This window comes from Chenopodium quinoa, unplaced genomic scaffold, assembly GCF_001683475.1.
Source record: "Chenopodium quinoa cultivar QQ74 unplaced genomic scaffold, ASM168347v1, whole genome shotgun sequence".
NCBI classification, from domain to species: Eukaryota; Viridiplantae; Streptophyta; class Magnoliopsida; order Caryophyllales; family Amaranthaceae; genus Chenopodium; species Chenopodium quinoa.
Window position 1 is genome coordinate 1647925 of NW_018743204.1, and position 144179 is coordinate 1792103.

At 37.1% G+C, this 144179-nt stretch overlaps 7 protein-coding genes and 2 long non-coding RNA genes across 12 annotated transcripts; 5 read left to right on the forward strand and 4 right to left on the reverse strand.

Annotated features, from left to right (window-relative positions):
* Positions 1-4316: 4316 nt before the first annotated feature.
* Positions 4317-4838, forward strand: LOC110733969 (receptor-like protein 12). Its single transcript, XM_021914036.1, has one exon. It carries the CDS (start codon positions 4317-4319, stop codon positions 4836-4838), a length of 522 nt encoding a protein of 173 aa, XP_021769728.1.
* Positions 4839-6007: 1169 nt separating this feature from the next.
* LOC110733859 (ribosome biogenesis protein NSA2 homolog) lies at positions 6008-12117 on the reverse strand. Its single transcript, XM_021913933.1, has 9 exons — positions 11974-12117; positions 11724-11843; positions 11559-11626; positions 10661-10769; positions 9294-9362; positions 6968-7025; positions 6569-6804; positions 6428-6479; positions 6008-6306 (listed from the first exon to the last, which is right to left on the reverse strand). Exons 1-9 carry the CDS (start codon positions 11974-11976, stop codon positions 6239-6241), a joined length of 783 nt encoding a protein of 260 aa, XP_021769625.1. The 5' UTR covers positions 11977-12117; the 3' UTR covers positions 6008-6238.
* A 6901-nt stretch (positions 12118-19018) lies between these two features.
* LOC110733970 lies at positions 19019-20416 on the forward strand. The gene has a single exon (XM_021914037.1). It carries the CDS (start codon positions 19019-19021, stop codon positions 20414-20416), a length of 1398 nt encoding a protein of 465 aa, XP_021769729.1.
* Positions 20417-42829: 22413 nt separating this feature from the next.
* Positions 42830-46810, forward strand: LOC110733860 (receptor protein kinase TMK1-like). The gene is made up of 2 exons (XM_021913934.1): positions 42830-45438; positions 46036-46810. The coding sequence occupies exons 1-2, from the start codon at positions 43095-43097 to the stop codon at positions 46542-46544; spliced, it is 2853 nt and encodes a 950-aa protein (XP_021769626.1). The 5' UTR covers positions 42830-43094; the 3' UTR covers positions 46545-46810.
* A 2220-nt stretch (positions 46811-49030) lies between these two features.
* On the reverse strand, positions 49031-71959 carry LOC110733861. 4 transcript variants are annotated; one of them, XM_021913936.1, is made up of 21 exons: positions 71408-71959; positions 71247-71319; positions 70105-70227; positions 69848-70017; positions 68847-68996; positions 66323-66466; positions 64761-64821; positions 62564-62886; positions 60360-60497; positions 59209-59325; positions 58811-58912; positions 56970-57056; positions 55080-55202; positions 54824-54944; positions 54076-54201; positions 53382-53513; positions 52714-52856; positions 52378-52518; positions 51235-51555; positions 50744-50914; positions 49031-49289 (listed from the first exon to the last, which is right to left on the reverse strand). In XM_021913936.1, the coding sequence occupies exons 1-20, from the start codon at positions 71462-71464 to the stop codon at positions 50807-50809; spliced, it is 2760 nt and encodes a 919-aa protein (XP_021769628.1). In that variant the 5' UTR covers positions 71465-71959; the 3' UTR covers positions 49031-49289; positions 50744-50806. The 4 variants fall into 4 exon arrangements, with proteins under 4 accessions (XP_021769628.1, XP_021769627.1, XP_021769630.1 ...); XM_021913935.1 differs by having other exon boundaries at positions 49031-49348; positions 71408-71958; XM_021913938.1 differs by having other exon boundaries at positions 49031-49348; positions 50744-50911; positions 71408-71957.
* A 251-nt stretch (positions 71960-72210) lies between these two features.
* On the forward strand, positions 72211-74641 carry LOC110733862. Its single transcript, XR_002513695.1, has 2 exons — positions 72211-72704; positions 74230-74641. It is a non-coding gene; the product is annotated as an uncharacterized LOC110733862 (long non-coding RNA).
* A 1608-nt stretch (positions 74642-76249) lies between these two features.
* Positions 76250-77665, reverse strand: LOC110733971 (zinc finger MYM-type protein 1-like). Its single transcript, XM_021914039.1, has 3 exons — positions 77655-77665; positions 76758-77601; positions 76250-76600 (listed from the first exon to the last, which is right to left on the reverse strand). Exons 1-3 carry the CDS (start codon positions 77663-77665, stop codon positions 76250-76252), a joined length of 1206 nt encoding a protein of 401 aa, XP_021769731.1.
* Positions 77666-96798: 19133 nt separating this feature from the next.
* LOC110733863 lies at positions 96799-100183 on the forward strand. The gene is made up of 2 exons (XR_002513696.1): positions 96799-97110; positions 98498-100183. It is a non-coding gene; the product is annotated as an uncharacterized LOC110733863 (long non-coding RNA).
* Positions 100184-101167: 984 nt separating this feature from the next.
* Positions 101168-103899, reverse strand: LOC110733972. The gene is made up of 3 exons (XM_021914040.1): positions 103531-103899; positions 102907-103375; positions 101168-101268 (listed from the first exon to the last, which is right to left on the reverse strand). Exons 1-3 carry the CDS (start codon positions 103897-103899, stop codon positions 101168-101170), a joined length of 939 nt encoding a protein of 312 aa, XP_021769732.1.
* Positions 103900-144179: the final 40280 nt, after the last annotated feature.

A 144179-nucleotide genomic window follows, 5' to 3' on the forward strand; every position in this document is an offset into this window, starting at 1 on the left:
AAAATTGGCTAAACTGCACCGCACCAAATCGCACTTGCGGTGCAGTTTGGTTATTAGTGCTGTTTGATTTGGTGCGGTTTGGGATTTAAACCGCACTAAACCGTACCATGAACAACCCTACATTTAACTGGATTATTTGGAATGGGTTGGAATCCATTCCATCTATTTTTTTTATTTTTTTTGTTTGGTTTAGCTTTTTTATTGAGTATGGAATGTCATGCCCAAGGGATTCTAACTCTACCCCATGCCTATGGTATCCCATACCAACCTCTCCCCCTAAAATTCACAATCCATTCTATTAATGAACCATATAATCCATTCCAATATTTAAACCAAACAACTTTAGACTAGTATGGATTTTAGAATAATCCATACCTCTTTAGTATGAGATTTCATACCAATTCATTCCAATTTAATGAACCAAATACCCCCTTAAGAGAAATGTGTGAGACATGTTAAAATTAAACATTCAGTTAAAAAGAAGCAAATAAATATTTGATAGAGAAATTTCTTCTTTTTTTAGACTTATTTCATCATATCATACTTGTATTTCATAGCAAAATCATATGCAGAAGTAATTTTGTTAGAATATGTAAATGGTTGATATATGCCTGTATCAATTTGTGGCTTGTCAATCAAATACCTTCTTTAGACTTTTGAACTCTGCCTAGAATCTATTGCTAAGCTTAGATTAGAATATTAGAAAATGGTTTGGTTTTAAATCTTAATTGGTTCGACTAAAAATAGTGATTAAACACTAATATAAAAGAATAATATAAATATCTAGGGATGTCAGTGGAGCGAGTTAAGTAGAAGATCCGTCTCATTCCTGCCCCAATGAAGTGAGGATGGGTCTTGGTTTGGCGGGTGATAGGGCGGGGATGAGGATAAAAACCATACTCGCCATGGTATGGGGCGGGGGTGGATTTTAAGGTTGTACCCACCCCATCCTCACCCCGTCCCACCCGCCCCACTTCGTACCCGTCCCATCCCCACCCGCCCCATCCATATATTTTTAAAAACAAAATTATATACTTTTATACTATTTTATAAAAAAAAATTATGTAAAATAAAATAGTAAATATAGTACTTAATTTGTAATACACTTATATTATGAACAAAAAGTTGTGTAATATTAACAATAATTTTTCATTTTGTAATCTTTATTAATTTTGTAGGATTGTGTATTTGGAGGCGGGGATTAGGCGGGTCTTAGGTGGGAGTGGATATCCAAGTAGGGGGTGGGTGGGGATGGTTTTGGAATTGTACCCGCCGGAGCGGAGATGGGGATGAATTTTAGATCCGTCGCGGGGATGGGTATAAAAATTTTAGCCGGGAATGGAAATGGAAATGAGAATGCCAACATCCGCCCCGTCCCGACCCAACCTGCCCCATTAACATCCCTATGAATACCCAAATGTACAAGGTAGCCATAGAAGCGGCCATAGAAAAATTCAAGCGACTTATGATGTCAATTCCGCTTCCTCAACGACTCTTGCAAGAATATGGTCGTATGTTATGCATGTAATATTTCGGTCTTTAAAAACCATTAACATTTCAGATAATCTTGCGTGGACCTGGTCCACAATAATATTATTGTGGACATGAGTTTTTTTTTTTTTTTTTTTTGGTGTTTAGAGAGCCACAAGGGCGAGATGAAAATCGATCCCAAGATCTCCTGAAATTGGGAGGGAAGCCTAACCACTTGAGCTATTCCTCACTTTCTGGACATGGGTTTATATACACACACAATTGACATTATATTGAACATAGTAAACCTAATTTTAACATAGTAACCTTATTTTTAACATAGTAACATTTATTAAAACTTATGTGACATTTCATGTTATTGTAAACCTAAAGTACGACGTTATGTTGAACACAGTGACCCTAATTTTAACATAATGACCTTATTATACATATTGACCAATATATTAAAAATTTCATTAAAAAAAAATAATTCTTATGAGCTTTTATAATGTCACAATGAATTTTATTTTAAACTAACTGGAGCGTACCCGTGCAAAATGCACGAAATATATATTTTACAAAAAGATATTAAAAAAACTCTAATAACAAAATTATACTTCAACTACAGAAAGTTGTTTTGATATTGTGACTAAATATTATATGTGACCGACCACATCGTGTGGGCAGCTATTATGAGAATTACTTTGTCGGTGTTATAGGGGTTACGCGTTTAGTGTTATAGAGGTCTTAAATTCTTAAGAAAAAATTCTCTGATTTTAATTTATTTTTTTAAAAAAGTAAACTCCAAAACTTCTACTATTTTTATTTTTCAGCGCGTCTTGTGTGTATGTGGTTGGCCATATCGTGTGGCCACTTATAAAAGAACAAAGTAACTCCTATAACATTGACTAAGTAACCCCTGTAATACTGATCGAGTAACCCCTATAGCACTGACCGAGTAACCCTATAACACTAACGAAATAACCCCTTTAACACTGACCAAGTAACACCTATAACACTGACGAAGTAACCCTTATGATGGCTGGCCACACAATGTGGTCAGCCACTTATAAGAATTTGTGTTTTGAGTATTCAAGCGTTGTGCTCAAAAGTTAGGAAAAAGATGTGCAATTATAATATAGATTCCTTGTACTATTGGGGAATCTAAAAAGAAATTTATTGGATAATATAATAAAATAGGTAGTTTTTTGAATTAGTATGTTTGTTATTAGGAAAAATAGTAGTGGTGAATTGCTAAACATCGTCCGCAAATCTTTACATAAAGCTCACAAATTTTAGCTGAATTAACACTTTAGCCCTTATATGTAAAAAAAAAAATAATAATAATAATAATAATAATAATAATAATAAAATAAAATCTCTCACACTCTCATCTTCTCTCTACTCTCTCATCACCTCTCTCTAAAAAAAAATTTCAAACTACAATGTCGAGGCGGCAAGGCAAGGAATTGGCGGCAGCGAAAGCGAAGAAAAGGCGGTTACACGATGGCAAGGTATTTTTTATTTGAAAAATAAAAAAAATAAAAATCTCAAAGCGGCGGGGAGTTTGGCTGGGACGCCAAACCCACGGCGGCGGCGCCCAAGCAGGACGCTACCACCGTGGATCTGACGTCCCAGCAAGACGTCAACCCCACGGTAGCGGCGGCTGGGCGAGACGCCAGGGCCACGGTGGTGGCGTCTTGCGTGGGCACCGCCGCCGTGGCCTTGGCATCCTGTCCAGCCGCCGCCGCCGTGGGGCTGGGACGCCGACTAATTTTTTTTATTATTTTTTTCCCGTTATTTGTAAAAAAAAATTCAGATTTTTTTTTTATGTTTACATTTATTTTTCAATTTTTTATATATTTTTTTTAAAATTTTTTATGTCTATATTTTTTTTTTCAGATTTTATTTTTTTTTGGTTTATGTTTATATTTATTTTTCAGTTATTTGTATATTTTTTTTGTTTATTTTTATATTTTTTTTCAATTCTGTTGTATTTTTTTATTAATTTTTTTTTATGTTTATATTTATTTTTAAATTTTTTGTTTTTTTTTTTCCATTTGTATGTATTTTTTTTGTTTATATTTTCTTTTCAGTTTTTTGTAATTTTTTTCTATGTCAATTTGTTACTATTTTTTTGTTTATTTGATATTTTTTTGGTTAGTTATTCCTAAATTTTGTTGTTTGTACTTAAAAAAATAGATTATTAATATAAATAATAATAATAATAACGATTGCTAGTATTTTTCGTTATTTAAATGGAGTTAGGTATCGCATTTTCGACCTGATGCGGGGAAGAGTGTGGATGTTATTAGAAGTAGAAACTACTCAATGGAGAGCTCGGGGCCCAGACATATTAGATCCCGTGGTATTTCGGTCTCGACTCGCAGAGATCTGGTTCACTATTCTGAGGAGGATGAAGATGATGATGGTGATGAGGAGGAGGACGCCAATGAGGATGTGGTGCTTGGGATGGACAATAAGAGTGGACCATATGATGATTACGGTCCATTCAGTCAGAGGCTTGATGATATGTATGAGACGCATAGAGTAGATGTGCGTAAGGATAGAGATGGTAGATTTGTAAGTAGATCTGGCACATCATCTGCGTCCATTCCGTTCGGTGCTATCCCTAATACATTCTAGCTGGAAAGGTTGTAGCTTACAAACTCTCCATATGAATGGGAATTTTTTGCAAGGACGGATGCCTGGATCACTTGCCAACTGCAAAGCATTACTAATATTAGATCTGGGGAACAATAGATTACGACACCCTTCCTTGTCACTTGAAAAGCTTGTCCGACTTAAAAGTTCTCGTCCTTAGATCCAACAACTTCCATGGAACAATGGTGTGCCTAGAGAGCCCCTCAATTTGGCCACAACTTCAAATTGTGAATTTAGCTTCCAATTATTTTGAAAGTGAACTAACAGCACCGATGATTCTTAAGTGGACATCAATGATGGCTAGCACAACTAAAGTGCAAACAGACTCAAGCTATCTGCAAAGTAATGTATCCTTTACATACTATCAAAATTTTGTGACAATCAACTTCAAAGGTCTTTCCTATGCGTTGCAATACATCCTGATAACTTTCACTAGCATTGACTTCTCAAACAATGCTTTCCATGGAGAGCTTCCAAGAGAGCTGGGAAATCTAAATGCTCTTGTAGTGCTCAACCTTTCTCACAACTCATTTTGGGGCCATATTCCATTATCATTTAGGAATTTGAGTCAGGTTGAATCGTTGGATCTTTCTTGTAAGGCCTTAACTGGGAAGATACCTGGAGAGCTTGGAAACTTAAATTTCCTTAGCTATCTAAACCTATCCTTCAACAAACTAACAGGAATGATCCCAACAAGCACTTAACTTCAGTCATTCGATGCATCTTCGTATAAAGGCAACCAAGCATCGTACGGCCCGCCATTGACAGAGCCAGATTCGAGGGCAACTCCACCTACCTCTTCAGAAGGATCAGATTGGAGTACAAAGAACGAAATGGAGTGGATGTTGATGGGTGCTGAAGTCGGGTTTCCTGTTGGGATTACGATCTTCATTGGGCATCTTCTCTACATCAAGAGATATAGAGAATGGTATTGCAAGCATCTTCATAAACTGTTCATGAATATCCTGCGCAAGGAAGATAAGAATGCAAGGGGAAGGAGAGGGGGAAGGAGAAAGCAAAAAAGACAATGCGCTAGACCCATATAAAAGCATATGGATGGTAAGTACGATTTTAATTTGTTGGTTTATGAATTTTAAGTATTTCTCTACATGTGCTTTAGATTATGTATCCAAATAATAAAAGCAATTCTTTGAACTACTAAAAATCATCATAAACTTCTTTCCTATGTTTATCCCTCATTCTAATTTTCTGCTTTGCTTGCCTATGTATCATTCCTAAGTCACCACTACATCCCTTCTTTCTAAGATTTTTTTTTTTTTTTTTTTTTTTTAATATAATTTGTTCCAAAAATCAATAACAGTCGTTACAAAGTCTCCCATTATTTTGCCAGCTATTACTGCACATGTAAGGTATTGTCTCAGAATATAATTATCATAGGTTGTTGATAATGAATTCAATCCCTCGTAAATTTGCATGTTTTTGTATTGATACTGAATCTCTTATGGTTTTATTTTTCATGTAGGTATTGCTGCCCTGTACGGATTAAAGAAATGCATTGTGCCAACCAAGACTTTATAATTAAGCGCCAATGGTACTGAGTAATAAAATTGTGTAGTAATTTATTAGTATAGTTTGAAAAATTGTAAGGGTTGTATTAGCATTAAGGTACAACACTACGAAGTATTACTAGTACTGTTGCCACTCATCATCTATGATATAAATTACTACTCCGTATAATACTATCCCTTAATAAGAGATCTTATAGAAAGGTGAAACTATTTTTAACGAAACGGCAAAAATTTAGATTGTTATATTTAACATTTTAAATTTTCATGTTTTATAAAGGTACACATCACCTGAAGCATACGCGGCCAACTAGATCAAAAGGCAAGACATATTCATTCGATCATAATTTCAACTTAACAAAACAAGCGACGAATAATATTAAAATATAGTTAACCTGGTTAATTTGACCTAATCCATGTAAAACGATACAGTTTAGGACTCGTGATTAGAGAGCATATAGAACCAAAGAAAAAACTAAATCATAAATGTGTCTTTCTTTAACATTGAGCATCCACTTAATAGTGATATTTTATCAAAATTACAGGTGATTTCATCGACCCGAGACCTAACAACCTGATTAAACTAGCAAAACAGCATTTATACAGCCATCATTCTCAGGGTCATTTGTCACTTGAGCATACTTCCCTGAAACCACCCACAAAAGCACGATTAAGGTGAGAAAAGAGAAGGAAACACAAGGTAGTAGTCAACAAGAAGATTTCATCAAATTATCCTCCAAAATAATAAACTTGAACGTATCACTTACCCCATACTACTTTCCCAGCTGGTGTGACCAGACCAAGTTCACTCACATTGACCTAGAGATTTTACAAAGCAAACGAATTAGCAAAATGCATTAGCAGTAAGCCAGTAAGTACCTAAAAATTATGCAGCAAGTGAACTGTACCTCAATGATAGTACCCTTGGTCATAACACCAAGTGAACTGTACATCGGACCATTAGGGTTCTTCTTCACTCCAATGATCTCAAGATTAAATGAACATTTTAATTCAGGATGAGTGACATTAGCCTTGGTGAAACGCAATCCTGATGGACGGATAAATCGTTCATACTTTGGTGGTTTCCTAGTGAACGAGGGACCAACAAATGTAGCTTTTGTTATCATTCTCTTCCATTGCTTGGCTGTAAGAGAAAAAATTGTTACACTTACTACCAATAGAACTGCTAAAATTCAACATAACACCACTTCGTTACTACCTTACTAGAAAAAATCCTTCATACACACAGCAAATGGTTAAACCAATGGAATCTAACAAATATATGAAAGCACTTCATAAATACTTACTCTTCCTTTTCCCGGACCTTATAACTTTAAACATTTCATCTTCAGCAACTGGTCTAACCTGAGGAACAGAAATTTTAAAACAAAGTTAGGACCTACTGAGAATGCAAGTCTACCATATTCCCCAACTTTACTTCAACCACTAGAGATCAGAGAAAGAGAGCGAGAGAAAGAAAGATGGTTGAAAACGTTCTTTTTTTCATATAAAAATACATAATGGCAATCTCAAACCCCAGTCTGATATTAGGATAGAGAGTAAAATCTAGTGAAAAGAAAAGAAAAGAAAAAGATTTGACAATCAACAACCTAACATAATTTTTTTTTTTAATAATAATAATAATAATAATAATAATAATAATAATAATAATAATAATAAAAGGAAAATTTGTCAAAAAATATCTTTTAAATGCACCATTTTGCCAAAAAAAACCTTTTAAAAGCTTTATCGTAAAAAAAAAAAAAACCCAAAGTTAAGAATTTTTTGTTCAAAGAAACCTATTACCACTAATTCACTTAATTACTCTCTAACTCTCACTTAACTATTTAATAATTAAATTAATTTATAAATTAAAAACAAAAAAAAAAAAAAAAAAAACAAAAAAACCCACCACCACCACTCTAACCACCAGCCCAGCCACCCTCCTCCCTTTCCCCTCCCCCTAGCAGCAGCTCCCACCACCGGCAACCCAACTCCACCGCAACCCTCCCCCCTCCCTAAACCCCGACAACTCACCTACCCACCACCAAACAGCCTGAACCCTCGGCGACCCACCTCCACCATCGGCCGACCCCCTCCCTCAGCAGCTCCCACCACCGGCAACCCAACTCCACCGCAACCCTCCCCCCTCCCTAAACCCCGACAACTCACCTACACACCACCTCCAAACGGCCTGAACCCTCGGCGACCCACCTCCACCATCGGCCGACCCCCTCCCTAAACCCTAACCCTGACAACCTACCTACCCCACCACCTCAACCACAAAAACCACCCCAGCCACACCCACTCGACCGGAATTCCCAAAACCCTAACTCGGACAACCCTCCCCTTTTTCCACCATTGTTAAACCTTCAAAACCCTAATTCCTTCATTATAGCGAATTGTGGTCGATTGTGGCGCGAGCAGAGCTGGGTTAGGTGGCGAACTGGGCTGCTGGGTTGGTTGGGGGAGGAATTGCTGCTGCGCTGTTGCTGGCGTGAGGTGGTGGCAGTATTGTGCGGCTGCTGTGTTGCTGGTGTTTAAGTGAGAAGAGAGGGAGCTACGGGCAGAGATGGTGGCGAGGTATTGTTGGGCTGGAGATGGAGCAGGGGAGGCTGCTGCGATGGAGGTGCGAAGGTGGTGAATGGTGCGGCAGCGCAGCCTAATTGCTGTCAGGGGAGGGGGAAAGGGAGGGGGGTGGCTGCTGGCTGGTGGTAGGGGTGGTTTTTTTTTTTTTTATAAATTAACTTAATTATTAAATAGTTAAGTGAGAGTTAGAGGGTAATTAAAAGACATTAGAGGTTAATGAAGTGAATTAGAGGCACTAGGTTGTCTTTAACAAAAAAAATTCACATTTGGGTTTTCTTAAGCCAAAATGCTAAAAATCGGATTTTTTTTTTTTGCCAAAAAACTTTTAAAAGGTTTTTTTCCGCAAAATGGTGCTTTTAAAAGATTTTTTTTGACAAATTTTCCTAATAATAATAAAAATAAATAAACAAAAAAATAAATCTATTAACTAATACTAAAAAAACATGCTGACATCATCCCTCATCCAAATTGTACAAGTCACTCTCACATGAATATTTTTCCCGCCAATTTGCTATGATGATGTCATTAGTTTTTATTTTTTATTTTATTTTTTTAACTTTTACCTTTGTTTATCTAATAAACCGTTTATATGCTTTACCCTTTGTCCCTACCGAATCTTTTTTCTTTACAGGTATGTTAATATTTCAATGTTCAAAAGTGTTCATTGTGATTTTTTTTTCTTTTTTTTTTTTTGTATATTTTACGAGTATTATGCTACTGTAGAAATTACTTACCATGTATACAAAAAAAAATTACGGAGTAGAAAACTTTCTTTCTCCGTTTTATAAACAAATCTCACGATGTTTAAAACCATGCATCGCGCGGGAACTAAACTAGTAAATAAATAAATAAATAAATAAATAAAACCTTGAATTGGACATATAGAAACCGGAAAGAAAAAAGGTTGAAATCCTAGCTATTACTATAAATAGTTATAGCCATAGATAAAAAAACTGCTTTGGCATTTGACAGGTTCCTCACAGTAGATAAATCTCAGAAGTAGAATATAGAGGATGATTAGACAAGAAAACAAAAAAACTTTACCTTGGGTAATGGAACCGCCCATTTTGCATTTTTATCTTTTCTCTTTTGCTTGATTGTGTTGCTCAGAATCTATTCAACAAGAAAAAAAAAAAATAGTCAAACAAAAATATATAAGACGTTAAAGCTGAACATGACACAAACAAGTTTTAGCAACCAAAAGTTAGATTAAGAAATTCCAATACTTCAGTATCAAAATACTCCGTAGCTAGTAAATAATCTGAATTAGGTTAAAACTTCCTAGAGACCCCTTTCTCAAACCAAAGATTGCTAACAGCCTAACACCTCGTTGTATGTAATCTTTCAAAATCAAACCCTCAATAAAAAGAAAACTCAATTCCAAGGACATAATGTATACCCAAAAGGTACACCCAACTCTATGTGTTGCATGCTTGCTATGATTGAGCCCTCTTCCAGCATTCAGACCTCCAATCCCAAAAATAAAAACCAAGAAGATTGATATTGGTGAACAAGTACCAAAGTAGGCTAGCTTTGGCTCCTATATCTAATACATAGCTAAAGCCTTAAAACAGAATTCTAGAAATTTTCATTCTTCCATAATCATATGGTTATGGGCAGGGCTAATAAAGAAACAGCAATTTATAAATTCTTTATAGAGGTTGAGTTGGAAGAATAGTGGCATTGCTCCCCACCTCAGATCCCTGTTGTCTAGAAATCAAGTCTCATGGGGCTCATTTGAGAAATTTCCCTTATCTTCCTCCTCTAGTGAATCCCCAAAGGAAGAAGCAACATATTCCATGTCCGTAAGACTATAGAAGAGGATTTATTACAGGAACTAATTGAAAATTCTCGACTAAGCAACACCGCCTGTTATATACTACAACAGAATTCAGCATGCAACAGTAGCAAAAGTTTAACCTCTGTTTACAGCTCTTCTAGATTCCTGGAAATTAAGGAAAATCTAGGTAGGAAGATCTTCAAGACAGTAGCCCAATAGCACTAGTTCTTGAATGCATTCTATGATGGATTCTAGCCCAGACTGTTTACCAATTTACAAAAATCTTAAAATTTTACAAATTTTCAAGTAAATCGTGAGCAAAAGGTACACTATAGCATATTTGCTTTTAGCCCAGGTTGTGGGGAAAACAAGTTAAACAATAAACAAAATTTCTACAGTTCCATGATATCAAGTGACCAGGTCATGAGGGTGAAAGATAAGAGCAGAGTTCTCAAACAAGACATATAGCTCTGACCACAGACTGCTTAATTCTACCCTCAATACAAAAATCGTATCAAAACATGCAAAGTATTATATATCATATCAGTTGAAAAATTTTCTGAGAATATTAATTAGCACTTGTTGAGCAAAGGTAAGCTGTCTCGAAATGAAACTAGCATAATACACCCACCTTAGCCCTTGCTGTTTGCTCACGATCAAGCAAATATGCAGGAATTGCTCCTTCCTGAACATCTTCATCCACCTTGCGCCTACTTGGTGTTTCGTCATGCATCTTAAGTCTGTTGATTTGCACAAGTTACAAACAATCACAGAAACAATAGTTATAAAACACCTCAACACAGGAAAAAAAAATACATATATTATTGAAGAGAGAGGAGGGAGGGGCAATCAAAATATGAGCAACCAATACCCAATATCGTTTCTGTTATCAGAAATAATGCAACAAATGGATACTTAGAGTAGTTAACTTTCACATGCTTCATTAAATATTTAGAAACTCTCCAATCTCTTAACAAATAACAATACAATTCAGGTTTCTTCCCCGATATTTGATCCTTACATATCAAACCAAAAAAAATAGCATTAATTATTCAATTACCTCCTGGGTTAAGACTATAGATTAAACAAACCTTTTCCCGTTTTTAACAAAGTCAATGAAATCAGGATGGCACTATCATTATAAGACCTTACATGTTCACAATCTCAAATAACCAATTCTCTCAAGACAAACATAAGTATCTTGTACATCTCCGTAAAGCTGACAAAATTACCAAAACTCCAGAGCACCAATCTTAGGCCCTAAGCTTGATCGAGAATATCAATGTGGATAAACACTATTAGCAGCAAAAGTATGCACTGGGCCACTGGCTACGCGCCTATGCCTTCCATCCTATCATTATAAACCCGAAACCCACAACTAAAAGAGTGTTTTATACTCAGTAGTTACCATTAACTCATTAAGGGCATTCACCTGATCATAATTTTATTTATCCAAATAACATAACATCTATCTCATGAAGCTAACTAATAACATACTAAACATTGAGGAATCAAAACATAATTCTTACGTTTTCTTCATCTGAGCTTTCTCTGCATATCTCTTCTTAGCAAGCATCTTACCCTTAATACCCAAAGTCTGAAATTTTTCCATTGAAACAAGATTATGAAAATCAAAACAAATGAAAAATAAATCATTCAAAAATAAACAAAAATGCAGACGAATTTAGACTAACATTTTGGGCTTTTTTAGAGCGTGTATGGACTTCACGCGCCTCCTTCTTACGCTTACGCTCGAAGTAATCGAGACGGTATCCATTTCTCTTCCTGTGAAGCTCAATGTAATCTCCTTGAGGCTGCCAAAAACAGAAATTCACATAAAATCAATGCAAAATTGAAGTTTTGTCATAAAACTGATGAAATCGAAGCACCCAAATTGCAGTAAACATCATCAAATTAATGGAGGAGAGAGAGAAAGAAACGAACCATGGTTGTGAATTTTGTCGATAAACCCTAGAATTCGATTGATTTGGGGAAAAAGGGTTTTTGGTGGCTGCAGTCAGCCAAAGGAGATAGAAAAAGAAGAAAGTAGAGAGACGTTGCGGGGTTTTAAGTTTAGATCTTTTAGAGTGTGGGTTCGGGTCGGAATTTGTAACCGACTTAACCCATTAATCTTATGGGCTTCTGTTTTGATTTGGTTTTGATTTTTGAGTGATATAAACAATAAATTGGATTATGGATATTGGACTTTGGTTGGTACCTTAGTAAGGTATTTGGGTCGTTGGGTATCAAAATTGGGTCATTATCAAATAAGACATTGTCCTAAGACATACACTCAAAACAGGGCGCCGTAAATTTGTCAACATCAGCGATTATTTCAGAAGGACTTCGACAATAGGGGATTTTTCAGCAAGGGAGGAGGGTCATCTTAGATCCCTTCACCCTCCGAAACAGGTCTCGGATTACCCGTGGGGGTTTATGCGTGCTATCTTCAAGAGTCAGACTCTGAGAACTCACGAGTACCGACGGTTATTCTGATCAATGGTTTATGGAATAAACACACTCACAGGTCGGGGATAGGGTGGTGCTAGAGGTGATTATAAAATCGGCCTTAACATTATATCTCGTGCCCAAATCCGCAAATAAGTAGGAGGGTAATCGGATCAAAACGGGCTATTCGGCCTTTTTTCGGGGCGAGTTCGGGTTTTGAACTAAAATTGTTTTTTTTTTTCTTGTCTAAACCCACCCTATTTTCAGGCCGAGCCATAGTTGATCACCTCTAGGTGGTGCCCAAAATTTGGAGAGTACGGGGAGCAAGTTTAGTTAGGAGGCGCTTCTTTTGGGCTTGCTTACTCAGCTCTACAAGCAGAGATGAATGCGTGCCTAGCTGGATTGCAGTGGGCGGTCACAAGGTTGTTGCATGCGGTCAGCTCTACTTTAGTGGTCCAGTGTATGAGATTTACAGGTTTCAGATATCTCCATAAGCTGGGTTGTTACTCGTATTCGATGCATCAGCAGTGTTTTGATTGGTGCAGCAGCCACACGTTGGATCGTGATTCAGTGGAAAGAACCCATGTTCTTGCTACAACAACAAACAGTAATTTATCCTCTTTTAATTTTTACATTTAGTTTTTCTTAGTTTGGTTGTTCTGCTAAGCTCATGTCAAAAAATAAAAAAAAATAAAAAAAAATGAAAAAAAAAAAAAACACTAAACATTACCCATTTATCATAATTCTGCATTGATAAATGAACTGATCAAAGTCAAAACTGGAGAACTCAAATAAAATTGAGGCGTTATTTAGTCTTGAGGAATCTGAATAATTAAATATGAAAATTGAAATAAGGCATTTGTGATCAAACTGCATAGACACAACATACTAAATCTCACTCTTTTTTTTCTTTTTACATAAGAAAGCTACAGACATATGAGGTCTATCTAGATTTGTTTAGATACATAAATATTTTCACAATATTAACTCTTTTGATTTAATATATTATATTTAAGGTTGTGAAGCATAATTCTCTCCCACTATGATGTAATATTTAAGTAACAAAAAAGAACTTAAGTTAAAATATTGTCATGCAATGTGGGATCTGTTAGATTCATCTCAATTTTATGCTTTCATAAAATAAAACTCTGTATTTTATTTTATTATATTTAAAATTATATGAACTAATTTTATTTTATTTTATTTCATCTCAAATTATTTTATTTAATTTTAGCTAATATTATTTTATTTAATTTTATTTATTCTGAACTTATTTTATTTGAATTGTCAAAACTTATTACCTCTAAAAATTATTTTATATTATTGTATTTTACCTAAAATTATCTGAACTTAATAATATGAAAAAAATAGACCCTTAGATTTGTATAATTTTTACCTAATTAGAGATATGTATATCATTGAAAATACGCATGGACATATATAAAATAAGAAACATTGCGTTGTAATTAAAGAACACAGAAGTAGTAGTACAAAGTGAGTTGATAATAAAAAAATAGAAAATCATATACATAACCCGTAGGGCTACATATAAATATATAAGGAGTTATAAATGAAAAAAAACAACCGATATCACATTAATTACACTAATTTACGCGTAATTTTATCATACATTCCTAAATTATTATCAAATTAGGAAAGATATTTATTTGTAGCACTATATGCTACATATATTATTACCATTTAAAAAAAAAAAGATACGGAGTAATTATTATGCTTAATTGCTGTTAAAAAAAACAGTAGGAATTTTGTGGTCTAAATAATCAACGGACTAATCACAATCATAGGTTCTTTATTAGTTCATTGGTTGGGAGTCATGGGACACTTAGGTTACCGATTAATAGAACGAAATTTCATGCACTTTGAAAAGGATGACTTAATTAATGCACTAAGAAGAGCACATCTTATGAACACGGCAATTCTATAAATTGTATGGTGTAGACATTTTTTTTAACTTTTATACTTCATATTGGGGTGAGTTTGGTTGAGAACGATTTACTAAAAAGATTGACATTGAAGTTGATTGTAATATATCGTGCTTATTATTATTGTAATGAGGAAAAGAGTAACCGCTAAAATTGGGATATAATTGTGAAATTAATCATGTTTAGTGTGGTCCAAAACGAAATTGATGGCCTAAATTTTGGTAGCCTTTATTGAGCCACCGAAAGAGACCCATGCTTCAACCCTATGTCACTACTATATGTAGCTATTATGTCAAAAAGTGAAAAGAAAATGAAAGGGAAAGACTCAATTTTGGTATTCCTTCGTCCAAAAATTTATTTTGTGGTTTTCTAAGTTTAGACAACAAATCAAAAGTTGTAACCGTCAAGTTTAATGGTAAAGATTATATCTCACAACTAAATTTGTGAGATAAACTTTCACCAGGGATATTTTGGGAATGGGCATTTTCTTCAGCTTTTCTCCAACATTCATGGGATCTTTCATGTTAAATAATTAAGGTGGACATGATCTTGTTGTGTCAGCGTGTCTTGTGCTTAAGCAGATCAAGCCTATATGGGCATAGAAATAGTCGTACCGTGTAAGGCTCGTGCCGATCTTTCAAAATCAGAGCCCATGCACGCGTTGTCCGATCCCACATACCGTACCATACCAACCGACATCCTTTTTACATTTTTATTAAATTGTGCTAGATTTATGTCAAATCTTGAAAATGATGTTTATACACGGCTCATGATCCACTGACGTGCCTCAATCTCATACCATGTCGGGTTTGTGTTGGGCCCTATGTTGAATTGAGCCATTTTAGTGTCATACCTGATTGACCTTCTAGCCAACCCGACCCATCATGCCCATCTCTATTGCTAGCTTAGATTACTATGATCTATGTATGTTTTTGGTTTAGTGTGATGTCTAACCCGTGTGTACCTAAAAACAAAAAGAGAATAGGTAAAAAACTGTATCATAGTGTACTTTGTTTGCCTTCTTGTTTTTTATTTTTATTATTACTTCAAAATTGTTTCAAATTTTCAATACCCACACTTTTGCACTTCTACACTTCATTGTAGTTATGGAACTTTATCTACCAATAAATTTATTATTCGTAATACTTCCGTGGATTCTTCATCTGTCTCATATCACTCGAAATATTTTGATTTTTTTATACTATATACGTAACTTCACTTTGACCATCTTTTATTTATTAATACTATTAAAATATAAGATATTGTTGGATCAATTCTAACGTGTGCCCATGAACACACAATAGTAAAACAGATTCCCAATATATATTTGATGAAAGGGAATATTTACAAGCTTGAATAAGTAAATCTAATATATTATTTGCAAAATAAAAAAATAATAAAGTCTTCATTATTAACTCTGTTACAAGATTTACCAATTTTTTTTCCAAATATATACCTTTCTCAATGTATTTATTATTTATTTTGAAAGATCTCAATTTATTTTATTTAACTTCATAATATAATAATTCTAAAAACAATAAATATGAAATGTTACCCAACTCGATCTTACAAAGGAATATTGTTGACTAAATTGTTTCATCCTCCTTCCTAAAATAAATTGCCACCAAAATAACTTCTAAAAAAAAGTAAGATTTAGTAATTGTATAGTAATACATGATTAATGTCTTGTATAGATAACTGTGTGATGTTTATTTATGGTGCTCCTATTTTAGAAGATCATAAACCTCAAGTTTGGGGTTTAATTTTAGATTTATTAGCCATAGCACCTAATACTTTGATTATTGGAGATATTTTTCTAATTGAACACCATTATGATAGGATAGGTGGTTCAAATGTGCCCTCTAGGGTGGGATTCGTTTATTGATTTTCGTCTAAAATCAAATCTTCTCTCGACACCATTCAAAGGCCCCCCCTATACTTGGTCTAACAATAGGGAGGATGACCATCTTATTCTCCAACGGTTGGATCGATCTTATATGACCTCGGATTGGTTTACAAACTACCCTAAAAGTAGGTTACTCAATCAACCTATTCTTGTTTTGGATCATGCAGCGATTATCTTTGAGGATACTCCTTTTCGACAGCACTCAAATAGGCCTTATCAATTGGACAATTGGTGCCTCAATTTTCAACATATTCATGACTTTGTTATTCAGACTTGGCAAAGACACAACAATGGATCGCCAATGTTCTCTCTCTCCAAGAAATTAGTCTCTGTTAGGATCTTAATTAGGAACTGGTGCCTCAATAACAAGAAATTTTGGGGAGTCGACTGGAAGAATTTCACTACGGATCTTTCTATAGAAGGGGAGGCAATTCATACTATTTCAGATGCTTTTAACTATTTGTCCAATATAGTTAATTCGAAGGAAAATATATTGTTACAACTGCAATTCTGGAGGCAATGTTGTAAAAAGAATTGGATCCTTAAAGGAGAGTGCTCTTTTAAACTCCTTTTTTCAAAAGTCAAGTGTCGCCAAAAGAAGAATACTATTTCTTCCCTAATTGATAACCAAGGTCTTCTCCAACATGGTCAACAAAAGGTTCAACAGATCATTGACCAATATCTTAAGAAGACTTTCAAAGGTGATATTGTCCCAGTTTATGATACGGAGATAGATATTGTCCTTCAACACTACTAGAAAAAGGTTAAATTCCGACGGAATGCTTCCGACGGACTTCAATCCCCTCGATAATTTCAAACTTTCCGGCGGAATTTGTATGTGTAGGAAAAATCCGTCGGAATCGGAACCTTTCGACGGAAAAATCCGTAGGTATCATTCCGACGGATTTTAATTTCGTCGGAAATAACCTGTTCCGACGGAATATTCCGCCGGAAAAGTATTTCCGACGGAATATTCCGTCGGAACAGGTTAATTCCGACGAAATTAATTCCGTCGGAAGCCTTCAGCAAATTAAAAAAAAAAAAACCCTTGTATTTTCTGCCCTCTTTGCGACAGAAACCCGGCAAGAAAATACAAGAGAAAGAAAGGGAGAAAGAGGAAGAGAGGGAAAGGGAAAGGGAGAAAGAGAAAGAGAGAAGGAGAAAAGGAGGAGGGGAATTCGCCTCCGGCTCCACCACCAGCCGCCCCTGGTCGCCGCCGGTGCAGGTAAGGTTTTGGTTTATTTTATTTTATTTTTTTTAAATCTTGCAAACCCTAACAACCACAACCACCACCGTAGAGTTCGCCGGAATTCACCACAGCTGCGCCGAATATCATCACAAACACCAAGTGTTGACCGGAACAAACCCAAACCGCCGCCTTGGTAAGTGGTTACCCAAATTTTTTTTTTTAATTTACTGCTTTGGTGTTTTTGGGGGTGTTTATATAAATTTTTTTTTGTTAATTAAACAGCCACCACCGCGACACCAGGCCGCCGCCAGTCTGCAACCACCGCGACGCCCAACCACCGCCGGCAGCAGGTTGTGTGTTTGGTTTTTTTTTTTTTTGGTTTTTTATTCATTATATGTTTATAACATTTAAATTTTATTAATATACATAGGCAGCACAAACTTAGTTCTTAATTGTTTAATTTGCATTTTTTTGTAGGATTTGTAGATTTTCTTGGTTGTTTGGCACTAATTAGTGCAGATCTACAGAAGAGACTATATAAAACCAAAAATTATAAGTTTATTTTATACTCGGCATGTTAGTTGATAAATGTATTTAGATATATGTTAGTTTATTATTGTTTTCTGTGTAGTGTATACAATCAGTTCTATTTATATTTTAATATGTTGAAATATTTGAAATGAATGTGTTTATGTTATGATAAGTTAGTTTAATTTAGTTTATTTAAGTTTAGTTTTTAATTGTTGTATTATAACATGTTAACATATTTTTGTTTAGTTCATTATGATAATGTGTGTTAGTTTAGTTTATTTTATTTTAGTTATGTTTATTTCACCATTACTTTAGTTTAATGTAGTGTTTGTTAGTTTATATAGTTTAATGTAGTGTTTGTCAGTGTATGCTTAGTTTAATTATAATAAATCTCTATTTAGTATAATGCATGTGACCTTCACTTTATATATATATAATAAATGAATCATTTGCATAATCATTTGCCTAGATACCCGTTCAAGGCATACACAATAGGAGTATGTCTTGAATAGTCCCCAGTTGGGACTGTCCTTGTACGCTTATTCTCACTTAGGTGGTGAATGTAAGCCTTGTTTTTTATTCTACGGAAAATCGTGTCTTTTCATTTCTGTACAGTGTTTTCTGGGTACATATGTAGGTGTGTTTAATTGCCTACATCGTGTACTTGGAGAACTGTAGAGAAATGCTGACGGATTTTCCGTAGAATTGAAAACCTGGCTTACATTCACTAGTGGGATTAAACGTACAAGGATGGGTTAGGTTGGAGTGATAAGGACCCTTTGGAAGCATTTTACATCTCATTTGCATTTTCATGAATGATTGATGGATAATGGTTAGGAAGTACGCTTTGTGACTAATATGCGTGAGTTGTGTAGAAGTTGTAATCATGAAACGAACAGAACGTAGCTGGATGTATGAAAGGAAGGTCGGGCCATATGTTAATCCAGAGTTTGAGAAAGGGGTTGAGAATTCATGCAATACATCAAAGATAATCCCGAAAGTAGTAACCCGAATGAAGTTAGGTGTCCATGTGCTAAATGTAAGAACAAACGGCTTTGGGACCCAGATACGGTTAAACTTCATTTGTTTCGCGCGGGTTTTGTACCTAATTACTATGAGTGGATGTGTCACGGGGAAGGGTTTCTGACAGTTCCTGCAAGAGGGTCCAACGAATATCGTGAAATGGTTTTCGATGTGTTTGGTCAAAGTCAGGATCATGTGCATTCCGAAGAGGCTATTGTTTCATTAGAAGAGGAGCCTAATGCCCAAGCTAAGCATTTTCTGGATTTGTTGAAGGCTTCTGAAAGGTCATTATACGAAGGTAGTTCGTTGTTTGTGTTGGAGATGGCTGCTAGAATCACAAGTCTAAAGTGCAAGTATAATCTTCCGCACAGAAGTGTCGATGGGTTTGTTTCACTTCTCAGTGAAGCAATTCCTAACAACAATCAAATGGTCGACACATTCTATGAGGTGAAAAAGATTGTGAAGGGCTTGGAAATGCCTCATGAAAGGATTCACGCTTGTCCTAAAGGATGTATGTTGTTTTGGAAGGATGATGCCCAGCTGTCTACATGTAGGGCGTGTGGCAGCGATCGCTACAAGCAAACTTCCAAGGGTAGCCTAGTGCCTTTAAACGTTTTGTTTTATTTCCCGATCACACCCAAGCTGCAAAGGCTGTTTACAACCAAGACTATTTCGGAGGAAATGACATGGCATTCGAAAAATCCTCGAGTGCAAGGCACTATGGCACACCCTAGTGATAGTGAAGCTTGGAAACACCTGGACAACTGCTTTCCAGAGTTTGCCTCCGAGCCTCGTAATGTTCGGCTTGGTTTGTGTACAGATGGTTTCGCTCCTCATGGCAAGTTTGGGGGACAATATTCTTGTTGGCCTGTCATTTTGACCTCTTACAACCTGCCCCCCTCAATGTGTATGAAAAGACAATTTATGTTCCTTTCATTGCTCGTTCCTGGTCCTAAAAATCCTAAGGGCAACTTGGATGTGTACATGCAACCGTTGATTGAGGAGTTGAAACAGTTGTGGGAAGTTGGTGCACATACATACGATATTTCCATGAAACAGAATTTCAATCTTCGAGCAGCCATCCTATGGACCGTTAGTGACTTCCCGACTTACGGTATGTTGTCCGGTTGGGCCATATCTGGTAAGAAAGCTTGTCCATATTGCATGGACAAAAGCAAGGCATTTTGGCTAGAAAATGGTTGTAAGGTGTCTTGGTTTGATTGCCACCGCCAGTTCCTTTCGACGAATCACCCTTTTCGGAATAGTAGACTGCGTTCTGCAGAAACAAAGTCGAAAAGGGTGCCCCTCCACACATTATGTCAGGAGAAGAGCTGTGGGAATGTATGAAAGACCTTCCGAAGGCTACAGATGGGCCCGAGTCACTTTAACGCCTCAAAAAAGAAAAGAAGGGGTGGTTAAAGCAAAGCATACTGTGGGAGCTTCCATATTGGAAGCATCTGCTTGTTTGTCACAACCTAGATGTCATGCACATTGAAAAGAACTTCTTTGATCAATTATTTCACACTGTAATGGCAGTGAAAAAGCAGACGTGTGACACGCCATCTGCTCGAAATGACATTGCCAAATATTGTAAACGTCCGCAGCTTCATCTTCATCAAGATGATAGGGGAAAAGAGGTCATGCCAGTGGCTCCATTTTCTCTTGACAAGGCCCAGAAAAAAGTTTTGTGTGAGTGGGTTAAACAGCTGCGGTTTCCTGATGGTTACGCCTCCAATTTGAGCAGATGCGTCGATTTACAAGCATGTAAGCTCCACGGAATGAAAAGCCATGATTGTCACGTGTTCATGGGTAGGTTGTTGCCTACTGCTCTGCGGGAATTGCTCCCTATATATGTTTGGCATGCAATAACAGAGATCAACCAATTCTTTCGCGATTTGTGTTGCTACACAACAACGGTTAGTGACATGGAGCGATTGGAGAATAACATAGCTGGGATACTCTGCAAGCTTGAGATGGTTTTTCCCCCAGCATTCTTCAACTCCATGGAGCATTTACCCATTCATTTGCCTTATGAAGGGAAGTTATGTGGTCCTGTGCAATATAGATGGATGTATCCGTTCGAAAGGTAAATCAAAGACCCATGCACATCCAATTTCTTACATCAAATTCGTTGTAATTTCGTGTTTATATATTTACATAAATATGATTACAGGTTCCTCAACCATTTGAAAAGAAAAATTGGAAACAAGGCTCGAGTTGAAGAATCCATTTGCAATGCTTATCTTACCGAAGAGATAGCAAACTTCTGCAGTAACTACTTCCAGGCGACGGTTGACACTAAAACACGAGATCTCAGTCGAAATGTGAATGCCGATGTGGACTCCACAGTGGACGACGCTGAAATTCCAGAGTTGTTCAAGGAGGATAGCGGTCGTATGTCAACTGAGGGTAAAACTCGGTATTTGGATGAAAAAGAACTGAATTGTGCTCATCTTTTCGTTTTACGAAACACCGGCATTCTTGGTGAATACAAAAGGTATAACATAGTTTAGTGAGTGAAGTGTAGTTGGATGATAGGATCATCTGAAATGATTTCAATGTTTACTTACATTAATTTTGGCCTTGTAGGAAGTTTGAGGACTATGTCCTTAGTACTCGACCTGATCTGCGTAGAGAAGAAGTAATGGAGAAATGCGAAGCTGAATTTCCTGATTGGTTTCATCGCAAGGTGATGACCACTGTCTAAACGTAGAATAATTATGATTTACTATTCGTTGCTATTTAATTAACTCATTTAGGGAAGTGTGACTGTTATATTTAAAACGTTTATAGGTTATTGAGGAGGAACAAAACTCGGATGTGCTACGAGCGTTGTGCATGCGCCCTTTCAAGCGTGTTCGAACTTGGAAGCAGATTTTTGTCGGTGGCTTTAATTTCCATACATATGCCCATGGCAAGCACAAATCTACGATGAATTACGGGGTGTGTGTAGCAAGTGCGGATGGTGGAGAGTACTACGGCATTTTAGACGACATTATAGAACTGGTCTACACTGGTCTCGAAAAACAGTACAAGACTATTTTGTTTAAGTGTAGTTGGATGGATTGTGGTAGGGGAATGAACATACATGAACAGTACAAGCTTGTCGAAGTGAATCATACTAAGAAATACCCCAAGTAAGATCCCTTTGTTTTGTCTTACCAAGTGACTCAAGTGTACTACGCATCATACCCAAGCCTGAAATGGGATCGAATACAATGGTGGGCTGTTTTTAAAACACAAGCAAGATCAGTGGTTGATGCTTCGGTGGACTTAGAGTTCTTGCAAGCACCATCCCCACAATTACATGCAACACTTTGCCCACCGAATGATATTCTAGACTATGTACAAGACGATGATGATGAGGAAGATGACGATGGCTTTGTTATCTCGAGCGATGAAGATGATGAATCTAGCATCAACTCCAGTGATAGTGACGAGGATGATGATATCGATGTATTATTAGATGATAGTAGCAATGATTCCTGTAGTGATAGTAGTAGTGATGACATTAATAAATAGGGGAATTTGTTACTCTCCTTCTTTGAATTTGCTTATTATTGTAAACTAGACAAATGAATTGGTCTTTTAATAAATCGATCATTACTTTTACGCTGAAATGTCATTGCATTGCCCGAGTCCCTTGTAACTTATAATATGCTGTAATGTTATTATCAACAGCTGCAGGTCATCATGGCGGGCGGTAAAGACACAGGTCAACGGGGAATGCAGATCGACGAATCCGATGATGACATGGAGGATGCTCCTAGTTTGGATAATATTCAGGAGCCGACTTTCAGCTCATCACGAGGTCAGACTCAAGAGCGTTCACAGTTGCCGGTTTTAGACCCTACTGTGCTCTGGTACGTACATACATTTTGTGCATTGGGATTTTATTATTTGTTTAAAAAAAAACCATTTATTACCTGTAACAAGTTGTTCAATACTTGCAGTTCATGGTCATCTAACTTTGTCGTTTACTCATTGAATGTAGGTTTGACGACAACAAGGTCAGGACTGCGGTATCCGGGTCGATAATCGGGTACTATCGACAGCCTTGGAGGAATTACGGCGAGGTGGATACAGCGACCAGGGAACATTGGTGGAACCTATTCTGCGTAAGCTATTATAACCTTAACTGAAAACATGTTTTTTTGAAATGTTGAGTTGAATTTGTAAATTATGACATAACGTTTATCAATTGCAGAAGGAATTCACGTTGACAGGTTCTAGTCGTATCACCTAATCAAAAGAAATTCATAAGTCCTCTAACTAAAGCAGATAGGGAAGTAGGGTCGAATCCACAGGGAAACAGTGTTCTTTTATTCCTAATCAATAATTATAATCGAAATTATTAAGGAACCAAATCGTATTTGAAGGAATTAAACTAATAATTAAAGCTAAGAAAATTAAACAAAGGAATAATCAATAATAAAAGCTCTAGGGTATAGGTTCACCAATAAATAATACTCCAGGGTAAAACATACGATCAATTATCAATGCATAAATTAACCAGATTATACAGGGTTGTCGCTACATATTATAATCACATAATTAATCTACTGGTATTAAATCTCATCTCTCGAATCTCCACCTAATCATTAATAGATTAACATGTCTATTGAAACTAAGCCTAAACATCAATTCTCATCTCTCGAATCTCGAATCAATATTGCAAAACTCATACAATTAAATCTGCGCAAATCTAATTGCATAGCATTAAATCAATCAATAGGAAATTAATCAATCATTAACCATTAACAATAAACAATTACCCCTTCGTACTATTCATGGATCCCCACAACCCTAGAATTAAACTACTCACACATATTTAATATAAAACTAAGCAAAGCAATTAAAGAAAGCATAATTAAATCAAAGCAATTAAATTATTGAAAGTAAAGAGGGAAGAAATCGTTACCAAAATTAAAGGAAATAATGAATTGTACAAATCAAGAGTGTGTAGAGAGATAAAGTGTAGAGAGAGAAAGAAAAGTCGTCCGTGTCAAAGACGCCACTAAACTCACTTAACAAAAGCGTATTTATACTAAACTAAAATCCTCAATAAAGAAAAAGAGAAACGAAAATAAAAATCCTAAATAGAACACGCGCCCGGTCGGGCGAGGCATTGCCCGGCCGGGCGTGCCTTTTTCATACTTAAAGCCTTGCTCGCGCCCGGTCGGGCGCGCATCCGGGCGAACCTTCGCCCTATGGTCTTCTCCTCTCGCCCGGCCGGGCGCGCCTTAGGGCGAGGGCACTTCCCGGTCGGGCGGATGCTTGGGCTTACTTTTCTTCGTCCTTTGGGCCTTGTTACCTTAGCCCAATTCGTCATCCTTCTTGGATCGAATAGCCCAAGCTCCAAATCTCCTCATTGAGCCCTTAATCACCGGATTGAATCATCAATTACGGTCCTGGGCTTCGGAATACGATCATAGAAATGCGTCTCGTCTCCAATGCTCGCGGTGGCTCCACTAAGTGCCGGAAAATGTTCCAAATCTGCAGTTTCCTGTAAAACAATACCACAACTACGAAAACACTAGAAAACACATATTAGTAATAAAATTGTCTCTAAAGAGCCAAAAATACTCCTAACTATGATCACGGGACGGGGATAAAATACTATGTAAAATGAATACATCAAACTCCCCCAAGCCAAACCTTTGCTTGTCCCAAAGCAAAGAGCCCATCAATGGATAAACAAATCATACTTCACCCCATTAATTAATCAAAACCAAACATAACCGATTCAGGGCAAATCCAACAAATATGCATCAAAATTAACCAATCAAATTCATCTAACTACTCATCCTTCCTAATAATTGTCAAATAGAGCAAACCACAAGAGCATATAGAATTCAAGACTAGTGCTTACACACTCAACTCTCAATTATGTGGCGGATATAAAATGTATTCGATCGCTCTCCATCCAACCCCTTTAATGTGAACAATGCCCTCCCAAACTCACAACACTCGTGTGTTTAAAAGACATGCACTCAACCTACTAGTCGACTCGAAATACATCAAATCATTCTTTGCATTGATAAACAACTAATTCCACATTCACACAACTCTATGCACAAAGGTCGGAAGGTCTTCAAAGCTTGTAATGTAAGGCTTAGGTAAAGGGTAGGAAATATTTGGGAAAACGAGAGAGTAAAGCAATGCTTAAGGGAGCCTAATCCTAATAAATAAAACCAAGGTCAAAATTAAATAATGACCAAATCATCTCCAACACAACTCAACTCTACCAAAAATTCACCAAACATCCAATTATATTAAAAATACCCAACACTTACAATTTCACTCATTCAAATATGATATTATAGAACTTGAGTGATCAACAAACCTTGAACTCTTTTTTTTCTTTTGATTTTTTTCACTTTTTTTTTCTAGAAACCTTCGATAGAACATTTGAACATCAAACAATTTTTCTTTGCTCTTTTTTCTTCTTCTTTTATCTCATATCGGAACTTTTTTCACTTTTGAACACTTTTTTTCAATATATTCCAACTCACAAAAATAAGAACAATTATGCAACTTCTCAAGCCCACCCAAAACTGTGCAAATGAAAATGCACACTACAAACTCCCTCACCTCACTCACTAATAGCTCCCCCAAGCCAAGCTTGGGACTAGTAACCAATGGGGAAAAATAGGCTTGTAATGTGGCTAATAAACAATAAAAGGGCACAAGCAACAACATGGGTAACAAGAAGGGAACAAATGTATCTAAAATTATCTGAAGGCCACCTAAAAGAACAAATGCCTTCGTCCTCCTCATTGTGCATAATAATGAGTCATACAAACATTACTCAAAGTTATAAACCAATACTCAACTTCATTGACATACCAGGAACTAACACACATTCCTAACCAAATCAACTAGTCAAGCACTATATTCACAAGCAGTTGGAAAAAATTGACTCATGTTAAGACATCAAAGCAATCAAACATCAAATCATGGCTAACCTATCCACAATACTCATCATCATATACCAAGAATCAAAACAATTTTCATGTATGGGGCACAGGGAAGCATGATTTATCATTCATTGGAACGTATTTTTTGTATTTTTTTTTATTTTTTTTTTCAAAGCAATAAATCTAACCTAGAAAGCAATAAAACTAAACTAAACACACCAAAGAAAATAAAGAGAAAGGGGAAGAATGAGTACTTGTATATACAAGAAATTCCCCCCAAGCCAAACCAGACAATGTCCTCATTGGCTCAAAGGGAAGAAAGTAACCCAGGCTACTACCCCTCATCATCAAACTCATAACCTCCACCATCCCAAGCATTGCGATGCATCACCTTGTTACAATTCTGGACAAGAAAAAAACAAAATGTTAATAAGAAAAAAGGTAAAAACAAGTCAGCTTCATTATTTTCATCATAACTTTTTTTATAAAAATGATAATGCAGTGATTCTAATTGAATTGGAAAGTAGACTTGAAGAGCTTTCCAATGACAGGTCACACGCAAAATTCCGTAAAGAAACGTAAAAGTTATGGCTTTTTGAAGTTGGCCGGTTTTGCTGACGCGATCTCGCGCCCGGTCGGGCGGATGTTCGCCCGGTCGGGCGAGCTTAGCTCTTTTTTCGACCTTTGTTCTCGCGCCCGGTCGGGCGGTTGTTCGCCCGGTCGGGCGAATTTTGGGCAAAATCCTCTTTTCTCTCGCGCCCGGTCGGGCGGGATCTCGCCCGATCGGGCGAGTATGCTCGTATACGGACTTCCTCTCGCGCCCGGTCGGGCGAGAGGTTGCCCGGTCGGGCGCCCGACAGCACTTTGAGTCCGATTTTTCTCAATTTGTTCCTTTTTCTCCACTTGTTCCTCGTCAAACCCAAGCCCTACACAATTTAGAGCCCTTTCTATAGCATCCACTTCATCCTTCCATGTAGTAGCTTTTCCTGTGGAAGATGTAACACAAGATACCGCCTCCAAGGGATCTCTAACGAGAGCTTGGGGCTTATTAGAAAAATTATATACATCAACCACATCAATACTATAGCACTTTTCTTCCAACATGGGGCTTTTGGGGGCATTATGTAAATTAAAAATAATGTTTTCATCCCCTACACATAACGTAAGTTTACCACTTTTCACATCTATTATTGCCCCTGCAGTATGAAGGAATGGTCTACCCAATATAATTGGAATTTGTAAATCTTCCTCCATATCAAGAACAACAAAATCAACAGGTATATAAAATTTACCTACTCTAACATGTACATCCTCTAAAACACCTAAAGGATATTTAAGGGAACGATCAGCCATTTGTAGAGTAATATTGGTAGCTTTTAATTTACCCATATTTAATTTAGAGCTCACAGATAATGGCATAACACTTACACTAGCACCCAAATCACATAAGGCTTTATCAATCATCAAATTTCCAATGTGACAAGGAATAGAAAAACTACCCGGATCTTTTAGCTTAGGTGGAGATTTATTCTGTAGTATAGCACTACATTCCTCAGTAAAAGCAACTGTCTCTACCTCACTAATAGATCTTTTTCTAGTCAAGATCTCTTTCATAAATTTAGAGTATGCAGGAACTTGAGTAATTAATTCTGTAAAAGGAACTGTTACCTGCAAATTCTTGACAACCTCCAGAAATTTACCAAACTGCTTATCCAACTTATTCTTAAGATGTCTATTTGGGAATGGTAGTTTGATAACTGGTTTCTGTACATCCCCACTCTTGTCTTGATTTTTATCCTTCTTTGGAGTTACAACCTGCAATGTTCATCAGAAATGTTAGTTTTACTTTGGAGCCCTGCAGGGCTAGTAACAACAATATTTGGTGTAACAGAATCATGATTAACAATTTTTGTAATTATAGGTTCATCATCTTTGGGCATAGGAGGCCCATCGAAAGTTGAACCACTTCTTAGCGTAATTGCATTCACGTGATCTGTAGGTTGCATCGGCTGCGATGGTAGGGCTCCCTGCTGGCGAGTTTGTAGGGCAGAGGAAAGTTGCGCAATTTGATTGTCTACGATTTTATTATGTGCTAAAAGTGCATCAATTTGCGCATCCCTACTCTGCATGTGTTTTTGCATACTTGCTAACATAGTTCTAATTTCGGACAAGGCAGGGTCAGTGGGTGGAGGTGGATTTTGTGGTTGGCCCCTTTGGTTGGGAGGTTGATAATATTGTTGATGTGCTTGTTGCTGTGGTTGTTGTGGAGGTGGAGGGTTTAGCACATTGGTACTCCGGTAGGAGAGATTTGGATGGTCTCGAAAGCCAGGATTATAAGTGTTGGAGTATGGGTTATTTTGCCTATAGGTTTGGAAGGCATTAACTTGCTCCATGGAACTCCTACAATCTTGTTCCCAATGACCTGCAATTCCACAATTTTCACAAAAAGCATCATTAGAATTATTCACTGCAGAAACATTAGCTACGGGAGCAGGAATAATAGTACTAAGATTATCAAGTTTCTGACAAATAGAGGTTAATTGAGCCTGAACAAAGGATACTGAATCAACACTATGCTTCCCCTTGTTGGCAAAACCTCTAGGATTCCCATATTGGGAGTTGTGTATTGCCATCTCTTCAATAACCGTTCCTGCTATATCTTCATTCAGATTTATAAATCTCCTATTAGCTGCCGAATCAAGGATTGATCTGGAAGAATTTCCAAGCCCGTTGTAGAAGGCTTGAATAAGCTGCCATTGTTGCATCCCATGGTGTGGGAACTCTCTCTGCAGATCCTTGAATCTTTCCCAAGCCTCATATAAACTTTCATCAACCTCTTGGGAAAAATTTGTGATTGAACTCTGTAGTAGAGCTGTTCTCTCTGCAGGGTAATATTTATTATAGAAATTCAAAGCAAGAGCATCCCAGTTAGTAATACCAAGAGCAACTCTATTCAATCCATTATACCACAATTTTGCTTTACCACACAAAGAAAAGGGAAAAAGAATCTCCCTGATTTGGTCCTGCGTGACCCCATTTTGCCTAATAGTAATGCAATACTGGCAAAAATCTAAAATATGAATATTTGGATCTTCACCCTTAGCTCCACTAAATTGCTTCCTTTCAATCATAGTGATAAACTGGGGCTTGATTTCAAATTATACTCCTTCGAGGGTAGGTGGAGGAGTAAGATGTGGGAAATCTGTCAGGGTCAGCTGCGAATAATCGCTGAGCTTGCGAGGTGGTTGGTGTGTCATCTCTGCTTCTAATTCTGAATGAACCTCTGTATCACTAGAATCAAATGGTGGTTCCAAAGGTATAGTACCCTCGGAAGTAGCTCATACCTGTCTAAAAAGATTCTTTTGTCTATGAAAAGAACGTTCAATTTCAGGGTCAAACGTAATGTAACCTGATCTAGAACTCCTGGGCATAAACACAGAACTAAATAAACAGATATGAGAAACTGTCCCAAAGAACTTGCGTTCTCTGAGACGAAAGAAAATAATTTAGAATACAAAAATAATCAGAAATAAAAAATAAAACCGTTTCCCCGGCAACGGCGCCAAATTTTGACAGGTTCTAGTCGTATCACCTAATCAAAAGGAATTCCTAAGTCCTCTAACTAAAGCAGATAGGGAAGTAGGGTCGAATCCACAGGGAAACAGTGTTCTTTTATTCCTAATCAATAATTATAATCTAAATTATTAAGGAACCAAATCGTATTTGAAGGAATTAAACTAATAATTAAAGCTAAGAAAATTAAACAAAGGAATAATCAATAATAAAAGCTCTAGGGTATAGGTTCACCAATAAATAATACTCCAGGGTAAAACATACGATCAATTATCAATGCATAAATTAACCAGATTATACAGGGTTGTCGCTACATATTATAATCACATAATTAATCTACTGGTATTAAATCTCATCTCTCGAATCTCCACCTAATCATTAATAGATTAACATGCCTATTGAAACTAAGCCTAAACATCAATTCTCATCTCTCGAATCTCGAATCAATATTGCAAAACTCATACAATTAAATCTGCGCAAATCTAATTGCATAACATTAAATCAATCAATAGGAAATTAATCAATCATTAACCATTAACAATAAACAATTACCCCTTCGTACTATTCATGGATCCCCATAACCCTAGAATTAAACTACTCACACATATTTAATATAAAACTAAGCAAAGCAATTAAAGAAAGCATAATTAAATCAAAGCAATTAAATTATTGAAAGTAAAGAGGGAAGAAATCGTTACCAAAATTAAAGGAAATAATGAATTGTACAAATCAAGAGTGTGTAGAGAGATAAAGTGTAGAGAGAGAAAGTAAGAGAGAGAGAAAGAAAAGTCGTCCGTGTCAAAGACGCCACTAAAATCACTTAACAAAAGCGTATTTATACTAAACTAAAATCCTCAATAAAGAAAAAGAGAAACGAAAATAAAAATCCTAAATAGAACACGCGCCCGGTCGGGCGAGGCATTGCCCGGCTGGGCGTGCCTTTTTCATACTTAAAGCCTTGCTCGCGCCCGGTCGGGCGCGCATCCGGGCGAACCTTCGCCCTATGGTCTTCTCCTCTCGCCCGGCCGGGCGCGCCTTAGGGCGAGGGCACTTCCCGGTCGGGCGGATGCTTGGGCTTACTCTTCTTCGTCCTTTGGGCCTTGTTACCTTAGCCCAATTCGTCATCCTTCTTGGATCGAATAGCCCAAGCTCCAAATCTCCTCATTGAGCCCTTAATCACCGGATTGAATCATCAATTACGGTCCTGGGCTTCGGAATACGATCATAGAAATGCGTCTCGTCTCCAATGCTCGCGGTGGCTCCACTAAGTGCCGGAAAATGTTCCAAATCTGCAGTTTCCTGTAGAACAATACCACAACTACGAAAACACTAGAAAACACATATTAGTAATAAAATTGGCTCTAAAGAGCCCAAAATACTCCTAACTATGATCACGAGACGGGGATAAAATACTATTTAAAATGAATACATCACACGTGGGCACCTGAATTTGGATTTTGGTCGTATTCGCTCCCAAACCTATGAGACTTGGTTTTTTTTTTTGTGATTTCAAGGCATATACATCTAAAACTATCTATAATAAACATGGTATGATAAAGAAATGATTCATTTATTAAAAAATGTAGAAAATAGGCAAAGGATTTTGATTTTAGCTTACATATTTAATTTGTGCAACTTTTCATATGTCTATCTTGTAGGAGGCCTACTATAAGAAAGTTGAAGAAGCAAGCACCCAAGGGATTCAAAAGAGTCCAAATGAGTTGTACTGGGAAACTGTAGGTGGTCAAAACAAGAAGGGTCGTGTGAAGGGACTTGGCCAAGGTGCGGAGCTGTATTACGGCAGCCGGAAGAGTTCCAAGTCTTCCCAGCAGTACACGCCTTCCTTTCTTTCCCAGATGCAAGATCAGATGGACCAGAGGGTGGAGCAGAGGTTGGAGGAGAGGGTGCAAGCGATGCGGAGTGAAATGGAAGTCGAGATGGAGACTCGATTGGCCGAAATAGAAAGGAGAAACCAAGAGAGGTATGAAGAGATGATGCGTCGATTCTCCAGCAACGACTCATGTTCCAACATTCCACATCAGCGTCGAGACCCCACGAACGACGACCCAGGTAGCGGCGGTGCAGGGATAGGTACTCCAGTAGCTTAGAATTTGTGTACATAATTGGACATGTATTTAGTTTTAAATTATGTTGTATAGTTGCACAAATTAAAATATATACATTAATATTATTGTTAATATATATATGAAAATATTTTCATATTTAAATCGTCAATTCAAAATTATCACAAATTAGGTGCAGGATATAGGTGACCAAAATCGAATTAATAAATTAAATTATTGCTTATTAAACAGGAACCTTCCGACGGACTTTTTTGTCGGAAATGTATAGCTTCCGGTGAAGGTGTTACGTAGTAAATACATGAGAAAGAAGGTTGGTGTTCCTCAACCCGTGGCCGACGGAATTATTCGTTGGAACATAAGCGGTTCCGACGGAAAAATCCGTCGGAATTTTTTATGTTCCGACGGAAAAATCCGTCGGAATTTTTTATGTTCCGACGAATATATCCGTCGGAAGCAATTCATTTCCGACAAAAAAGTCCGTCGGAAGACCCACATTTCCGATGAACAAAATCCGTCGGAAGGTATGATATTCCGAGGGAAAATTCCGTCGGAAGTCTTCCATTTACAACGGAAATAATTTCGTCGGAATGTTGCGACGGACTTTCAATTTAAGTCAAAATCAGCTCCGACAGACGTAAATCCGTCGGAAGATTCGTCGGAAAGGTGGCTTCCGACGGAATTTTCATCGGAAAACGTTCATTTTCCGACAAGGGTCGTTACGACAGACCTCTTCCGACGGATTTCCGTCGGAAAGGCCTATTCCGACGGATTTTTCAATGTTTCCGACGGATTATTTCCGTCGGAATTGAGCTGTTTTCTTGTAGTGCAAGAATTGCATCTTCCTACGTTTACTTCTCCTCAGATTAGTAATCTAGAAAGGCCTTTTACTTCATCGGAAATACAGGATGCAATGTTCGATTTAGGGGATGGTAAATCCACTGGTCCGGATGGTGTTACGGCAAAATTTTTTAAAATTCATTGGCATACTGTAGGTGATTAAGTGGTTGCAACTATTAAAGATTTCTTTCACGCTGGGTTTCTCTTAAAGGAATGGAATCGATCTCTCCTTATCATGATTCCAAAAATAGCCACACCAACGGAGGTGAGCCATTTACGCCCTATTAGCCTTTGTAATACACTTTATAAATGTGCTTCCAAATTCTTAGTTGCTAGGATTCGTCCTTACCTGCCTTCACTCATCTCTGATTCTCAACATGCCTTTGTCCAAGGGAGAGTTATGACAGATAATATTCTCGTGTCACATGAATTAATGGAAAAAATCAACTCTTGTAAGACTATTAATAATTGGCTAGCTGCCCTCAAAATTGACATGAGTAAGGCTTATGATCGTATTCACTGGAGTTTCTTATTACGCATTCTCAAAGCTTATGGTTTCCCTGCTCGATGGCTGCAAATGATTCATCAATGCATTTCTATTGTCTTTTATATATCTCTCATCAATGGCAATACTTCAAATTCTTTTAGGCCTAACTGTGGCCTACGTCAAGGTGACCCTCTTTCCCCCTACCTGTTCCTTTTCTGTATGGATATTTTCTCCAGAATGCTATTATCTCTCTCTTATTCTTCGCCGACGATGCCATGATTTTTTTCCGAGCTAATAATACTGCCTGTTCTAATGTCCTTGAGATCATTCATCGATTTACAAAAATTTCGGGGGAAGAACTGAATTTTATAAAATCTCTGATTAAATTTAGTCCCAACACAACAATACTTGCTCAAGAAGAATTTAAGGCAATCTTTAGAATGAAACAAGTACATTTGTTAGATCATCATCTTGGGGTTCCCATTGATTTTCTAGGAAAGAAAAAAGATAGCTTCCAGTTTATTGTCGACAAAATTCTAGGGCGCATCTCGACGTTGAACACTGTCAGGCTTTCTCAATCTCAGAAGTTAATTTTCATTAACTTTATTCTTGTTGCCATGACATATCATATTCTTTCATGCTTTGAATTGCCAGTCTCAACTACCAATATTGGAAGAATCAACATCAAAATCATGAGCATATTCATCATATTGGGGAGAGGAGGCACAATCAAGCACATAAGATTCGTCATTGAGGGAACAAAGTACATCACAAGAAGGTATGCTAAATAATGAAGAATATTGAAACACACCATTAGCATAAACTTGAGCATGTACCTCATCATCATGAGCAAACGAGAATACAGAGTTGAAATCATTTGTTCTAGGTTCACTAATAGGATCACAAGACAAATTATGGGGGTTCATGCTACTAATAGAAATATTGTCACATTGAGAATCAAAATTAGCAACATTACAAGCCCTATTGCATACATCCCTAGCAAACCACACATAGAACTTCCAAGCATCACCAATTGTTAATGCTAGAAATTCGCCATCAAACTTGCTTTCAACTTCATTCCTCGTTTATTCATTCATACCGTAATAACAAATCTCACAAGCCTCCAAAATATTACAACAATTATAGTTCAAAAACCTCACAAGTCTATGGAAATATTCACAAAAAGGCTCATTGTCATATTAAGGAAATGAGAGACATGCCATTTTTTTACAAAACAAACAAAAATCAAATAAAAGAAACCTAGACTCGAGCAATCAAAAACACTCAAACATAGACACCGTTCCCCGGCAATGGCGCCATTTTGACGTAGGGAAAACTAGATCGTTGACTAATCCTCTAGAGCCAAACAAAATTTATAATCACTTAACAAACCTATATACAAGTATAGAGGTAAGTCAAAGGTCGAACCACTAGGAACGGTTATGATTAAATGTTTCCAATAAGCGCCTAAGCTAGATCGAAGTCAAGGGTGAAGAATAGAGTAACTAATACTAATCAACTACCAAATAAAAGAAGCAAACAAATGAAACACTAATGAATGGGGATCAACAAGAAATAATGACAATTGCAACAACTTGGGAAGGTTAAGCTAATCAATGTTGTGAAGACTAATGATAAGAGCTATCAATTTGAATCAAAGAGCTATCTCCTAATCGTTAAGCTAGGTTTCCTCTATGAATAACAAACTAGGAGAATCACAATTCAAACCAATCAACAATTGCAAATCCTAAATCAAGTGGTCATGTCATTAGGAATCACAATGCAATCTAGCATAGCTCTCAAGGCCTAACCAAACTACACACATGCAAACTTACATTAATCACTTTAATCTCAACAATCAATCAACATAATTCCCAAATCCATCACAAACAATCACTCATACAAGTTTCACCCAAACCCTAGCAAAACAACTACTCAAGAATCATCATCTAATCAACAAGCAAGTAAATGAAATCAAGCAAGGATCAACAAATATGAAGAACAACTACACTAATCAAGATTCAATCATCAAAACCAAATCAAACAAACATGAAATTAAACAAAGCAATAAGATGAAATAGAGTTAGATTTTCTCATTGATAATTGAGAAGATCTTTAATACAATTATCACCCTTGCATCATCAATCTATCAAATCACCATTGAAATCTCTCACTTTCTCTCTCTAAATCTACTCCTAAAACTAACCCTAAAACTAGAGAGAGAAACTCTCAACCTAGCTAAAATTATGAGGAAAATAATGTCTAAAAACTTCTTACAAAAATCGGTTATAAAAGGGTATTTATAGGAGGCGGGAATACGAATTCGAAATAACCCGGAAAACAAGGAAATCCACCCGCGCGAGAGCTGCGCGCCCTCGCTCTGCTGGGTGTGCGTGCCCGCACACGTGGCTTGCGCGCCCGCGCTCTTTTGGGTTCCTTCGACGCTTCGTAGATTCGTGTGCTTGCAAATGGGTCTTCGTGTGCGCACGCAATATCTTCATAATAGTCACCAAGTATGGAAGATTCAAATGGAGTTGACAATGGGTTCAACACCATGATCTCATGAGAGCGCGGCTTGAGAGCGCAAGATCTAGAACTTGGAGAATGCCACTTTCTTATTTCTTGAGCTTTCCCAATGCTATAAACTTGCTCCAAAGGCATCTTCCAACTTGGTAAGCCACCAATATCAAGACCCGAACCTCGTACAATACCTACAACCACGTAAAGAGAACAAATAAAGGAGAAAACACTAGAAAATTCACAAAGGTGGACAAAAGCACAAAATAAGAAAGAATAAGGAAATTAAAGAGAAAATGAACAAAACCAAGCATTTATTTAGAAAGAAAGCTATAAAAAGAAAGTAAAAACAACCTAAAAATTCATCAAATGAGTGCCATAAATGGCACTCATCAGTCCCTTCATATACAATCGAAGTGGAAGTTATTCTTATGGAAGTTACTCAATAATGGTTTAGCAGTAAAGAGTGAGCTTCATCGCCGAGGTGTTCCGATACTGGATGTGTCATGTGATTTGTGTGTTATGCAAATTGAAGATTTTAGCTATTTGTTTAGGAATTGCGAAATTACTAGAACAACATGGAGGGGTGGAAGTTTAGGCATCCACTCAGAAGTACATGGAGACCTTTCTCTCTTAGATTGGATCCAATATTTATCCGAATTTTTATTAGTCTGGATGGGATTTGGAGTCCCAAGATTAGCACCTTCATTGGTACTCTTTGGGGGCTTTGGTTATTCCGGAATAATAGGGTCCTCTCTCCCGATTCACCTATTACTAAACCCATCGCATTGCAAATTATGGATATTCTACAAACTCATACTATCTTCTTGGATGAGGACTCAACTTTGGACAGTGCTCATTCTCCTATTCTAAACTACGGTTTTCCCCCGCATGGGTTTCATGTGGCACATTTAGGGATAACTCTTTCAGGCCAGGACTCAGTGAAGATACAGATTGATGGTTCGTGGTTCAAAGACTCCAAAAAAGTAGGAATGGGTTGGTGCCTCGACAATGCAGATTCTCTAGATGAACGGATTATTAGGGGAAGCAATTATGGATTATGTACTTCATCATTACATGCGAAAACTTTGGTGTGTCTGTGCGGCTTACAATGGGCTTCAAATTCTAACATCCATTCGCCTGTTTTGTTTACTGATTCTTATAATCTTGTTACTCTCTTAAGGGGTGACGGGCGCGGTGACATCAATTATTTATGGCTAGTACAACAGATCAAACTTCTAAGGTCGACTTTTCGGCATTGTAGCATCTACAAGGCAGATAGGCAGCGTGTTCATTGGACTCCCTAAATTGTAGGGGAGGCTGCAGTCCATTTAATTTGTTTTAATAGTAATGTGTAGTAGTTGTGTTGTTTCACCTTTTCAACCTTTGTCCAAATAAATAAATAAATAAATAAATAAATAAATAAAATAATAATAATAATAATAATAATAATAATATCTTGAGATCACTATTGCTATTGTGTAGTTCAATCAACATAATTTTTTGCATTATATATTGATTGCAACAAGAAAGGTTGGAATTGCATATGCTTCATTTTTTAAATTTTTAATTAAGAGGAGGATAAAATAAGGGAAAAATTAACAAAAATAATCCAAATTATGAACGTCCTTCTCAAAATAATCTCAACTATTATTTAACCTACAATAATCCCAATTATTGGGTGCTTTTTCTCAAAATAGTCTCTTTTATCGGTTACCTATAATATCGGTTAACAATTTTTATCCCCCTTCTTTTTTTTTTTTACTTTTTTTTTTTATACATTTCACCCTTACTTTCTCCCTCCACCATTTCCATAACCTTAGTCCTTAGCACAGAATTTCTGCCATACCACCTTAACGGCTGCCAAGCCATTCAACCAACCCCTTCTCTTGCATACTACTCTATACTTCATTTCTGCTTTGGTCTTTGGATGTTCACTTCTAAAATCAAAGGGAACATCTGCTTTATTGCACAACTACTAACAAAACTATAATATTCCAAATTTCCATGTAATTTATTGAAGATCAAAAGCAACTGAAGTCTGCAATGTGATTTCGTATGCAACTTAATCCCCTGTTTCTCCTATGCTTCTCCAAAATTGAAAGTTTGCTAAATTTTAACTCCAAAAGTGTAAAATTGTTGTACCATTTAAGTTGTGTAGGTGCAATTCTTGAGTTTCAGATTTTTTTCTGCAATTTTGATTTGAATTTAAGGATAAATTTAGGTTTTAACAAGTCCTAAATTGTGATACTGGGAGCAAAAGTATATAGTTTTTGTTCATTTCCTAGCCTAATTTGACCAAAAAGAAAATCAAAGAGGGTCCGATTCTTTTTTCTCCGTCTAACCTTTAATGGCAACTTCACCGTGACGTTGCTATGTCCAACTCTACAGCTCGACTTTTTTCTTTTATTTATTTATTTATTTATTTTATTTGAAGGATTAGTGTTTTGCTGTTAATTCAAGGAGATGAACAATTTTTGTTGGGGTAGAGGCAGTTTTGCAGAGTATATTATGGACTATGGAAAGCAGGATTCAGGAATATAGGGAAGGGAGAGAGGTTAGGGAAGAAGGTTATTATATTAAAAGCAAACCAATCTTAAAGTGACATATCATGTTTTTAACCGGTTTAATAGGTTATCCAAACAAGGAGACTAATGTGAGAAGGGTTAGTTAATAGTTAGGATTATCTTGAGTTAAAGTGTTGTTGGGATTAAAATGAGAAGGTGGTTAATAGTTGGGATTATTTATGTTAATTTTTCCTAAAATAAGCTACTCCTTAGCAAATTATGATGCCATTTCTCTGTAAAAATTAGCCAACGAACTATTCAATATTACATTCTTCTGTAAAAGTTAGGCAACAAGTGGTGTATTTTTTACTTTTATTAAAAAAAATCCTCGTAGGATGTTAGCTAAAATAAATTGAGAGAGATTTAGGAAAATGTGGTAAATCTTTTAATAGAGGAAATAATGAAAAATTTATTAATTTTCCAAATGATGTGTTAGACTTACCCTTTTTAAGCTTGTAGATATTTCTCATTATCAGATTTTCATTAGGAATCTGTTTTCTTAATGTGTGCCCATGGACACACATAAAAAATTGGTTTTCAAATATTAAACCTTTATAATGTTTACAAATATATAGTTAATGGTATTAATGGTCAAAATTGTGCTTTGTGTATAGGAAATCGTTTTCAGTTAAAATGATGCAACTTGCAAGTAATTTGGGATAGAAATAATAGTTATTCCCAATCCAATTTTAATTTTTCAAAATCACTATAGATATTGTAGGTAAGTTGAAAAACACTATCAAGTCAGAATCCCTTACAAGTCAATCTAGTTTGAGTTAGGAGACTAGATACTTTAGAGATGGGGGAAGAGTGAGAGATCTCTTCCCTCAAAGCACCTTAACAGAGATTGAATCCCTAATCTTGAAGTTAAAAGGTACACTCTTTTCCCCTAGGTCCAACTTAGCTCGTGAATGGAGTACGTAACTCCATACATTGAGTGATTTTCCTCAATATAGTTGAATCAAAAATTAATTCCCATTATACATCGGTTTAAAAATAAATTCCCAAGGTACCATCCAAGTAGGATCGATGCTTGGTTCAGCTTAAAACCGCTACGGGTTCGTTTGGCATCGCTGTGGTTTTCTGTTTTTTGGTTTTTTGTTTTTCAAAAACATATGATATATATCATATAATGAATCAAAAAATAGTCCAACTTATCAAAATCATGATAATTTTGAAAACTGACAATAGAAAAGCGGAAACACCTTTTTCTTGTTTTCTGTTTTTGGTTTTAAAAAAACAAACAAAAAACTGAAAGCAAAAAACAATGCCAAACAAGCCCGTCGTTAACGGTTTTATTAAAAAACCGCTAACGATAGTATCGTTTTTTTTATTTTAAAAAAAATTACAATGAGACCCGTTGCACAGAAATCAGATGTCTTTGTTCTTATTATTATAAAAGGATACCTACAAGGGTTTGTGTTTATTTTGTTTTAAAGGAATATAAACCTGTTATTTTAAAAACATGGTCTCTTTTTGCACATATAAAGTGTTCAGTGCACTTAAGAAAAGAAAGAGACCGATTATTAATAAAATGTGGTCTCTTTTAAAAACCGCTAATACGATTAACGCTTTTAAAACAAAAACCGCTGTTGTTATTAACGGTTTTACTGTGAACCAAAATTAAACCCTACACCAATTCTATATGAACGGTACCTAAGGAATTTATTTTAAAATCTATGTATAAATAAAGGGAATTTGTTTTCGTTTTTACATTGTTGTGGGAAATCATTGGATGACGGTAGTTATCGGACTAAAAATTGTAGTGGTAGTACCGGTAAGAATAAGGAATGGAAAGAAGCAACATCGAATCCAAGCATGTTGTCCTTAGTACAATAATAAAGATATTTGGGACCCACTATGATCTACTTTCTGTTATCAGACCATTCAAACACGATTATCAATAACGCAACACCTCCTTCCTTCCTCCAGCTGTATCTTCAATTTATGATTCTTTCTTTATAAAACCAAACCTAAACACTAGTAAAGTTTCCGACACCACCGAGATTAGTACAGTGTTTGTTTTAATATTTTACATTTTATAATGTTTGTTAAATTATGCCAATTAAACTTTTCCAAAGGATTGGATTGGGAGTTGAATAGTAGTTGATTCCTCTACTTACATTCCCTCAAACAAGTGAATACAAATTAATGCTTTTGTTCTATGGAATATATAGTATCTCTTCGTATTTAAATTAGTTAAACGTTTCTCTTATCCATGTATGTTAATGTAAAACTTTGAGTGATAATATCTTTAACTATTAATAAGCAAAATTATAACAATTGAATATTAAAAAATTATTTATTGAAACGGTTTTAATAAGTACTCACAAGACTATATTTATTCTTATGTAGTATGAACTACAAACAATAGTAAAAGTGAATTAGATGAATAGTGCAAAAAGTCAAAAATTTCACTTATTTATATACGAATGGAGTATGTAATTCATCTGTTTTAAACTAGCTGATACGTTTTGACTTTTAACATTGGTTTTTTTTTTTTTAATTTTTTTTAATTATATATATATATATATATATATATATATATATATATATATATATATATATATATATATATATATATATATACACGAAAGCATTTTAATTTATACGTTTTTAAATCAGTTAATACATGTTGACTTTTAACATTGTTTTTGTGATACAATCCATATGTATATTCTAAAAATATAGTTATATTATATTTTGTTAGATTCCCTTCAATCCATAATACGAGTATTAAAATTTTAACTTCCTACATACGGAGTATGATATTTAATTATTGATAATTAAAGATATCTATCCGTGCTATATATATATTAAAAAGCGTTTCGAAATAAGTCCACACGTCACAAGATACTCACCCGGCTTCCTTTGTGGTTTAATCTCAATGTTAAAGAATTTTAGAAGGTTAACCGTTTAACTATGTCATATGATGTGTCAATAAATAGATGACACGTAACAAATCCATAGAAGTAGAGTTGAATCGTAAATTTATGCGCAATTATTGTTATACATGTAATAACGAATTCGAGGCGTCGTCCGGGTCCAACAACTAATAAGATAACGCGTCTACTAATTTGAATTTCTACGTGCTTTGTACATGAGTAATTAAGAAAAATATGTGATTAGCTATACAATTTTATCATACTATTGTAAATGTATCGTCAAAGTTTGTTAACTTCACTCTAAAGACAACATATATATTCAGATTCTAAAGATTACAACATAGTAAAATACGTTATTTGCAGGTACTCTTTTCAACCCTTTTCATTTATTCTCTCTATGGAGAAAAATTACATTTAAAATGAAAATTATATATGCGGTACAATGATATTGAAACGGAGAAAATACGATAATTTCGGTGGCAGCATAAAATAATGATATTCATTAAGGTGGCAACAAACAATAGCACCTTACACTAAAAAAGAAACCAACAAAAAACATGTAGCATTATTCCAGCTCATCAACTTCAACAAGGCTTAAACAGTCTCATGCAGCAATAATCATATCCCACTCAAATAATGCCTTTTGTCCATTTTACTAATTACAATATAATCTCTGCTTTGCTTTGACTACCCCACTTAAGAAAATGACGGCTTTGCCCTTCTCTCTTTCTCTCTCCTCACCACCAATAGTACAACATAGTCCCATAGATAGTGGCATCGTGTTTATGGAATTAAGTGGATGGACCATTATACATTTATACCGGTAGATAAATGAGAATCACAGAATTCTCATTAGATTTTTATTTTTTTACACTCTAAGCAAATATTTTAAAAAGGGAATCGTTAAAAAGTTGGAAAAAATACGTGTTTTTTTTTTTTTTTATTTATTTTTTCGGGTGGAAAAAAAAGATGTGATTTTTAGGTTAAACCTTTTTATAGGTATAACATAATTTATATCAACATGACCTAAATTTATTGCGAAAGTTTTTTACTTGATATAAATACAAATCAATTTCGACTTGATTTGGTTGGATACATTTGTCATTTTGCTCATATGCAATTGTTCTTGTAAGAGGAAATATAATTATGTCTAATTTGATGAAGAATCCAAAGCTAAACACAAACATATTCCTTATGTTTTGCATGCTATTTTTAATTCACTACTTTTGACTATTAGTTTTATAACTACATTCCATATACATATATATATATACATACATATATATATATACATACATACATATATATATATATATTAAAAAAATTGTCAATATGCTATGCTCTATACGTTGCTGATTGACTAATCTCAATATCAGTTTCAAAATATTACAATTTGATAACTTTTGCTAAATAGAATATAATAAATGTTAATAGTTGTACTATAAATAAAAAATGTTAATGATTAAAAATATGCACTAATAAATGTAAATATTTTTAGATATATTTTTATAAAAAAAAATATAGAAAAATGTCATTATAATTAAATAAAGTATATTGTTGGATTAGACCAGATCTCAACTCTCATGGTTTTCTTGATCGGTATTTGCGGGCTAAACACTTGAGAGTAGAGGGAAGAGGTAAGAGAATCTCTACCCCAAACACCCTCATTTGATAAGATTCAAACCCTAGACCTCAAGACTCTGAGGTAAAAAAAACTTACCAACTAAACCAACACTTTGTTGATGTATTACTTGATATACTACCTCTGTTTCATATTTTTTGCAACTCAGGGTATTATTTGTGAGATATAAAATATTCCAAAGTTGCAAAAAATATGAAAATGAGGTAGTAATTGGTAAATGGTACTAATAGTTAATTAATTAAACATAATTAAATTACAAATATTTTAATAATAAAATACTGTAATAATAAAAAAAAAAACAAAACAAAAATACAGTTTTACATTAACTCAAAGCGTTGAAACTTTCTCTCTCTAGATCCGCCTAAGCGGTCCATATCATCCACCATGATTGCTACTATCCAAGCCTCACACCCCACCTCTTCCCTCCTCCTTCTTCTTTGCAGCTCACTATGAGCTTTCTCTCTCTAAAATCATGCAAATTCACTTGGGTTTTTTCCTTCATTCAAGTCAGCCATGAAAGTTCACTGTAAAATGAAGAAACTTGCTTTCATTTTTACACTCTTTTTCTCTCTTAACACAGTTATTTACAGTGTTACAGATCCTGGAGATCTTGCAGTTCTTAATGAATTCAGAAAAAACCTGGAAAATTCTGAGCTTTTGAAATGGCCTAGTCATGGAGATAATGACCCATGTGGAAATAAGTGGGAATTTGTGTTTTGTTCAGATGGAAGAGTTACTCAAATTCAAGCTAAGAATTTAGGGTTGAAGGGTACTTTGCCTCTAGATTTCAATAAATTGGAAATGCTTTCCAATTTGGGGCTTCAGAACAATGAATTAACTGGTATGATACCTTCTTTTAATGGGTTAAAAGAGTTGAAATTTGCATATTTAGATTTTAATAATTTTACTTCAATTCCTGCTGATTTCTTTGATGGGTTAGTTAGTTTACAAGTAATGGCATTAGATCATAACCCAAATTTGAATGGTAGTAATGGCTGGTCTTTACCTGTTGGGTTGCAAGATTCAGCTCAGTTGGCTACTTTGTCATTGGTGTCTAGTAATTTAGTTGGTCCATTGCCTGATTACTTAGGTAGTTTGGGGTCATTGACCGAGCTTCGATTGTCGATGAATCGAATCTCGGGTGGGATTCCATCGAGTTTTAATGGGTCGAATTTGCAGACATTGTGGTTGAATGGACAGGATGGTGGTGGGATGACTGGTACTCTTGATATTGTTGTGACAATGGAGTCATTAAGTACTGTTTGGCTTCATGGGAATCAGTTTAGTGGGGTGATTCCTTCCAATATTGGGAGGTTAGCTAGTTTGAAGAAACTTAATCTTAACTCGAATCAACTTGTTGGGTTGATTCCGGCTGGTTTGGCTGACATGGAATTGGATCAATTGGATCTAAATAATAACCATTTCATGGGTCCAATTCCGGAGTTTAAGACTAAGAATGTTACGTATGATTCGAATAACTTTTGTCAAAAGACTCAAGGAGCTCTTTGTGCTCCGGAAGTTATGGCACTTATTGAATTCTTGGGTGGGTTAGAGTATCCATCAATCCTTAGTACTTCATGGTCAACTAATAACCCGTGTGTTGGATGGTTGGGAGTGATTTGCAATGACAATAAACAGGTTAGTGTCATTAATTTGCCTAATCGTGGCCTTAATGGTACACTAAGTCCCTCGCTTGGGAAGCTCAAATCCCTTGAAAAAATCATACTTGATAATAACAATATCACTGGTCAAGTTCCCTCGAACTGGACAGCTTTGAAGTCCCTCACAACAGTAGATTTGAGTAAAAACAAGCTTTCCCCTCCATGGCCAAAATTTAGCAAAAATGTCAAAATTGTTATTGATGGTAATTCTCGACTTATTTTGCCCCCTCAATCACAACCTTCGGCACCTAATGGTCAATCCTCACCCTCCAAGGGCTCTGGCTCTTCCCCTGACTCTTCCCATGGCTCTTCTCAGGCATCCGAAACTAGAAATCCTCCAAGATTCAATATGGTTGCAATCATAGCTCCTGTTGCAGCTTTTTCTGCCCTTTTGTTAATGGTAGTTCCTTTGTCTATTTATTTATGTAAGAGGAAGAAACATGTCCACCAAGCCCCGGAGTCATTTGTGATTCACCCAAGAGACCCTTCAGATACAGATAATACCGTTAAAGTAGTTGTTGCTAATAACATCGCTGGCAATACATCCATTGGAAGCGGTTCTGGTAGTATGAATAGCAGCGGGATGGGTGAGTCCCATGTCATTGAAGCTGGAAATTTGGTCATATCAGTTCAAGTTCTCCGAAATGTGACCAAAAATTTTGCCCCTGAGAATGAACTAGGCCGTGGTGGTTTTGGAGTTGTTTATCAGGGGGAATTGGAGGATGGAACTAAAATAGCTGTGAAAAGAATGGAAGCAGCTGTAATTAACAACAAAGCACTGGATGAATTCCAATCTGAAATTGCAGTCTTGTCTAAAGTCCGTCATCGACATTTGGTATCTCTTTTGGGATATTCAGTTGAAGGCAATGAGAGAATTTTGGTGTATGAGTATATGCCTCAAGGAGCTCTTAGCAGGCATCTCTTCCATTGGAAAACTTACAATCTGGAGCCTCTTTCGTGGAAAAGGAGGTTAAATATTGCTTTGGATGTTGCAAGAGGGATGGAATATCTTCATAGCTTGGCGCACCAGAGTTTCATACATAGAGACCTCAAACCTTCCAATATATTGCTCTGTGATGACTTCAGAGCAAAAGTTGCAGATTTTGGACTGGTAAAACTTGCTCCTGATCAGGGGCAACAATCAGTGGTCACCAGGCTGGCTGGAACATTTGGATACTTGGCACCCGAATATGCTGGTAAGCTATCTTTGTTCTACTTATTTTTGTAAAGCTTATTGGATTAAAAGTTAAAATATCTGCTTTTTAAATTTTAACACACAACATTCTTCCAAAAAGTTCATTAATTTATTTTTTAAGTTGTCGTCTTCGAAGAATTGTGAATTACTGACCTGCCTAATTAAACAGATACTGGATTGCTCAGATAAGATGGAGGAATATATATCTGTTGCTTTATACTTTAAAAATTAACTAGGAAAAAAAAGGCATAGTAAAGTGGCTATACATATGCATTGTAAGTTATGGATAGATATTGATTTCATTATCTAATGGAATTTCCTCCTTACCTCTTGAAAAAGGCATAATAGAGAATATAAGAAACAAAATATGATATTTTGGCTTTCTTCACAGCACAATAGAATAGATGTCATACATGGAGTACTCATACATGGTCCTCAGTGCTTTTCACATCTTTCATTGTCATTGGGTTGTCCCTTTCAAGCTGGTTTTTATAGATGAAGTCCTGCAGTATCCCGCGATAAAATAGTAGATTAGTACGTGTTTACCTTTAAAGTCTAATGCTGAAGCATTAGTTAACCCTATGTTTATCTGCTTCAGTCACAGGAAAAATCACGACGAAAACTGATGTTTTCAGCTTCGGTGTTGTGTTAATGGAGTTATTAATGGGAGTGATGGCACTTGATGACAAGAGGCCTGAGGAACAGCAGTACTTAGCAGCATGGTTCTGGCGGATTAAATCAGACAGAGAAAAGCTATTGGCTTCCATTGATCCAGTTCTTGATGTGAAAGGGGAAACAGTTGAGAGCATTGTAGCAATCGCAGAGTTAGCGGGCCACTGCACAGCCAGAGAGCCCAATCAACGGCCTGATATGGGCCATGCTGTCAACGTACTGGCTCCACTAGTCGAGATCTGGAAACCATGGGATGACGATTCTGAAGAATACTCTGGTATTGATTATAGTCTCCCACTAAATCAGATGGTGAAGGGATGGCAAGAAGCCGAGGGCAAAGACATGAGTTATGCAGATCTTGAAGATAGCAAGGGTAGTATCCCAGCTAGGCCTACTGGGTTTGCGGAATCCTTTACCTCCGCTGATGGTAGATAGAGAAGGGTAATTGTTCATATATGTTCTGTATTTTGTAGATATAGTTTGTTGTTCTCCTTATTCTCTTTGTGATCTTCTCACATCACTTGTGTTCATATCATTTAATGTTGTATTTGGTTTTTGATGTTAAAGTTGATAAGTGTACAATAGATCTCCTGTTCGAGTTTTCCTTTTTACGCAAAATTTTTGCAGTCAGTATATTGTATGATGGATATGTAATGAATTTCAGCATGTATGATAAGGATTAAGAATGCCCTTCTCCTAAACATCTTTATGCTTTAGCTCAACATTCCAGGTGCCGAAAATCTGTATGTTGGGATAGAAGTTTACATAGCCATATCATCTTCCCGATCATTACCATCACTCTATTAGGATGTTTTGGGTAGTTCAAATTCAAGATGTAAAAAAAACAATTTCTTACATTCATTAGTCCATATGTACCCCATACAATTTTGGCTCAAGAAAATAGTCAAGTCCAACCATGGGGAAAGCTTGAAGGATTGATCTTGAGAAGGAAGGGTCCGACTATCGCAAATCCTGAAGTAAAAGGAGCTCCATGCCATCAAGTGGTCAAGCAAGGTTGTAGTCTCTTAGAGTTGTAGACAAATTGAAGATAATCCAAGAAAGTTTTGTACTCAAGGATGGAGATGATTTTTTTTATTCAATAATTTTGGTAGATTCCATGATTGATTAAAAGTTGTGATTCACAATAATTTGGGGTCAATAAAACTTTTGATTCAATAAGAAGATGAAGTTCATTGATTCAATAATTTAGTTGCATTAAAAAAAAATATATTTTTCATAAACAAAAGGCTAGGAAATTCTTATTGATCAGTCCGATTGACAAGCTATGTAAATCAGGGGGATAAATGGGTAATTTTATTTGTTTAATTAGGGATAATTTTATAAGTTTCATCCCTTTCTTCCTCCCTTCTCCATTCTTCCATTATAACAAGTCAACAACCCACCTTCTTCTTCCATGATATCTGTACTGCAGACCACCGCTACCACCACCTATGGTGGTTAAAATTGCTTCCACGAAGAAGAGGATTCCCCTAAGGGGTTGATATGGCCCTAATTTACACTTTTTTTCTACTAGGGTATCATTTTGTTACCGCCGCGAAGCGCCATTGGGGGCATTCCACCATTGTTGTTGAAGAAGACGACGAAGAGGAAGGCTGGTGGTGTTAGGGTTTCTCCTCTCGTCCTTTTCGGTGGTGGAACGGGGAAGCCTTCGTGGTTGATCGGCGGGAAGAAGTGTACCGTCGTGGTGATCGGGGGATCGGTGGTCGTCGGAGAGGTGGCTGACTAGCTGTAGATCTGGTTTTGGAGAGCTGATCGTGGCTCGTGGTAGATAGTTGTAGTGATTTTTTTTATTTATTCATTTTTTTTACAAATTTTGTCAATCAGACTGATTGATTGGGGCGCCTCCACAAAAGGCAGAGTTTTAGAAAAGAACTTTTAACTGATCTATTGTTTTAGATCAATTTGTTACAATAGCAACGTAATTACTAATATTATGAACAATTTCCATAGAAAATGCTAGAAGATTTCAAATTTCCTTATTTACACCCCTTTTATCATTATTCCCAATCTATTGTCCATGTTTGCAAATTAACAAATTGTTAATTTCCTTATTTACAGTCATATTCATACGCTAGTTGTGCAACTGATAAAAATGGCTACAAAAAACATTTGCATCTATTAACCGCTAGCGATTTTGTACGATTAAATAATACAAAAAAATTAGGTTAATTTATTTTGCTAACATAGACAGTAGATTAGAATAGCAATTTGTCATCTTTTAGCATTTTATTTTTATGGGAATCGCTCCAAGATAACCATAGTCCATAGCCACAATTGTTCATTAAATTCTACACTTTTCTACTTAATCCTGGCTCGCCCTATTTATTATGTTGTGTTACAGTGTTAGTCTTGCCACATATATATATTACTCAGATTTTCTTCATTCTTTTTTAGTTGACATACTTTGACTTTTAACACTTACAAAATATACTATAACTAGCTTTTGCGATTTATAGTTATAAATGATAAATACAAGTGTGACATTGTTAGAATCATCTCAATGTATATTTTCATGATCTCAACTTTCTATGATTTTTACTAGTTGATAATTAAAATTACTAATCATTGAACCTATGTGTTGTCAAACGTGATAAAGAAAACATATCAACTAAAATTGAGCCTAGGAAGCATTACATCTGTTAACCTTAAATTCAAATAGCAGAACCAGTGTATGCAGGCAATTTACTTCCCTTCCCCTCACATACTTTCACTTACAAATGGCTTGAAATCAATATACTCCGTAGCTTGTTCACAAATAGATTTGGCTTTGATACGTACAGTACATGTTATAGTCATGGATGTGCGCATGTTATAGTAAAACACCAGAATGATATAATTGCAAGAGTATGGAGATAATTTTCTATAAAATATACTTCGTATATTTATATGATCCGATAAACTAAGCAGAAATCAGCTTCGTATTTACCGGGTAAGAATTTCAGAAGGGCTCAATCATATTACAGGAAAGTTTACAGAACTAAAATTATTGAAAGAATCATCTGCATATAAGAAGACATGTATGCTCCACAATGTACATAAACAACCCAAGTCTAAACTATAGAGACAAGTTTAGCATATACCTAACAAAATTGTGTGAGTGACGACTAGCCCCAACATTGCTCCCGTCATCTGAATTGCAGCTTCGACAACTCTGGTAGCCTGGAGAAATAAATAATCGAATTTTGGTGATTTATCTGCCATTTTCACGATGATAATCCCTGTTAAAAGAAGAGAGCAAAGAATAAGCAAAATATTTCTCACAAACAAATTACTTCTATTATACTCTGAACTTAGCTACCTTAATGCGCCTAGATAACTAGATCTTCACCCTTGAATAAATCGAGTGGCAGTGACTTTTAAGTAGATCATCTAGGAGCTAGCTATTACTACGCAAATGACCATAAGAGCCTAAAGTCGAAACAATAATTTTTTTCATAAAATTCGAAATAAATACTTTGTACTAGTTTTGGAAGCATTTGTATTTTACACTTGCCATCATAACAATTTACTTAAAACGAAGCAGAGCATATGTGATCAGGTGGCCAACACTCAAAGCAGAAGAGATAAATGAAGCTTAGATGCCTAAGCTGGCTACATGAAGTTAAAGTGAGAAATTGAAATCTAAAAACAAGCCGCATGAAGAATGGGAAAATAGAGATACATGACCAAGACCAAACTGGGGCCAAATTACAAACTAGAGACTGAAGAGAAAAATTGAAACGAACACCCAATATTCTATGCCATAAGAATGGGATATTCATCAACAAAACATGTATTTCCTAACAAGATCACACATGACTATTTTTGTATATATCAGTAGAAAATGGCCATAATTCACGAAGTTTAACAAGAAAAGAGGCAAAGTACAACTAAAAAGAGGAAATCACGAATTTTTAAAAAGAAAAGAAGTATACATTTTTATTTTATATTTTAAAATCATCAATACAGAAATGACTCAATGTCTTAATTCAGTACACCTAATATAAAAAAAGTACGGATTATTATGACTATCAACCATTTTCAGAATACAGGTAATTACACAAAAAAAAAAATTCAAACATGAGGAATCAGTAAGCACAAAAATCAAGATTCAAGAACATTACAGCATTTGCAGAAATGAGGCTGGCAATCCAAAATATACAATCACGTGTAGTACTTCAGTTTCTCTCCAAAATGTTATTTTTCTTAATATAGTAATGGTGTTAAGATAAATTTTCCAGATATACCACTACTTAAAGTATGGGACACGGTGATGACAAAAGTGGCGCTCTCTATTAAAAAGATTCTCTTTGCCTTATCTTTGATAATGAAGAATTGAGGCGATGCAAAAATTAAATTCTGACTGAGAATTTGCCTTTTCCGATGTATATTTTTCCCCAGAAATAAAGTTGCAAAGATAATATCAGAGGTCACAAGCCACATAAAGTTATATGCTCATACCAATCTCTCAACACAGTTCTCTGTTTTTTTTGGCTTTCTTAAAAACATTTCGAGGGTGGGGGGAAGAGGGGGGTAGAAGATTATGCACTGAATATGATATACCAATACAATAAGAGAGAATGCCATTAATGAAGAGAGCAAAAGATTAAGCCCAATAAGATGAATATTATTACCACATAACACCGGGATAGAAGATCAAGTATGTTGTACTACTTGACTTGAAAGTGCATTTGATATCAGGATGTCATGCTGAACATCTCACTAATTTTTTTCTTCAACCTCTCTACAAGACTTTGTACCTGATGCTGCTGTTCAATGTTCATGCTGCTCATAATGGTGGACTGCTTCAAAGGAAAAGAACAGGGCAATTAACGTGTTGTGCCAAGAGTCAAATTAAACACTACGTAAAGTTCAAAAAGCCTCAGTTCCAGCTTTAATAGAAGCTTAAGCCTCAATTTTAAGATGAAAACTGATACTGTGGAGCACAATGTAACAAAGGAGTCCATGATTTCAAGAGATCAAATGCAAAAGCAATATTATTCTATCATTACCCCTGAATTCAGAAACAAAGGATCGCATTTCTCAAAAACAAAAGGATTTCAAGGGTTGTCCTAAAAAAAAAAAAGGAATTTCAAGAGATGAAAGTCATAACCAATGCACAAACCTGTAGTAAGAGTATGCTCTGAAAAATGTTATCAATTTCTGTCTGGCATGTAGAAAGAACTGTTCGCATTTTGCTATCCATGGACATCATTATAAAAATGGAAACAAGAGCTCTTATTTTTCTAGGATGATCTCGTGTAAGCTGAGTGTCTCTCAAGAAAAGTAATTCGCCAGATTCACCAACCAAAGACACCATTTTATCTAGTAGAAGTTTACAAAATGTGGAGCTTCTATCCAGCAGGAAAAAGCAAGGAAGGAGATAATCGTGCCATGCATAGAAGTTACTGGATGCCTTTTGCTCCTCCTCGGGTACCGGAAACAACTGCATAAAGACCATAAACTCTGGTGAGCCCTCATATAATGTTCAACAATCGACTAGTAACCATTGAAAACAGAAGTTCATAATACCAGAAAGAGAAAAAAAAAATAAAAAAATCATCATTATCAGGCAGATAGTGTTTTTGGACTAGGGAATTTCAAGGAAATCTAGAGGGAATTATTTTCAATTATACTACGTATAAGTATAGAACAGGGAGCGGGATAGAAAATAAAAAAGGATTCATTTTCCTTCTTTTAATAAACTATGTCTTTCTATTATTGTAAAGATCTGCAAGAATGTAAGATTTAAAAACTTGCCAAAAAGTATGTTCCAATGGCCTAAAAAGTATTTATGGCCTATATACACATATCATGCAGAAAAGAGCACATATAGAATCTGATCACCATTAGCAAACCAAAAAAAAAAAAGAATAGAGGAGATAAATGTAAATCAAGATGGAAGCTTGGAGATGTACTTATCTAGATGGAAGACATTCAAAGTGCAAAATAATATAATCAGAAAAACGAATGAGTTCAGACATGCAGCAGTGACAAAAAAGGCTTAATGAATTTTTACAATCATGGTCAATAGAAAAAAGAGGTATGCCATCAAAATGTGACAATTCCACAAGAGCAACTTTCACACAATTTTGAGAACATAAATGGAATTTTTTTTTTTTTTAAAAAAAAATAATCACTCAATACGATTTTGGATAGCAAGCCTAAAAAACAAAAAAAAAGGCACAAGTGTGTGCATATAGGCATGCCAATTGTGACAGAATAATGGTGAGGTTAAGGAGCAAGAGTGAAACAAAATAACACTTACAAGTGCAACATCAATCATGTAACTCAACATAATATCACCAAGTTTAATGATGCTTTCCTCTGAAAGTCTTGTCGGTCTGGAGTCCACAGTTATAAGCATTCCCATCAATGCACAAGTGTTATGAATAGGTAATTTCTGTGACTGAGGAAAAAAAAAAATACAGTCAAAATTCCCTGAGAAATTACACCAGTTGTATGGATGAATCAGCATATTCAAAATTGATATAGTTTGCATTGTCCACTAAAGAGTAGGATTAATATAAAAGACTGAGACCCGAGAGAAAAAGTAAACAACAATGAGAGCTACTCAAAAGGTGAAAAAAATTAGCCAACTCACTATATGGTCAAGAACAACATCCTCTAATATCTGAAAAAGCAGTGATGGATCTCCCATCTGACTTAGGAAACAGCAGACACGTCCAGCGACAGATCTAAAAGTTGCTAGATTAGCCTCCTTCAATATTGTGCTACAGGTTTTCTCTGCAATGACAAGGCAAAAAACAACAAACTATATTATATTGACTGAATAAGAAAAATAGATTGTCATACACGAGGAAAACGAGGACAAGAGTCACAAGACATCCTTAATATTCAATATATTCAATGAGAACAATAAATCAAACCCTGATGATGAATACCTTCTTTAGATAAGAAACATCACAATTAACAATTGCTACAAAATTCATTCCACATTTTTTCTTTCCATAGAGAGCCAATTCCATGGGTTCAAAACTACCCCACCCACCCCCAATGGGTACCTCAAATTCACCTCTTTGTTTGATGAAGGCCATGTAAATGTGCATCATTTTACTAGCAAGGGTCACACTAACAATCCTATCCACTGAAGGTACTATAAAGTCATCACCTTGAGGTTGCTTATTGTGTTCCATAGGGATGGAATTTTCAACTCTACCGTCTTGATCTTAAATTATTTAAACTGGATCAAAATTTTGAATTGAGTCAATGGCACCTGTAAATCTGTAATGAAATGGGTACATCACTTACCAGATATTTCATATTGTGAAAGTAAAGTGACCAAGAAACTGATGTAGTCAACAACATGGATGTGACCAGCGTTATAAGATGAATGTAGGACTTCTATGATCCGAAATAAGACAGAGGGCTCCAAGGAATGAGCTGAAATCAATAATAGAAATAAATTTTTTAAGTACAGCAGCCAAATAGGTAGAAAGGAAAGATTTAACTTCCCTCCCAAATATCAAGATTCATGGTTTAAGGCTCCACCGAAGACGACTACTCATGAATTAAGCTAAACTATTTCATCCAGACACTGTAGCAAGCAGCATAAATAGTCTCTTTTGACATGCTCCAATGAATCTTGATATTATACTTCCTCCGATCTTTTTTAATCGCAACGTTTGGAATTTTTAATTATTCACACACCCTTTTGATCGCCTATATTTTATTTATACATTTGGAAAAATAGTCATGTGAGATTTTGTTTGATGTATACTTTCAAAATATCAACTTTATACAATTCTTACTAAAACATAATTAAAGTTATTAATGGTAAAAGATATGCATTGCAAGTGTGAAATCCTCAACGTTGCAATTAACAAAGAACAGAGTAAGTACTGAACTTCAATGTATAATACCACATGCTACTACCAATTATGTTGTTTCAGGTGAACTTATATTTGACATCAGTTTTCTAGCATACAAGATAGAAATTGCTTACATAAGCAGCATAATGCCAGCGAGGCAAGTAATTGTCCTTTCAGACAAGAAAAGTAATAGAGACAGCAAATGGAAAGTTCTTGAGATTCTTTGGAAAGTTCCATAAAAGGGCCGTAACATATATGACCTGCAATACAAAAAGAATATGATTAAAGAACAGCACAATATGATGGAGGGAAGGGTTAATACCAAATATAAAAACAAACAGAAGAAAGCGGTGGAGCATATGCAAAAAAGATTGACAAGCAAGGAAAAGAGATGAATGTATATGAAACACATTTTTTTTAAAAAAAGGTATGAACAATGAAGAAGCCAAAAAGGAAAATAAAATCAGAAAACTATATAGTACACATTAAGATTATCACTCCTTTCACTATGGCTACACCACATCAATCCTAGAGATGTAATTAATCTCATCTTAATAGTAAAATTGCTGTGACCAACTTTAAACAAATTGAAAACTAAAAGGAGGTGTTTCCCTGCAACCTCCAATCATCCTGTTTATCATCAGAGCCAATTAGGGTATAGTATTAAATGAATGCTTTATTTTATGAATACCACTATCTTTAGTTACACAATTGAGCACACCAATGATTGGAGGATGAAACAGTCAAGTTAACAGATAATTAGATAATAATTAGTCTCAAGTATAAATGTAATTCCTCTCGCTCATCTTGTTATCCTATACATCACTATTGATGATGAAGATGACACCCGCAAAGAAAAGAGAAAAAGAGCTATTAATTCACCATTCTCTGATTTTATGCAGTAATACTTTTGCAATTCATCCTGTAGTTTGTCATATTCCACTGCAAGATCGCTGTTTGATAGTCCAATTTGTCCTAGGCGAAGCAAAAGATGCAACACTGCCTGTCAAATTGATGCAATGACATGTAGGGGAAATTAAGTCACTATAAAAGCCAAAAAGAAACAAAAAAATAATAACATGCCACAAAAAACTTGACAAGCCATTATTTGTGATAACTACAAAGGCTGTGCTCATACATGGAAGCTTGATGGCTTTTTATTGCTAATTGAATTCAGAAGCAGCCCAATCTCGTGTATCCAAGTCTTCTGACAGTCCAGTATTTCTTTATCACCGGCATCTGAAAATAGGATTTCTTGTTTCTGCAATTAGCAAAGGTGGCTTTAGCATGGTTATCACATAGTACATGGTAATCCAAAATCAACAGTTATCATCATGACACCTTAAGGTTAATAAAATTAATAAGATGACCAACTTCAAAATATTGCCTCATACAACCAAAGGGCGTGAGGGAGGAAAGGAAAGGAGAGAGAGAGATAGCAAAAGAAGGGAGGTGCCTGACGTTTATATATATATATATATATATATATATAGGGATGGCAATTTAATTCGAATTCGATCCAAGTCCGATCCGATCCGAAGAAAAAAGTTCGATCCAAATCCGAAAAAAGGAAAATCCGAGTCTAATTAAAAAAGTTCGAATCCGAATGGAGTCGGACCGGACTCGGATCTTGCTTGAGGTCCGATGGACCTGACCCGAATCCGAGTCCGACCCATTATATATGTAATACAATTATACGGAGTAGGTTTTATAGTGTAGTTTTTTGTGGGTCATTTAAGAGCCAAAAGCCCAAAACTCTTTAAATACTTTCGCCGCTTTCTTTTCCTCTCCTGCTCTAAAAAATCATCTTCTCCTCTACTCATCTTTCTCTCTCCTAAAAATTCAAATCTCCCATTTTATTAATCCCTCTATATTATTTCTATGATTCTATTTCATCAGACTATCTCTCTTATCTCATATCAAACAAAGAAACCATATTTGCTTCGTATTATGTGCATGTGTTGGTGCAAATCTGCAAGTCTCCTTCAAAAGTGTCTTATCAATTGTTCGTTTGCAATTATACATGAATGTAGAGTCTTCAATGATTTAGATTCATAAAAAAGTGAAAATTTTATATCATTAATTGTTCGGATTCGGGTCGGACCCGGAGGTTGCGGAAGATACCGGAGTCGGATTCGGAGTTCAGCTACTTGGAGTTGGATTCGGATTTTAGGTCCGATTGTGTGGCGGGTCGGAGTCGGATCCTACCCAGTCCGATCCGTTGCCATTTCATATATATATATATATATATATATATATATAAAAAAAAAAAAATATATATATATATATATATATATATATAATGAATACGTGACATATGGCGCCATTAACCGTTCATAAGAGGTCAAGGACTTTTTGAGAAGGATCCCCCTATAATTGGGATTGCTATGAGTTAATCAATAGTTTGACCCTTTTAAAGAAGAACGTTGATAGTTGGGACTGCTAGAGTCGATTTTCCTTATTTTAAAACTGAACCATGATGGCCAATTTTGTACGTGTGGAAGATATTGACCAACAAATATTTTCTGTTCAGTTTCCTTCAACAACGTCACTCCCCCCCCCCCAACCCCCCACGGGGTTTTTTCCCCCTTTTTATATCTTCATTCTCACCATGATCACATAAACTTAGTTTCCTTCAACTCCCTTCTCTCCCCAAGTTTCCTTCCCTTTTCTGTCTTCATTTTCACAATGATCACATAGCTAAGCAACTGATCCTTACTCTCTCTATCTCGTCTCTTCGATCTTCACTCTCACAGTTTTCACATAGTAAAGCAGCTGATGACAAAAGTAAGCTTTTCCATCTTCACTCTCACAGTCTTCACATAGTAAAGCAGCTGATGACAAATCTTTCTCTTTACTGAGCTTATTAGAATTATATATAAAAAAAAACCAGTTTCAGCAGTTTAAGACAGTAATTTATATTATCCTCAAGATACCAGGATGATAGTCCTCTCCACTTCCCTTCTGTTTGTAGAAGTTATTTTGTTAACAAATATAAAACCATATATGCAAGTTTATGATAGCTTACAAGAACAAGCATCTCTTCAACAGCTTCCAGGCAAGCCATTTTTAATGATGATTCAGGACTGCAATTCCCAAATGCTGTAGTAAAAGCCTGCAATTTATATTAAAAAAGTATACGTAAGTGGACAAAAACATTATAGCATCAGACAAGGTTAAATGAAACAAAAATCAATTAGAACACTGTATTATCCAGATATCAGGGATGTTGTCAAAAATCATCATGAGTCACAAAACCAATATATTTTTCAGCAGAGATAAAGAATATAGATTATCTTCTTATAGAGTTCAACAACCATAAAACTATACAAGACACTAAGACTATTAATAATCGTTAATTAGAAGTAACAGCTTGTACACGTGATTCACCATTGTGCAAAATCCAGATAAATATATCAGCTTATAGGTGATATCTTTTTTCCCTTACATGAGCAAGAATATAAATTTACAAGCAGAACCTACTCCCATTTATGTAGCTTGTAACTCTCCATTTTGGTCAATAAATGTTCTCTTTCCATTGAACATATTTATCCAGCTTTAAGCTAACAGGAAAAAGAGCATTGATCCTCTGTAGGTCCTATTTTTCCCCAGCTGAAGTCGGCCGGAGATACACAAAAAGAGAGACACAATAAAACACCTCTACACTTATTAAACCTTAACAGTCTCAAGTAAGAAAAAAAACTATGATTGGATAGAAAGTGGAGATGTCCTCCAGCCAACATTCAGTTGAGCAACATACTTCTTTATTGAATAAAACAAAGATAGAACAGCCCCGAGTGGTTAGCCAAAGACTTCTAAATGTAAGTGTTATTGCTGTTAATAGATCCTAGTCATAAACACAACTCTCAGACCTGAATGGCATTCAAATGGTCATCATAGAGTTCCGAATTCATAAGAACTGGTGCCACAAGCCCACATTCATCATCAACAAAAAATTATTTTCAGGAACTATACATTCGAAACCCAAACCACCCTTGACCTATCCCAGCTCACAAAATAACATCTGGTCTCTCCTAACCACAGTTCAGACAGAAAAAAATATCTCATCAACTCTACACAGAAAAACCACAACTATAGAATTCCAAACAACTTGAAGTAGATTATTCATTACCAATAAAGGGGAGTTTGGTTTGGGAATTTCATGGGAAAGGTAATAAACTATCTTAATTCCCTTAAAAAAAGTTTGTTTGTTCAGTTTTTTCATCCCCTTTACGCTTACAATTCCCCAATTTACTTCTACCATAATTCCCCCACCCCTCTTCACACACACACATACACACTCAGGAATAACTCTTACCCCTAAACCTTAAACATCCAACAACCTTTGATCAACATAAGAGTGATGGAGTTGGTGGAGCATTGGTGGAGAGAAGAGGAAGGGAGGTGAATAACTCACACAAACAGCACATTATATCAAAGGGTAATACTTTCCTTTCCCCTTGATCCCTTTCAATTTCATTCCCTATAAGCCATCCAAACCAAACATCCCCTTATTTCTAATTAGTTCAGAGTTACATGACCTACTTTTCTTTTAATGTCCCAGGTTTCCACCTTAATCAAGTCAACTAGTATTGCATTGTTATCAGCACTTATGTTCTGATTTCTTTTACAAGAATTACAAATTTCACATAAGGGACTATATAAGCACTTTTATTTTTATTTTTTATAAATGGCTTTACACTATAATAATTAAATCTGCCTTCCCTTGTTATTTCATCAAGATGGACCAGAAATCATTATGCAGAAACCAATCCTTGGTGCATTTTTTTTAAGAAAAAAAAATCTCGTACAATATGTCAATATAAAAAAAATAAAAAAATTATCGGAAAACATGGAAATATAAATTACATTGGAATCACAATCTCGACGATTCTGCAGACCACTGAAAATTCCAATACATCCAGAAGGTAATGATGTACTTCCTCTGTTTTCTTTTATTTGCAACACAACCTATAGGCACGCTTTTTTAGGAGTTGATTAAAGTAGGTAAACGAGCAACTTGATCAAATAATTTTAACACCAAGATTAGAGATGGCAGATGGGTTAGATATTACGTGTATAAATTATTTAGATTAATTTGTATGTTTACATTACTTTATCTCTTCCTCAAAGCGTGTGCCATAGTTTCTGAATTTATTAGATCACATCTTTTTACACAAGAAGATGCCTGCCAAGATCTACAAAGTCATTGCCATAAGTTTTGGAATTTAGTGGAATAAAATCAAGATATGAGTGAGGGAACAGACCTTTAGAAGGTGATGATCTTGGTCATCTACAGTTGATACAAGGTATGGAATAAAAGGAACCAGAGAAGGCAGTTGCTTGTCATAAAATGCTTTATCAGAAACGTTACTTCTATACAACTGCAAGTTGAAACCAAAAACATATTACATAGTAGATAAAGAAGAGAAATATATAGCAATACTCACACTATCAATTTTCCAAGGATGATAGGCCCAAAATAATATGAATAATAGAGATACAATTGCCAGAAGAAAAGGTCTACGAAGTGACTAATGGGTCGATGACTGCAAATCCACAAGAGAATTAAACTCGTTGAATAAGTTGGCAGTAATGACAATAAGGGCGTCATACGTCATCAAAGCAGCTAATGTCCATTTTGCAACGGAATAATTAGGGGAAGGCCAGTGAAGAAAAGTTATTTCAAGAGCCGGAATTTAACTTGAACTCGAAAATATACTTCTGGCAGATAACAAAAGTCAATTGTGTTAGATTCTCATTACAGTTTACCAGACTCATCATCACATGATTTCTACAACTATGATATTCTACAGAGAAAAATAAAATCCATCAGTTATAATTATCAATTGTTTTCTGTACATGCCACATCCATTATCCCATGCAGATTGTTGATTCATGTAATAAGATCTGCCAGAAGACTCAGTATCATACTCAGGGTGTTTATTTTAATTTCCTACAAAAATTAGTTCTTTTTTTTACATATATATAAGAAAATTATTAATTAACACAGCAAAATAAGAAAAGACAACAAAAGGACACAGTCTTGCAAAGAATTACTTAATGATTTTACAAAATAAGGAAACGCCAGCAGCCTTAGCCCATAAATATACGCTAGCAAAGTTAGTTTATCCCACAGTAAAATTGTGTTCTCTTCCCCTACAATAAACTACTTTAATTAAAAAATTTACAGGTATTAATCTTATGAGGTAAAACATTTCTGGTCTAGCCTGATTTGATGGAAATATTTGAAGGACACACCCAAGCTCAAAGATGTTATATTTTCATTCCCCAAATGCCCCTGTCCAGCTTACCTTTAAGGCCTCAAAGTCAGTTCACTACCCCCACATGCGGAATCTGTAGCCAGTCTTATATATTATTTATTGAGTTCAACTAATATGTAACAAGAGAAACAAACCTCAAAAAGCCAGTCTTTTAAGAAGCTCAAGAACCTTTCGCACAAAACAGGAAGCGGGGAGATGTATTGGTTGAAAGTAAAGAATATTCGGGATATTACAGCATTTAATATGTAATATCTGCGATCATAGTGATCATCCTGTCAACCAAAAACAAAAAGGCGAATCAAATAACCACCACAACCATTTATAAATCCAACAGCTAGCATGATTAAACAAGTTGCACAGGTAACAATTATTTTCCATAGGACAACAGAGGCCATACATATAAGACATTTGCATACAGTGGCGGATCCAAGATTTATAACTAGGGGTAGCACTACGCATTAGATCAGATAACTTGTTAAAAAAAACCGTAACATAAAGTCATAATAAACTATTTAGATTGTCGAATTATACAACAACCAACCGAACGAATTGGGTTAACTTTTATATAATGTGTTGTCTTGACGTATACCCCTTCCCTATTTTTTTGAAGTGCATGCACAATTTTGACCTTTATACTATTCACATATACCACTTTGACTTGTTAAAACAAAACCCCACATTGACTAATATTAGTGCTTTAATTTATCCATAAGTTATATTCTAGTTATCAATAATATACCATAATCAAATTAAAAAGTACTCCCTTAAATGTTCCATGAATTATATGTATTAGTATTATCTATCAACCGGTCAAAGTTTAATACTATGGGAAGCGTTGAATATAAGAAAAAAAACTCACATGCGATTTTTTTTTAGTATATACATTTCAATGTAAATTTTCATAAATATTGTTACTTATATAAAACTAAATAATTTAATGATCAAATATAAGCTTTTGAGAACAAGATATGCATGAAATGGGAAGAATTACTATGAATAGAGAGAATATTGTAGATTAGAAAGCTATTTCTACATAGTAATTCATTAGAAAATGGGAAACTTTTAAAAAAAAAAAAAAAAAAAAAAAAAAAAAAAACTAAACTAGATTTGTAGCCTTGAGGTCTCGAACCTCTGACCTGCACAGGCATATATCAATTTTAACCACATTTCCGCACCACCAGGGCAACGCACATTATACTAAATCTACAAACAAGGAATAATATATGTACAAAATCACTGCTTTAGCATTTTTGAACATTTTGCCTTTTTTTTTTTTTTGCCCCTTGAGGGGTAGCACGTGCTACCCCTTGCTCCAACGTAGGTCCGCCAGTGTATGCTTATAAGACATTTTTCTTTAAATCTTTCAGGGGAGAACACAAGCAGAAAAGCAACTCAAACTTTTATAGGATATTATCTTCATGCATAATTCTATGTTCAGAGGAACACAATTGAGAAACCATGAAAAGCAAGCAACAATATCATGCAATGAAAGTACAAAAAGCAAGCTCATTGAAAGAATATACATACAAGACACTGTTCTTAGCAATGTCACCTTCACCAAATTAGATTATAAGAGAGATGAGATGGAATTTATGTCTCACCTTACACAGCTAATAGTAGATGCACAACTAAATTATTATGGGAATGAATCATGGGCCCAAAAGTGCATTTCTTCATTTTATGTTTTCTTTCGCATTCATAATAGTTGTAGCAAATGATATTCTCACTCTAGGTATTTAGTTTGGTAATAGTAGTTTCTAGCTTTCCAAGTTTGTTTTAGCATATATATACAGCCTAATCCCTATGTTATTCCTCAGTTGTGTTATCTGACTTGAGAATTAATTGAGTTTTGTGGAAGTTCACCCAATCACCATGAAAACGAGGCTGGTCAGATTCTCCACTTTAGAGCAGATAAGACGGGTTTGAATCCCATGCTTAACACTTAGTCACTTGAGCAAAAGCACTTGGAGAAGAAATTATCTAACCAGAAAACTAAGGAATTTAAAAATTTCTTGATTTTAAAGCAGCCCCGACTGAATTTCAAAGCCAAAAAGCACTAAAACCGTCCAAAAGTGAATTTTTTCACAATACTTTTACCTTAATCTCAATAGGTTCTAGTTTCTAGATTATTACGCAAGATTCCTAGCAAGCAATTAAAATTGGAGCTATCCTACTTTCATCATCAGAATATCTTTGGAAATGATGAGGATGCTACTCCACCAGCCTATTCCGAAAACAAAATATTCAGGATATCATGCAGACATCACAACAGAACATGTTTTGTGAAAGTCATAAGGATCACAAAAAGTATGTAATCACTTATAAAAAAAGTGAATACCTCCTCAGAAAGAGCACGAGTTGGTTGCATGGGGAAAACAGCAAACAACTTATCCAACAGAAGTAAAGGGAACTTTTCATCCTGTGCATGGATCTCTGTGCTTGAAATAGAGGACATAGAAGTACGTAGATCTTGTTGATACTTGCTGATTCCATACACCTTGTACCGGACAATTAGATCTATGCTATGAAGTATAGATTGCATGCAGTCAAAAGAATGTGAATCAAGTTGAGGTTGAGAGTAGGCTTCTGACATTAAGCCATAGAAGCAGTTGACAAGAACTGGAACAAGATCCTTCAATTTGCCAACGATCAAAATATGGCCTACATTGAAGACATGACAAATAAAATTTCTTTTTTCAAAATCATTATTTTAAGAACACACCACTTTCTGACAGAGGTTCAAGAAACTAAATTGCCAACATGGTGGAACACATAAGCTCATCTTGCAGTGGGATGGCAAGATTCAAATTCAACCACAAGGCCAAGCTGAGAACAGTATCACATCATGTCATTAATTCTATCTATTAGCTTCTTTTTGAAATCTTTTCCTCAAAATCCTATCCATAGCCAGCATGTGGACATAATCTATATATTATTATTAAAGTAATAACCGTGGGGGACACTTTAAGTAATTGTGTGAATATTTTCCCTCCAAAACCACATGACATATAGTAAATGAAAACTTATCCTCTTTTTTAACTATAAATCATTTTTTGAAAACAATAGAAAAGACATTTTCTTATAAACAACATCTAGGCTCATATAAGAAGAAGAGAAGCATTTTAGACCCTAAACACCAGTTGAAATATATATTCAATACAGTTAAGCATTCTCCCTAAACACCAGTTCTCTCTCTCTCTCTCTCACACAAACTAGTTAAGCGTTCTCCCTAAACACCAATTGAGTCTGTTAAGCGTTATATATATTCAATACACTAGTTAAGCGTTCTGCCTAAACACCAGTTCTTATTCAGTACACTGGTTAAGCGTTCTCCCTAAACACCAATTGAATCTGTTAAGTGTTATATATATTCAATATACTAGTTAAGCGTTCTCCCTAAACACCAGTTCTCTCTCTCTCTCAATATGTTAAGTGATATATATTCAATATACTAGTTAAGCATTCTCCCTAAACACCAGCTCTCTCTCTCTCTCTCTCTCTCTCTAATGATATCATATTTTCTCTCACAGCTTACAAGGTGGTGCTTTATCAGGTGGTACAGGACCGTCACTTTGTGGGTAGTCAAAGAGTCAATAAGTGACAAAGATAGACAATATTAAGCACAAAAGGCAGATTATATAAAAGGCATGAAAAAAATTTTCTAGTAAAACTTCCTTGTCACATTTACATTCTTGTAGGTAGGATATAAAAGCTGCGACTAGAAGACCTAGTCATATATATCCAAATAGGCAAAAAGTAGCTCAACTTGCTGAAGCAGATGAAAACTAAACCAAAGATTCTAATGAACTAAATGCTTTGCAAAAACAGAAAAGAGAAGCTCGTCATAAATTGCTTCATCAAAATCCAACAGGCGATATTTTGACAGTAAGCCCAAAATTTTAATGGTGTAAGCACTATGATCCAGGGATTGGAGGAAAATTTTAAACGACAAGCTTTATTTTCCTATAAGAAATAGAGAAGTACCAAAGAAATGAAGAACTAACGGAAACCTTTAAGAAATATAACCACAAGGGACAAAAACAGTAAATGTAACAGCAATTTTAGGGCTTAAATTATTGTAATGAAAGATTTTCTTCGTAAGACCTTAGAGAAACAATATAAAAGTAATAATATTTTGTTTAAGAGTAAGCAGAAATCTCATCAGTGAAGCAGTACCAATAAGGGCAACACAGTATACAAAACAAACAGAATTGTCATGAAAATCTGTGTTAAAAATATTTGAGTATGTCACCTAAGTCAAGAAAACACTGTCATTCTTTAAGTTATCATTAAACACTGAGCATTGAGCAATTGCCTCCAAATGCAGAAAAGATATAGAAATTGAAAATTACTGATTATCACGCGAGGCATACAAAATTTTATGATCACAAACAAGAAAGCTTTTACAGCACAGGTAAGCACTGTTTTTCAATCATCTTTATTCATAATAACAGTTAAATAATTTATACTTATATCTTGAGCAAAAAAAAAAAAAAAGGAAAAATCAAAGCATAGTATTGAGAATCATTGCATACCAGTAGAATCATTAGGCACGTCTCTCTCAAAAGCATGCAGCACTTCTTTTTCAGCATTTGTCTGCATCATCATAAATTATTTGAAAACTGATTATCTAAAGACAGATACATGGTAAGAGTTCAGATTTGAAGTTAAAAAGGCTGACAGAAAATAGCAGTAGAAGGTGCAATTATATGGCCAAATATGATAAGTGTTTCATGCAAATAACAAATAAGTTCAGGAACGTATTCATATCAATCTAAAGTCCAACGTTCATCGATGGGACATGCCTCATCTAAGATACTACATCCTCATTCAAACCCACAGCACTATAATGACACCGCTCTAAATTTTGCAATCACAGCTTCAATCAGAATTAGCCACAAGTCAAGTCTCATCCCCCAATAATATATATCATCCAGAAACAACAAACACCATGGTATCTCGTCATGTGTAGAGCCCTATAAGTTGTGTAGAATCATATCATTGGTAGAAAAGGCTTTTCCGTATTCCTTGTGTCAACTGAGGATACAGCACCAGTATCAATTCTTGGCTAAAGCACATTAATGCCTGCCATTCAAAGATTATCTTTCATCTGTACTTATTTGCCTTATATAAAAGAGAAATCTACTTTAAGTAAACAGGTGCTTGAACAAGGTCACATGCACACTTCATCTTTTAGGGGGGTTTGTGCTCTCTGTTTGGAAGTCTGCATTACTAAGTTGAAGTCCTTAGTGCAATTTTTCTGGTAACCATTACGAAAGTCAGCATTACAAAATTGAGACAGTATGAACAATTTTTTTTAAAACAATGAGTTTGAAGACCATGGATTAACTGACTAGGGTTACAAATTAACTGGGATAAGTGAATCTTTGGACTAGCTCATGGCTTCATTACTTTTGTTCCTCTTGTCTCTTAGGCCCTTATATACAAAATATAATGGCTGCATTGCAAAAAGATACAAGTGAAAGATACTGTATATCTGGTTTGTCCGACTGCATACAACGTCAGTGTCAAAGATTTCATTAATTTAATGGCTTAAGAACCAATACGGAAAAAGAAAAAAAAAAAAAAAAAAAAAAAGAAGAAGAAGTTGAATCGCAAGCTCATTTTCTGTAAACAAAAGCTTTCCTAAGACCTTGGTAGAATTGAAAGCCATACAAAGACCTAGTAAGATCTAAATTTTATTGATTTAAGCAAACTAGGGAAGTACAACATCAATGTATAAATTAGAACACAATTCTCATGAGCTCTAAAGGTCAAATTTTTGACTGAGTTAAATAAGAACTGTTTTCAGAGGTCAATAACTCCAAACATTAAGAATACTCTTCATGTGATTTTACTGAATTCAAAGATACTCTTCATGTGATTTTCAAACAATTACTTGGGGGGGGGGGGGGGGGGGGACAGCAGTTCATTATTTTTTGTCCAGGTTGCTAACAAAAAAAGGCAAACTTTAAATTTAAATCAGAATAAAAAACAATATTGGCAAGAAATAAATAAAATAAAAAATAACCAACTCTTTCTTATAAAAAGACCAAAGGTTAGATGTTCGAAACATTAATAATAAAAAGGATGGCACCTGTCCAGAAGAATGAAATTCTTTTCCATTTGATGGCAACATCGACAAGCAGCGCACCAGGGAAGAAAGAACAAACTTGAGTTTGCTTTTCTCCTCCGAAAGAAATTGGTTCTTCTGTAGTAGATCTGTATAATTTTCCAGAGCCTGCAGTCAATCAGGAGAGCAGAACATACAAAGGGAAAAAAAATCAAAGACCACACCGGGATGAGAAAGAATGGGGAGGGAGATGAGGAAGAGTAGAGTTAGAGAGAGAGAGAGAGATGTATTATTGTATTTCTCATGGAAAAATATAATACAACAAATTACCTAATGGAATAAAGTAAAATAAAACCAGTCATGGTAAATCTCTGGTTGCAGGATTTCATTATGACATTACAATCATAGGCTTATATGACTCCTACAGGCTACAGTACTATGAGTTGATAGCTAGGTTCATTTGGTTCTGTCTTTTCAACACTTCAATCAAGGAGAGCAATGGCAATTTTCTTTTCTTGACTATTTTTGAAGATAAAAAAGAGATGCCAAGGGGATACCATCCCGTCCACCCACGTATAAATAACACAAAAGGAGGGCTAAGAGCAAAATGATGCATGCCTTCAAGCTATCATGAGGCAACTCATCTAACATGATCAGAAAACCTCAAGTATCAGTAAGAGCATCAAACTTTACTCCAAGAGTAAAATAGCCTCAAAAATAACAAAAATAGGAAAAATTATAAAAATAATCTCACCTACACTTGTCTTCTTATTTAAATCCAAATTATAGTTTAATCTAGAATCATCCCATTTATGTTGGTAGCCTTTTCAAAACAGTCTCCCTTTTGTGTTAACCTATTAAACAGGGTTAAAAGGTTGGTGTGTCAATTTTTAATTGACTTTGCTTATATTTATATTTTTTTCTAATTAATTTTTTTCCTTTCATGCATTTTACCCACAGTTAAAAAAAATAAAATACAAAAAATCCTTCCCTAATTTTCCAACATTGTATGGAGGAGCAACTATCCACGATAGCCGCCCCCATCACTTGCCACTTGAACCACCACCATCGACAGCCAACCATCACCGGGGTCACCTTCACAAACTTTCCACAAAAAACAACATTCCCTCAAAATCACAACAGCTACTACCGCCTTGAAGCTGCGTAATTCGCACATCCTCCTCCATCAAAAGACACCGGCACTACGCTCACCTTTATTAACTAAGAGAGCTAATTCAATAAGCTAATCAACCAATTGAGAGTCCCAAATTCATTAATAATGCCATAGTTTTCACTGTCGACTTTACCAAGCAACCTTTCCCTCACCCTCCCTAGCCTCCCTTTCTTTCTATGCCTCTATCTTCTTTAATTTTCGCTGCACTTCCACCCAACACCAACACACTTAGCTGTCCGACTAGGGCGAGGTAGTGGAGTTGGTCTAGTGGTACAGTGGTCTTGAGGGAGTGGTGAGCAATGTTGCGGTGGTCTAGGGCCTGGGTCCAAGTCGGATGGGGATAGGAGCTAGACAAGGTAATGAAAAGGAAAGAGCTAGTGTTCAATAGAAAAAAAAAATGCAATAATAATTTACCAGTCTTAGAAGTAGTAGGTCATTTTGGATGTTTTGAGAAAGATTCTCTCATAGTTGGGGTTAATTTGAGTTAATGTATAGTTCGGACTAAAATGAGAAGAACCCTAATAGTTGGGATTTTTCTTGTTTATTATTCCTAAAAGATTATTCAAACTTTGATGAGGAGAAGTTCTACCATAAACAGTATGGGTTCCATTCTTTCCAAGTGTACGAACTTGACATGGAGAGCACTGGCAAACTAACCAGATGTCTCAAGTTCCTACTGCCTACTGATAATTCAAAGGAGCGGAGACATGTTTGATTTAGAGGTTTAGAAAAGGAATTTGTGATCCTTGTTTCCTTTAGTGTGTGTTGTTTGAGTTTTTCTCATTCCCCATTTCCAATTTCACACTAACAGATATTAAAATCACTACTCTAACTGCATTGCAAAGGGAAGTAGTAAAAAAATAAATAAAAATAAATAAATAAACCTGACCATGAGAGCAATAGGAGGAAAAAGATAGCTCTATTCAACATTTTAACAAAAGAGTGCAATTAGATAAAATCTTCAAGTATGTCACCATTTCTCTCCAATCACAATGCCAGCAAAGCAAAGTAAAGCAAAGCAAAGCATAAGGTTCAATTGGTTTCTTGGGACTTCACACAAATCACGATTCCACTCATAAACTCCATCATTGATAAAAACTTTGCAGGAACTAAGGAAACAAGGTTGGCAAAACCCATAATAAAGGCCACAAATACTTCTAATCGGGCACACACTACAGTGCACACCTAGATCTAGGTGTACCCAAAGCTACTATATCTTGTTCATTTTGGACTTTCTTCGTTGTTCATTTGGAAGCAAATAAGTAGAAATAAAGCCTTGGGTGCACCTGTACCCATAAACACCTAAGAATTCCAATTCATAACAGTCAACAATAAAGAAACTGAAACACAAGCAAAAGGCTCATCACATTATACCTTTTCAGCATACGTGGAAAAGGCTGGAGGATGAGTCTGAACCACAAGATCAAAGAATTTGAAAGCCATAAAGCGAACATCAATTGCTAAATTTGTCATTGCTTTAAATAAATACGCCATAATAAGAGATATAGGAGCCCCCTTTATGTCCTTCAAAAGATAAAAAGAAGTAACATATAGATGAGAACAATATCACAAATAAAGTAAAACAAACAAATTGAACATGATCAATCCAAATGGTGAAAAAATAAAGCAAGACTGAGTTGAACAACCCTATGCAGATGTAGCCATAGATTACATTGCCAATTAGATAAGTAATAGCAACTACAATAACGTACAGCACAATAGCCCATTTAATAGAGTTTGCCATGCTTTATGAAATGGTTGAATCCATGGTGCCCGTAATACAGAGGACATGAAGAGCATTAATCTTATTGAGATACCGAAACCAAGAAGTGAAATTCCAAGCTTATAAAACTTTTATAGGATAACTACCCATTGCATATAATATATATGAACCAATCATTACCTATTAGACCTTTCTCTTTGTTCAGTATATACGCTACAATAATCATGAGTCATTTAGCTTTCGTACTCTTTATATGCGAGTAGGTGTTATATGACTAAAGGCAAAAAGAAGCTTTGAATTTCACCACCACATCAATCATGGAAAATAAATTTAAAAGAGAAAAGTAGAGCTAAAAAGGCTTGGAAGAGTTTTACAAGTACAATTTTCTTCGAAAAGATATTTCAAAAGTACTAAAGTACTACCCATACTAGACATGCAATTTGCATATAATGAAACAATAAAAAAAGATCTACAAAAAGATATTATGTCACACAATATTCTTGACTCGGACTTTTAGAATCAGCAAAATAAATTATCAAGTTCCATCATAGCTTTACCAAACTGTAAAGAAAAAAAAAAAAAAAAAGTTTAAATACTAAAACCACCAATCATCTAGGGAAGACAAGATATGAAGCTACACAACAAAATTTACCTCCTTGCATCCTGGAAGGATAGTAGACTTAAATAGTTGAAATAGAGTTTCACGAACTACTTTATCGTCATCACTGATACGTTCACGCAATTTCTCAATAACAGCATTCTTGTGCAATTTCAGCTCCGCTGGGAATTTAAGCAATAAGTCCTTGATACCTACCAACGCATCTGCATACACATAAAGATAAGTTATTTCTGCGTTAAAGAGATGTATTATATCACCAATTGAGTAAAGGCTTTCAAGTCGACACAGACCTCTACGAACTTTGACATTATGATGAGATGTTTGTTGCAACAGCTCCTTTAATGTCAGGCCTTTCTTGCTCACAGCAACACCCTCTTTATCCAATGCCACACTTTGCTCCGGAAGAATTATAGCTGCCCAAACACCAGAACATAAAGAAACCATTAATCAATAACAACCAGCCATCGGATCATGGGAATCAACACATAAATTGAAAAAAAAAAATTAATAATATTTGAAAACAAAGTGACATGAATTACTGATCCATTAGAACATTCGAAGTACTTAATAATCCCTTCATTCCATTTTGTTCTTCCTGTTAGCAAACTTCAAAAGGTATATCTTAAATTACGTGGTTGTAAGATTTAAAAAGTTAATATTTAGAAAATACACGTTGGGACAAATCTATCAAGATCTCACGTGATTAATTGTCACAATTTGGCTCTGTATTTGTGACAACCCATTCAATGAAAGAACAAATAGAAAGAAAGGGAATATAAGCTAAATAACTACCTTAACGTTTATCACCCAATGTGAATGCGAACCAGCTACTAAGGCCTTATACAATTAAGCATTTATTCGCTCAAAAAACAAAAGAAACTCAGCATGAAAGCAGTTTAACACTTCCACATACACATACCCCTGCAAAAATGATGGTGGAAGCATATGCTCACTATGCATACGTTGAACATCAATCCTAACTTCAAAGTGCATGAAGACTAACTCCAATGAACATAATAGTCTCTAGTTATTCTTAAAAAAATAAAATAAAAATAAACTCTAGTTATATGAAGTAGCTCTTATGAACATAAACTCCAATGAGCATAACATCATCTTAGTTATACGAAGTAGCTCTTATGTTCATTGAAGATTTGGAGTTAGTCCTCATGTTCTTTGAAGTGCTTGATGTTTAACGATGCATAGTGAGCACTATGCATACGCCTCCACCATCCAATTAACATACATCAAACATTGCAACTTTAATCAAAAAATTCCAATTTCTAACGTCATCAGTACAAACAATACTTGAAAGGTTCATTTTTGAACATAACACTGACAAAATACGATAATTAAAAATTCAATTTTTATCACCTCAATTCAAAAATTCAAACATAATAAACATTGCAAACTTAGACAAGAATTATAATGATACCTTTGGTTTTAATTTCAGTATTGGTAACATTATGAGCCGGCGGCAACTTCCTGCCCAATTTCTTCTTAAATTTCTGAAAAACAAAAACAAAAAATATCAAATTAATCACAAATTCATCAAAACTCAACAAAATACACTTCCGCAATAAGATGAATTCATACCTTGAAATCAATACCACGAGGTTGCGGTTTCTTGGAAGGTGTTTTTGAGCGACCCATGCTACCTTAACTACAAATTTACTACTTTAATTGTTGTTATTGAGGGTTTAATCAGGTTTTAGGGCTGTTTTAGGAGAGAGAAAGTATTGTCGATAAATTGAAGTAGTGACGGCTGAAAGACGAGTCGAAAAGTCGGCGGCGATAGAGGCTTACGGTGGCGCCGGCGGCGGAGACTGAGAATAACAAAAATGCAGGGCGGGAGTAGTAGTTGACAAGAGGAAATAGTTTTCTCATTCATAGAGACTATTTTAGACCTAGGTAATTTAATTACCGTCCGCGTAACCACTTAGCTATCCCTCGCTTTCAACTTATACAAGGCAAATTAAAGCAAAACACCTTAGACTCCATCAAAAGAAAGGATTTTTTCTCTAGAAAGTAGGGTTTTGTTGTCGATGAGTCGATTTTTGATAATTTGCGCGTCTCTTTTTTTACAATGACGGATGAGATTCTTGAACGTTATGCAAACTTGAGATTGGATGATGATGACGGAGGTATAGTAGACAGTAGAATCAAAGGGCCCAAATGAAAATTTTCACGTAATATTGATAGGCAAATCGACAACAAAGTGTCCGTATGATATAGAAGACGTTCAAGAACGCCATGACAAAGATATGGATGCTTACGAAAAAACTAGTGATTAGGGCTCTCATACCTAATCTTTTTTGCTTTTCAATATTATGATTGGAGGGATAAGGATATAAATTTAGTGAGGTGGCCATGGTGTTTTGATATTAAATTAATAATTTTAAAAGAAATCAAAGGAAATGAACAACCTGAGAAAGTTGCGCTTTATCATTCTCCACTAGTAGAAAAAATGAAATAGGCACCCCCCCAAGAACCGGTGCCAAAAGAAATGGGCGGGATTTAAAAATTCGATTTTGGCACTGGTTCGCCTTAAACCAGTGCCAACTATGGTAAAAAGCACTGGTTCAAACCGGTGCGAATTAAAAAAGACAAAAAAAAAGTAGAAAGGTATGCGTTACTCTGCTTCTACTTCTTTCTTTGTTTCCCCTTGCTTTTCATTTTCGGTTTTCCCTAACTCTCGTTTTCGCCCTTCTCTTAGCTTCGACCACCTCTGAAGTTCCACCTTTCTCCAAATCTCTACTCCATTACGCGTGCTCGTAGTTCTCCATTGAAGCGCATTATGAGCTTTGTCCATATCAATCCTCCACTACGCGTACTGTTAATTCTCCATTGAAGCGGATTCGAGCTTTCTCACCTCCATTGAAGCAGCTTCGAGGTAAGAATGTGTTTTTGTCCTTTTTAGATTATCGATTTCAGTTTCACAATCTAGGGTTTGTTGTTGATTTGAAATTCGAATTTAGGGTTAGTTCTTGTAAACTAGGGTCAGGGAAAGGGGTGGAGGTTTCGGGTGGGGAAAGGGATGGGAGTTTAGGGTGGTTTTGGGTTAGGGAATTCAAGTTTTAGGCGGTTTTGTTGGTGGGGCTGGGGCGGGAAGTCTATTGCGCTCATGTGGCTCTGGAAGGAGGGTGGTTTCGGTGGTGGTGCAGGGGGAGGGGTGGGGGTGGCTGTCGGGGCTGGGCTGGGGAGTGGCTGTCGGGCTGGGTGGGGAATTGTTTAATTAATTTTTTTGATTTTAGGGTTTTTGAATTTTAATTAGATAATTGAATTTATTTTAGTTTTTGGGGTTTCATTGTTGTGTTATCGAAGTTAATATGTTGATTTTAAGGATTTTTCAATTCAAATCAAATGAGTAAGCAATTTAATTTTTAGTTTGAATTTAAATTTTATTTATTTGTAATTTTATGTAAATGAGATTGGATGAAATCAGTTTTTTAGTGGTAATTCGATGAAATTAGGATGAAATCAGTTTTGGGAGTTGATGTTCGAGTTGTTATTGTTGGGGTATTGTTTACTTGTTCTTGTTAGAATTGGTGTTCGAATGTTGTATACTTGTTGTTTGAATTGGTGTACGGGTGGGGATGTTGTTTACTTGTTATTCGAATTGGTGTTGGGTTGTTGTTTACTTGTTCGAATTGGTTTTGAGGTGTTGTTGGATTGTTGTTGTTCGAATTGTTGTTTGATTTGGTCTTGGTATTGTTGTTGTACTTGGATTGAATTGAATTGTTTGAGTTGGATTGAACTGAATTGAATTGTTTGAGTTGGATTAATTTGATAAAAATGGTACTACTTTTGGATTGTATTAGTGTGGGTTGGTCTCTAAAAATAGTAGTAGATGTCATTGCAATATTTTCTTATCAACAAATAGGAGTTGATGTTGATGCGTGGGTGGCTATGTGCATAGATACATGGCAAAGTATGGAACAGTGATACCAAATTGGCTAGTATGAGATTGGATATGTGTATTCTATTCACTACTGAGTATTGTCAATTTAGGCATAATGTACCACATTCATGTTTAAATGTTCCTTTCTCAATTCGAGGGTGGGGGTAAGGAATCAGGTAATGTATATGCCTGGGTTTGAAGGAACATAAAGTAGAATTGTTCATTGTTATTTGGCCAATATATCTCGTAGTTTGTATAGAATGGTTTCTGTTAAAGGGGGTTTACGTTCTGATTTTAAAGTTTGTATGGAGCTTGTAAGAAATAAATTAGAAGATGAGTTTCCTTTCATTTATTTTGGGATTTATTTTAACAGGAGAACGTGCCTGCTTTTGCATGCTTTTTTTATCACAAGAAAGTGGTTGATGGATTAAACTATTGATGTATATTTGGCCAGCATAGTCTGAATTATTTTTGGAAAGAGAACACACAAATGTTGAGATGTGTAAGTTGTGTGCAGGTAAAGGCACTTATGAAGGATCATTTAAATGGAAAATCAGGAGGATCAAGTGAAAAGTCGTCTGAGCCTAGTGCATCAGTTGAACTGAACTCACGTAACTTTGATGATTTAGTGCTGAGTACAGAAAGGAGAGCATTGCTTTACAGAAAGGAGTCATCTTGAAAGCTATTCTTATTGTTTATGTGGTGATTAATGATTTTTTTGTCAGTGGAACCCTTAGTTTTCCATTAAACATTTACGCGTTTGTAATATGCATCTCCATTTTAGTAACATGGATAATGTGGTGTTTATACTAATTTTGGTTCTTGCCTGTTTTCGTTGTCAACCATCTGCTGTAGTTTGTTTGTGTTGCAAAAAGGTTATTTCTTTACCAATGACTCTATGAGAGGGATACACTCTTCTACAGTCTTAATTGTGTGATTAATCTTTTTTTTTTTTTTTTTTTTTTTTTTTGCCGTGCTTCCACTTCATTGATTTAATTTGTTGTTTAGACTGTTTTCAATTTTCATTAAGAGTGCTTTGACCTGTTGTCCTACTTAGACTGTACATCAGATGTAAGTTGCTTTGTTTATGCTTTCTAATCTTAATTATGGAGTACTTTGTATATCTTAGTTAGTCTTTTGTAAGTATCATGGAGTAGCTTCTTGCCTTCTACTTTGATGGCCTTATGTTTTTCTGTAGTATTCCCTCTTTAGCTGATTCGTCGTCCATTTGAGACGATCTCAGTAATCTAAAGTGGCTTATAAAGTGGGTTTGAACCGGTGCCTATTTACCTTTTTCGCCTAGTGCTCCCTTTTGGATCAAAATAAAGCACCAATCGTTTTATTGTAGGTCAAACGATGACGTTTGGGAATTGGTGTCCAGTTGGGGAATTGGTGTCTCTTGTGGGGCTACCCATTAGTTTGAGGGTCGTGAAGTTGACAAAGATGAGGGTGATAGTGAGGATGGAGATTTGGGAACTAAAGTGGGTAGTGTACGTATGTTCCTAGTATAGTGTCCAATGATTTGAATGTTGATGAGTGTCATTTATGGCACTCATAAGCTAGTTTTCTTCGTAGTTTTTATACTCGTGTTTAGCCTCTTATGTCGTGTTTTTATGAGATAATGTTTGTTTTGCGTGCTTGTGTGTTATTTAGAGAAATGCATATTTCTAATGGCTATATTATCCTTTTTATGCATTTCTTTGCTATTCTCTCGCTTTTCGTTTTGTTTGGCTTGTTTTGTAGGTGTGTCGGGACTTTCCGAGGCTCAAATGTCAAGGAGGAAGCCCAACATAAGCTTTGGAAGTCAACAAAACCAAGTCCGGGAAGCTAGAGTGTGAGCAAGCTAGGCTAGAAGTCATAATAATGTTGCTTGAGCAAGTTGCATGGGCAGGAGTTTATGCGTGCCCAAGCATTGAAGAAGAATTCAAGAGCTTAGTGTCTGTATTGGCAGTGGCGGGTCCAGGATTTTCAACTTGGGGGGACAAAATACTTAACTTACAAAAAGCTTAACAAAAAAAAAACAAAAAAAAAAACTCAAACACACAAATTGGTTAACACTTAATATTAAAATTTCAAAATAAAAAACATACTTAGTCATACAATTCAAAATGATGAAAAATATTACATAAACATTAGATTAAAATTGCACTTTCATTCTTCGAGTCTTCATATTTTGGCAGCGATCAACAATTTTTTCATCGGAAACTCCTAAGAAGACATCCTTCTAAATAAAAGTGACCAAACAATCATTCATAAGTTGATCACCCATGCTATTTCGCAACTTATTTTTGACACATGTCATTGCGGAAAACACTCTTTCAACACTTGTCGTGGCAACTGGAAGAATCAACATCAACTTGATAAGAAAATGAATAAGAGGAAAGTCTTATGCTTATTAAAGAGAATTAAGGTCATTTAAACCTTGAAATCTTTCATCATTTAGCATATTCTCCATGAATTTATCAAGTTGACATTCAAGAGTCATCAAATCAAATCTTGAAAATTCTTCGGGATAAAAAGAGGCAAGTTTAAGTACCTTATCTTTTATCAAAGGATGAGAAGTTATCTTTAGGACTTAAACAAGCCATACATATTAGTATCTCCATATTCCTCTCATTAAATCGATCATCAAGTTCTTGAAGAAGCAAATCAATCACTCTTGAAAAAATTCCAACCCGAAAATGATGTTGATTTGTTGCTTCTTCAACAAAACATCTTGATCTTCCTTGAGGAACATAAGGAGAATCCATAGTGGCAACAACAATACCATGTTTAGCACAAAAGGAAGTTACCTGGTTTAAGAGAGTATCCCATCCTTGCTCCCTCATTTTTTGCAACACCATTTTTGTGTAAGTGACAAGTTCCATGGCATTTACAATATCTTGCTCCTTTCTTTGCAAAGCAACACACAAATCATTAGTGTATCCAAAAATAGTCAACATCAAGTGAAATAAAAATAAAGTCAAATGACTATAATTGTCCTAAAACAATTTGAGCTTTGAACTTATCTTCCGATACACCATGCTTCCCAATGTGTACAATTACCTTCACAATTGTAGGAAATAAGAGGATGATGTTTGAAAGAGACTTGTAATGAGAACTCCAACGAGTATCCCCGGGCCTTTTCAAACCAAGTTCTTGATTTAAACCCGATCCACTCACATTATCCCCTACATCCAATGCTCGAGGAACTTCTTGAGCTTGATCTTGTCGAATCATTTCTCTTCTCTTGCAAAAAACTCCAACCACATTCAATAAATTTGCAAGTATCTCAAAAATCCAACCACAACTATCATTCTTTTTAGCAACGACAACTAGTGTTAGTTGAAGTTGATGAGCAAAACAATGTATGTAGTAGGCACTTGGAGTATAATTCATAATCAAAGTCTTAAGACCATTTATTTCACCTTTCATGTTGCTAGCTCCATCGTACCCTTGCCCTCTTATCATAGATGGACTCAATGAATGTTTAACAAGTAAAGACATGATTGCATCTTTAAGAGTTAAAGCGGTAGTATTACCAACATGAACAATGCCAAAAAATCGCTCCATTACCTTTCCACTATCTCTATTAACAAAGCGCAAAACAAGAGATAGTTGTTCTTTTTGGGACACATCACTTGACTCATCGGCTAATATGGCAAAGTAATCATCACCAACTTCTTCTATTGTGCACCTAGTTGTTTCTTTGGCACAACAATTAATAATGTCCTTTTGAATAGAAGGGGCAATCATTTGACAATTTTTAGGTGCATTTTCAAGAGTATGTTGTCTTTCTTCCTCAACCTTTTCTCCTAACCATTTCAAAAGCTCAAGGAAATTACCCCTATTATATGACTCATCGCTTTCATCATGTCCACGAAATGCCAAACCTTGCCCCAAAAGAAATCTTAAACAAGTTAAAGATGCATTCAAGCGAATAAAATATTCACTTTTAATCACCTCACTTGCATTGTTAAATATTAACCAAAATGGTTGCGTGGCAAAAGTATTTACGAAACTAAGTTTATAGGCTAAAACGCTGTCTCGGACAGTGTTTTATGCCTGGTTTTTGTAAGAAAAAAAATTAAACTTAAAAACGCTGTCTGAGACAGCGTTTTTAGTTGTTGACTTTTTTATTGAAATTTTCTTAAATTCTGAGTTTTTAATAAATTGGGAACAAAAAAGAAAATTACCTAAAACGCTGTTTGAGGCAGCGTTTTAGTCTTTAATAAAAACGCTGCATGAGACAGCGTTTCTAGTGATTTTTTGGTTTAAATGAAACGCTGTCTGAGACAGCGTTTCTATGGTTTTTGTTTTCGTGCGTCGCAGGCTACAATTCATTCTCATCACTCTCACTCTCACTCTATCTCGCTGCCGCCACCACAGTTAACCACCGGGCTGCCACCACTGCTGCCGCCACCACTGAGTTGCTGCTGCCCCTCTCCACTCAATTTCGTGGTAAACCCTAAATTCAAATAGTGTAATGTTGATAATTGTTGAATTGTTCAAATTGTATCAAATTGTTCAAATTGCTGCTTTGTTCAAACTAGTGTAATGTTGATAATTGATGCCCCTCTTAATTGTTCAAATTGTATCAAATTGTTGCTAATAATTAATGAAAATGTTTTAAACTGTTGATAATTTTTTTATGGTAATGTGGTACATTGTTGATGAAATTGTTCATGAAATTGTTGAAATTGTTGATGGTAATGTGGTACATATATGTGAAATAGTTGAAATTATTGATGGTAATATGTGAAATATAATTGTTGATAATTTTAGATTATTGGTGAGAAGACGGTTATTTCATTATTGATAATTTATCTACCATTTCATATTAGTTTATTGTTTAAAATATTAGTTTGTTAGTAATCGTTTTGCATTGCAACTTAAACTAAGAGTTTATAAATGGAGCCATTGCGTAGTTTGTGGGCAACTTTTTTTACCTCGCTCTAGATTTCAATTATCCTAATATGTGTTTTGGCTATGTAGAATATGACTGGACAAAATGTAGTGTTGTTATGCCGGTGGGGAGGTGAAATTTTGTGTGATGGATCAAATGTTGAGTATAGTGGAGGAAATATGGAACCAGTAACACTTGAACCAAACATGACACACTAGTAGAAAAAATTAAATAGGCACCCCCCTATAGCACTGGTTCTTAAAAACCGGTGCTAAATAAAACGGGCGGAGCCAAAAAATTAAGAGTTGGCACCGGTTCTAACCCAAACCGGTGCCAAGCATGCAATTAGCACCGGTTCAAACCGGTGCCAACTTGTAAAATAAAAAAAAAGGATGGGGAAGGAGTTGGCACCGGTTCTCCTTAAACCGGTGGCAAATAAGCAAGTTAGCACCGGTTCAAACCGGTGGCATTTAAAAAAAAAAACGCGGGTTTGCTCGGTTTGCTGCTTCAACCTGTTCAATTCAACGACACTTTCTTCATTTCTCATTTTTGCTTCAAAAATTCCCAGAAATTTTCGCCCTATTCTCTTCTCCCTCCACCTCCATTGAAAGGCTGTGCGAGCTTTCTCCTCTCCATTGAAGCAGTTAAGCTAAGAGACCTTACTCACATTGCTACTTCAATTTTCCGCATTTCCTCTTCCCAAACTCTTCCTCCATTGAAGCTTCGGCCTCCTCACGCACGTAGCGTGGCTGGGCTTTGTTCTGCCTCCTCACGCACGCACGCACTTAGTTCTTTTTTTCTGCCTCCCTCCATGCATTATTGAAGCAGCTTCGACCTAGGTAAGTAATAACGCTCCTCCATTCATTTAGCTTCTCCATGTATTGCATTAACACCATTGTTGTGGTTTTATGAGGAATTGGTCTTTAGTTTAATATTTGTAAGTTTCTTGTAATTTTTAGGGCTTGGCAATTGCTACTTAATTACTCCATTAAACGTGCAAGGCTCCCCCTCCATTAAATGCACAAGGCTGCCCCTCCACAAATGTAAGTCCTTTGTAGTTGTTATTGTTGCTGTTTATAAGATGAGAATTCTATTTAGTACAACCTGCATTTATCTATAATTCTAAATTGTTATGAGAACTTTATTTATCATCACTAATAAAGTTGAGAATTTTATTTTGTTTATAGGATAATTTAGTACTTTTTATTTAAGAGAACAAATTTGAGAGGAAGCTAATAATAGTAGTTCATTTATATTAGTAGCTCATCAAATTCTACTAAAAAGCGTATCAAATGAGATAAGTAAGCATTAGATATTGAGTAAAGTATATAAGAGTAAAGCATTTATAGGTTTAGGGTTTAGGGTATAGGGTTTAGGGTTTAGGGTTTAGGGTTTATGTAACTTATGAGTTTAAGCGTCGAACATTTTGCTTCCTTCATTTAACTTCCCTTGAATATACTTTTCTTTACGAGTTGGTTCTCACTATGTTTCAGGCTAAGAAATGGGTGTTAAGGGCTTCTAGGGTAAGATCATCAGTTTGGAGAGTGGGTGGAAAGCATCCTGGTATCTTACTCTGACTGTCCTTGTTCTTGCTCACTAATATCATTCTTATCTTTTCCCTTAATCTGGTTTTCTATTTGTGTTCTATATAGGTTATACTGAAAAAGATTCAGAGGAATTTTTGGGCGAAGCATTGACCTTGGCATTGACCTTCTATTTGAGAGTGTTGAGACTTTATAGGTACTTAGGTATATATATAACTTTATGTGCTATATATAAGTTCTTGTTTGCACACTTTTGTGGAGATGGTGTATGATATAACTTTAGTGCAACTTCTATCATGATGTGTGATTAATCCATTGTTTTTTTAATTGATTGCATGTACCATCATATGCCTAGATACCCGTTCAAGGCTTTCTCATTAGGAGAAAGTCTTGAATAGTCCCCGGTTGGGACTGTTCTTGAACGTTTACTCTCACTTAGGCGGTGAATGTATGTCCTTTTTTCGATTTTAAGGAACATCTTGGCTTACCATTTCCTCGATCACCATGTTCTCTAGGTACATATGTGGGTAAGTAATTACCTACGTCGTGTACTTGGAGAACTGGGGGAAATGCTGCCGGATTTTCCTTAAAATTGGAAAGTCGACATACATTCACTAGTGAGAGTAAACGTTCAAGGATGGGTTAGGTTGGAGTGATAAGGGCCCTTTGGAAGCATATATGCATTTTTGTATCTATATGAATGCTATATGCATGTTGTGTGTTTGAATTTGATTTACATATATAATAGATAGTAGCAATTATATATGATTCGTAATATGTTGCCCTGTTTAGAGACAATTTACTTAATGGAGAAGGATCGTGGCTGGATGTATGGTAGACGTGATATATTGAAGTTCTTTAATGGGGTTCAAGAGTTTTGCGCGAGGGCTTCATCTTATCAGCGCATAATGGGTTTCGATTGCCTCTATTGTCCTTGTGTTGATTGTAATAATGTGAAGGTGGTCAATAGTGTTGATATCATTAGAGATCATGTAGTTTGTTGTGGGTTTAGGCTTAAATACCATGTGTGGATTTGGCACGGTGAAGAAGGAGGGTACAGTGGGGATGTTATTGGGAATGATGTGCATGATGATAGAAACAATGACATTTGTGTGGACGAGGAATACAAGAATGATGAACATATTGTTGATACTGGTGCTGAGGATGGATTTGAGGATGATCATGTGGATGAGGTCGAGGATGAAGGGGTGGATGAGATGATGCGTGGTTTTGAAGGTGACGTGTTTGAGTCATTATCGGAGGCTTCTAAAAAGCCTTTGTATCCTGGGTGCAAAAAATACTCTAAACTATCCGTCGTGCTAACACTTTTTAACATTAAGTCGAACCATGGGTGGGCGGACAATAGTTTTACTTATGTGTTGAGCGTGTTAAGTGAGATGTTACCCGACGGGAATGAAATTCCTAAGTCTTACTATTACGCTAAGAAGCTCATGTGTCCATTTGGTTTGGAGTATAAGAAGATACATTCATGTCCTAATGATTGTATTCTTTATCTAAATGAATATGAAATATTGGAGGAGTGTCCACGATGTAAGAAGTCGCGCTACAAGTGCATGAGTTGCAATGCTGGTAAGCAGGGACCGCCTGCTAAGGTGTTGTGGTATCTTCCCATTATTCCAAGGTTTAAGCGTCTATTCTCAACACCAACAGACGCTAAAAACTTGAGGTGGCATGCAGAGGGAAGAAAGAATAACATAATGCTGAAGCATCCAGCCGACTCCCCGTAATGGAAGAACCTTAATATCAAGTTTGGAGAATTTGGTGATGAAGTTAGAAATTTAAGGCTTGGTTTGTGCACGGATGGGATGAATCCATTTGGCACTCTTAGTACCCAGCATAGCACATGGCCGGTACTGTTAGTGATCTACAATTTTCCTCCTTGGTTGTGCATGAAACAGAAATACGTAATGCTTTCTCTATTGATATCGGGGCCAAGGCAACCTGGAAACGACATAGATGTTTATCTTGCGCCTCTTGTTGATGATTTGAGAAAGATGTGGGACGAAGGGGTTTTTGTTTTTGATGCTCATAAGAATGAGATGTTCACATTGCGTGCAACTCTTATGTGGACCGTTAATGATTTTCCTGCGTATGGCAACTTGTCCGGGTATAAGAACAAAGGGAAAAAAGCATGCCCCATTTGTATTGATGATACGCCAAGCAGGCGCCTTGATCATTCTCACAAAGAGGTGTACTTGCGTACCCGAAGGTTGCTCAGGCGCGATCACCCATACCGTAGGCAGAAAAAGGCTTTCGATGGGACAGTGGAAGAGGGGACTGCTCCTAGGCCGTTGACTGGTGAGGAGGTTTACGCTCGAGTAAAGGGTGTATGAACAGTCTTTGGGAAATCAGAAAAAAGCGGCGGAGTCAACTACTCTCTTTAAAAAAGAATCAATCTTTTGGTTGCTCCCGTACTGGAAAGAACATGACGTTAGGCACTGTCTTGATGTAATGCATATAGAGAAGAATGTGTGTGATGCTCTTGTGGGAACGCTGATGAATATTCAAAGCAAGACAAAGGACGGAAAGGGTGCACGGGACGATTTGAAAAAGATGGGGGTTCGTCCAGAATTGTGGGTTCAGTAAAGGGTTAGTAAGGGAAAAGAACAGGAAAAGGAAAATAAATTGAGTTCGAAAACAGGAAAGGGGAAGAGCAAGGGAAAGGGAAAGGCCACGGATGCGTTGAAGAAGAAAAATGAGGGAAAAGCCAAGGAGGGCAAGGCCTATTTACCTCCGGCTTGCTACACATTGTCAAGGGTAGAAAAACGGATGTTTTGTGCATGTCTGTATGGCATTAAGGTTCCATCAGGGTACGCATCTAACATGAAAATATTTGTATCTTTAAATAGAGAATTGAAGCTGACAAGTATGAAATCCCATGATTGTCAGGTTCTGATGCAAGTTTTCCTACCAATTGCAATACGTGGTATTTTACCAAAGCACGTGCGAGAAGCTATTACAAGCCTCTGTTTGTTTTTTAATACAATATGCAGCAAAGTGCTTGATCCTTGTACACTTGATGCTTTACAGGCGGATGTGGTTGTGACTTTGTGCAAATTTGAGATGTACTTCCCACCCTCGTTTTTCAACATAATGGTGCATTTGATTCTTCATTTGGTGCGTGAGATTAAGTTATGCGGTCTTGTGTTCATGCGGTGGTGCTATCCTTTTGAAAGACATATGGGTACATTGCAAGATAAAATCAAGAATCGGGCTCACCCGGAAGGAAGTATGATTCAAGGGACCGTGGCTGAGGAGGTCGGTAATTTTGTGGCCGACTATATAGCCGTTGCTAAACCTATTGGTATTCCTACTTCTCGACACAAATGGAGACTTGATGGTCATGGCATAATCGGGTCGAAACGAATGTCACCTGATCGAGATAAGTTCTTACAAGCGCACCTATATGTGTTGCACCATGTTGCAGATGCTCACCCATATTTAGACGAGCACATGGCTAGTTTGCGTGATGAATTTCCATCGAAAGGTGAACGGGCACTGATGCAGTTGCATAATAAGAAGTTTGTGAGTTGGTTTCGTGATCGAGTGATGGGTGGAAAGTATGAGAGTGTCACAGATACAGTAAGGTGGCTTGCTTATGGTCTTAGGGATGACATTCGCTCATTTAAGGGATATGACATAAATGGGTACACATTTTGGACTGAGCGTCAGGATTTGAAATCATCCTCAACCCAAAACAGTGGTATAATGCTTGTGACATCGTCAAGGGAGTTTGCAAGTGCTAAGGATAAATCACCTGTTGATGCAGAGTTGTCATACTACGGTCGAATTCAAGAAATATGGGAGCTTGATTATTGTGACTTCACGATTGCTCTTTTCCGGTGTAAGTGGGTTGATAATATCAGGCGTAACGTCAAACATGATGACTTTACTCTTGTAGATCTTGGCCACCTGAATGATAGTGCTGAACCATTCATCCTTGCATCTCAAGCCAACCAAGTGTTTTACGTAAGTAATCCAGCCGACTCAAAATGGTCTATTGTGCTAGCCGGCAAAAGAAGAATCCTTGGCGTTGGAGATGTCGAGGATGAGGAAGAATATGATGCGTTAAATGACTCAGCACCTTTCACTGTTCCTAGACCTGTTGTACCAAATGAGATAGACGACCAAGCCAATTACATGCGATCAGACCACGACGAAGGAATATTAGATTGAGGTACTATTTTTTGTTAGTTTGAAATTGTAGGCGTCGAAAGTATTATTAAATCACATTTTTAGGTGAAAATGAATGAAATTGCTAACTTACTTGCCCATTTTTCTTATTTTCTTTTAAATGAATGAAGTAACTTAGTTCCCCATTTTCTATGTTAATTTGTATTATAATTCAGCAATTTATATTTGATTATAAATTTACCTTACAAATTTATTTATATTACAACTAATAACGTGTTATGTTTGTAATGACAGGTTTTACATCTCATGGCGGATGATCACTACCGTATTGGAGTGGAGGATGTAGAGGATGATGATGATGAATCATCTGGGGATGAAGACGAGTTGTATGATGTGAACAAGGAGCCTGATTTGGGTGAGGCAAAATATCAGGCTCAAGATGTTTTGGATCGTATGCTGGATGAGTTTGAAATTGCAGCTGAACAAGCGCCTCCTATCAAGAATGCAATGTCTGAGTCGTTCGGCGAGGATCAAAGTGGAGGGGGGGTGAAGGGACTAGCGCAGAAAAAGCTGAGGGGTTCGACTACAAGTTTCAAGAAACCTGTCGGTCCAATGGTCTTGGAGTATGACAGGGTAGGACAACCTACAGGCAAATGGCGTCGTCAGTATGGTGTTCAAGTTGGGATTTGTGCGCGCAAAATCCCCATTACTCTTCGTTTGAGCGACGTACCTATTGGCTTGATAGACACGTTTTGGAATGATACACGGGTAAGTGATTGTTTCCACATTTGTAAATTCCTTCACTTTATTGTTATTTAATGGGCAAACTAATAATGACTGTTATTTGTGCTTGCAGAGTCTATTTAACATTCCAAATGAGTACGCCAAGCGAAGGGTGTTTGAATCCTTACTTGCGACAAGATTCAGAGGCTTCAAGACCACCTTAGTTCGTCTGTTTATCACAAAGAAGCTTGTGAGAAAACCAAAGAACAAGAAAGAAGGTGGCATGGATGAAGAAATCATCGATGAAGAGAAACTCCCATGGAAAATATGGCCTAGTGTATCAAAGGAATATTGGGATGCTTTCGTTCTTCAAAAAAGCAAAAAAGAAGCAATTGTAAGTTCAAGTAACTCTGATGACAATTGTAAAATATATTTAATATTTTGGTAGTTTTGAAACTAATATGTCTAATTATGTAGGAAATAAGAGAGCAGAATTCCAAGAATGCATTGCAGAAGCAATACTACCATCGTATGGGGTGTATGACGTTTGATGAATGGAGGGAGACGTGGGTGAGTGAGGGAGTATACCCCACTTCGCTACTAGGGTCCTCCACTGTGCCCTTTGACTCCACGACCAGTACTTTGGTGAGTCGTGCTGGAGATTTCTTCTGTTCTTTGCATTCTCGTGACAAGAAAACCGGAAAATGGTCCATCAAGGCTCCGGAAACAAAAGAAATGGCAGATAAACTTGTAAGCAACTATGAATTGTGAACTGCATGAATCTGTTGTATATATATCACTTTACATAAACACTAACTTGATGTTTCCTTTTTGCTTTTGCTACAGCTTGAGTACACTGGAGAGCTTGTTGAAGGCAAGTTCGTCCTAACAGTGGAGAAGGACCCTTTCACCTTGGCTTTGGGAAAGCCCTACCATCCAGGACGCGTATTGGGTGCAGGGGGGGGAGGGGGAGCTTGCTAGGATGGGAGAAGGTGATGGGTCCGGAATATACCAAATCAGGGAGATCCCGGGCAAGTGTGAACTCAGCGGTCAACTTGGATGCTACGATGGCATCAATTAAGGAACAAGTGCGCAACGAGATGCGAGAAGAGTTCAATGCATGGGTAAAGCAAATGAACTTGCCGAGCTTTCCTTTCTCCTCGACTACACCGGTCGACTCTTGTAGTTACCCACGAAAACAAGGAGAAGATGAGATACATGCAGACGAGGAGGTACATGATTAAGTGGTTTCTAATCTATAAGTATTTTGACTTGTTGAGTTACATGGGTTCTAATTAGCCTCGCACTATCAATACACTGTTGCAGGTTGGTAGTCCTGCACATGCGTAATTTAGCGAGCTTGAAAATCCAACACCTCATGACTTTCCGGTTCTACAGGTGAGTTGTGTAGTTATTTCTTTGGATGGTGATATTGGTTCTTTGATTCAGCTGTGAATTTGTGAAGTTTGTTGTGTTGTGCGGTTTTTGCTTTGTTTTGTGCTGTATGTTGTTGCGGTTGAGTTGCTAATGATGTGTTGTTATTGAACTGCTGTTGGTGTTGTGTGTTGCTGTTGTTTAGTTGCTGCACAAGGGGTAGCAATGATGTGCAGTGCACAAGTGCACCAGTGCACAAGCTGGCACCAGTGCACTGCACCAGTGTTGTGTGTTGTTGTTGGTTTGTTGCTGCACAAGGGCTAGCAATGATGTGCTTGCTGTGCACAGCACTGCACAAGTGCACCAGTGCACAGAACAACACACTAGTGCATAGCACACCAGTGCACAACACAACACACTAGTGCACAGCACACCAGTGCACAGCACAGCAGTGCACAACACAACACACTAGTGCACAACCCACCACTGTACAGCACAGCAGCAGGCAGCAGTGCACCACTGCACAACAGTGCAGTAAGCAACAGTGCACCACTGCACAGCACAACAGCTGGCAGCAGTGCACCAGTGCACAACATTGCAGCAGTGCACCAGTGCAGCAGACAACAGTGATGTGTTGCTGTTTTTGCGTTGCTGCTGTTTTTGCGTTGTTGCTGCTGTTTTTACTGTGTTATTGCTGTTTTTTTTTGTTTTACTTTTTTTTTTTTGTTTTGCTTTTCTTTGTTCTACTTGGTTCTAACAACTGATCTTCCTAATTGGTGTAGGAAGAAACCCGTTGTGAACTTCTTAAACCCGGGCGATTCATACAGTGGAGCTTTGAACTTGGTTGCATATGGAAGTGCTCAACCGGCCGAACAACGTACGGTCCATTTGCGACCGCTTCGGCCAGAGCACTATTCGGTTGGGATCAATTCTGTGGTGGTCGGGTTCGAGGACATCCTAATACCTGTGCCCGTAGAGGAGGATGAGTTCACTACACTTTGGGCAGCCAAAGGTAGTTTTGTGCAATGGCCATGTGCTTGGATACGGTTTACGACCCAGGTAATTTACCTTTAGAGTTCACGCTTTACTCTATACCCGATTTTAATCCCAAGAGTTGGAAGAAATTCTTTTTTAACCATTTGTGTGCTTTAATTTGTCTTATTAGCCATCGAGGAAAAGCCAAACTTCAAAGAAGAGGGTGGAGGGGCAAAAGAGCATTGATCGACCGATGTCAAAGAAGAGGAGTGAACATGGGTCGATGAGTGGAAAAGCGTCGAACAAGAGCTCTTCGCGAGGTTCAGCTATGCAAGCTACTCCACTAGTTGAAGACACGGTGCTTCAATCGCTCTCTAAGAAGTTAACTTATCTGCACAACCGTGTTTGTGTGTTGCCTAGTGATAGCCCCATTCAAGTTCCACTACCTAAGGAAATGTTCCACTACGATGATGATGCAATGGCATGGCTATTCAAAGAAGATGTGAAGGAATTTCTAAGTGGTGCAATGCTTAACATTTCCCTCATTCAAATATGCATCAGGTAATTTAACTAGTACTCAATTTATGTTATTCAGTTTAGTGGTGATTGTCGTTTGGTTTTCGATTAACATTCTATTATCATGCATGCAGAGCACTCCAGGAGCAAATATGGGAGCTTGAATCTCCGTGTCAAATTGGATGGTTATGCCCTGAGCAGATGTCCACTGCTAGAATCTTAGGCAACTCCGTTGACGTGTTGTACTATGTTGAATGGGCTATCAGAGAATCAGTGGCTGCGAGAGACAAGTTATATTCGTCCCATATTATGAGGAGTATGTCTGATTATGATTGTCAAATTTATTTGTTTTCCCAGTTTATATGCTGTACTAGGCTAAATATTGATTTGTTTGTCTCGTGTATAGTTATCATTGGACCCTACTGGTGATTTGTGTTTCCAGTAACACAATCTTCTTCTTTGATTCTGCTCGGTTACCTCAACCAAGAAAGCGCCTCGTGAGGTCCATACTGCAAAAGTAAATATCTTGTTTGTTTCAATTCTTGTTATTGATTATCATAACCTAACTCATATGTATTAGTTATACTAATCAAATATGAACTTACGTTTGTATGTAGTGTTCTGAAGAAGATAAATCCTCGAGCTCCTCGAGGTCCTACATGGAAAGCACCCAAGGTAATGCCACATGATGTTGTGATATTCTAAATATACAATGCGTAAGATGTGGCTAATTTGCTATGCATTGTGATTCATGTGCTTTGTTCCTCATGATAGTGCGCACAACAGGAAAACGGAGTTGATTGTGGCATATACGTGATGAGATTCATGTATGACATAGTGATGAGTCATTATACAGACACACAACAACTTGAAGAGGTATGCCATTTTGGTTGAAATTGCGTTCCAAAACGCCTTAATTGCTCTTTTCTTGTAATTTCAAGCCTTAGTCACCAATAACTAAGTGATATTGACATGTTATGACTATTTATGAGTTCACTAGACAAGAAATGTAGGAAATAGGCATCCTAGTAGTGAAAATGGCCTTACTCGGGCCATTTTGGTTGAAAATGCGTTCTAAAACCCCTTAATTGCTATTTTCTTGTACTTTCAAGCCTTGGCCACCTATAAATAAGTGATAAAGATATGCTATGACTATTTATGAGTTCACTAGACAATAAATGTAGGAAATAGGCATCCTAGTAGTCAAAATGGCCTTACTCGGGCCATTTTGGTTGAAATTGCGTTCTAAAACCCCTTAATTGCTATTTTCTTGTACTTTCAAGCCTTGGCCACCTATAAATAAGTGATAAAGATATGTTATGACTATTTATGAGTTCACTAGACAATAAATGTAGGAAATAGGCATCCTAGTAGTCAAAATGGCCTTACTCGGGCCATTTTGGTTGAAATTGCGTTCTAAAACCCCTTAATTGCTATTTTCTTGTAATTTCAAGCCTTAGGAACCTATAAATAAGTGATAAAGACATGTTATGACTATTTATGAGTTCATGCACTCCTACTAACTTACGTTTTGTGTATGTATTCCAAGTTTTGCAAGGGACAAACGGGAAATCCGTTCACGAGCGAGGAACTCAATGTAATTCGAGACATGTTGGCGGCCTACATCACATTTAATTTGTAAATATCATTTGTTTTTGTTTTAACTAGCTTAGTGTACGACATTATTACTAATTAATTTTGTTCGTTTGTAGTTATGACACATTTTTCTAATTAATATCATATTTTGGTATTGTTATCAATATTTATGTCCTTGTTATTATTTTCAATTATTATTATTATTAATATATTAATAATACTAATTATTATTAATATTATAATAATAATAATTATTATTAATATTAAAATAATAATAATAATTATTATTAAAATTAATAATAATAATAATTATTATTATTATTAATTATCGGTATTATGTGCATGATCTCATTATTATTATATTTATTAGTATTAATATTAATATATATTATTTCCGAAAAAAAAAACACAAGTCAAAGGCACCGGTTCATGATTAAAACCGGTGCCAACTACATTGAATTTATTAAAAAAAAAAAACTGGCGCCACTAAAGTTGGCACCGGTTAACCGGTGCCAAATGCTTTAATTGGCACCGGTTAACCGATGCCAACTTGATGGAGCCAATTTTTTTTAATTAAATTCAAGGTAGTTGGCACCGGTTAACCGGTGCCAAATGCTTTAGTTGGCACCGGTTTTGAACTGGTGCCAAATTTTTGAGGATTTGGCATCCCTCAAATCCCCAACGGTTCAAAATCGGTGCCTTGGGGGGGGGGGGGTTTGAACCGGTGCCAAATTAGGATTTTCGTCTAGTGACAGTTAATGATTTGATGAACGAGGTTCATAGTAGTATTGGTTCAAACCCAATGAATGTTGAACTGAACATTAAAATGAGGTTTGATACTGGTCACGGGGTTCAAGTGATACCTGTCTCTACGAACAGACATTTGAAAGCTTTGAGGAGCATTGTTGCAATGAAGGGTGTTCCCAATGAGATATATGTAGAAACGGTGCCTATATGTACCCAATAAAGTACTCGGGCAGAACAACAAACTACATATGTCTCTGATTGCAACACCGCGTCCTTCCAAGTGCCCTCAAACCACATTCCAGCGAATGAATATGGGATGGGACCCTTTAGTCGAATGCTGCGGGACGATCAATTTCACATGTCGTTAAGTTCTCATATAGTTTCACCAGTACATGCGGGGGGATGTGGGACAATGTTCGGCCAACCCGGTCCTTCGTCATCGAACACCGTGGCACCTTCACCGATGCAACTGCATAGTTATTCGCCTATGCAAGGTGATGTTCAAGCATCACTGTCTCGAGAAGAGCCAGATCATTTTGATTATATTGTGAATAATGAATTGTCGGTGTATGATGTGTATGCGGAAATGGATGATGAGGACGAGAACGGAGAGGAGGATGATGAACCTGCACAGATAGAAGTTGGCGAGCCCTTGGTTAGAACTCCCATACCTTGGTTCAGTGAGGTACCCGAGAACTATGAAGTTGATCAGTATTGGGCCGAATCGGGTAGCCACACATCGATTGTTCCCGGGGGAGAATTTCATAAGGGAATGTATTTTGAAAGCAAGAAAATGCTTCAAGGAATGGTGAAGATGTATTCTATATAAAGGAATCAATTCTACACCACAGTGACCTCGAATGATGGTGTCCTACATCTACGATGCAAGCAGAAATATGGTTGGATGCTACGGGGTACCAAATCCAGTGAGCACTCGCGTGGTTTTACCATAGTCACGTACAAAGGGCCGCACCGAGAGACATGTGTCACTAAAGTACTATCTACTGATCACCCACACTTGGATTCGTCCATAATAGCAGAGTATGTGAAGTCCTTTGTGCGGAAAGATCCGTCCTTGAAAGTTGAATTCATACAGGAACTCATCTCCAAGCAATTTCATTTTGATGTCCCGTATCGACGAGCGTGGTATGCCAAGGAGAAAGCTATAGCTGAAATATTTGGGGATTGGGAGAGTTCTTACGGCAGACTTTCGCACTTCATGCAAGCACTCCTACGGTCAAACCCGGGTACATGTGTCGTATGGAAACACAAAGCTTTGGTGGACGGTGTATACTATAGCAACATGGAAGTGTTTGAACGACTATTTTGGGCCTTCGGTCTTTGTATTGATGGCTTTAAACATTGTATGCCTGTTATTTGTATCGATGGGACGCACTTGTACGGGAAGTATAAAGGAACACTGTTGGTTGCTACAAGTGTTGATGCAAGCTTCCAAGTATTTCCTCTAGCATTTGCGGTGGTTGAAGGGAAAAACACATCCACTTGGTCTTGGTTCCGGGGTTGTATTCGGGATCGTGTCACGCAACGAGATGGCCTCTATGTTATATCTGATCGACATCCTGGGATCATTGCAGCAATGAATGATCTAAATGTAGGATTCACCCAGCCGCGAGCCTATCACAGGTTTTGTGTCCGCCACATAGCATCTAACTTGAAGACTCACGTGCGAAGTAACGACATGAGAGATATGTTCAAGGCTGCGGCGTACCAAAGGCAGGGGAGAAAACTTCAAGCTGATTTGTGTTTCATTGGTGAGGCATGTACCAAGGCCATGGAGTACATTGCTGAAGTCTCGTTCACTATGTGGTCTCTCTTTCACGACAATGGTCGCAGATATGGGATATGTACTACAAACTTCTCGGAAACATTTAACAATGTTTTGAAGGGAGCTCGGTTTCTACCGATCATGTCCCTTGTCGAGTTAACCTTCCACAGGGTTAACAGGTATTTCACTCTGAGAAGGGAGTCTTCTGAGGCTAGGTCTGATCAGGGACTTCCATACCCCCCAAAAGTCACTGCGATCCTGGAGAAAAACACCGCAAAAGGCAGATATCATAGAGTGGATGCGTATAATCGCCGTTTGCATATTTACCAAGTGACAACAGAGAAGGGAGAGCGAATTGGTAGTAAAGGAGGCCACAAGCATACTATTAACTGGCAGTTGAGAACGTGTACATGCAACAAACCGAAGATATTCCACCTCCCATGTTCTCATGTTCTAGCAGTTTGTGCGGCGTATTCAATGTCGGAGCGGCTGTGGGTGGACCCTTTGCTGCAATCGGTCGCCTACACGAACACCTATGCACCGCAATTCTAGCCTATCCCATGCGAGACAACCTGGCCACAATGGGAAAAGTACGTTGGCCCTAAACTCATTCCGGACGGGACCGTGGTTCGAGGAAAAGGTCGTCCAAGAACGAAGCGCATACGCAATGAAATGGATGACACCAACTGGCCCCCGACCAAGTGCAGTCGTTGTCACCAGCAGGGTCACAACCGAACTACTAGTCCATCTAGACCGACGTAGGACCTTAGTTTATATTTGTTATTTGTTGACTAGTATCTAGTAGTGTTATTTTGAATATTTTTTACCAGATTATCTAAAGTCTGTAAAATTGCGGTCACTTGGATGATTTATATGTCACTTGGATGATTTATATGTACTACTTTGGCTGTTGTAAGAAATTTTCTGTCTTTGCCTTTAAATCTAAACCGTCCATCTTATGTTAAATTGCTAGTCCAGTTATTCTGTTGGTGTATATTATGTAACGTTTTCAATGAACAGACACCATGCACGGACAGGATTGGACACTCGGACCCCTTGACCCTTCTGTCCCGACTCTGCAGGACACACATTGGAGCGTCGACGTATGGAACCAGACGGTAATATCTCATCTGTTACTTTTCTGGATTCATTGATGTACTATCTAATATTAATTACAAACGGATCATACTTTTTCAGGGTGACATAACGAAGGCGCTGATTTGCAGGCACTACACTACCCAGGCTCTGGGCGGCTGGGTTGTCGATGAACGCTGTCTTGCGTACGTCGAGTACCCTGACTTTGGTGGTATTCATTGGGTGGCGTTCAGGGAGATCGACCAACAACTTGTTACTGCGCTAGTGGAGAGATGGAGGCAGGAGACGCACTCCTTCCATCTACCAGTTGCGGAGGCCACCGTTACATTGCGGGACGTCGCGATACTGACGCGCCTTCCTGTGCATGGGACTTTGGTGACAAGATCTGCGATAGTCGATCCAGATGGTTTGGTAGTCCAGGTTCTCGGGATGCAGCCGGGTCCCGACGATATTAGGGGCTCCGGGTTGAGGACCGGCTGGTTACGAGATACTTTTGGTCACATGCCTGCGGACGCTGATGACGTCACAGTTCAGAGATACGCTCGAGCATACCTGTTCTTGCTCATATCCGGCGTGTTGTTCGGGAACAAGAGCGGGAGCCATATGCATCTTATTTACCTACAGCTGTTAGACCACGACTGAGATCATATCCGTGGATACAGCTGGGGTAGTGCCTGTTTGGCGATGTTGTATTGCAACCTCTGTAGGGCCTCCCATAGTGGTGCAGTCGAGATCTGTGGACCTCTGATCGTGCTTCAGGTAACCAACCTAGTTTTCACAAGCTATTTAGGTAATGACCACGGATCATACTTAACATAGTTTTGTATTTTGCTATTGTAGTCATGGGCTTGGGAGCACATCCACGTAGGAAGACCAGGTAGGCATGTTGTACATCGTCGAGGGCAGCAGGACATGGATGACTAGTATGAGCCGTACATCTCTCCACCGCTCCCTGCAGCTAATGAGGCATACAGTTGTAGGTTTGTAACATTTGTCAGTCTTTTTTGCCCCCATACGGTTTCATTTTGCTAACAAACAAAACAACTTTGTTGCCATAGGTGGGTGGTCCCCAGATTCACACAGGCACATGCGGCGACGGGTCTTCCGTACTACCGAGACGCCCTTGATCGACTCACTGAGCAGCAGGTGGAAACTTTTTAGATATTTGTAAACAATTATGTGCTGTGTATACCGTATGTGGACTAACTTAATTATAATATTTATTTTGATGTGTTATTGCAGATCATTTGGGATCCATATGAACCGGCGTTGGTAGATGCCATGCCTGCACATCTACTGGATCATCAGGCAGAGTGGCGTGCCAGAGTCCCCCTGATTTGTTTCGAGGTCGTGGAGAGTCACCTACCCGACCGCGTCATGCGACAGTTCCAACTACGCCAGCCTGTTCCCCAGCAATGTGACACTAGTGTACGCCTTCACGACATTGACCGTCGGGGAAAAGGGGAGACGAACTGGGCATTGGAGCATTGGCGTTTCCTTGAGCTATGGCAGCAACGGCAGGAGTTTGTCGTTGGCGGTGACCCGATGCAGGGCGATATGGATCCTCACGATCCGTACATGGTGTGGTACAGGCGTATTACACGCCGTTTCATCAACCCCAGCTACACACCACCGTCCATACATTACCAGCCAGCACATGACGTCATTCATGGATATGTGAGTTGCTTTTATTGTACTTATCGTCCTCATTTTTTATTTTTTTATATATCATGTAACTGACTGACCGATGATTACTGTAGGCGGCGGATATGATGTCGATGTTTGATGCACTGTCACTCGCCCTTGCAGACGGACCCACCCGAGCCCAGGTCGAGCGGATGCGAGATATGTCCATGACTTCCTTACAGAGACATGGTCACGGTTATCTCATCCACCAGCGGGACGGTCAAGACAGTGGATCCTCCTTCCATGCACAGTTCGACCCCGGCCAGAGTAGCGGTGGAGGTGATCCTACGACACTCACAGACGCAGAGGATTACATCATCCATAGTTCTGCACCCACCCCCACCCAGGAGGGCCCATCGTCCAGCAAGCAGACTCCCCCACCGTGCCGAGACCCATTCACCACCATTACTCATTACACGCGGCATAATGTCAGACGGAGGGTCGATAGACAGGATAGCGAACCGTTAACCCCAATAAATGAGTCGGGATAGTATTAGCTGATTTATTTGTTGTACTCGGATTTTCTAGAATGCTTTATATAACACTTATATTATTAATATAAAAAATGTTTTTTGAATGAATCTGTGTGTCGTTTGAAGTTTACTTTCCTTATTTGTCCAAATCGGACTTATGTCCGTCAGAATAGATCCTTCTAGGCTGATATATATCAAACACAAGACATTTGGGCTCCATAATGAGAAACGGGGTAGAAGCGAAGACCCGTGGTGGTTAATGTGGTGGTTCATGGTGGTTGTAGTGCTGTTAGTGGTTGTTGGTGGTGGTGGTAAGGTTGGGGTTGGTGGTGGAGCTGGTTGTAGTGTTATTGGGGGTGGTTGGAGTGTTTTGAAGTACATAAGGGTGGTCGAAATTGGTGGGAGGTGGTGGTCGACGGTAGGGGTTGGTGGTGGGGTGGTGGTTGAGGGTGGTGGCTTATTGAAGGCTGGGGGTGGTGTGTTGGAGGCAGAAATGGGGAAGATTAAAGAGAAGAAAGGCTGCTGGCTGTTGGTGTTGCAGTCCAGCAGAAAATCGCTGTCTCAAACAGCGGTATATGTACAAAAAAAAATTGTACATAAAACGCTGTCTCAGACAACGGTTTATTTACAACTACAAAATTTTCACATAAGACGCTGCCTCAGACATCGTTTTATTGCAACAAATACTTTGTAATTAAACGCTATCCCAGATAGCGTCTTATGTGAATTTGATTTTTCACACAAAATAAACAGAAAATAAGAATTTTTAAAATTAAAAAAAAGTCAAACGGTAAAACGCTGTCTGGGACAGCGTTTTACAAATTATTTTTTTTTTTAAAAATCCAGGGAAAACGTTCGGTAATTTAATTACTGTCCGCTAACCACTTAGCTATCCCTCGTTTTCAACTTGTACAAGGCAAATTAAAGCAAAACACCTTAGACTCCATCAAAAGAAAGGATTTTTTCTCTATAAAGTAGGGTTTTGTTGTCGATGAGTCGATTTTTGATAATTTGCGCGTCTCTTTTTTTACAATGACGGATGAGATTCTTGAACGTTATGCAAACTTGAGATTGGATGATGATGACGGAGGTATAGTAGACAGTAGAATCAAAGGGCCCAAATGAAAATTTTCACGTAATATTGATAGGCAAATCGACAACAAAGTGTCCGTATGATGTAGAAGCGTTCAAGAACGCCATGACAAAGGTATGGATGCTTACGAAAAAACTAGTGATTAGGGCTCTCATACCTAATCTTTTTTGCTATTCAATATTATGATTGGAGGGATAAGGATATAAATTTAGTGAGGTGGCCATGGTGTTTTGATATTAAATTAATAATTTTTAAAGAAATCAAAGGAAATGAACAACCTCAGAAAGTTGTGCTTTATCATTCTCCACTAGTAGAAAAAATGAAATAGGCACCCCCCAAAAACCGGTGCCAAAAGAAATGGGCGGGATTGAAAAATTCGGTTTTGGCACCGGTTCGCCTTAAACCGGTGCCAACTATGGTAATAAGCACCGGTTCAAACCGGTGCGAATTAAAAAAAGACAAAAACAAAAAAAAGTAGAAAGGTATGCGTTACTCTGCTTCTTCTTCTTTCTTTATTTCCCCTTGCTTTTCATTTTCGGTTTTCCCTAACTCTCGTTTTCGCCCTTCTCTTAGCTTCGACCACCTCTGAAGTTCCACCTTTCTCCAAATCTCTCCTCCATTACGCGTGCTCGTAGTTCTCCATTGAAGCGCATTCTGAGCTTTGTCCATATCACTTCTCCACTACGCGTACTGTTAATTCTCCATTGAAGCGGATTCGAGCTTTCTCACCTCCATTGAAGCAGCTTCCAGGTAAGAATGTGTTTTTGTCCTTTTTAGATTATCGATTTCAGTTTCACAATCTAGGGTTTGTTGTTGATTTGAAATTCGAATTTAGGGTTAGTTCTTGTAAACTAGGGTCAGGGAAAGGGGTGGAGGTTTCGGGTGGGGAAAGGGATGGGAGTTTAGGGTGGTTTTGGGTTAGGGAATTCAAGTTTTGGGCAGTTTCGTTGGTGGGGCTGGGGCGGGAATTCTATTGCGCTCATGTGGCTCTGGAAGGAGGGTGGTTTCGGTGGTGGTGCAGGGGGAGGGTGTGGGGGTGGCTGTCGGGGCTGGGCTGGGGAGTGGCTGTCGGGCTGGGTGGGGAATTGTTTAATTAATTTTTTTGATTTTAGGGTTTTTGAATTTTAATTAGATAATTGAATTTATTTTAGTTTTTGGGGTTTCATTGTTGTATTATCGAAGTTAATATGTTGATTTTAAGGATTTTTGAATTCAAATCAAATGGGTAAGCAATTTAATTTTTAGTTTGAATTTAAATTTTATTTATTTGTAATTTTATGTAAATGAGGTTGGATGAAATTAGTTTTTTAGTGGTAATTCGATGAAATTAGGATGAAATCAGTTTTGGGAGTTGATGTTCGAGTTATTATTGTTTGGGTATTGTTTACTTGTTCTTGTTAGAATTGGTGTTCGGATGTTGTATACTTGTTGTTTGAATTGGTGTACGGGTGGGGATGTTGTTTACTTGTTATTCAAATTGGTGTTGGGCTGTTGTTTACTTGTTCGAATTGGTTTTGAGGTGTTGTTGGATTGTTGTTGTTCGAATTGTTGTTTGATTTGGTCTTGGTATTGTTGTTGTACTTGGATTGAATTGAATTGTTTGAGTTGGATTGAACTAAATTAAATTGTTTGAGTTCGATTAATTTGATAAAAATGGTACTACTTTTGGATTGTATTAGTGTGGGTTGGTCTCTAAAAATAGTAGTAGATGTCATCGCAATATTTTCTTATCAACAAATAGGAGTTGATGTTGATGCGTGGGTGGCTATGTGCATAGATACATGGCAAAGTATGGAATAGTGCTACCAAATTGGCTAGTATGAGATTGGATATGTGTATTCTATTCACTACTGAGTATTGTCAATTTAGGCATAATGTACCACATTCATGTTTAAATGTTCCTTTCTCAATTCGAGGGGGGGGGGGGGGTAAGGAATCAGGTAATATGTATGCCTGGGTTTGAAGGAACATAAAGTAGAATTGTTCACTATTATTTGGCCAATATATCTCGTAGTTTGTATAGAATGGTTTCTGTTAAAGGGGGTTTACGTTCTGATTTTAAAGTTTGTATGTAGCTTGTAAGAAATAAATTAGAAGATGAGTTTCCTTTCATTTATTTTGGGATTTATTTTAACAGGAGAACGTGCCTGCTTTTGCATGCTTTTTTTTATCACAAGAAAGTGGTTGACGGATTAAACTATTGATGCATATTTGGCCAGCATAGTCTGAATTATTTTTGGAAAGAGAACACACAAATGTTGAGATGTGTGAGTTGTGAGCAGGTAAAGGCACTTATGAAGGATCATTTAAATGGAAAATCAGGAGGATCAAGTGAAAAGTCGTCTGAGCCCAGTGCATCAGTTGAACTGAACTCACGTAACTTTGATGATTTAGTGCTGAGTACAAAAAGGAGAGCATTGCTTTACAGAAAGGAGTCATCTTGAAAGCTATTCTTATTGTTTATGTGGTGATTAATGATTTTTTTGTCAGTGGAACCCTTAGTTTTCCACTAAACATTTACGCGTTTGTAATATGCATCTCCATTTTAGTAACATGGATAATGTGGTGTTTATACTAATTTTGGTTCTTGCCTGTTTTCGTTGTCAACCATCTATTGTAGTTTGTTTGTGTTGCAAAAAGGTTATTTCTTTACCAATGACTCTATGAGAGGGATACACTCTTCTACAGTCTTAATTGTGTGATTAATCTGTTTTTTTTTTTTTTTTTTTTTTTGCCGTGCTTCCACTTCATTGATTTAATTTGTTGTTTAGGCTATTTTCAATATTCATTAAGACTGCTTTGACCTGTTGTCCTACTTAGACTGTACAGTCTGGAATCATTGCTGACTTGAAACTCTCAACAGCAGATGTAAGTTGCTTTGTTTATGCTTTCTAATCTTAATTATGGAGTACTTTGTATATCTTAGTTAGTCTTTTGTAAGTATCACGGAGTAGCTTCTTGCCTTCTACTTTGATGGCCTTATGTTTTTCTGCAGTATTCCCTCTTTAGCATGTTCGTCGTCCATTTGAGACGATCTCAGTAATCTAAAGTGGCTTAAAAAAATCTCTCTAAGTAAGACCAAGATTCTTACAGCTGGTACATTTCTGATCTATAATTTGGTGTATGAAAACCATATGAGGTATCAAAGTAAGAATATGAAAACCATATTCTTGAGCAGTCTGTTGACCGTCTTTGTGTTCTTACTTATACTGGTTGTTGCTGGATATGTTGTGGTCTTCCAGTTGTTTTTCCTTTCACCTGTTATATATATAGTCTTTTCAGTAACTTTTTCTTAACTTCCCACATGACTACCTTTGACATTCTCAAATATGCTTCTTAGTAAGTAGCAGATGTGAGAGTTTAAGAAAATCGTACTTGCTAGAAGCCGACATCAATTTTAATAGTTTTTTTTTTTTATACATTTTTTTCAAATTTTCTAATAGATTTTGATTGTATTCTAGAAGTCGACATCATATATGGGACTATCTCTTGTATTTGAGTTGGATGCCTGCTCTCAGGGTCTCAGGGATGCCTGTCCCGAGCATCTTGCTTGCTTTTAAGGGTCACAATTTTTGGTGCACCTGGGATACAAGTTCTGATTTTAGAGTGGAACAGAAAATTGATTATTGTATAGTAAGTCACATAAAATGGCTACCTTTTTGATATTTTTGTTTAGAAAATAATTTAAAAAGGAATAGGTTTTTGCAAAGTTTTACTTTGGTTAGCTGGGTAATGCATAAGCTGAAGTTAAAGTTCTATGACACCCTATGATTTATTTTGATGGGAGTTGTTATTGAAACAGTCACAATTTGGAAAAAAAAAAGCCCAATAGCATGTCTGTTTTGTCTAAATTCAAGAGGCAAATATTGTTGGGAAAATTTTGGATAGTATATGTGGGAACTTTGACAGGATATGTTTCAACAGTATATTAAAACATTTGAAGGTATATATTTAGACCCTAGATAGGAATTAAGATGTTCTGCTGAAATTCTATGTTTTTAATTCTGCCTATAATTACATTCCTCCTGCCTGACTTATAAGTTTGCTCTCTGCAGGATGAATTAGCTAAAAAGTTTTTCAAAGACGGAAGGCACCTTGATGTGGTAGGTGAGTTGGGTATACTTAGAATTCTTGTTGATCATGCTGAATCTGAGTTTCAGTTTTGAACTGCTGGGCAAATTTATTTTCTTATTTCCTTTATTAATTTTGGCACAAATGGTTTAAAGGTTGGACCCTCTCCAATGTGTCATTCATGGAATTTTGAACTATTATTACTATAGAAAAAGAAAATATTGAGTTCCAAATTTGCTGTTGGTATATGTGATCGCAGCTACCATTTCTTTTCCAGCAGTCTATAGAAGTTTATTATTTTAATTGTATGGTTGAAACTTGACTGATGTTCGAGGTGAGGGAATTCAGGTGTATTGGATGGTTTGGACCTGAATTGAGTTACATGCAAGCAATTAACTAGAGGATTGTATAGACCAAATACTACTGAATAGATTGTTTGGAAAAAACACAACAAGCCCATATACACAAGAGGCCAAAACAACACCTACACGCATCTAGCAAACACACCATAAAAAAAAGCACCTAATCAAAAACAGACCAGCAGCCCACCAAAACAGCAGCACCATCCCACACCACTACTGCTCAGAACCCAAACAGCAGCCCAACCAGTACAGAGCAGACACCAGCAAGCCCTGTAGGAAAACAGGCAGACAGACAGCACTAGCTGAGCATAAAGTCAAAGGAGACAGACTCTAAATCCATGAGCAGCACCTCCCAGCAACTCCTGACAGAGACATCAGTCTGCATAGAAAACAGACACATCTGCATCACCACCAAGAACCAGCCTAGCAACACAGCAGCTCAGCATCACAGCTCCCCAGAAAACCAACAACATGGCTGCAAAAGGAAAACAGACAGCACCACAGTAGTATCAACACAGCAAACTTCTCAACAAACCAGAACAAGATCCAAGTGTAGTAGTCAGCATTCAACTGAAATCTCAAGTGTTTTTTTTTTTTAGTTTTTTAAAGTGTAATATTACAAGTTATTGAAGAAAATATATGTGTTTTATGTATATTATGATTATATATAAGTAATTGGTACAATTTAAGTGAAAAACATGCAAAAAAAAAAAAAAAAAAAAAAAATTAAATTTTTTTTGGGCATTTTTGGCACCGGTTTTGGAAAAGAACCGGTGCCAAAAGTTTTTTTTAAATTTTTTTGGGAACTTTTGGCACCGGTTCTAAGTCAAAACTGGTGCCTATTGTACTGAAATAAAAAAAAAGCGCGCCATGGGTAATTGGCATTGGTTAACCGGTGCCAAAGAGGGTATTTGGCACCGGTTAACCGGTGCCAAATCTTTAAATAGCCACCGGTTTTGAACCGGTGCCAAATCTTCAGAGATTTGGCATCCCTCAAATACCCAACGGTTCAAAACCGGTGCCAAAGAGGGGGTTTGAACCGGTGCCTATTTGCCTTTTTCGCCTAGTGCTCCCTTTTGGATCAAAATAAAGCACCAATCGTTTTATTGTAGGTCAAACGATGACGTTTGGGAATTGGTGTCCAGTTGGGGAATTGGTGTCTCTTGTGGGGCTACCCATTAGTTTGAGGGTCGTGAAGTTGACGAAGATGAGGGTGATAGTGAGGATGGAGATTTGGGAACTAAAGTGGGCAGTGTACGTATGTTCCTAGTATAGTGTCCAATGATTTGAATGTTGATGAGTGCCATTTATGGCATTCATAAGCTAGTTTTCTTCGTAGTTTTACACTCGTGTTTAGCCTCTTATGTCGTGTTTTTATGAGATAATGTTTGTTTTGCGTGCTTGTGTGTTATTTAGAGAAATGCATATTTCTAATGGCTATATTATCCTTTTTATGCATTTCAAGCTTTGGAAGTCAACAAAACCAAGTCCGGGAAGCTAGAGTGTGAGCAAGCTAGGCTAGAAGTCATAATAATGTTGCTTGAGCAAGTTGCATGGGCAGGAGTTTATGCGTGCCCAAGCATTGAAGAAGAATTCAAGAGCTTAGTGTCTGTATTGGCAGTGGCGGATCCAGGATTTTCAACTTGAGGAGACAAAATGCTTAACTTACAAAAAGCTTAACAAAAAAAAAGAAAAAAAAAAAAACTCAAACACACAAATTGGTTAATACTTAATATTAAAATTTCAAAATAAAAAACATACTTAGTCATACAATTCAAAATGATGAAAAAAATTACATAAACATTACATTAAAATTACACTTTCATTCTTCGAGTCTTCATATTTTGGCAGCGATCAACAATTTTTTTATCGGAAACTCCTAAGAAGACATCCTTCTTAATAAAAGTGATCAAACAATCATTCATAAGTTGATCACCCATGCTATTTCACAACTTATTTTTGACACATGTCATTGCGGAAAACACTCTTTCAACACTTTCCGTGGCAACCGGAAGAATCAACATCAACTTGATAAGAAAATGAATAAGAGGAAAAGTCTTATGCTTATTGGTTTTAACAAGAAGCATAGAAAGAGAATTAAGGTCATTTAAACCTTGAAATCTTTCAACATTTAGCATATTCTCCATGAATATATCAAGTTGACATTTAAGAGTCATCAAATCAAAGCTTGAAAATTCTTCGGGATAAAAAGAGGAAAGTTTAAGTACCTTATCTTTATCAAAGGATGAGAAGTTATCTTTAGGACTTAAACAAGCCATACATATTAGTATCTCCATATTCCTCTCATTAAATCGATCATCAAGTTCTTGAAGAAGCAAATCAATCACTCTTAAAAAAATTCCAACCCGAAAATGATGTTGATTTGTTGCTTCTTCAACAAAACATCTTGATCTTCCTTGAGGAACATAAGGAGAATCCATAGTGGCAACAACAATACCATGTTTAGCACAAAATGAAGTTACCTTGTTTAAGAGAGTATCCCATCCTTGCTCCCTCATTTTTTGCAACACCATTTTTGTGTAAGTGACAAGTTCCATGGCATTTACAATTTTTGCTCCTTTCTTTGCAAAGCAACACACAAATCATTAGTGTATCCAAAAATAGTCAACATCAAGTGAGCAATAAAAATAAAGTCAAATGACTCTAATTGTCCTAAAACAATTTGAGCTTTGAACTTATCTTCCGATACACCATGCTTCCCAATGTGTACAATTACCTTCACAATTGTAGGAAATAAGAGGATGATGTTTGAAAGAGACTTGTAATGAGAACTCCAATGAGTATCCCCGGGCCTTTTCAAACCAAGTTCTTGATTTAAACCCGATCCACTCACATTACCCCCTACATCCAATGCTCGAACAACTTCTTGAGCTTGATCTTGTCGAATCATTTCTCTTCTCTTGCAAGAAACTCCAACCACATTCAATAAATTTGCAAGTATCTCAAAAAGCCAACCACAACTATCATTCTTTTTAGCAACGACAACTAGTGTTAGTTGAAGTTGATGAGCAAAACAATGTATGTAGTAGGCACTTGGAGTATCATTCATAATCAAAGTCTTAATAACATTTATTTCACCTTTCATGTTGCTAGCTCCATCGTACCCTTGCCCTCTTTGAAAGGAATGATGTCCTTCCAACAAGTGTATTCTTCCGATAGAGGGTTCAGAATTATTACGGAGCTAATTCTTCAATAAGGTCAAGTGATCGGAATGCCTAGGTGGAGGCCGCTTCCGATCAGTAATATCAATGTACAATTGATGTTACAGCTTAATCTTAACTGAACCCTTCGGGTCGAACCCAATCGAATCACCGATCCGGGACGACGAATTAATCCGAAAGGATTTAATGAGTCGACAGAGTTTTACGAATACAGACGTCGGATATCGAGCCTAGGGCGTCAAGGCCGAGCGTCGCAAAATCACAAAGCGACAAGTATGAGTGTAGCCGTAGCACCACAATGGTCTAACCATGTGGATGCTAGGCTAGTTCGAGCTAGCATGCACCTAGCATGGCTAGACTCAGCCTAGGCGCACCATCGCAGCCTAGGCATGTCATGGCAGCCCATCGTAAGCTCTAGGCGCAGCCTAGGCGCACCATCGCAGCCTAGGCATGCCATGGCAGCCCATCAAGAGCTCTAGGCGCAGCCTAGGGGCACCATTGCAGCCTAGGCGTGCCATGGCAGCCTATCGCAAAGCACCACAAGCACCAGGCAGCCCATCGCAGCTAGCAGCATGCTAGCATGGATGCCTAGGTGCGCATGGCAGCCTATCGCAAAGCACCACAAGCACCAGGCAGCCCATCGCAGCTAGCAGCGTGCTAGCCTTGGTGCCTGGGAGCGCATGGCAGGGCCACACACACACCAAGCACAGCCATCGCAGTGCTGGGCACTGGCGCATGTGCATGTGCGTGCCTCGCACCAAGCATAGCAGTGCTAGGCACTGGCTGATGCGTGTGCGAGTTGTGCGTGGTGCATAGCATGCTGCGTGATGCGTGGTGCGTAGCATGATGCGAGGGAGAGCTGGCAAGCATCATCTAGCCCAACATGCGTGGCTCGCTAGCAGCACGCATGCTAGGCATGGGGCTGGATGCGCGTAGCATGAGGGGTGTGCGAGTGTGCGAGGCAGTGCGTGGGAGTGCTAGGGCTAGCACCAGCACGCACCAGCGCATAGCAACAGCACGCACCAGCGCCATCACACAGCACCAGCCCAGCAGCAGCACGCACTGGCTGGTTGGCTGGGGTGCTGGGCAGCAAGGCAGTGCTAGCTGGCAGCCAGCTAGCCTTCCTTGACCCGGTTTTGTGCATAGGATGTGGGGACCAAATCAAGGCCTTGGGGAGCAAGGCATATGGTCCCCCACCTAACCTTGGCCACCACTCTTTTGCATATGATCATGCCACTTGTCGAAATGTGATTAACTTGATTTTAATTTGGAAATTAAATAAATCATTGTATTTCAACACTCCCACATTGGTGGAGGATGAAAAATCAAGGGTTCATTTCCCTATAAATACCAAGCTTGGGTATTGGGAAATGAACAACCTTGAGTGGAATTAAAAAGGCAACTCTAATTAAGAGTAAACCTTTGATTCGTAAAACTCATAGTTATTTTGTCCGGGTCTTGACTAACCTTCAAGACTTAAGACGCTCGGGTCGGGTCGAGTGTACGATCCGTCGGAGATCTCGTGTTTTCGGGATTTTGAAGTAAGAGCTCTTTGGGAGCGAAGCACGCGACAAAGGTATAATTCTTGTTCTTAATCTTGTTTGATTGAGTTTAATATGCTTGTTAATTGTTTTAATTAAGGGGCGGGTCTTGGTGGGTTTCCTTCCACGTAGTGTCGGGTCACTACGAAACCCTACAGTGGTATCAGAGCCACGCTCCTTTTAATTTTTGCAATTATTTTTTAATTAAGGTGTTTTAAAAGAATTTATTTTTCTGGTTCATGTTCTTCTAATTAGATTAGATGCTCGTTTTAATTAATTTTAAAACTTGATTTTAATTTCGATTTGGCTGTCGAACCCAGATTTTGGCTCAAAAATAGTGATTTTTGGGTGGAATCGACATTCTGGAACAGATTCAATCTTTTAAGGGCTGTCCAGAAGCCAAATTCGAACCAGAAACCCATTTTTTCTAGGGTTTTTCGTTTTTCAACTAAAATTTTAATTCTTTTAAGCCTTGATTAATGCAAGCATTACAAGGTTAGATTAAATGCACATTTGCATCACTAATCTACTGGTTTTAAAATATCCTTAAGCATAATAATGGAGTTTTTATTAGTGCTTAAGTTGATATACCATTTTTTTCACATAAACTTGTTTTTCACAAATTTTGCAAATAAATTGCAATAAAATGTGAAAGCTTGTTGTGATCTTGTATTTTTAAGTTCCTATAATGTTAAAGTTCTAATCTTTAAAGGTTTAAATGATTGGAACCCTAACCCTAAATTCCATGTTGAACAAAGTTTGGATTTTTCATGTTTGGTTGATTAAAATCCATTAAGTTCAATTACTTGTGAGTAATTTTTGATTAATCTTCATATTGGAAGATGTAATCTTGGTATTTTACACAAGTATGCAAGTTGGAAATTTTTTTATCATTGGATGGTTAATTTATTTTTCCAACTCCCATTTGTCAAACCCATTATTAATTTGCATATTGGCAAGATTAATTATGGACATAGCTCATTTTATTTTAAGCATAAAGTTAGACCTAATTTTGTTCAAAATTAAAATTTTTGAATAATTTAGGCTTGTGCACCAATAAAATAAATTTTATTTAAGTAGGACTTAATTTAATTTAATTTAATTTTCCTTCAAATTGATTCTAAAATGTAATTTAGAATTAATTATTGTCACACACAAATCGGAATTAAATTCCGAGAATTGGCACGCAAATCAAGGCAAAAACACCCAAACGCCACCAAGGCTAGTCGGGCTGCCCAGCAGCCCACATGTGGCTACCTATGGTTCGCACAAGGGTGTGCCATGATGATGCGTGTGGGTGTGTGGCAGGGAGCTTGCTGGGCACAGCAATGCGTGGGGCAATGGCTGGGCAGGGGCTGCCTATGCATGCTGGCTAGCATCAGTAGGCGCCAGCCCAGCACGCAAGCAGCTCGCAAGCACTAGCATGCTAGCAAGCATGCGCAGCATGCTAGCAGGCAGCTGGGCTAGCAGCGATGCTTGCTGGGCACAGCAGGCCTCGCCCACGCACCATGGCGCCATGCCATGGGCTGCCTAGCAGCCATGGTGCGCACCTTCAAAGGGTTGTGTTGGGGCATTTTGCTTAAGATTTGGGCTATGATTTTTGCATTATCCCGTCTTTAAAATATTTTTGGTAATTATTTTAACGAGGCTAAAAACCTCGATTTTCGGTTTTGCAAAATTTTGACAAATTATGGGTTATGCCGACTTAATTAATCGGATTAATTAAGTACGGATGCGGAATTTAGTGGGAGCTTAATTAGTTGCGTAAGCATTTTGCGATTAGAAATAATGGATTAAACAACTTTGACTAGTTTTAATTAGGCGCGTTAATTGGATTAACCACCTAAGTTAGTTACTAGTTTTGTGTGTTTAATTATGTATTTCGTAAAATTGCATGGGCCATTCAAAAATAGTGAATGGGTGAATGGAAGATTGTTTTTCAAAACAGGTCTTTGAAAATGGCAACTAGTGGGGCCCGACTAGGATAGAAAATACGGACCGCGTTCCGTTATGTATTTTTGTAAATCTAAATACGGTCTGCGAACCGTTAAGTATTTTTATACTATTAGATTAATCTTAGTCGTTCTAGCTAGCTTCTTTCATTTTGGCCAAGATGTCTCAAGACGGCGTTTCGATGAAGACGAGCCAAGATGAAGACCCATGGTAATCGAAGATTTCAAGGGGTCATGCTAGTTGCCAAATGCATCTATTTTTATGCCTTATATATATTATTATTATATATGATTGCTAGATGCATGTCTAGGATTTCTATTATGGTGCGACGATTAGTTAAGTTCACTTAAATCAACCAACATAGAAACCCTAGGTCCCTTAATAATATTGAGCTAAAATTTGCCGTTCCAAGAACAACACTTACCGAACTAATGCGCGTACGTGATGGACTACGCTAAAGCGAGGCATCACTACTTCCCTAGGAACGTAAGGTATACTAGGTATACAAGTTGTCTTGGTTAAGCTCAACGGATATCAGTAAGGAGTCCTTAGATGTCGTGGTAAAAGAGATAAAATGTCAAGGATGCATTAGATGCGACATTTTATCAAACCGAGAGTAGCTTGGAGCTATTAGCAATTAGATTGCTTACCTTAAGATATTTAATGATTAAGACAAGCCAAAGCATGCTTAACCATTTCTTGATCTTTGGGATCTCGGAATCATTTTATTCTCTCCCATAAGGGACATTTAAATGCGTGGATAAAATTCTCAATAAGATTGAATATATGCATGAACGTTTTAAAGTTCAACTTATTGATTTATGAATGGTTTTTCACTTCAAATTCTTTCAATTGTAGAACAATGTCTGCAAGTAACTCAAAAAACAACCATGTGTACCCGAAACTCCCCGAAAATTTAGCTATCAAGCTTAACTTAACAAACCTTGAAGAATGGGAAGAAGAACTCAGGAGAACTCTCCGGAGTTGTTCCAAGGAGTATGTTCTGGATACTTCCCTCCCAACCCTCTGTTCCAAGAAACACTTGAGTGACGAAACTTATTGTGCATGATCAAAAGATTGCAAATTAGTATCACAACTCATGGCTAACTCCATCCCGGAAGAATGGAAAGAATAACTTTCATTCTCTTTCCCGGACTTGTTCCTTGGAGGACTAAGGGATGTTGTCGGTGTGAGATTCTCTAAGAGTTTCAACGACAACAATGATGGACTCTTGTTTGAAGTGACTAGGTCACTTACAAACATGAATGTAAAGCCATCGAATCAAGGTTGTCTTGCGAAAGAGAGGTACCATCTTTGGTCTACAGTCTGCAACACCAAGTTGAGACCGGGTATTCCCCTCCAACCACATGTGGCAAGAATGACTAAGCTCTTCAAGCACATGGAACTCCTCGGAATTCCACTAGAAGATGGAATGGCTGGTCATATTATGCTCACTTCACTCCACTCAGGATATGATGCACTAAGGGCATATATTTCTGAATCGAAGGAGACACATTCTTTGAAGAATGTGGTGGAGCTACTTCACCGAGCCAACTCATTTGGGGCAACCAAAAGACCGTCAAGAAGGAGGGATTTCAAGGTTAAGGCTAAGATGCGTTGCTTCTATTGTGGCGGGTAAGGCCACTTCAAGAGAGAATGCAAGCTCTTTCGAGAGGAGGAAGAGAGGAAAGGAGCAACTACCTCAGGTATCTTCCTAAACACTTGTGAATTAAGCTTATCATAAGGTATTGGATACTAAGTATGACTCACTTTATGTTGCCTTTTCAGGAACCAAGTGAGAAGCTTATCAAGTGTTGGTCCAAGAGCAAGAAGACGACGAAGATGGTTTTTCGGTTGTGCTTGCATGCACCATTTTGTCTTTGAGATGTAATTAAAACTAATTCTAGTTTTATCATGCTTTTGAACTATATTTTGACCAATAGTGTTGGACACCGAGATGTTTGAAATGAAAGACTTTTAACGTAGTTGTTTCAAAGATTATCTTTCAAACATATGTTCAAATTATAGTTAGATGAGTGAAAGAAAACAGCTTCGAAATTTGCAATTGCATGCTTTACACAAAGAAAATAGGAATGATACTAAATGAACTAAGACCATCGAGTCGAATCAAACCTACTTGTGGCATTGTCGTCTTGGCCATATTAACATCAAACGCATCAAGAAACTTCTTCAAGAAGGTGTTCTTGACTCATTCGACTTAGAGTCGTTTGAAAATTGCGAAGGATGTCTATTAGGCAAGATGATAAAACAACCATTCTCCAAGTTGGGAGAAAGGGCAAGTGACTTATTTGGTCTAATACACACGGATGTATGTGGACCAATGAGTACACCTGCAAGACAAGGTTACCGATATTTCATCACTTTCATCGATGATTATAGTAGATATGGCTATATCTACTTAATGTCGAATAAATCTGAATCCTTTGAGAAATTCAAAGAATTTCAGAAAGAAGTTGAAAATCAACTTGGCAAGAAAATTAAAGCACTTCCATCGGATCGAGGTGGCGAATATTTGAGCCATGAATTCGACGATCACTTGAAAGAAAATGGCATTCTTTCGGAGTTGACACCTCCCGCAACTCCTCAATGGAACGGAGTGTCCGAACGGAGGAATCGAACCTTGTTAGACATGGTTCGATCAATGATGGGTCTTAGTGAACTCCCTATCTCTTTCTGGGGACATGCGCTACAAACTGCAGCACTAACACTGAATAGAGCTCCGTCAAAAGCTGTTGAAAAGACTCCATATGAATTATGGACTAAGAAACCTCCTAGGTTGTCTTTTCTCAAGATTTGGAGATGTGAAGCATATGTCAAGCGATTAATTTCGGACAAACTTCACCCCAAATCGGATAAGTGTTTCTTTGTGGGATATCCAAAAGAAACCAAAGGGTATTACTTCTACAATAAATCCGAGAACAAAGTATTTGTTGCTCGTGATGGTGTCTTTTTGGAGAAGGATCACCTTTCCAAAATGACAAGTGGGAGGAAAATCGAACTCGACGAAGTTCGAGAGGACGAGCAAAAATGTTAACCTGACAAAACTGACAATCTAGATGCTTTGGAAGCATCTAAGAAGATTGGTCAGAATCAAACTGACAATGAAAATGCTCAACCGATTGCCCTTTGTAGGTCGCAACGGCAAAGATCTCAACCAGACAGATACCTCGGTATCGTCTCAACCGATGATCAGGACATCCTAGTCATGGATGGTGATGAGCCGGCGACATACAAGCAAGCTATGACGAGCCCCGACTCTGCAAAATGGCAAGAGGCCATGAAATCCGAGATGGACTCCATGTTTGAAAATCAAGTCTGGGACTTGGTGAATTTGCCCGAGGGTTATACACCCATTGGTTGCAAATGGATCTTCAAAGTGAAGACAGACAAGGATGGAAATGTATCGATATACAAAGCTAGACTGGTGGCAAAAGGTTATAGACAAATCCACGGGATTGACTATGATGAAACATTTTCACCAGTTGCAATGCTAAAATCCGTCCGGATCATCCTAGCGATTGCTGCATATTACGATTATGAAATATGGCAAATGGATGTCAAAACCGCCTTCCTTAATGGAATTTTGGAAGAAACTGTGCATATGACATAGCCAGAAGGTTTTGTCGATCCAGGCAATGCTGGAAAGGTTTGCAAGCTGAAGAAGTCCATTTATGGACTAAAGCAAGCCAACAGAAGTTGGAATCTGCGATTTGATGAAGCCATTAGCAAGTTTGGCTTTATCAAAAATCCAGATGAATCTTGTGTATTCAAGAAGGTCAGTGGGAGTGATATTGCATTCCTAGTCCTGTATGTCGATGACATACATCTCATTGGAAACAGCACAAAATTGTTGGAGTCCGTAAAGGGCTGGTTGGGAAAGTGCTTTTCAATGAAGGACTTAGGAGAGGCACATTACATATTAGGCATCAAGATCTACAGGGATAGATCTAAGAGGATGATTGGATTAAGCCAGAGTACTTACATTGATAAGGTACTGGCTCGATTCCACATGGAGAATGCCAAAAGAGGGATTTTACCCATATCCCATGGCATAACTCTCAGCAAGAAATAGTGTCCACAGACACCTGTTGAGCGAGAAAGAATGAATCAGATCCCATATGCTTCGCTAATCGGATCGATCATGTGTGCCATGATATGTACAAGGCCAGATGTATCGTATGCCCTGAGTGCAACGAGCCGATACCAATCGAACCCAGGAGAGGCGCATTGGACTGCAGCCAAGAACATCCTTAAGTACCTGAAAAGGAACAATGATAAATTCCTGGTGTATGGAGGCCACAAAGAACTAGTTGTTGAAGGTTTCACCGACGCTAGCTTCCAGACTAACAGAGACGACTTCAAGTAACAGTCGGGGTACATATTCTGTCTGAATGGAGGAGCGTTTAGCTGGAAGAGTGCCAAGCAGAGCACCACTGCAGACTTTACAACTGAAGTCGAGTACTTGGCCGCTTGAGAAGCTGCCAAGGAAGCTATTTGGATTCGTAAGTTCATTAGCGAACTTGGTGTTGTACCCTCAATCAAGGGGCCGATAGACCTCTATTGTGATAATAATGGAGCTATCGCTCAGGCCAGGGAGTCGAGAGAGCACCTGAAGGTCAAACACGTACAAAGGCGATTTCACATGATAAGGGAATGGAAATCCGAAGGTGAAATTAGAATTTGTAAGATTGGCACAGATGATAATGTAGCTGATCCTTTAACTAAACCGCCGCCTCAAGTGAAACACAACAAACACATTGAGGCGATGGGAATTAAGCATGTTGGAGACTGGCTTTGAAATTCCCTGTACATGTGTTTTAATTAAATAGGATATTTAATGTAAGACACTGTATTAAAACCATTCATTAATGGAGTAATTAATTTTGTGCAAAATTGTCATTCACTCCATTACTATTTAATTGTGGTTTAGAATTAAATAATGAGTCCATTTGATTTACAAAAATATTCAAAACTAAAAGGAATGGTGTCCTTCCAACAAGTGTATTCTTTCGATAGAGGGTTCATAATTATTACGGAGCTAATTCTTCAGTAAGGTCAAGTGATCGGAATGTCTAGGTGGAGGCCGCTTCCGATCAATAATATCAATGTACAATTGATGTTACAGCTTAATCTTAACTGAACCCTTCGGGTCGAACCCAATCGAATCACCGATCCGAGACGACGAATTAATCCGAAAGGATTTAATGAGTCGACAGAGTTTCACGAATACAGACGTCGGATATCGAGCCTAGGGCGTTGAGACCGAGCGTCGCAAAATCACAAAGCGACAAGTATGAGTGTAGCCGTAGCACCACAATGGTCTAACCATGTGGACGCTAGGCTAGTTCGAGCTAGCATGCACCTAGCATGGCTAGGCTCAGGTTAGGCGCACCATCGCAGCCTAGGCATGTCATGGCAGCCCATCGTAAGCTCTAGGCGCAGCCTAGGCACACCATCGCAGCCTAGGCATGCCATGGCAGCCCATCGCAAGCTCTAGGCGCAGCCTAGGGGCACCATCGCAGCCTAGGTGCACCATCGCAGCCTACGCGTGCCATGGCAGCCTATCGCAAAGCACCACAAGCACCAGGCAGCCCATTGCAGCTAGCAGCGTGCTAGCATGGATGCCTGGGTGCGCATGGCAGCCTATCGCAGAGCACCACAAGCACCAGGCATCCTATCGCAGCTAGCAGCGTGCTAGCCTGGGTGCCTGGGAGCGCATGGCAGGGCCACACACACACCAAGCACAGCCATCGCATTGCTGGGCACTAGCGCATGTGCATGTGCGTGTGTGCGTGCCTCGCTCAAGCATAGCAGTGCTAGGCACTGGCTGATGCGTGTGCGAGTAGTGGGTGGTGCATAACATGCTGCGTGGTGCGTAACATGATGCGAGGGAGAGCTAGCAAGCATCATCTAGCCCAACATGCGTGGCTTGCTAGTAGCACGCATGCTAGGCATGGGGCTGGGTGCGCGTAGCATGAGGGGTGTGCGAGTGTGCGAGGCAGTGCGTGGGAGTGCTAGGGCTAGCACCAGCACGCACCAGCTCCTAGCACCAGCACGCACTAGCGCATAGCACCAACACGCACCAGCGCCAGCACACAGCACCAGCCCAGTAGCAGCACGCACTGGCTGGCTGGCTGGGGTGCTGGGCAGCAAGGCAGTGCTAGCTGGCAGCCAGCTAGCCTTCCTTGACCCGATTTTGTGCATAGGATGTGGGGACCAAATCAAGGCCTTGGGGAGCAAGGCATATAGTCCCCCACCTAACCTTGGCCACCACTCTTTTGCATATGATCATGCCACTTGTCGAAATGTGATTTACTTGATTATTTATTTAATTTGGAAATTAAATAAATCATTGTATTTCAACACTCCCACATTGGTGGAGGATGAAAAATCAAGGGTTCATTTCCCTATAAATACCAAGCTTGGGTATTGGGAAATGAACAACCTTGAGTGGAATTAAAAAGGCAACTCTAATTAAGCGTAAACCTTTGATTCGTAAAACTCATAGTTATTTTGTCCGGGTCTGAACTAACCTTCAAGACTTAGGACGCTCGGGTCGGGTCGAGGGTACGATCCGTCGGAGATCTCGTGTTTTCGGGATTTTGAAGTAAGAGCTTTTTGGGAGCGAAGCACGTGACAAAGGTATAATTCTTGTTCTTAATCTTGTTTGATTGAGTTTAATATGCTTGTTAATTGTTTTAATTAAGGGGCGGGTCTTGGTGGGTTTCCTTCCGCGTAGTGTCGGGTCACTACGAAATCTACACACTTATCATAGATGGACTCAATGAATGTTCAACAAGTAAAGACATGATTGCATCTTTAAGAGTTAAAGCGGTAGTATTACCAACATGAACAATGCCTAAAAATCGCTCTATTACCTTTCCACTATCTCTATTAACAAAGCGCAAAACAAGAGCTAGTTGTTCTTTTTAGGACACATCACTTGACTCATCGGCTAATATGGCAAAGTAATCATCACCAACTTCTTCTATTGTGCACCTAGTTGTTTCTTTGGCACAAAAATTAATAATGTCCTTTTGAATAGAAGGGGCAATCATTTGACAATTTTTAGGTGCATTTTCAAGAGAATGTTGTCTTACTTCCTCAACCTTTTCTCATAACCATTTCAAAAGCTCAAGGAAATTACCCCTATTATATGACTCCCCGCTTTCATCATGTCCACGAAATGCCAAACCTTGCCCCAAAAGAAATCTTAAACAAGTTAAAGATGCATTCAAGCGAATAAAATATTCACTTTTAATCACCTCACTTGCATTGTCAAACACATTCAAGATTAATTTTTTTTTCCATCTCTTTAATTCACATACTTCTCATAAGCAAGATTATGGGCGCTGTTAATTTCACCAACATGCTTCTCAAATTTTTCAGGTTTATTCCATGCCCTAAACTCTCCATCAACAAATGCATCACCCCCCGAATAACTATCAACTTCATTCTTGAACAAGTAACATACAAAACAAAATGCGGCATCTTTTTCAATACTATACTCAAGCCAATCCCATTTCTTGAACTAATGAACACTAAAGCGACGTAAACCAGACACTTGCCTTTGAGGAAAGTCATGAGTTTTTGGTTGGCAAGGTTTTTAAGAATATAACCCCTCCTAACTGCATTTCGTTCATTTGCGGGGTAATCCATTATGTTTATTCTTTTTCCCGGATCATGAGGAAGAAGTTCAACATCGTATACCAAATCTTCCTCCAATGGTACATTACTAGTACTTGAACCACCCATTTCCATATCATTTTCTTGACTTTGAGGGGAGCTTAATGAAGGGGAGTTATTGGACTCATTTTCATAGAGTTTCTTTCTTTTAAACATGAATTGTCGAAGATCGGGTTGTATTCTAGTAGCCTTGGATTTGTTTGAATTAGGTGAATCATTTGACATTTCCTAATTAAATTGAAAAATATATATCAATTTCCACAATCCACATCATTGAATAATAATAAAACCTAAGATTAAAATTGCAATTAAAATTAAAATAAAAATTCAACAAAGATTGCAATTAAAATTAACAATAATTCAACAAAAATCTGGAAATTAGGGTTAATAATTGGGGATTTCAAATTGGGGATTTCGAATTAGGGGTAACAAGACATACCATTAATGGATTTGATGCAGCGAAGACGGCTGAGGCTCGACGGTCCGACCATGAGGGCGTGAGGTGAGGCAGCGCTCAGGCGGCGCAGCTAGTGAAGTGGTGACTAGTGACTTGGTGAGGTCGTGAGGACGGTCAATCACTCAATTACGGTCTACTGGAGGGCGGTGGAGGCTGGACTAGCGAGGCAGCAACGCAGCGAAGAACGGAGGTCATCGACGGTCGATCTACTGGAGGAGACGAGGAGTGGAGGCAGTGGCGAATTGGAGGAGTGAAGATAGAGCAGCGCTGCTTCAGTTCTTCGTTCATATCCAGCGTTTTGTATTTTTGTTTTTTTTTTAATATTTTTTTTTTTAAAATTGGGGGGACAGCTGTCCCCCCATGTCACTTAATTGGGTCCGCCATTGTGTATTGGGGAGACAAGTTTTGCTCGCCCGAGTTGCCCCTCCTACCCGAGCAGTCCCTTGCATATGCCTCGCACAAGGCTCTTCGCACAGCTCTCCGCACAAGCAGCAGCTTGGGCAGGGCACGCAAGGCTGCTTGGCCAAGCTGCCCAAGCCAAAAATGGGTTTGCTCGGCCACTGCAGCTTGCTCGCCCGAGCTAAGCAGCCTGCCCGAGCTGCTCTGTTATGCATTTTTGCCCGATTTTTACTCTTTTTCTTTTGTAACTATAAATATGTACGGACCTTCTATTTTTGGTTTAGACTACATTTTAGCAATTTTTAGAGAGAGATTAAAGAGGCTAATTGGAGAGAAAAACTAGAGAGAGAAAGTGTAGAATTCAACTTTTGATCTTCATTTCAATTCAATTCAAGCTCAATTTCTTTTTGATCTTCAAGTTTGTGAGATTTCTTCTTCTTCTTCTTCTTACTTTCATTCATTCCATTTAAATTTTGTTGTTTATGAAATTGACAGGCTAAAGTCGTATCACCTGATTAAAAGTAATTCCTAAAACCACTAACTAAAATAGATAGGGAAGTAGGGTCGAATCTACAGGGAAACGACGTTCTTTTATTCCTAGTTAATTACTATAATCTAAATTGTTAAGAAACAAAGAAGGTTGGTATGAATTAATCTAAGGGAACAATCAATAATAAAAAGCCTAGGGTCACAGGTTCACCAATAATTAATACTTCGGGATAAAATATAATAATCAACAATTGACATTGCAAATATAACATGATTAACAGGCTCTCACAATTTATTAATCAACATAGATCTAACAAACTTTCGCAATTTACTAGACGTTCCTATTGAAAATAGCCTTTAATATCAAATTAACATCTGCTCGATTCATCAATTCAATATTGCTATACTTTTACAATAAAATCACATTTGCTCGATTCATAATCCAATTGTAAAGAATCAAAACAATTCAATAAAAAATTATCATGCAATATCAACAATTAATAATAACAAATTATCCTTTCATATTAATTATGGATCCCCCAAGAACCCTAAAATTAAACTACTCGTACATGATTAAATCTAAACTAATCAAATCAATTAAACAAAGCATAATTAAAAGCAGTAATAAGAAACTAATATAAAAGCAATAAAACTAAAACTAAAATTAAGACAATGTAAAACATAAAGAAAAGTTAAAGATTGGAAATTAAGAAAACAACGTAAATTGGAAAAAACAATACTCAAGAACTAAAACTACCTAATCTAAGAATATGATAAAGCTAAACTAAAAAGCACCCCACTAAACCTACGTACTACCTACTTTATATACTAAAGAGGATTTCCTAAAAAGTCAAACACCAACTCCTCCTTAAACTAAAACTATTACTCCTAAACTGACAATCATCCAGCAAATAAAACAAGCAACCGGCCCAAAAATGCATAAGCCCAATATCTGAAGTAGCCTACGCTAATATCCACCCGGCCGGGCAGGCCTCGTCCGATCGGGCCCGGTCAGCTGGAGCTGCGAGCTGGGCTTCAAAGCTCCATTTCCCCTTTTGTTCTTGGATTTGGGCTTTTAGAATTCTCTAACCCAAATTTCTTTACTTGTTTGGTCCTTGATACTAACTTGTAAAACTTGGACTTTTTCACCAATCAGCCCTTAATCACCATATTAAAATCCTTCAACTCGATCTTGGGCTCAAATACTTGGTTATAATATACGATCAAACTGCAATATCTTCGTAGTGGCTCAATAAGTTCAAGAATTATCACAATTTTGCAAATTCCTACAAAATAATACCAAATCTACAAAAATATTGGAAAACGTATATTAGTAATAAAAATAGCTCCGCAGAGCTCAAATAAGCACAAATATGACCACGGGACGGGGAATAAAAAAATATATAAAATAGACTGATCAGAAATTTCAAGTTTATTTTGCTTGTTTAAACTTGATTCAGCTTTGATTTCATCCAAATCTTCTATGGAGGTTTGAGTCCACAAGGAAAATCGTGCTTAGATGCGGGGGCCGATGGCCCTATCATGAATTGCACGGAAGAAGAGGTGGTAGACATAATTGAGGACGTAGTTAGACATTATATGGATTGGCATGATGGATAGAGAGAGTCTTCAAGCAAAGGAAGTGCAGTGTACTCCATCGACCATCTTAATGCTATCAACAATCTCACTTCTCAAGTCTCAAACTTAGGGAAATAGATGTCTCCGATCAAAGCAAAGTTGGAGAGTGCTACCTCTCAAGCTTCAATTCTTCCCTCCCAATTTAAGGGGAGAGGTACATCTTCTAACTCTACTCGTCCATCCTCTTCTAATAACATGTCTAGTGGATGCTTGTTTTTTGATGTGTGTGGTTCTTATGATCATGATGATGCATCTAATTGCCCTCACTCTTTTACGGATGTATGTGATGACTTTGACGGTAGTGAAAATGAGCATGTGAACTATGTGTCTAATAATAATGGATCACGGTTTGATAATCAAATAGGTCACGGTAATAGGAATTACCACAACCAAGGTAATTTCAAGGTGGTTATAGGAACCAAGGAAACCAAGGTTTCCGAGGTAACTATAACAATCAAGCTTATAGTGACCAAAATCAAACCCAAGGTTTTGGTAATCAAAACCAAGGTTCTGGTCACAAAAATCAAAGTTATGGTAACCAAAACCAAGGTTATGGTAATCAAAACCAAGGTTATGGTAATCAAAACCAAGCAACAGGTAATTGGAACAACCAAGGTAGGGACAATTTTCAAAACAATTCACAAAGAGGCCCTCCTCCCGGGTTTGTTCCAAAGACCCAAGCTTAAAATGATAATTCCTATGCACCCACCTCTACATCTAGGACTAATTTGGAAGAGATAATTGAAAATCAAACCAAGTTTTTGAACACTTACATGGCGGTTAGTGATAAAAAGTTCAATGAAATGATGACCTACAATGAAATGCTTGAAAACCAAATCTCCCAACTTGCCAAGGCTTTGAAAGACCATGCAAGCCCCTCTTCTTTACCTTCCCAAGGCCTAGATCCAAAGAGACCCGTCAATGCTATTATTACAAGAAGTGGTAAGGTGCTTGAGGATAGTTTGCCTAGGGAGAGTAAAGCTAAGGAGAGCTCCAACAAGATCTTAGCTGAAGATGAAGGAGATGGTGTATCCTTGAGTGAGAAAGTGGTTGAGAAACCTCGTGAGAAGAAGGAAGAGAAAGAAGTTGTGAAACCTAAGCTTCCCTAGCCTCAAAAGTTTTTAAAACATAAAATGGATGAGCAATTTGGGAAGTTCATTGAGATGCTTAAGCAACTTCATCTTTCCTTTCCCTTCACCGATGTTATTCACCAAATGCCAAATTATGCAAGGTTTCTCAAGTACATTTTGAGTGGGAGAAGGAATTGTGATGTGGTTGAAACAGTGAACCTCACTGAGAATTGTAGTGCAATAATCATGAACAAAATGCCACCCAAGTTCAAAGATCCGGCCAACTTTTCTATCCCTTGTGCCATTTATAAGATGAAAATTGATAATGCCTTGTGTGACCTAGGAGCTAGTGTTAGCCTTATGCCATATTCATTTTATTAAAGACTTGAGATAGGGAAACTTTTACCTACTAACATTACCTTACAATTGGCCGATCGATCGATTAAGTTTCCAAAGGGTAAGGTAGAGGATGTTCCTTTAAGGGTGGGAAAGTTTGTAATTCCGGTGGATTTTGTGGTTCTTGACATGGATGAAGATGCTAACATTCCAATAATCCTTGGTAAACCTTTTCTTGCTACTTCGAATGCCTGATAAGGTGGGTTTCGCCGGTGCAACGTTGTGCCAAAGAAAGGACGTATGACCGTCGTAGAGAATGAGAAAGGTGAGCTCATTCCTACGAGAACTGTGACCAGGTAGAGGATGTGTATAGACTATAGACGTCTAAACACATCAACCAAGAAAGATCATTTCCCCCTCCCTTTTATTGATCAAATGTTTGAGCGTATAACCAAGCACAAGTATTATTGTTTTCTTGATGGTTACTCCGGATTCTTTCAAATCCCAATCAATCCGGAGGATCTAGAGAAAACAACCTTTACTTGTCCCTATGCTACTTTTTGCTTATAGGAGGATACCATTCGGACTTTGCAATGCCCCGACCGCTTTTCAAAGATGCATGATGAGCATTTTCGGTGATATGTTGGAAGATGAAATGGAAGTTTTCATGGATGATTTCTCATTTGGGGGTACTTCGTTTGAGGATTGTCTTGCAAACCTTGGGAAATGTTTAGCTCGGTGTGAAAAGGTAAATTTGGTTTTAAATTGGGAGAAGTGTCATTTCACGGTTGAGGAAGGAATAGTCCTTGGTCATAAGATCTCGCATAAGGGGATTGAGGTGGACAAAGCAAAGATTGAGGTCATCAAAAAGTTACCACCTCCGGCAAATGTGACGAGTGTCCATTCTTCCTTGGTCATGCAGATTTTTATAGACGGTTCATCAAAGATTTTTCTCTCATAGCCAAGCCATTGAATGATCTCCTCCAAAAGGATGCCGAGTTTGTATTTGATGACAAGTGTTTGGATGCTTTTAATAAGTTGAAGAATGCCTTGGTCTCCACCCCTATTGTTCAAGCCCCAAGATGGGATCTTCTCTTTGAGCTTATGTGTGATGCTAGTGACACGGTGATTGGGGGTGTGTTGGGTCAACGGATTGACAAGAAACTTCATGTCATTTATTATATATCAAGGATGTTGAATGGTGCTCAACGCAACTATACCACGATGGAAAAATAATTCTTGGCAATTGTTCATGCCTTTGAGAAATTTTGGAATTATTTGATTGGTTCTAAGTGTAGGGATTTAGGTAATCTAAGCGGAATTTCATGAATCATATTCATAAGCACCTAAAACAAGATCACATGCATAACACACAAGAATCACATAATTATACCTTTGAAGCGTGAATTTCATGTAGAAAGTTGATTGACAATTAGGGAGAGAATAGAGCCCCAAGCGTTGTTCCTCTACTTAGTCCACGGGATTTGAATGAGACGTCCACCAAGACTAGATAGGTCGGATGAAAGGGAAAACCCGCGATCACCACCTCTACGGACAACCAGCCACCACAACGTACACCACCACCACCACGCACGGACACCGACGCAAGGAGGGGAGAGAGACGTATGAGAGAGAGAGAGAGGTTAGGGTTTGTGTTTTCTAATTAGGGTTTGATCTAACTAATCAGTGAATTATCTAGTCCAACCCTAGGCACCTAGTCTATTTATAATCATATTATAATTAGACTAGGAAGCAAAGCCCAAACCCTCTAAACTACTGCATATAACCGGCCACCTAGAGGGAGAAGGCCCATCATGGGCTTCTTCCACTTATGCTCAATCTAGGCCCTTTATGTGACCTTATAGAATCCATTTAATTGGGCTTTAGACTATTTTACTAGCCCAAAGATCATTAGTACCTCTAGCTATGATATAACGACGATCCAAAAAAAGAACTTAATTATTTCCATAATTTGATCCATTTATATATCTAGTAATTGTAGTTGACGAAGACATAAAGCCTTCAATCTCCCACTTGTCTGAGACAAGTGTGTAATACTCAAATTGCTTAAGTCAATATGCGTCGATTTGATAATATGATTTTATCTCATGCCGAGATCATATTAATCTACAAATCATTCCTTGAAATTTGAGTTAGAATTACAAAACAAATTATTACCGAGTAATACATTTGAGCGCGGCCATGCATTTTTCTGAATCCTCCCTCTTCAAGAGGCCATGACACATTTCCTAATTAAATAGGTAGACTCAATTCAATCTTGTGACAACCAAAGCTCCCACTCAACTTTTGAAGTAACTAGGAAACACCTTTTATAGTCCCCTTTTTACGGAATGACGTTTTGATGTACCATAGTTAAATCAATCATTGAATGAAATCAGTGTTCCAGTCATGTCAAACGAATCCACTAATATATCCGGAAGCTCTATACTTGAACTTCAAAGTAGGTTAATAGTTCGATCATGTATCATTCATACATATCCATGTGATTGACTGAACATCTCTATGCCCCTATAGCCCATGAAACTACGCTATCCAATCTATCTTACATGCCACTCCATTTATTGAAATCATTTATGTCCAATTTAATGATTTCGAACTATGAACTTGAATAATTTATGAATTTAGTTCACTTGTGGGGTTCCATTCACCAAATCAAGTATATGATGTTCCCATCAATTCATAATTATTTTGGACATTTTATTTAATATGAAACCACAATTAAATAAGAGAAATGAAAATTTCTTGATTAAACATAATTCTGTAAGTTAATGTATTACTTATGTATAAATGTTTTCTCAAAACAAATACAACTTAAATTACATAACTTGCTTCAATCCAGAAGCCATAGAATAACTCTCATGCTTGGGTTGTGGAATGGGTTTAGTAAGTGGATCAGTATTCTCATCCGTATGAACTTTGCAGATCTTGACATCCCGCCTACCAATGATCTCATGAATGAGATGATACTTTCTCTTAACATGTTTGGATTTTCAATATGATCTTGGCTCCTTTGATTGGGAAATGGTGCCATTGTTGTCACAAAACAACTTGATTCAAACTTCCTCCTTAGCTGCTTCTACTGCAATCAAACACTCAGATTCTATCGTGGAGTCTGCGACAGTGCTTTGCTTCGAACTCTTCTAGCTCATTGTTCCTCCATTCAGACAGAAAATGTACCCAGATCGAGATCTAAAGTCATCTTTGTCTATTTGGAAACTCGCATCCGTATAACCCTTGACAACCAGTTCACTTTTGCCACCATAAACTAGAAACATTCTTTTAGTCCTTCTCAAGAACTTAAGGATGTTCTTAGCAGCTTTCCAGTGTGATTCTCCTGGATTTGCTTGAAACCTGCTACATATGCTCAAGGCATATGTAACATCCAGCCTTGTACATATCATGGCACACATAATGGACCCATTTGCAGAGGCATAAGATACATTAGCCATACGACTCAACTCTTCTGGCTTTTGAGGGCATTGAGTTTTACTGAGCGTAATACCATGAGACATGGGAAGAAATCCTCTCTTAGAGTCTTGCATCTCAAACCTGTCAAGGATCTTATCAATATAAGTCTCTTGACTTAGTCCAATCATACTTCGAGACCTTTCTCGATGGATCTTGATTCCCAATATGTATTCAACATTTCCCAAGTCTTTCATAGAGAAACAACTCTTCAACCATGCCTTGATTGCCTCAAGCATTGGTATGTCATTCCCTATGATCAGTATGTCATCTACATACAAGACTAAGAAAACTAGGCTGCTCCCACTAGACTTTTTGTATACACAAGGTTCTTCTTCGCTCTTGAGGAAATCAAACTGTTTGATTGCTTCGTCAAAATGAATGTTCCAACTCCGTGATGTTTGCTTCAATCCATAAATGGATTTCTGAAGTTTGCAAACCTTTCTAGGATTTTCTGGATCTTCAAAACCCTCAGGCTATGTCATATACACATCCTCCTTCAAGAACCCATTCAAGAAGGTGGTTTTGGCATCCAACAACCAAATTTCGTAATCGAAAAATGCAACAATCGTTAGAATAATCCAAATAGACTTAAGCATTGGGTTTTACCCCATTAGGCAAGTTTACTAGGACCCACACATCATTTTCAAACATGGAGTCCATTTCAGATTTCATGGCCTCAAGCCATTTCTCAGAGTTGGGGCTCGCCAAAGCTTTCTTGTAGGTTGTGGGTTCCTCACTTTCCAATAGGAAAATTTCGGAATCCTCAGTTAACAGAACATCAACAAACTGTTTGTTTCTGATTCTAAGTGACCTACGAGGGGTAGGAGCAACAATAGAAATATTCTCTTCAACTCCTTGAAGATTTTCTGTAACACCCTAATAATTCTCTCTTAAAAACCTGTAAATACCTTTAACAATTTTCTAGAGAATAATTGACGTGCTACCGCCACGTGTTCAAACGTTAAGGCTAGTTCAGAACTTGGCAGCGGAAAAACTAACTCAGTTAATAATAAATTTCAAAACCAAAAATCAAAACCAAATTTAGTCTTACAAGTCGGAACCATTAAAGCCCTTATTCAAAACCCAATAAAAGTAGTAATTAAATTAAACCAGTGTTAAATTAAATCCAAACTTATGACATAAAATATGTACTGTAGAAATATCCAACACTCCATTCAAAATCCCACTACCTTGATGGAAGATCTGATCATGTATAAACCTGTGATTAATCTGCTCCCTAATATTACAAGTGTAAAAATTGGATCATTATAGGGTCATTGAAAAGGCGAAGGCCATGACCAAGAAAAGACACACAAAAGCACGTAGTCAGCAACGCTGAGTACATACAAGCTACGAAATATAACAAAGAATCCCTAACATGTTACTAAAATCAATAAGCACACACAATCTAATTATTGACTCAAACACACACGCCCCAACTGTTAACATTACTAAGACCTCACTAATTACTAACAATAATTCATTTCATTCATTGGTTGGATTAAGCAATAAACAAGGTTGTCTCCCCATGCTCCATTTCTGAACATCAATAAAAGAAAAACACCATGCCTCTTTTTGGAAACATCAATGAACATCCAATGGCAGACGGGCGCGACTCCGTGGCCATAACTAGTATGAGATCTCATCTAACTCCTTAAAATTTAAAAAGTATTTGTAAACAAGAGGCTCGTAGATCAGACGACCTCTAGAAAGTACACGACTAATACCCCGTGAACCCCAACCCCTGATTGTCAATACTCTAGATGTGCAAAAATCTAGAGTTTTATTGCTCATCCATATTGCACTTTACGTGATTTACAAGTTTAAACTTGGTGATGACTCAATGCGAAACAATACAACCAATCATACATCAATCATTCAAACAATTCAAATTTCCAATTCAATTCTTGATTTATTAGTGACAAACAATATTTAGTATTGAATCCTTTAACTACCTCGGTGTATAAACACCTTAAGTGCATAAGGCACCTCCATCCTCAACCTTGTCTTATAAGACTTTAAATCTCCCTTTACTCATTCCATTTCAATAATCATGAAAGAGTAATATAATAGTTCATTCCATATATTCTTGTACCTTTGTCTCTAAGCTCATCTTGCAAGCTATTGCATACATAATACTTACAAGAAAAATTAATACGCATTTCTCATACATTAATCAAACCAATCATCACATTAATCATTAATCAAGCTCACTACCAAACAATTTTCAACCAATCTACAAGTTTCCCTAACATGATTCTAAGGTTTTCCAAGTCCTTAAACTTGCCTCTAAAATCAAGGTTTTCGTGTTCTTGTACGTGCCTTGAGTAAACGAGTTGGTTGGCCACTTTAGGGACTAAAAATCGCCTTCTACAAAGTCCTCTCCTAAACCAAACAAAAATAATTCAATCAATACCCAAGCAATATAATTTACAGCAGTACTAACTTAATTTAAAAAACCCCTTAAACCATTGAAATAATGCTTTTAAATTGTTCCCAATAGCCAAAGTTAATAATTTAATAGTTCAACTATAAGTTTATATGTTAAAATCATGAAAATATAGCTTCTAACATAAAATTCCAGCAACTTTAAAGTAAGGATTATAGTTTGGAAATTAAGTTTAAGAATATAAAACAACCTCGTAAACATCTCTACTTGAAATAATCATTATATAGTAGGTTAGTATGTTAAAAACCTAAAAATCCATCATAAAACCATGATTTAAAACCTTTAAAACCAAGATTAAAAATCTGAAAATTTACTTTAATAGTAGAATGTATGAATACATCAATCTAAACTTGGAATATATAAGTAGAATTCAATTAGTTTCATAAAACTCAATCAAACCTTCAAAATTCAATTGAACAACACTTTAAAACCTTCCTTTTTACTAGAATTAAAAGCCTTTATATAGTTCTTTATGTTTCCTACACAAAAACCTTAAATTACATCTTTATATACGAAATTACAGCATATTCTAGCTACTAACCAAATCTGAAAATTTAATTTATACGCATCCTTTGCAAATTTAACAACCCATACTTGTAATAATGGAATAATAGCTTAAATATACATGTAGAAACATTAAAACCTATTATTTTTTATACCAAAACAATAAAATTCAGATTACAAAAATCTGGAAATTTAATTTAAACTTCAAACATGATACTTTAAAAAGCTATTAACATAAATTAAACCTAGTATAATCAAATAACTTTAGTAACACGTTTTTTAACCCTAAAACCATGAAAATCAAGTTTTAAACCCTAATTTTCTTAACTAAATAAATATGAAATTTTAATGCATAATTTAAACATGATAAAACTTATAAATTTATAATCTTTTAGGATAATTAAACATCATTAAACCATAAAAATAACAATTCAAAACAAAAACTTAATAAAGATTATAACTTGGAATAATTTAACAAAGAGGAAAGAAAGAAGGAAGGAGAGATAGAAGGGGTGCGAACTGGAGGTTGTGGGTGAGGTGCGGTGGTCGTCGGAGCAGCGGTGGGCGCCGGTGGTAGGCTGTCGTCGGCAGCAGCAACACAACAACGAATTTGTTTTTTTTTTTTGGATGAATGCGTGAAACAGGAGAGTAGTAGCAGCAATATTTTGGGAGGAGAAAGGTTTATACGTGAGTAAAAGAAGGGAAAATAAGGTGCAAGGCTTTTTAAATAACAATGGGTTAAAAGGGTTTTTAATCCTAATGGAATTAGAACATCTATTTGGGCCACAATTGGATGGTTAAAAGAGGTAGGCTTAGATCACTTGAAATTGGGCTACTATTATTATAACACCATTGTCAAAATATGATTAGTAAGTAAGAAGAGAAATTTTTTTTAATTAAAATAGTGCTTATTAATTTAATAAAGTTCAAATTAATTTTCTATAAAATAATTTATATAATAAAATCGAAATAAAATATTCGTATACGTAATAAATAAATATAATTATAATTTACTCAAAAATATGGGGGATTAGATTTTCATTTAGATGGGACGATAGGAGTCTCGCTAGTTGATTTAGCTTGCTCCGACGCATGGTTTGTCAAATTAGTTGATTCATGTGCCCTCGCCTCTGACGTGGTGTTATCCACATCCATTTGTTGTTCGTCTCGAATTTCTTCGAGAACCACTTTACTCCGACTTGGCTTTGTAGAAAGAAATTCCCTTTCTAGAAAGACACCATCGCAAGCAATAAACACTTTGTTATTTGCGCGATTGTAGAAGTAATACCCTTTTGTCTCCTTGGGATAACCTACGAAGAAACATTTATCTGATTTAGGGCGGCCTATTTTGTCGCCTTGTATACGTTTTACATAGGTTTCACAACCCCAAATCTTGAGAAAAGACAACTTTGTAACTTTTCTAGTCCATAACTCATATGACGTCTTCTCAACTACTTTGGACGTGCTTTTTTTTTAGTATGTTTGCAGCTGTTTCTAATTCATATCCTCAGGACGATATGTGAAGATCAGTAAAGATCATCATGGATCGAACCATGTCAAGCAAAGTTCGATTCCTCCTTTCTGACACACCGTTTAATTTTGGTGTTCTCGGAGGGGTTAATTGTGAAAGTATTCCACAATCCCTCAGATCATCATCAAAGTCTCGAGTAAAATATTCACCACAACGATCATATCGTAGTGCTTTAATTGTTTTCCCAAGCTCATTTTGTACTTCATTCTGGAATTCTTTGAACTTTTTAAAGGATTCCGACTTGTGCTTTATTAAGTAGATGTAGCCATACCTACTTAAATCATCAGTAAAAGTAATGAAGTAGTTAAATCCACCTCTAGATTTTGAACTCATTGGTCCACACACATCCATATGTATGAGTGCCAAAGGTCACTAGCTCTTTCACCCTTTCTTGTAAAAGGTGATTTGGTCATTTTACCTAACAAGCATGACTCACAATTCTCAAACAATTCATAATCAAATGAGGATAAGAGTCCATCCTTTGTAATCTCTAGATGCGCAATTGGTTTATGTGACCTAACCTTACTATGTTATAAGTAGGTTGGTTTTGAATCATCTGTTTTTCGCTTCTTGTGATCTACTTATATCAATGTCATAAAAAAAAAATTAACTCATAAACTAGCAAATGAAAACAATTTATTACCTTGTCAAAGATCAACACTTACCCATGACAAGTAAATTTAATCAGTATTTCAACAAAATAACTGAAAAATTATCTCAACAAAAACCGGAAATAACAAGTCTAATGTTTAATAAAACTAAAATCAAACTATGAAGCTTTCTCTGGCCATTAGAACACTTCTCATGCACCTTTAAGATCCATTTCCATGCTAGCCTCACTTCTTTGCAGTTTCTGCAGAACATGAATAATGTTAGCACTGCAACTTGGTATCACATACCTTAGTGAAAGTTTAAAATTGATTTCTACAACAAGAATGTTAGGCAACTCCTTACCTTACACTTCATCATAGCGAGGACATCCTTATTAAAGCACTGGCTTATTCCCCTTTCAAATAATTCTCTGCATGATTTTTGAGTAAATCAACTAATTTGACTGCTGAATCCTCATCATCATGAGATAGTTTCTCGAGGTCAAAACCATCATGTAGTGAATGCAGAATTATATCATGAACCTCATGATCTTGGAATGGTCTCTATAACACATTCATGTAATTGAATAGTTGAACTATCAAATCCATATGAATTTGTACAGGCTGTCCTGGCATAAGCTTTCTTGTAATAATCTCACCAGTAGTCTTGAAAGTTTCATGCCTAATATTTCCAGTCCAGGATTCGTCGTTTCTGGGAACCATGTTAATGATTTCCTCAACGTTTCCATCCAATTCCCTATCACCTTGGGATTTTTCTATTCCATTGCAAATATCACGTAAGCAATTGAATAGGAGATAAGGTTCATAGTCCATAAATCTTCTAGCCTAATCCTCTTGAATTTTAATATGACAGACACGACTCTCTTGGATTCTGAAAAATTTCTCTAATATTTCTCTAGAGTCATGCCTGGACTAAATCTGCCCTCAATTGGTAAGTCTAAACGAAATTTGAGCTTTTCACTCCTTAGAACATTTTAAAGTTTGTTTTCCCAATCGTTGAAATTGAGAAAATTGAGCCTCGTTTTCATCATTGGTGGTAAGTTAGTGTTGTCATTGTTACGGCTACCCATCTACGACAGAATAAGGCAAAGTTCAATAATTATGTTTAATAAAATTAAAGTACCATAAACGAATTAAATAGGTTACTTTAAAGCACTTTATTCAATATTAAATGGTCCCAATTGAATTAAGTGATTCCAAGATCCTTTATTTGTGCAATAATTGACCGGACTTTGGCCCTACCATCAACCATTACATTTTCAAGGTGAGTAAAATCTTTACGAATTACAACTCTTGTAACTCTTGGTTGGATAATTAACCATCTCATGTTTAATTATTACCCTTTGCTTCAAGATTCTAAACTCTTTAGATAATCTTGTTGAGCATAACCAATTAAAATTGTAAAACTTGATTTTCCCAAAGTTACCTAAAATATAAGAATGACACCCAGCTTTGAATGACCTATCATTAATTATCGAAGGGTTGTTGGGTTTTTAATTGGAAAAACAATCTCAATATTTCTAGGACCTAGATTTATTATGTTGTGATTAATTTAGTGAGCTCTAGCGCATCATCAACAACATAAATAAAACCTAGCATGCATAATCTACTAATGCATTAAATAATAAAGCATGACATAGTATGGCCCCTTAGTTCTAAGAAACTAATCTTGAAATGCTCCCACTTGAACCTTCATGGATCTCCATCCACCTTGCTCCGTTGGACCTTCACTTCATGGGCTTCTTTGGACTAAACTATTTAAATAACTAATCTATTTACTTTAAATAAAAATTTACAAAAATACTTAACGGTACACAGACCGTATTTAGATTACAAAAATATATCACGATGCCTAGATCGTATTTAGAATCTATGGGTCATACTAGTCTATATATAGCAAAATAATATCATATATTATAAAAGGTGTCATATAATAAATCACTCAACATGCTTGCCTAAACTAAAATATCGAATATTCTTAATTAAGGCAACACAATTCCTAAAATATCTTATATATTTAAATTCGTAATTAGATAATATCATATATTATTCATTATCATCTATAAAATATCATATATTTCAAATTTGGCATGAGATAGAATCAAATCTTATTTTAATATGGAAAGATAAATCATATTTATTTTCCATGATTATTCTAGATAAATTTAGGAGATTCTACCCTAATTACTAGCCAATCAAATAATTTTAAAATCAATTATATCCAAAATTAATTATGGGATAATCATGCTATTTAAATCAATTATTATCCTTTTGGAATATTGCTCGAAATATCCTTACAAAACCTATCCAAAATTAAAAACTTTAATTATGGATAATCACCAAATTAACAACTTTTGAAATTTGATTTTATCCCAAAATAAAATCTGATTTTTATTTTGAAAATATTTTTTTTTTTGAAAAACGGTACTGCACGACTGCTGGCCACTGTGGTTGGCTAGCCGAAGCTAGCCACAATGGCTGGCCGCTTTTCAGCAGCCACTGCGCAAGGCAGCAACAAGCAGTAGTAGAGGCAGCCAAGGCAACAGCATGCAACGCTTGCACGGCTACTGCCCAGCCACCCCCGGACCACCTGCCCTCCCTCCTTCCTTCTCGGACCTGCACCCTAGTCGGCAGATACCGTGGCTACGCCACCCAGCCATGATTACTCACCACTGTCGTTTGAAGCGCGCCTACGTTAAGCATGTTGTGAATATGCTTGGCACTCATAGGAAGTGAGAATTGACATACGATTAGGGACATGATTAGGGAGAGTAAAGTAGGGAGCTGCCAACAAGTTTTTAAGGAACTTGTAAACAGTTCACGGATCATTAAAAGGCAACCACGAAAAGGGACAACGATAGGCAACAATGATTGACCTATGAAGGTTACACCCCATTCATAATCCATGAGATTACTAACTCCATATGGTTCGGAACCACGAAAGGAGTATTGGGGATGATGGTACGAACTGAGTCATGGAGTTATGTTCGCTCGTATTGGCCTATACTCGATTCTTTTTTTGAAAAGTAATTCATGCGATCTCAAAGGCATACAAACAAAGATTTAATTTGCTCCAAACTATTATTAAGCTAAATTGGTTGAATATTAATGCAACATATAATTCTAAAATATTGTGATCGCTTGATTAAACAACAAGATTAAAAAGGAACCTAAATCAGTCGTCCAAATTATCTTATTAAGCGTTATATTCAATTACATATTCCGTTCAACATGCAATATGGTGATAAAAAATATAATAAAAATAACATCAACATTGGAAGCAATTTAACCATAATAATAACAATTAGTATATGAAAAACATAACAAAAACCATTAGAAATATAATAGGAACATGATTCCTTAATTTGATTGCGTTTGCTTGCAACTATAAAACAATAAACGCGTTCGTAACTTCAAGGAAAATTAATAAACAATAATGGAAATTAAATTAAATTAAAGTAGAGTTGATTTGGGGCCAAACCCTCAAACTGTTCTACCTTTCAGGCCTTGGTTTAAGTGTGGATCTTCGAGTAAAGTACGGGCTCCGGGGAGTGTTTAAGGGATGTATGGTGAAAGAATAGGGAAGGCTAGTGTTTAGGCTAGAGCATAAGAGAGAAAGAGAGAATGATTTGGTGCCCCAAAAACTGAGAGAAATTATAGCCTAGAATTGAAATGCGTCGCGGAGAAAACCTAGAATATTGCCGCGTCACGGTAGAAATTTCTATGACACGGTGCAATTTGCCGTGACACGGTAAAGAATGCCGTGGCGCGGCATTTTTTCCGTGACACGACAACTCTGTTTTCCAGAAATCCGTCTAGATTCATTTTAACCTTTTACTTAACATTTAAGCATGTGATAATTAGGCGTCGTTTCAGCTGTTCCTGGCTTATTTTAGGTTTAGGGTTTTATTATTTATTAATCGGACTTAATTAGTAAATATAACGAAATGAGTCAAAAAGGGTTTGGGCTAAAATGGTGGTTGGACTATGCTTTGACTAGACATTTGGACTGATCTGTTGATTGATTTGTAGGCTACATTTGACTTAATATGGATTTTGAGCACTCCCGAGATCAAATACTCGATCCGACCAATAATGGCGGTGAAAGGTTGTATATCACCGGGTTTGGTTTTGGGGAGACATTTTTAGGTGTCTACTGAAGCCCCCACTTTGACTAAGTTTGCAGAAACGTAAGTTTTGAAAACGATAGTCAAAGTAATCGATTGGGACGGAAAATGATTTAAGACGTTTTGCGATCCTAAATCACTCTATATACGCCGATACTTGCAGAAAAGCGTTAGTTCCATAGATAAACGAGTAAAGGGATAGAATGCGTATCTGACACCAGTACATGGCACAAACACATTTTGGTAGTTTTCTACGCCTCGAGAAATCCATCGGATGATTATTTTCCACGCCTCGGGAAGACTGATATGAGATAGTTTCCACGCCTTGGGGACTCTATCGTGAGCTCCTACGCCTTGAGCAACTCACAAGTGACAGGTGACAAGTTTCCATGCCTCGAGCAGCCTACTAAATAATGATCTTCCATGCCTTGGAAAGACTGATATGAGATAGTTTCCACGCCTTGGGAACCCTATCGTGACTCCTATGCCTCGAGCAACTCACAAGTGAAAATCCATACTCCGGGAATAACACTAAGTGTCCATGCCTCGGGACATAATCGCCGACTTCTATGCCTTTAGAAGTGTGCAACGATCGACAATTTTCCACGCCTTGGGAAAAACTTGTCTGATAATAAAAAATTACAAGTCTCTACGCCTCGAGAAACTTGCAACGTGAATCGTCCACGCCTCGGGAGATGATCACTAGGTGTTTAATAAATGTCTGATGATGATTGTTCGATTGTACCTGAGACCTCAAAATAGAATTTTCCAAAGGACTCGTATAGACAATGATTGACTTGACGAACTGACTTGACCAAGCTTGACTTGACACGCATGACATGTGTATGACTTGTGACTGTGTCTGTATATGTATAGTTTGAGTGTGTGCGCAGACACAAACAACTAAAAATGCAAAAATTTCCGTCATTTTTTGTCATGAGTGGAGGGTACCGACTTTCTCCCGAAAAAGAAAGACGTGAAAAATGAAGTAAGAGTTTTCGAACTTCCCTCGATAAAAATTTTGAAAAAGTTTTTGAACTTCCCAAAAAAAAAGATGAAAAATAGAAGAAGTTTTGTACTTCCACACCGAGAAAATTTTTGAAAAAGTTTTTGAAATTCCCCAAAAGAAAAGACATGAGAAAAGGGAAGAAGTTTTGAACTTCCTTGTTGAGTAAAGCGAGATGAATCGCATGGATTTCCTTCTTGTCAAATTGAATTGCTCGTCTTGAAAATCATGTATGCATGATGAATGTTCGTAGGCCAGGAGGCTAAGGACAATTAAATCAGGTGACACGATTAATGAATGCACTAAGGTCATGAAGCTAAGCATAGTAGTTTGTTGCCGATGTATATTTCTTAGGCCAGAAAGCTAAGCAAGTATTCATTGATGCTTTTGAATGATGATGACGTTTGATGAATATTATCGTGAAGCATGCGTGGTGTGGGAACAAGATTTCATTATAAGGGGTTCCTAAGGGAAGGAGGATATGGCCATGAATATGTGAATAAAGTGTGTGAATGAAGTGTGTGAAAGTGATACCAAGGCTGGTTTCAAAGGCTACGGTGACGGAAATAGATGTGAGAAGAGTCAAAGATGATGACTCTTTAGGCTAGGTAAACTAAGTGATGTGGGTTCAAGCCCCCAAGTCTAGCTCTAGATTGATATAGGGATGAGCATTGGAAATGTTTTGACTCGATCATATATGAATGAATGTGGCTGCACCTAAATGTGAGGTTGCCTACGTATCCGTTAGGAATCAGGCCGAACGTAGCTTTAGCCGAACTTTGCACAAATGTGTGTATACCTTAAAGAGGTCTTTCGAGGGTTGTAACGTGGTTAAGCTAGTGGTTTGAGGAAGAAAGGGTGAAATTCTCAAGACCCAAGAGAAGCCCCCTAAGATGTATAATTGTATATTTGAAAAAATTTGAATTTTGCAAGTTTATTTTTCACATTTTTTTTTTGCGTTGATTTTTTTTTTCTTTTTCATTCTTTTGAATCAATATGGGCAATCTCGGATCATGCGGTCCATCACTCACTTAGCATTCATGTTTCTCAGGCACGGTACCAAGCACTCGATGAGAGACGTAATTCGAGACGTATTCATATCAAAGACATTGGAACACTTGCCCTCAGACGTTGGTTTTTTTTTATTTTATTTTATTTTATTTTCTCTTTTTCTTTTTTTCTTTTTAACTTGCTTTTGAAAATTACACCAATTACACACCTTCCACTCCCAAGGTTAGGTGAATGTGGGTTGGATAAATGAGGCCAAACGTTAGACGAGGCTCAAAGTGGTTAATGAAAAAATGGAATATATGTTTGAATGGTTTAAGGGGAATGACAGGGTTGCAAAGGGTGCCTCGAATCATTGGTATACCTTGTGTTTGGTTCGGCAATTGATTTCTTTTTCTTTTTTTTTTTTTTAATTTTTTTTAAACTAAAATGACATGATCGAGATGTAAAGGAAAAATGCTCATTTTATTGATAAAACGGTGAATAAATTGAACACATAAATTTAATAGAGTCTGGGAATTAAAAGAAAAAACCTATGCTAGACATAAAGAGGGGAATGGAAATGAATAATAAGAAAAAGAAATCATGAAATCTTGCATGAAGGATTCGTCGTGCGCCTTGTCTTCATTGCTTTTTATTACTTCTTACTGCCTGGAGGGATAGGAAGTTTATTAGGATCCACTAGATCTTGAATAACGTCCTTCAAATTCCAACATTGTTAAGTATTGTGGCCTCTTCCTTGATGGAACTTGCAGTGGGCATTGGGATTCCACTTGGCACTCCTTTCTTCAGGTTTTAGCTCTGGGAATGGTCCAATAGGTGTAATCAAGCCTTGACCGTATAGGCGATCAAAGGCAACGTCATATGTCATTCCCAAAGGAGCGTAAGTTCTCTTTTTCTTGGGTAATGGATCATCAAGAGCCAAAACTTCATTGAGATCAACCTGGCTTACATTGTTGGTAATATTTTCGGGCTTAGAAGACGAAGAAGAAGGAAGGTCGTTCTTCTTGTTTTTCCAAGTGTTATTATTATTATTGTTACTACCAACAGTCTTTATTAGCTCATCCTCAATATTGATGCCAATATCGTATACAACTTCAAAAGTGTTTAATGGCAAGAACTTGAGATGTTGCCTGTACTTGTGAGTCAGATTTTGGATAAAGAGACGAACCATCTCCTTTTCTTTAGGAGGATCCACCAAGAGTGCAGTTGTTTCCCTCCACCTGTTTAGATAAGTGGTGAAGCCTTCATTCTCTTTCTGTTTGAGAATGAAGAGTTCACGTTCAGAAGTTCTAGCTTGAATGTTACACTTGTAATGATTTATAAAACTTTCAGTGATATCTTGCTAAGTTGCAGTGTGCTTGGCATCTAGAGAATAAAACCATTGTTGGAAAGCATGCTCTAAAGAGAGAGGGAACACCGTAGGGAAGAGTGCTACGTCCAAACCCTTGAGAGCCATGGTTGTGGAGAAGGCCTTCAAATGGAATATTGGATTGTCAGTAGGTTTGAACTTCGGTATGTCAGAAGTGGAGAACTTTTCAGGAAGCTTGTCCTTCTCAACCAAAGTAGTGGAGGGTTGTTCCATATAGGTGAAATCTTCAGAATTTTGCTCACTTGTTCTTAGATCTTGTCAACTGTAGCAACAGTGACTTTAGTTTGTTCCATGGTATTGACCTTGGTGGTAAGGGTTTGCATCATGGAAAAAAGTGCCTCGATGGATTTATGAATGCCCTCAATATTTTCTTTGGTGGCCATTGGAATGTATTAAAAGTAGTTTTGAAGAAGATATCTGATGTGGAGATGGTGAAGTTTTCTTTGAACGCCTCTTAGGTCTAAGAGGTTGTTGTGGTAGTGACTCGAACTGCACCAATCTACCCTTGCTCCTTGACCAAGTACTGTGAAATAAAAAAAATTCACTTAATTGTTTGACTCACTACTTAAAATAGGAAAGAAAGGGGGATAGATAGACATTTGAAAACAGGTGAGAGAAACTCCACTCATTTTTATTATGACGGAAAAAAGGGACACATGCATGAACCTAGTATACGATCATAAACGACATGGTGCACAACTCGAGTCGAAAAATAAAGTGTGTGGACTGTACTTGACTTGTGAGTGATTAGGTGATGTTATATGACTCGTGGTATGATCGCATGTCTAGACATGTAAACAGTAACAAAACGACTGATGCGAGGACCAAAATATCACGGAAGACTAAAATATGAGCTGACTGACTATTCCCTGGGTACCGCGCCATGGTACAACTATCGTGGCACGACACACTATACCGTGTTGCGGTATAGGCTGCCGTGACATGGTAAGCAGTTCCAGGCTCTGTTTGTGCGTTTTTTTACAGGGTTTTTTTTTTTAATTTTTTTATTCAATTTTAGAGTTTGCGCTAATTACTAAGTGAGTACGGTCCGTTGGCATTCATTAGTCATAAATTAAAAAAAAACCAACACCATAGACAAAGAACGATCATTAAGGTTAGGATTAAACAATTAAAGATGCACACATAGGGCACGTAGTCACAATGATGCAATGAAGTTTGCAACCTAAGGTGAAGTTCTATGTTCGACTATGGTCAAGCTTATTTAGGTGTTAAAAGGGTACCATGGTTAAGAGTTTGGACGTGTTAGCAAGGCAGACTCCCTTGAGGGGTGTATGCCAATGGGCGGCTCTGCAAGTTCATGATGAAATCGAACTCGACTCCATTTTTTGGGTGGATTTAATAACTCGGATGAACCCTTATTGTCATGAACGTGTTCGGCTTGATAGAGCTTAAATCCCCCGGGGCTAAAACGTATGTAGAGCACATACGGTTTTTCAAAAAAACCAAGGAAGCTAATAACGAGAAAAATGCAGAATCACTGGAAAGATTTCAGGACTGCCGCGACACGTCAGGAATTATCGTGTCACGGTAAAAATTGTCGCGTGACGGTAATCTGTGCCGTGTCACGACAGTTTTGCCGTTGCGCGGCAGTCAGGATATCTGACTAGTGCCTCTGTTTTTTCGTTTGCGATCTGGTTATTGATTTTTCCTACGAGGCGAACCTAAATATGACGTTAAAACGTCAATGGATATGCAAAAATGCCGAATTAATCACAGGAATACGATTCAAGAATCTTTCAAGTCTGATCCACTAATCTCAATTAAATACAGATCACTCAAATCGATAAGTAACCAAGAATCCTCCCTAGTGGAGTCGCCAAATTGTAAGCGTCATTCGAAGCGCGCCTACGTTAATCATGTTGTGAATATGCTTGGAACTCATAGGAAGTGGGAATTGACAAACGATTAGGGACACGATTAGGGACAAATCAAAGTAGGGAGCCGCCAACAAGTTTTTAAGGAACTTGTAAACCGTTCACGGATCATCAAAAGGCAACCACGAAAAGGGACAACGATAGGCAACAATGATTAACCCGTGAAGGTTACACCCCATTCATAATCCATAAGATTACTAACTCCATATGGTTTGGAACCATGAAAGGAGGATCGAGGATGATGGTACGAAGTGAGTCATGGAGTCACGTTCGCCCGTATTGGCCTCTACTCGATTCTTTTTTGTGAAAAGTAACTCCTGCGATCACAAAGGCATACAAACAAAGGTTCAATTCGCTCCAAACTATTATTAATATAAATTGGTTGAATATTAATGCAACATATAATTCTAAAATATTGTGATCACTTGATTAAACAACAAGATTAAAAAGGAACCTAAACCGGTCGTCCAAATTATCTTATTAAGCGTTATATTCAATTACATATTCCATTTAACATGCAATACGGTGATAAAAAATATAATAAAAATAACATCAACATTGGAAGCAATTTAACCATAATAATAACGATTAGTATATGAAAAACATAACAAAAATCGTTAGAAATATAATAGTAACAAAAGGAACATGATTCCTTACTTTGATTGTGTTTGCTTGCAACTATAAAACAATAAACGTGTTAGTAACTTTAAGAAAAATTAATAAACAATAATGGAAATTAAATTAAATTAAAGTAGAGTTGATTTGCGGCCAAACCCTCAAAGAGTTCTACCTTTCAGGCCTTGGTTTAAGTGTGGAACTTCGGGTAAAGTAAGGACTCCGGGGAGTGCTTAAGGGATGTATGGTTAAAGAATAGGGAAGACTAGTGTTTAGGCTAGAGCATAAGAGATAAAGAGAGAATGATTTGGTGCCCCGAAACTGAGAAATCAGCCTCGTATTTATAGTGAAAATGAGTAGGGTGATGCACGAAACCCTAGAATTGAAATGCGCCGCGGAGAAACCCCTGAAAATTGCCACGTCACGGCAGAAATTTGCCATGACACGGTGCAATTTGTCGTGATACGACAGACATTGTCGTGGCGCGGTACAGATTGCCGTGACACGGCAACTCTGTTTTCTAGAATTTCGTCCAGATTCATTTTAACCTTTTACTTAACATTTAAGCATGTGATAATTAGGCGCTGTTTCAGCTGTTCCGGGCTTATTTCAGGTTTTGGAGTTTTATTATTTATTAATCGGGCTTAATTAATAATTATAACGAAATGAATTAAAAAGGGTTTGGGCTAATGTGGTGGTTGGACTATGCTTTGATTAAACATTTGGACTGATCTGTTGACTGATTTGTAGGCTACATTTGACTTAATATGGATTTTAAGCACTCCCGAGATTAAATACTCGACCCGACCAATAATGGCGGTGAAAGGTTGTTCATCATCGGGTTTGGTTTTGGGAAGACATTTTTAGGTGTCTACAACCACATTAATTTTTTTTGGTTTTTAATTTAATGAAAACAACTTTTGTAAAATTCAATTATATCAGTCCAAAATTAAAATTAAATCCCAAATTAATTTTAAAATTAGGGTTCATCATAAAATTAATTCTAATTTAATTTTAACTCTTAAAATTAAATTGTTTAATCATACACAAAACACTTTTATGTAGGATTTAACCTAATTAAAATTTTGACGCATAAAATAAATCGAATTTCACCCAAAAACAAGAACAAAAATCAAAATTTAGGGCTATGATTTTGGAAAAATTCGAAATTTAGGGTTAGGGTGTTCGAAAATTTCGAACATTTTAGGGATAAAATTTAGTCCATACTTAGGGTATTTTGAGCATAATTAAATTGAATTTAATCAATTTTAAGAGTTAAATCACATTTAATATAATAATTGAACCATAATTAAATTAATTCTCCCTTTTAATTGATTATAAAATTATGGACATAGACTTCAAATAGTTGTATTATTATAATCAAGCGTGTTTATGCAAGAGGCTAACTGATACCACTGTGGGGATTTAGGTACTCTAAGCAGAATATCATGAATCATATTCATACGCACCTAAAATAAGATCGCATGCATTACACAAAAGAATCACATATTTATACCTTTGAAGCGTGAATTCCACGTAACAAGTTGATTGACAATTAGGGAGAGAATAGAGCCCCAAGCGTTGCTCCTCTACTTAGTCCACGGGATTCGAATGAGCCATCCACCAATACTAGATTGGTCAGATGAAGAGGAAAAGCCGCGATCACACCTTTATGGACAACCGACCACCACAACGAACACCACCACCACCACGCACTGACACCGACTCAAGGAGGGGAGAGAGACGTGTGTGAGAGAGAGAGGTTAGGGTTTGTGTTTGCTAATTAGGGTTTGATCTAACTGATCAGTGAATTGTCTTGTCCAACCCTAGGCACCTAGTCTATTTATAATCATATTATTATTAGACTAGGAAGCAAAGCCCAAACCCTCTAATCTACTCCATATGGCCGGCTACCTAAAGGGAGAAGGCCCATCATGGGCCTCTTCCTCTTACGCTCAATCTAGGCCTTTTGTGTGACCTTATAGGATCCGTACAGTTGGGCTTTAGACTATTTTACTTGCCTAAAGATCGTTAGTACCTCTAGCTATGATATTACGATGACCCAAAAGAACGAACTTAATTATCTCCATAATTTGATCCATTTATATATCTAGTAATTTTATTAGACGAAGACATAAAACCTTCACCAAGACCATTGTGTTTACCGATGATGCGGCTCTTAAGTATCTCATGAAAGAATCAAAGCCAACAATTCTTCGTTGGGTGTTAGAACTCCAAACATTTGACATTGAGATCAAGGACAAGAAAGGTGCCGAAAATGTTTTGGCGGATCACCTTTCTAGGTTGGAAGACTCACATGATGATGGTGTTCTTATCTTCGATAGGATGATTTACGATGTTCTATATGCCATTGAGGAAAATGAGCTTCCTTGGTTCGCCGACTTGGTGAACTACCTAGCTTGTGGTGAATTTCCTCCTTCGTTTTCTAAGAACCAAAGGAAGAAACTCAAGAGAGAATCACGACACTATTTGTGGGATGATCCTTTTTATACAATCGTGGGGTTGATGGATTGTTATGACGTTGTTTCCCCAATGAAGAAGTTTTACGTGTCTTGAAGATGTGCCACACCGACCCTAGTGGTGGCCATATGGGTGTTTCAAAGACCGCCTCTAAGATTCTTCAATGTGGCTTATGGTGGCCACATCTCTTCAAGGATTTGTGAAGACTTGTGATCGTTGCCAACGAACAGGCAATATTTCCAAGTGGAACAAGATGCCTCAAGAACCAATCATTGAGTTAGAGGTATTTGATGTATGGGGCATCGATTTCATGGGACCATTTCCTTCTTTTCATCGGAATCAATACATCCTTGTTGCGGTCGATTATGTCTCAAAATGGGTTGAAGCAATCGCCTCCCTAACTAATGATCACAAGGTGGTATTGATGAAATTGTTCAAGAAGATCGTATTTCCAAGATTTGGAGTTCCTAGGGCGGTGATTAGTGATAATGGTTCACATTTTGTGCACAAGGCTTTTCAAAAGATGTTAAGAAAACATGGGGTGCATCAAAGGTTTGATTTTCCCTATCATCCACAATTTAGTGGACAAGTTAAAGTGTCCAATCGTCAAATCAAGTTGATCCTTGAGAAGATGGTTGCTAGAAACAGGAAAGATTGGTCGGAAAAGCTTGATGATACACTTTGGGCTTATAGAATGGCCTTTAAGACCCCTATTGGCACAACACCTTATCGCCTTGTCTATGGTAAATCTTGTCATCTTCCGGTGGATCTTGAACACCGTGCTCAATGGGCCATTAAGAAGATTAACTTTGATTTGGCTAGTGCGGGTGAACAAAGATGGCTTGATCTTCATGACCTAGAAGAGCTTCGGTTAGACGCTTATGATTATGCTACCATCTACAACGCCTGTTCTAAGGAGTTGCATGACAAGCTCATCGAGAAAAAGGAATTCAATATTGGTGACAAGGTCCTCCTCTACAACTCTAGGATGAATTTGTTTCCCGGGAAACTTATGTCTTGATGGAGTGGTCCGTTCATAGTCCAAGGTGTTTTTCCTCATGGTGTGGTTAAAATATCACCTTTGGATTCCTCATGTTCATTTAAGGTCAATGGCCATAGACTTAAACGCTATTACGATGGTGTTTTCGTTGGCCTCGTTCATAAGATGATTCTCTACAATCCACCTTGAAGGGCGAAGAATATCAAGCTCATGACGTTAAAAGAGCGCTTCTTGGGAGGCAACCCGGATTCATAACTTTTTCATCATTTTCTTTAATTTTCTTTTCTATTATTTTTGCATTTTCCCTTGATTAATCGTTTCTTTTGATTTTTGTAGGTTAAATTTTGGAGTTGTGTGGTGTTGGTGGCGATTGAAATTGGTTAGAAATGGAGAAATTTGGTTAAGTTGCTAAATAAGGAGCTTGGGAAAGCTGCTTGGGCATGTTGTTGAACTTGCCCAAGTTCAAGATTGAAGAAATTTGAAGCAATGTGTCTGTATTGGGCACGAAGTTTATGCTCGCCCGAGTTACTCCCCTTGCCCGAGCCGCATCGCAGCACGCAGCAGCTGCACCATTTCGCGCGCGCAGGCTGCTCAGCCAGGCAGCTTTGCTCGCCCGAGTGGCTTGGCCTGACCGAGCTGCCTGCCGCATATATATATAGCAGACCGCGATTTCCTGCTCCATTTCACGCAATTTCCTGCAGCTATTTTTCGCGATTTTCGCTTTCCTCTCTCTAAACCTCACTCATTCATTCCAATCTTCATTTTAATTCATTTTCTTTTGTTATTTCTTCATTAAATCATCATTTTACATCATTTTAATCAACTTTTACATCAAATTTCACTCTATTTTTCAAGAATTTACAAGTTTTTCATACTTTTGAAAAATTTGGGGGTTTTTGATTTTGGAGAGATTCTTGTTCAAGGCTTGCATTTGGGGTTTTCTATCTACTCTAGTTGCATTATTAAGGTTCTATTGCTTGATTAAGGTATGATTTCTTTACCCTCTTTGCATTTTTCATGATTTCATCTTACTACTTAGAACCCTAGGTTTTGCAATTTTTAGTATGATTTATTTGTGGGTACCTTTTGGCTTTTGCTTACTTATTGGTAAATTTGATGTTTAATGATGACTTTTATATGATTTTCATACTTAGTTTGGATTGTTGCTTGATTCTTATGAGTTCACCATTGTCATATCACTACTACAAAAATAGCCTAGGAGACCGGTCATGATGTGTCTAAGAAACCGGAAAAGGTGCGGTGCCTAGGTAGTAGGTCTCTTAGCCTAAGAAACCGGATATTTTTTTCCGGTTTCTTAAATTAAGAGAAGAGACCAGTCCTACATTACAACCGGTTTCTTACATTCTTACAGGGGAATAAAAAAAGCCAAGGGAAAGGCACTGGTGCTTTTGAATCACTGGTTTCTTAGATACGATTTAAGAAACCTGCTATTAGAAATGTCCGATCTCTTTGATTATTTATGTAAAAATAATAAATAAAAAAAACTGCAAGGTTGTTGCATTGCCCATGATTAACGCTCGACATATATCAAAACATACGAAATTTTATAGATTTATCTAACTAAAAAGATATGAATTACAGTAGTCAAGAAATAATTCTTAAATATAGCAATCAAAGTACAAAAAAAATCTAATATACTACCTCCTTTATTTTAGTTGACACCATTCTATTATCACGCTTGTCAACGCATGTTTTTAACGCTTAATATCTCTAATTATCAACATTGTAAAATTATAAAAAATGAACATTAATACAACATATATCAAGAAGATTCAAACAAGATCACACATGACCATATTTTATCGTATCTATTAATCACAAAATCGAGTCAAAATGTAGTTCGTGAATAGTGTAAAAGTCAAACGATGTTAACTAAAAAAACGGAGGTAGTATATACTAATGATATACACAGTAAATTAGAAATTAATCTGTTAAAGTATACGAATGAACCCCAAATGTATTACAAGAACCCCAAATGTTTTCCAAGAACCCCAAATGTATACGAGGGAACTTTAAATTAACATTAAACTTGACCAGATTCATGCAAATAAGCACCTTCACTCCCCACTTCCTTGTTTCCTCAACTGCATATAATATTTGTTGAAGTGATTTGGTCAGATTCAATGTATTTACTGCAATTAAAAAAAAAAAAAAAAAGAGTATGATTACAGAATTGAATTTCAACAAACTAAATTAATGCAGTAAATGAAAATTATGAATTCAAAGAAATCAAAATTTGATAATAGAATTCAAATATTCGTATCATCATATGTATTGTATAAAACTATTGGGCAACATTCTCATAACTGAACTTTTCGGTTCTATTTTTATGGATTTTGAATTATATGAACAATTAAAAAAAACAAGATCCCATTTAAATATATTATCACTTATAGATTAACAAGAATTCAAGGTCGATCTTTTTAAAAAAAAAAAATTGAGAATTCAAGGTCAAAATTTTAAAAGTTTGACCCATATATTTGCAATGGGGTAAAAAAATTAAGG

Bases quoted from the DNA above. Each gene is read 5' to 3' on its own strand.
- LOC110733860 (XM_021913934.1), top strand. From the start codon at position 43,095: ATGAAAGTTCACTGTAAAATGAAGAAACTTGCTTTCATTTTTACACTC. The intron at 45,439-46,035 runs GTAAGCTATCTT...TATCTGCTTCAG, and splicing joins CTTGGCACCCGAATATGCTG to TCACAGGAAAAATCACGACG.
- LOC110733970 (XM_021914037.1), top strand. From the start codon at position 19,019: ATGCAATACATCAAAGATAATCCCGAAAGTAGTAACCCGAATGAAGTT.
- LOC110733859 (XM_021913933.1), bottom strand. The intron at 11,627-11,723 runs GTTAGTCTAAAT...GAAAAATTTCAG, and splicing joins GCTCTAAAAAAGCCCAAAAT to ACTTTGGGTATTAAGGGTAA. The intron at 6,307-6,427 runs GTAAGTGATACG...GGGTGGTTTCAG, and splicing joins AGCTGGGAAAGTAGTATGGG to GGAAGTATGCTCAAGTGACA.
- LOC110733971 (XM_021914039.1), bottom strand. The intron at 76,601-76,757 runs GTAATTGTACAC...TTGCAAAGAAAG, and splicing joins TATTTCCTACAATTGTGAAG to GAGCAAGATATTGTAAATGC.
- LOC110733861 (XM_021913936.1), bottom strand. From the start codon at position 71,464: ATGGGTCGCTCAAAAACACCTTCCAAGAAACCGCAACCTCGTGGTATT. The intron at 70,228-71,246 runs GTATCATTATAA...GTGTTTGGGCAG, and splicing joins TACTGAAATTAAAACCAAAG to CTATAATTCTTCCGGAGCAA. The intron at 52,519-52,713 runs GTGAGTTGGCTA...TTTTTTCCTCAG, and splicing joins ATGTTGTTCTTGACCATATA to TCACAGAAATTACCTATTCA.
- LOC110733969 (XM_021914036.1), top strand. From the start codon at position 4,317: ATGGTGTGCCTAGAGAGCCCCTCAATTTGGCCACAACTTCAAATTGTG.
- LOC110733972 (XM_021914040.1), bottom strand. From the start codon at position 103,899: ATGAAAGGTGAAATAAATGTTATTAAGACTTTGATTATGAATGATACT. The intron at 103,376-103,530 runs GTAATTGTACAC...TGCTTTGCAAAG, and splicing joins TATTTCCTACAATTGTGAAG to AAAGGAGCAAAAATTGTAAA. The intron at 101,269-102,906 runs GTTTAAATGACC...TTCCTTTTGCAG, and splicing joins AAATGTTGAAAGATTTCAAG to CCATGTTGTTGGTTTTCTGG.